Source organism: Zingiber officinale, chromosome 9A (genome assembly GCF_018446385.1).
Source record: "Zingiber officinale cultivar Zhangliang chromosome 9A, Zo_v1.1, whole genome shotgun sequence".
In the NCBI taxonomy this organism is placed as follows: Eukaryota; Viridiplantae; Streptophyta; class Magnoliopsida; order Zingiberales; family Zingiberaceae; genus Zingiber; species Zingiber officinale.
Window position 1 is genome coordinate 16,791,889 of NC_056002.1, and position 138,750 is coordinate 16,930,638.

Here is a 138,750-nt window from a genome sequence, read left to right on the forward strand (position 1 = left end):
CTTTGAATTTCAAATTAAAAATTAAATTTTGAATTTCAAATTAAAATAAAATTAATTAAATTAAATTTCAAATTAATTAAAAATTAAATTTCCAATTAAAAACTAAATTACTTTAAAAATTAGTTTAACTTTAAAAATTATTTTAACCTTAAAAATAATTCTAAAAATTAAATTAACTTTAAAAATTATTTTGAAAATTAAATTAACTTTAAAAATCATTTTGAAAATTAAATTAACCTTAAAAATTATTTTAAAAATTAAATTAACTTTAAAAATTATTTTAAAAAATTAAATTAACTTAAAAAATTATTTTTAAAAATTAAATTAACTTTAAAAATTATTTTAAAAATTATTTTAAAAATTATTTTAAAAATTAAATTAACTTTAAAAAGTATTTTGAAAATTAAATTAACTTTAAAAATTATTTTGAAAATTAAATTAACTTTAAAAACTATTTTTGAAAATTAAATTAACTTTAAGAATTATTTTGAAAATTAAATTAACTTTAAAAATCATTTTGAAAATTAAATTAACTTTAAAAATGTAACTTTAAGAATTATTTTGAAAATTAAATTAACCTTAAAAATTATTTTGAAAATTAAATTAACTTTAAAAATTATTTTGAAAATTAAATTAACTTTAAAAATTATTTTTGAAAATTAAATTAACTTTAAGAATTATTTTGAAAATTAAATTAACTTTAAAAATCATTTTAAAAATTAAATTAACTTTTAAAATTATTTTGAAAATTAAATTAACTTTAAAAATTATCTTGAAAATTAAATTAACTTTAAAAACTATTTTTGAAAATTAAATTAACTTTTAAATTATTTTGAAAATTAAATTAACTTTAAAAATTATTTTTGAAAATTAACTTTAAGAATTATTTTGAAAATTAAATTAACCTTAAAAATTATTTTGAAAATTAAATTAACTTTAAAAATTATTTTTTAAATTAAATTAACTTTAAGAATTATTTTGAAAATTAAATTAACTTTAAAAATTAACCTTAATAATTATTTTAAAAATTAAATTAACTTTAAAAATCATTTTGAAAATTAAATTAACCTTAAAAATTATTTTAAAAATTAAATTAACTTTAAAAATTATTTTGAAAATTAAATTAACTTTAAAATTTATTTTGAAAATTAAATTAACTTTAAAAATTATTTTTGAAAATTAAATTAACTTTAAAAATCATTTTGAAAATTAAATTAACTTTAAAAATCATTTTGAAAATTAAATTAATTTTAAAAATTATCAAATTAACTTTAAAAATTATTTTAAAAAATTAACTTAACCTTGAAAGTTATTAAAAAAAAATTAAATTAACTTTAAAAATTTATAATCTTAAAAGATTAACCTTAATTCCTGCTCCTTGTAGGAAACCAAGTGGATTTTGGACAGTGGTTGCTCCAAACACATGACTGGAGATCACACCAAGTTCATTCAACTCACTTACAAAAGCTTAGGAACAGTTGACTTTGGAAACAACGACAAACTCAAGGTAATTGGTATAGGTAATATTGAATTAAAAATAGATTTCATAATTACAAATGTTCTACTTGTCGAGAATTTTAAATACAATCTTCTGAGTATAAGTCAATTGTGTGATACTAGGTATAAGGTTAAATTTCTATCCACAGAGTGTTTAATCAAACATCTAGATAATCCTACTATAAGCCTAAAAGGTTTTAGAAAAGACAACATCTATGCTATCAACTTAACCACTTCTTCAATTAAGTGTTATTTAACACAAAAAGAAGAAACTTGGTTATGACATAGAAGAATGTCTCACATCAACTTTAGAAATATAAGCAAACTAAATGGACTAGTGAGAGACTTACCAAAATTACCTAACCTAGATTCAACCATATGTAATGCTTGTCAACAAGGTAAACAAACAAAATCCACTCACAAACCAACCAATCAGCTACAAACCAACTCGATTTTAGAACTTCTACATTTAGACCTTTTTCGACTCCCATGGAGTCAAATCCATAAATGGAAACTTATACTGTTTAGTAATAATAGATGATTATTCTAGATTTACTTGGGTAAAATTCTTAAAACATAAAGATGAAACTTTTGAAATCTTTACAAACTTCTGCAAACAAATTGAAAACGAAAAAATCTTAAAATTAAAAGAATTAGGAGTGACAACGGGGGAGAATTTAAAAATCATAATTTTAACAAATTCTGTCTTGATAATGGCTATCATCACGAATTTTCGTGTCCAAAAACCCCCCAACAAAATGGAATTGTAGAAAGAAAAAATAGAACCTTACTACTGGAAGCCTCTAAAACTATGTTAAATGAATATAACTTACCTAAATATTTTTGGGCAGAAGCTGTTAGTATAGCCTGCTATGTGCAAAATAGAACAACATTAAATAAAAGACATAATAAAACCTTCTTTGAAATATTTTATAACAAACAACCCAACATAAAATATTTTAAAGTATTTGGATGTCCAGCCTTCATCTTAAATACTAGAGAACACTTAGGAAAATTTACCTCTAAAGTAGAAAATGAAATTTTTGTAGGATATTCTCTAAACAGTTGAGGTTACAGAATATATAATAAAATTACATTAAAAATCGAGGAAACCACAAATGTAAAATTTGAAGAAACCCAAGGGGAAACTCAACCTCAACCTATTGAAATTAATAATTCTGAAGAAACCAATCAATCCCTAGACAATGAAGAAGATGAACAAACTCAAGTAAATCAACCCCCTAGAACTATAAGAGTCAACCCTAACCATCCAACTGATCAAATAATTAGTGACCCAGACCTAAGGGTTCAAACCAGATCATCCTTTAGGAACCTAAGTCAAATTTCCCTGATTTCAAAAATTGAACCCAAAACTGTAGCTGAATCCTTACTTGATCCAGATTGAATCATAGCCATGCAAGAAGAACTAGCTCAATTTGAGCGTAATGAAGTTTGGGATCTAGTACCACCACCCAAAGATAAGAAAGTAATAGAAACAAAATGGGTATTTAGAAACAAATTAAGTGAAACTGGCGAAATTACTAGGAATAAGGCTAAGCTAGTTGCCAAAGGGTTCAGTCAAGTTGAAGGACTTGACTACGATGAGACATATGCCCCGGTAGCTAGATTAGAATACATTAGAATGTTACTAAGTTATGCAACCCATAAGGGATTCAAGCTATATCAAATGGATGTTAAGTCAGCCTTTCTCAATGGACTAATAAAAGAAGAAGTTTATGTAGGTCAGCCTCCTGGGTTTGAGAATCTAGAACACCCTGATTATGTCTTTAAGTTAAAGAAAGCATTATATGACCTCAAACAAGCACCCAGGGCATGATATGAAAGGCTAACATCTTATTTAACATCCAAAGGATTCAATCAAGGTCAAATTGACCCAACCTTGTTGGTTAAATTACTAAATAACGACATATTTATAGTACAAATATATGTAGATGATATAATATTTGGTTCAACTAACTCAGACTTTTTAGAAGAATTTATTAACCTAATGGAACAAGAATTTGAAATGAGCTTAGTAGGAAAATTGACCTATTTCCTAGGATTACAAATCAAACAAACAAATGAAGGAAATTACATTTATCAACACAAATACACTAAAGAATTACTTAAAAAATTTGGAATGGAAAATACAAAAGAAATAAAAACACCTATGGCAGTAAACACAATATTAGACAATGACCCAAATGGAAAACCAGTGGATCTAAGGTATTATAGAAGTGCAATAGGTAGTCTACTTTACCTAACTGCAAGCCGACCTGATATTTTATTTGCAGTTAGTATGTGTGCTAGATACCAAACCTGTGCTAAAGAATCCCATTTGACTCAAGTCAAAAGAATTTTTGGATATCTTAAGGGAACAACAAATGTAGGAATTTGATATCCTAGGACCAATAACTTTGAATTAATAGGATATTCTGACTCAGATTATGCTGGGTGCAAATTAGACCTCAAAAGCACAAGTGGTGGATGCCAGCTACTTTGCCCATCACTTGTTAGCTGGTTTAGTAGAAAGCAATACTGTGTTGCACTATCTACAACTGAGTCAGAATACATAGCCATAGGAGAATGTGTAGCTCAATTATTATGGATGATGCACACCTTAAAAGATTTCAACTTAAAAATCACAAATGTAAAAGTCTTAATTGACAATATTAGCTCAATCAATTTAACAAAAAATCCAGTGCATCATTCAAGAACCAAACACATTGAAATCAGACACCACTTTATCAGGGATCATGTTACTAAGGGTGACATTGAGCTCAAATACATTGAGTCCAAGTCAAACTTAGCTGACATATTCACCAAACCACTCCCTGAAAGTGAATTTAGCAATTTGCGTAGAAAACTAGGAATGTGCCTAGTAGACTAGGAGTTTCGAATTTCAAAAACATTTTCAAAATGATTATTCTCAAATTATAGGTTAAACATGGTTCATTTTCAAAACCTTCCTATTTTTAGATTTTTAAAATATATTTTTAGCCTTAGACTAGTTCAAAATCCTTAGAAAGCATGTACCCATAGGACTAGTTTTTGAGCATCTCACCAAAACCCTAGGCTTACCTTGCTTGTGTTTGACAAACATAGAAAGGGGTGAGATGCATAGGCCACTTGCCTAAGACTTAAGATGCTTATTTCAGTGCATCGATATAAGTCTGGGCGTTAAATATAAAATATACATTAATCAAGTTAAGGTTGAACTTAACTTGACTAACCAAGTGAAAGCTGCTATCTTTTGATAAGTCAGTCAGTAACTAACTGGTTAGACATTTGATTTAATGTAAGGTTCAGGGGGAGAAATAAAACTAATTCAGTTTTTCAAATTGAATTTTAAACTTAATTTTAAAAATCAAGGTTTAAAAATCAATCTTCAAAATCAACTTGTTTAAAGTTGTGGAAATTTTTTAAATCAACTCAAAATTGTTTGTTTTAAATTACAAACTTTTTATCCTTTTTTACTTAGTCTTTGAAAACTGAACTTTTCAAGTATTTTAAACCATGGTTTTGAAACTAGTATTTTCGAACTTTGAAAATTTAATTTTGGATAAAGAATTTTACAAAATTATTTTGAAAACTCCTTTATTTTGAAAATTGAATTAGATTTTAAAATTATTTTACTTTACCAAAATTAGTTTTACCAAATAATCCTGAATCCAGTTCTGAAAAATTAGGTTTAAACTTAATTTTGATAATTTGATTTGCAAAATCTTAGTGTTGAAAATTATCTTTTTGAAAGTGATGTTTGCAAACTTAAAATCTTTTTTCAAAGTTACTAAGTTATAAATCATCTATTTGTCAAGACTTAGTTTTTTTAAGAAGTAAAGAAAACCCTATCTTTTAATTTTTAACTCCCCTAGGTTAACTTGACATTATTTTGTCTGAAGTCTGTATTTATGCTTACTTGACATTAGTTCTTTTGATGAATGTCAAAGGGGGAGGGTTAGGTGGTTAAATTAGCTAAAACCAAACTGAAAATACAAACTAACTTAAAAATCCACATAAATGCATGTTGTTACTTATTCTTTTCTTGCATATGTTTTCACTAACTTAACCAGGTTGTCATTCCATCAAAAAGGGGGAGATTGCTGGTGCGGTTAGCACTAACGATTTAATCGAGATTTTGATGAATGACAAATCAAGTTAAGTTAGTTTGTTGTTGTCTAACACTTTGATCGAGTGTGTAGGAGAAGTCCAGACAGGTCGACGGGCTGACCGGATGTCTGGCACGAAGCCCAGCTAGGTCGACGGGTTGACCGAAGTCACTGGAGGGGAGTGACTGCGAGGACGCGTTCCCGGGAAGGGAACATTAGGCGTCGATCCGGCTTAGATCCATTTCAGATATCTAAGTCGAGATCGTGACTAAATTCCGGTCTCGGAAAGACAAAATCTAAGTCATACTCTGTTTTGCTAATTCATACCCAATTGACTTATCTATAAAACTGTGCTAACAATCTGTGTTGCAGGGTATATTTGCCTCGGACTAACCTTTTCTTGCAGGAGAAAGACTTTCTGGAGAAGAGGGGTCCGGGCGCCCGGAGGCAAGTTTTATCCAAGCCGAGTCGTCGCCAGGTGGAGTTCGCTGATTAGACTTGCCACGTCGCACCAGGGCGCCCGGAAGGGATCTAGGCGCCCGGAGCAGCATATAAAAGAAGCCCTAGGGGTGGAGCTTCAATATCATCTCAGAACTCTTAGAATGCTTGCTCTGCTGCTCGGCGCTCCAACGACGCTAACGAAGCTCCGACAACGCGCTCTTTTTCTTGTAGCTTTCCTTCTGTCGGTATAACTTTGTTTTACTGTTTATTAGCATTTCTTGTACTGCCTTTGTAATTATTATTTCGAACTGCTAGTAAATTGCCCAACGAAAGTAGTCACGGAGTACGGGCCTTCGAGTAGGAGTCGTCACAGGCTCCGAACGAAGTAAAATTACTGTGTCTGTTCTTTTAAATTCCGCTGCGCTTAACTCTTTTCAACATTGTTTTTTCTAATCGATATTCACCCCCCCCCCTCTATTGACACTTCACGATCCAACACTATCAAGGTAATGGATCTGATCCTTGGGGACCCAATATAGTCCAAGTCCAACTTGATTAACCAAGTTTGACTTGGGGACCCATGCTTGAACTATGGTTTTATTATTTCTATTTACTAAAGATAGATATGATTTATATTTTTTCTTGGTTTTAAATCCAAGTCCGGATTTGTTGTAAACGGCTCGCTGTTTTCCAAGAATCAGATCCAAATTCTTGGAACCCATAGTGAACCGCTCCAACGTGTTCTTGAGTTCTTTAATTTGAGCTTTCATATTAGAATTTTCTTTCTCAAGTTGTTGGACTTGAGTTGAGTTTCCAATTTGAACTGACTCAGTTAAAGAGCTAAAGTCAGTCGCTTCCTTAAGGGATGTTAACTCCTTTTGGAGCGACTTAACCCGTATGTTGGATTTAGCCAACTTTTTTTTTACTAAGTAAGGTAATAATTCATGCAAGTTATCTAATTGAAATTCTGCGAGTAGTGAACTTACAGTGGGGTTCGGTCCTTCGGAAACGAATGCGGATTCGTGACTTTTCTCGGACTCGGCTTCCGACTCGCTCTCGGTTTTCGGACTCAAATTCGGACTCGGTTTCGACAGTGTCTACTTGTACTGGCAACGCGAGGAAGCTTGTTGGTTCTTCTTTGTCGGACTCAGATTCGTCTGACGACTCGGACCAGGTTGCCTTCAACGCCTTCTTTCTTTTCTTCTTGTTTGGACAGTCTGGTTTGTAGTGCCCCTTCTGGTTGCATCAGTAGCAGGTAACTCCAGTCTTGTCCTTCTTGGTTGTTTGAGTTGCCCTTTTTGACTTGCATATTTTCTGCACGAGCTTTATCAGTTTGGAAATAACTTCGTCTTCGTCGTCTGCGTCTGATTCGTCTTTGGACTCGGGTTTGGATTTGCGCCTCGTTGTTGGTTCGCGCGTTTTGCTGGTACCTGCAACCAAAACAACACCCTTCTCGACCGGGCGTGCATTAGTCTGCTCATGCAATTCTAATTCAGAAAATAATTCATCTAGTTTTATTGAAGATAAATCCTTGGAAACTTTGTAAGCATCCACCATGGATGCCCATAAAGTGTTCCTCGGAAAAGCGCTTAGCGCGTACCTTATTACGTCGCGGTTTTCCACCCTTTGGCCGATCGCATGAAGCCCGTTGAGTAGGTCCCGGATGCGCGCGTGAAGCTGGTTCGCCGTCTCACCTTCCTGCATTTTAATATTATACAATTTATTTAAAATTAAATCATGCTTACTTACTTTAGCGTCTGACGTGCCCTCGTGCAACTCGATTAGTTTGTTCCACAACTCCTTCGCACTTGAAAATGGTCCGACTATATTCAGTTCTTCTTTTGTCAACCCGTATTGTAGCATGCAAGTGGCTTTAACATCTGCTTCCACCTTCTTCCTGATACTGGCGTCCCAATTGGTGCAGGAAACTAGTTCTCCGGTGTCGTCACGTGGTAGCTCAAGATCGGTCTGGATGATGATCCACATCACAACTTGCGTCTTGAGATGGTAGATCATCCGGTTCTTCCAATAGGCAAAGTCTTCGCCGGAGAAGAGCGGGGGGCGGGTAGTGCTCGAGCCTTCTTGAAGGGCCATTAGAAGCTTGCACACAAAGAGGAAGAGAAAAAAAAATGTACCAGGACTTGATCCTGGATTAGCAGTGCGGAAAAAAAAAACCAACTCGAGTGGTGTTGCACCAACCTCAAGCAAAATCGATACGAGCGAGAAAACACTGGAATATAGTTATAATACTAATTTCAGTTGACTCCGAAAAAATTAAAAATACCACGAAAAAGATGCGTGATTGGTGGTTGCACCAGATCAACGCGACCCCGCTCTGATACTAATTGTTGGATCGAGAAGCGCCAGAGGGGGGGGTGAATAACGCTCGTGGCTATTTCGTTTGATTCGTAAAACTATCGGAGTTAAAAACACGCAGCGGAATAAAGAAACACAAACACAGAGACACAGGGGAATTTACTTCGTTCAGAGCCTAGATCGACTCCTACTCGAAGGCCCGCGATCCTTGATCGCTTTCCGTGGGCAACAACTATAAGTTCGAATAGAATTACAAGTGAAGTACAATAATCAATAAGAAATAATTAAATTATACCGACGACAATATCAATAACTGAGGATTCGGAGCTCCGGGTCGTCGGGGGGGTCGTTGCAGCACTTCGGGATCGTGTCGTTAGCAGCTAGTTGCAGAAGGATTGCTTGGAGTGAGTTATTGAGAGCTGCTGGTCGAGACCCTCTTATAAAGGGTGTTCAAGGCGCCTTCATCAAGCTCCAAGGCGCCTTGAATCCTTAAGTTTCATCCCGGAAATTATTCTGCGATGAAGATTTGACCACTGCCCTTTATCCATATCAAGGCGCCTTCATCACTATCCAAGGCGCCTTAAACCATTTGTTCAAGGTGCCTTAAGCTTCCTTCAAGGGGCCTCCAACCATTCTGGACAGCCGGCTTCGGCTCGCACCCGAGGCGCCTCCAAGCCCCATGGAGGTGCCTCGGACACTGTTCATCCGAGGTTAACTTGTGCTCCTTTGGTCCTGCAAAAATGTTAGTCCCAAAACACATACCCTGCAAACCAAAGTTAGCACAAAACAATAGTAAATATGATAACAAAATAATGACAGTCTCCGAACTGTCCGGGTCTGACTTCGGATTTCCAACCGGAAACCCTAGGTCGACCCGACGCCTACTGTTCCCTCTACGGGGAACGCGCCCTCACCTACTCCACTCAGGAGATTTACCTGATGTCAGTACGATCCTCCAGATCGACTGGACTTTTGCTCAGCGTCTGATGCTTCCAGTCTTTATGTTGGATGTCCGGTCCTCGACCCATCTAGACTTCTATCCGGTTCGCGACACCAGGATTTTAACCTAGGGTTACCACCCCCTAGGATTTTTACCCAAAACGTCAACCCGCCAAGACTTGCCGCATAGGGTTACCACCCCCCTATGACTTAGGGTTACCAACCCCTAGGGTTTTTCCTTGCCTAACCGCAGTTAGGATTTTTCTCCACCTAGGGTTATCACCCCCTAGGGTTTTCACCTGCCTAACCACAGTTAGGACTTCCCTGAAACACTTAATCATATACATTAGATAACAATTAAACTTAACTTCGAATCCCTTTGCCATTATCAAAATTAAGGTTCGATCGTCGGATGCTTCCCGCACCAACAAGTACCTCCGCCAGTCCGATCTTAGGTCGATCAATACGAAAGAGATAAATCATGGATGACTAATAATCTTGAGTAATTGAATAGCATATGGGAGAAGGATATACATCTGACTATTAGTAATTAAAGATTTAATTCTCATACCTTATAGTGGCAACATCACTATGCACTAGGCTAACTAGGAAAAATCTATCTATATTTCAGACCTAGTGCCAAGTGGTGCTTTAACAAAGTACTCCACTATGGAGTATGGAATGTTTCATTTCACCACGTTGGGAAATTTGATGGCTATATAAATAACTCAACTGGGTAAAGAAACCCTCGTTCAGTAATAGGAAGTCATCAAGCATGGTGAGAGCTCCTTCCTGTGAGAAGGAGGGCCTCAACAGGAGCCAATGGATGCCTGAGGAAGACAAGATTTTGATGGATTACATAAAGAAACATGGACATGGCAACTGGAGAGCTCTTCCTAAACAAGCTGGTGAGTTCATGTTCAGTTTCAGAAACACAAAAGTTTTGCTTATTTTTTAGTGTACGGGGGAGGAAAATTACGGACTTTGATTTATTTGGAGAAGGGCTTTTGATCAAGCTCAGTTTCAGGAACACCAAAAACTTTGCTTAGTTTTCATTATGTTCAGTTTCAGAAACACTAAAACTTTGCTCATTTTTCAGTGTAATGAGAGGCAAAAAAGAACTAACTTTTGAATTTTGATCATATTCAGTTTCAGAAAACACAAAAACTTTGTTTAATTTTCGCTGTAATGAGGGGGAAACGCTAAAGTTTGATCACTAACTCAGGACTTTTGAGGTGTGGAAAGAGCTGCAGACTCAGGTGGGTGAACTACCCGCGGCCGGTTATCAAACGAGGGAACTTCACCAAGGAGGAAGAAGACACAATCATCCAATTGCACCAGTCGCTTGGAAACAGGTAGATCCTTTAACTTCTCACTTTTCTTGGAAACAGGCGGATCCTCTCTCCCTCTCGGGATCCGGCGGCGGCAATTTGAGGAAGAAAGACGTCCATTTTGTCCGATTGTTTAGTAGGAGCAGAGAAACATAAATTTTCTATTTTTCTTTTTGACACAATAACTAATTAAAATGAGAAAAAAGGGCAAACAAACGGTCAGCATGAATAGTCGTTAGTCCAAAATTCCAGTTTATTTTTAAAAAACAACTCAAACTTAATGAAATCTGATGTGTAAACATTGAAGTTTACACTGCAATATTTATAAAACGAAGAAAGGAAGATAATTTTTTTAAAAAAATAAATTTTAAAAATTGAAAAGAGAATATTTATTATTATTTGCTTGAAGATATATCAGAACTTTAGGGTGCAGTCCGAGAAAACAGCTACTTTATCTCAAGGGCCATTATGAAAAATTCACCAGAAATTATATGATACGGATTTCCGAAACTACCCTCACTTCCCCCGCCTACCTACTGCTTTGTCCTCGGTCATTTCCCTGCAATGGTGTGTGTAATTTCGTCATTTCGTCGTTATCTGATAGCTTGCGGAAAATAGCGCCCCACCGTTGCTGACCCTGACGATCCTTTAGTTCTCCTATTTGAAACAACGACGACCTCTTTTCTCAATCGCTTCCGCTCCATTTAACGCCGGCCGTTGGAGATTCGATCTCATACTCCAGCTTTTCTGCATCCGGATTAGGGTAGGAGGGCTGCAGTGTTTTTTTTTTTTGGCTCCGGACATCCAGCAAGCGATTTTGTTCTGATATCTTGGTTTATTTTCTATTTTTTGTCTCTGTAAAATTCCCTCTTTCATTTAAGAGCAATCAGATCGAAGAAGGTATAGTCTGACGAGAAAAGATATCCTTTTTTTTTTGTGGTGGTGATGTTTGGTCTGCTCTTCGTTCGCATGAATAGACCTTGAAGGAGATTTTTTGTCTAGATTCGTGGAGAAGAGGAAAATCCATTGCTGAAGATAAAAAATTGGTGGCTCGCATCCGTGAGTTTTGTGAAGTACTCTGCCTTCTTTTAACTCGAAGGTGGAGGTATGGCTTCGGCTGTTGTGAATATTGCCACTGCAGCTCTTGATTGGGTAGCTGTGGCTTTCGATGCTCCGTTTGCTGGGGCAGTGGTCTTTGGGGTTCATATAAATGGTATTTTTTTTTGTTTTTTGCACGCTGTTAAATTGAAACTTTCTATGGTAGTTTAATTGTGCCACTGTTTTTTTAACCGGACAAATTTAGCTTGTGCTGATTTTTTTCATGATCAAAGGGCATCTTGTTGCTGAAGTGCTCCTCATCGCTGTCCTACTGTTCCAACTCACAAGAAAGAGTTATAAGCCTCCGAAGAAACCACTTACTGAAAAGGTTCTTCTATTAGTTGAAATTTCTCTTTTTAAGCCAATGCTCATCTTTTACTTCGCCTCAAGTCCGCTGACTGTTCTAACTGTCACATGAAAATAAAATTTACTTTAACTGGTGTTTTCTGCAGGAAATAGACGATCTTTGTGAAGAATGGGTCCCCGAACCTCTTCATCCACCTATCACCAAGGAAATGAAAGTTGAGCCTCCAACTATAGAAAGGTAGAGAGAATTTTTTAACTGTTTGATGTTTATGAAGTTGAGTAAAACTTGTATAGCAAATTGATCTTTACTAATTGGAAAGTATATGAGGTTGTGATCTGTATTAATACTTGTGAAAGTTGACTAGTTGACCACATATTCCCTCAGCACATAAAGTGTGGGAAAGATATGGTTTTATAACTGGCTCAATTTAATGTAGGATCGAAAAGAATTTAGATATCTCCACAATAGCATGATATTGTCCATTTTGGACCTAAGCCCTCATGGTTTTGCTCTTGGGCTCTCTCCAAAAGGCCTCATGCCAATGGAGATATCTTTTCTCTTATAAACCCATGATCTTTCCCATGTGTTTCCAATATGGGACTATGTTTGCAACCTTGCAACCCCAACACTTAATTGGGGATGCATTATTGACAGGACTTGGAGCACAAAACCTCTTGCATGGTTAACATATGAAAAATAATTGGCAAGCACTTTTTCCCCAAATTTTAAGCATACAAATGCATACATTATGGAGAGGCTTTAAGCAAGTCTAGAACCTAGATAAGCTCTAGGTTTATTATTTAATATGTTATGGAGAGAAAAAAATTAAAGTAGCTAGCAGGGCATTAATTTAGAAAATATTAATTTCTACAAAGTTGATAGAGACTATAGGACAAATTTAAATGTTATTGTATACAACAAATGCCATCTTGATCTTTGCTATGCCAATCTTGAAGTATCGACCAACTTTGAAAACTATTAAAAACCATTCAATTGTTTTGTTACCCCTGTCGAGAGAAAGATTTATATGTGAAACATTGTCATATATGCACACATTTTTTCCTACTAACAAAAAAGTATTTGTTGCAGCGCTGCAGGACCACATACAATAATTGAAGGAAAGGAAGTTGTGAACTTTGCCTCGGCAAATTATCTAGGATTAATAGGCAATGAAAACATTATTGTGAGAATCCAATCTTAATTTTGCTCTATTGTATTTCTTTTTCTTATTTCTCAGAAATATGTCATAATGAATAACAAGTTTCTGTTTCAGGATTCATGTGTTGCTTCCTTAGAGAAATATGGTGTCGGTTCTTGTAGTTCTCGTGTCTTCTACGGAACAACTAGTCAGCTTTTTTCTCTTATTAATAGTTATATACAGCTTGATTATTTTGTTCTCACCATTTTAGATTTTATATTCGGCTCATCCTTCAGAACTATACTAAAACAAAAGTTTTGAAATAACTAATTGTGCCATTGTAGATGACCACATTGATTGTGAGACAAGAATCGCCAAGTTCATGAGCACCCCAGATTCAATCCTATACTCTTATGGCATCTCAGCCATTTTCAGTGTTATACCGGCATTTTGCAAGAAGGGAGACATCATTGTTGCGTAAGCTAACTTCATGTACAATCCTTGTAGATTTCAAGTATTGTATTTTTGTCCAACTCTAAAAATGCAACATTTGTTATTTGATGGATTGGGCTACTTCTTATTCTTGGCAAATGGGGGAAATATGTGCTGCTCTGAATAACTTACTTGACCTGAAATTGTAATTTTCTTAGTAGATAGCAAGCAACAATAATGATCTTATTCCTGTAGAAGTTTCATCTCATCTATTGTTTTGACTTTTGACTACATTAAATGATCGAAATCCAAATGTTGGTGACTGAAAACCTGTCATGGATGCTTATAAATAGGTCAATAAATCATTGTTATTCCAATTTTTGGTTACTAAAATCTTGATTAATAACTCGCTAGATTTCTTAGTTGAGTGCCTTGTGCTCAGGATGCATTTCCAAGATAAAGAACATAAAAACTTTCTCTGAGTCATGAACCCAAAAAAAATTTCATCTACAAAAAATGGATAGTTGACATATAATTTCCTTAGGTTCAGATTCTTCTTGTTGTTTTAGTCTAATTGAGTTATGTGTTGACATTACACAAGCAGGCATACCAGACTCATTCACTCAGTTCATGCCATAATAAACTTCTTATTTTTCGCTTGATCTTTCAGAGATGAAGGTGTTCACTGGGGTGTGCAAAATGGTCTTCATCTCTCCAGAAGTACTGTTGTTTACTTCAAGCACAATGATATGGCATCACTTGAGAGCACTCTGGAGAAATTGACTAATAAGAAAGCAGAAAAGGTCAGACGCTATATTGTTGTGGAAGCATTGTACCAGGTATTCATGACAAATTTTCATCAAGATTCCTGGTTCATCTAGTCAACAGTGACTCAATTCCTTGCAACTATTACCCCAATTTAGAGCAACTTCATTCCTTGCAACTATCATTTGTCTAAGAGATTGCTGTGGTTATGGATAAAACCAGAATTCTGGTCAAATTGCTCCATTGAATAGTATCGTGCGGCTAAAGGAGAAGTACCATTTTCGGGTAATATTGGAAGAAAGCCATTCCTTTGGTGTACTTGGAAACACTGGCCGAGGTCTTACTGAGCATTATGGAATTCCAGTATGTCTACTGGTGCTTGTTTTCTCCACATCGTGGATGCTTTCTTCGACGTGGGTTCTAATTGGTTGATTTTGCAGATTGAGAAGATCGATATAATAACTGCTGGTATGGGAAATGCATTGGCAACTGATGGGGGCTTTTGCACTGGAAGTGGCAGAGTAGTTGATCACCAAGTAGGAAAATGTTGCTTTTGCTAATGGCAAATTGCACAATCACTTGTCTTTCCTTTTCATTGGTTTTTTGGAATCTTGTTTCTGCAGCGATTGAATGGCTCTGGGTATGTGTTCAGTGCATCTTTACCGCCATATCTCGCAAATGCTGCCATTGCTGCAGTGAATTACTTGGAGGATAATCCATCAGTCCTCACGGTGTTGAGACGTAACATTTCTCTAGTATGGGAAGGTGAGTTCTTTTTTACTTTCCAATCCTAATTGATGCCAAACTAGGACAACCTGCAGTGTAATATCATGTTCACAGCTGACCATGGAATTCATGTTTGTAGTGAATTGTATATGTTTACTGGACATCACTTGTGTTCATGTGTTCATCATATTCAGAGGTTCCCTTTTCTGATTGAATAGCTGTAAGTTCTAATTTGTTTTTTTTTTCAGAAAATGAATTGCAATCTTTACCATTGCTTCTTGATACATGGTGGACCAAAGAAAACTCTAGTTCATATAAGAAAAAAAAAGTGAATTTAAATGACTTAAACATTAGTAATGATAATCTTTCCTAAAATTAAAAGGATAAGATCCATTTGATCTACTCAAATAATTGCTATAATTGATAAACATAAGGAAGTGGATAGTGAACGAGACTTGCCAAAGAGGTTTTTTTTATTCTGCATGTTTTTATTTGTAGAATGTAAAATATTAAGTAATTATTCTCTACTTTGCTAGAAGCTTAACCCTCTGAGGTGCAGGCTTGTCAGATGTACCAGGATTGACAATGGCAAGTGATCCACTGTCTCCTATTGTCATCCTAAAATTGAAAAATTCAACAGGATCCTTAAAAAGTGACTTGGAACTCCTTAATAAGATCGTCGAAAGGGTCAGTTGATGAATGATCTTAAGTTCTTAACAAGATACCAAATTGTCATTCCTTTGTAATAACATGCCTAGCTTGGACCAGGTACTGGTGGAGGATTCTATTCTCATTGTGAGCACGAAAAGGTCGGTTCTCGATAAATGCCGCCTTCCTGTGGGCATACGTTTGTTCGTCTCTGCAGGCCACAATGAATCTGACATTAAGAAAGTTTCCGAGTCTTTGAGAAGAGTAGCATGTGAAAATTGGCCAGATATAGCTTGAAGTCTTTGAACAGTGCTGCTTTGAATGGAGAAAAGAGGGACTTTTCATAGCAAACTTTTTTTTTTTAAAAAATGACAAATTTCTAGACACAATTATTAAATTAGGACAAGTAGATTAAATGGTTATTGAAATGCTGAATTTGGATGTCTTATTGAAGTAATTATTATGTAATTGGATAGATGTAATGGTACTTTGGCTGGATAAAAATATATATATATATTTTTAAAAACACTACAAAAAATTTGAAATTCAACCGCATACCACACCTAATGGATACCGATTTTTCGAAAAATTGTTATTTTTTTTTCATTTAACAACTATTTTACTGAAAACTGTTATTGTTGACCGTGTTTTATTGAAAATAGATAATGATTTTTAAAAAATTGTCTTCTTCTATACTTCAAAGATAACGTTTTTTTTTTTAAAACGGTTGTCTATGAGTTTTTTTTTTTCGCATATGACAACAGTTTTAATCATCGTTGTCTATTAGTGTTGCTTACATGTTAATAAACAACAGTTTTATTAAATTATTGCCTATGTGCTTGTTTTGAGTCTAAGACTACTATGTTATCTTTGAAAGTTATTTTTAAAAAAAATAGTCGAAGATAGTTATTTGCCCATTTTTATGGATAATATTGTCTTCATAGAATGTTTATCTATGCTCATTTTCATGGATGAAGTAAAATTTATATTCTTAGATGTTTTCTCTCTTACAATGAAGTTTGAGGTCTATTTGAGTTGATGAATTTATTCAAATAGTCAAGGGTAAATTTAAAATTTTCTATCTCATTATGGTACCGTTTAAATTTCTTAGCTTTTTTTTTTTATCACATTGCTAAATAATAGGAGGAATTACACACGAGGGTGCTACCAAAAACCTGTGTACCAACCCTAATCGTGTGCTTCTACCAGACGGTGTCCGCCATCTTCTCTCCTTCCACTCCAACCTGGTCCCAAGTTTACGATCGTCTTGGCTCGCTAGTAGCCCAGATCAAGCTTTGACCCGACACTATAAGAAATATGACTTTTCGCAGTGCATCATCAACAACACACTGTTAGAGCACGTTGTTAATAATAGTTTTTACAGCGCGTCCAATTATATACGCTGTTGATAGTATAATGTTTGTACAAATGATGACTTGTAGAAAAAATATATTGTCAATGAATTTTTGTACGACGTACAAGTGCAGATCTAGCTTGTCCAGTGTCAACTGTTGTTGTGGAGCAGACGTTCAGTGCCGGCGGCAACATATTATATGAACGACGATCAACTTTGTCTCCCGACTCATTGGAAGCCCAAGCATTACTGGACGATTGGACCAGAGCGGAAAAAAAAATCCAAGGAATGCAACTTTCAGATGACGAAGTTGAAGATTTTGATACTGAAGGAACAAATACGACAAGAACAGGAAATGGAAGTGAATGAAAATGTAAAAGGATAAAAATGTAAAAGAACTACGTGAACTTTGATTCCCCTAAAGGGATACGTAGGCAACTTAAATAAGTGCAAGCCCTTTTTTTAATAAATTTTAATTTCTAATTTTTAATGTTTAATGTTTAATTTTTATTTTTTTTTAACATATTAATCTTGAACCGTGACGAACCGTGAACCGTGAACCGTAACCGTCTTGGGCGGTTAAGGTTAAGGGTCGACCTGCCTGGAACCGTCGAACCGTCGGTTCCGAACCGTGGTCAGGTCTACTTGTGAAGCAGTTTGTTGTTTTGAAGTTGCAGACCATTAAAGAAATTTGAGTCAAATCGTCTAGGATATTGAATACTAAAATATCTATTTCTGAGATAAATTTGATATTTCCTCTGAGTATATGACCAATCATATTCTCTAGAGGATTGATTTCCTGTATAACCAACGATATGACAAATTTAATATCACTATGAACTTTACTTTTGACTTTTTTGATATCGTTTAGTATTTGACATCGAAAGTAAAATATTTTGTCCAATAAATAATGTTGACTTCTGCATATTGCGAAGAAGATGCTCCTAATGATGATGTTCTATGTCTTCTTACCGGAAGATAAAATAGAAAGCTAGCTGTTTGCACAAAGCCTTGGCTAGCAGTGGCAGAAAATCAGGCGGCAGCAACACCTCCGGCGGCAACTGGCGTCACAAGGAGGAGCTTCTACCTTACGGTCGGCGGCTGTGGATCCAGAGAAGAAGACCAGCAGCAGGGACAGAGACAGCATGACGGTGTAGTCGTTTCCGAGCGAGGGATCAGCGGATAGGATTGCTTTGAAGGAAGGAGTACCTATCAGCGATTTATTCACTGGAAATTGTCGACGTGCTTGGATATTGGAGCGCTCATCGTTGCTGTGGATGAGGTTGACGGGACAGAAGGAAATGACGGAGGGGAGGTCGAACTGGTGTCGTCTGTGATGACCCAACCGTGAGCTGAGCCGATAGGGAACTGGCGGCTTATGGAAGAAAGGAGGAAAAAAATCCCTTGGCTGCTGCTGTTGGCAGAAGAGAGTGCTCCTACCGGTGGTTTTCTAGCCGGAGGCGGAAGTGCGGCGGCCGGAAGGAGCTGCAGCAGCGTCGTGTGCCCTCGGCGGGAGGCGGTGGTGTCGAAAGAGAGAGGAAGTCACTGCCCTCTCTTGCCTTCTTCAGTTCCGGGTGAACCTGGCCGATGCTAGGTAGGACCGTCGACGGGCGACGGTGCTAGCGGTGAAACAAGATGCGGCGGCCTCTTGCAGTGGTCGACAGCAGGACATGAGAAGCAGCGGCGGGCGGCGGAAGACTTTGAGCAGAGGAAAAAACAAACAGAGAAAAGAAAAAGTTCTCTGTTTTGTTTTTTTTTTGATTTTTTTGAAACGGGAGGGAAACTAGGAGGCAGGATAATTTTTTTTTTTAATGATCTAAAAGATGTGTCACTCATATTTAGAATTGGATCGTTGATCGTAAATATGAGTGACATATTTTTTGGACCATAAAAAATGATCCAAGAAATCTATGATCGAGATGTTGATCCTGATAATATGTTAAATAATTAGACATGATAGAAAAGATAATAAAATAAATTTTTTATTGATTTATCTATGAGATATATAATATATATAAAGAGGTATTACATACTTAATCAATTAATAAAATAATAAAAAAAAACTAATTAATTAATGAATTCTAATAATTATTATATCCTAATCTTAATTTAGTTCGTTGAATAATTCTTAAAAATTCATCTTCAGAAACTTGAGCATTACTCGGTGAAGGCTGTTACATTCTGTTTAATATAATTGTGATGATGAAGCATATTAGATTATGATTACAAACAGACTATTAGCAGAGGTGATGTTTGGATTAAGAAAATCTATTGGGAAAATAAGAATGAAAAACTGCCATCATCATCAATGAATGATGAGTATTTTTTTTTTAATGTTGTTTATACATCTTCAATGTGATTGCACATCATAATTATTATATGTTTCATAAATAATTTGTTTATACGTTGTGCCAAGCATGACTTATGACTTATAGCCTTTTGATTTAATTTATAGCTTTAGTTGGTTGTCATTACAAAAAATTAATTTTAAAATACGTGTAATGTTATGATTGAAGATAATATAATCATGCAATTCAAATTTCTTAAATGTCTAAAATTATTTAAGAGATAAAAAAAATACTATAAAATTTATTATTTATAGTCATGCTCAGAGCAACATGGCCTTCAGCAAATCCTTCCACGCCTCCGGCTCCGGCGTGACTACGTGCAAGAATGAAGACTTCGCCGGAGTCGTCTGCATCGTGGTTTCTAGTACTAGGCCTCCTCATCGCCTCCTCTTCCATATTGAGCCTTGCGTCGGCCCAATTATCGGGCTGCACGTCGGCTCTCGTGTCCCTATCGCCGTGCCTGAGCTACCTCGACGGCAACTCCTCCGCCCCCTCCACCGCCTGCTGCACGCAGCTCGACGCCGTGGCGTCGTCACAGCCGGAGTGCCTCTGCTCGGCGGCCAACGGCAGCCTCACTTCGCCGGGGCTCACATTCAACGAGACGCAGGCCTCGACGCTGCTGGCGGTGTGCGGAGTCAAGACTTCGCCGGAGCTTAGCGCCTGCATTGCTGGTAAATCCGCCAATTAATTATGATTTAGCTCCTCGCATGAATTCCATAATTAAATAATTAGTGGACAGTGGACACATAAATTAATTAGCCCAGGGAAATTTTCATTTTGCTCCAATATCTTAATAACGTTTTTAACATGACACCACGCATAGTTTCAAATTTATTAAAGTTTGGCTCCATTTAAATTAGGAATAACAATACATATTACTCAATTATGTTAATAATCAAAAGTGTATATGATGTTTGGTAGCTAACGATCAGATCATATTGGCTGCATGAGTTAAAACTCCAAGGGTAGTTCAAAAATAGCTGAACTGGGAGTGGCAAAATAAATATTATTTATTTATTAATTGAGAAAAGGTCAAGGATAATGCATGCCACATCGGTCATTATGAAGTCAGCTAATTGTAAGTGGGCATGGTCACCACGTCTCAATTCTAAAGTCAACTCAGATAGACTTTGTCTTAGAGTTCATTTAAAATTCATATGTAAATTACAAATTTTCTAACATTTAGGGGCTTAAGATCATTTCAACTGGTGTCCTTTTACACCATTTTAATATAAAAGAGATATCAAATCTCTTCCAACAGAGACCTCAAAACTTACACCAAAATGATACTAAGTACAGATTTTTTTAAATATAATATATTATAATATTAAATTTATATTTAAAATATTATAAATTAATATTATTTAATTTAATTGAATTTATTATGTATTTTTTATATATTATAAATTTATATTAGTTATTAACTTAAATAATTAATATTTAAAATATTTGTTATATTGCTAAGATTATAAATATATTAAAATTTATAATATTGGTAATTTCATAACAAACACACAATTAAACATTTAAAATTTCAAAATACATAACATATAGTCCATCGTACAACTAAACATTTAAAATTACAAAATACTAATCTTAATTTTCTTGTAACTAAAAACATAATATCATAAAAATTAGTTATCATGTACAATAAAATTTTTAATTTTAATAGTAATTATTATCGTAATAAAAATATTTAACAAATTAATATGTATGTTGAATAATAAATTATAAGTTGAAAAAATAGAATATTCTAAAGAATATTCCTTTCTTTTAGTGTAGGAAATGGTGTGCATTGGTTGGAGTTGGGAAAATTTTTGATGCTCAAATGACATCAAAATAGTATTGAAAGTACACCAAAATATGTTTTGTGGTTGAAGATGGTCTAAGTACATTGGCTCATATTTGCTTTGACCCAACCCATTTAGGAGCTCACATTTCCTGATCCACACAAAAATGGATTAGCAAATGGACCATTTACGATTAGATCATGACCACGATACGATTGTAATTAGTTACGATCCATCCCTGCGTTCACCGTTCCTCTAAATTATAGTTTAAGTTAGAGCGGGTGGTTTCTTAGCGGATGGCCAAAGACCACTCGTAGGCATCCCCCCTCGACATCAGACTACTTGACTACTTATTCACTATCGGCGATCTTCGGCCACCCATCTTAACTCAAACTATAACCTAGGAGACAATGAACCAAGAAAATGATCACAACCAATTGTAATCGGATCGCAGTCACAATCTGACCGTAATTATAAATGGTTCATCCCTTTATTTGCTTATTTTATTTTATGAACTAAAAATCTACCCCAATTTAGGGGTCAGCTTACTCCATTAGTGAACTTACAAGACCTCCCCTGATCAAAACATCTTGAACAACAGGATCTGACATTATACTTCAAATGTCTTATAGATGACAATGAGGCAAAAGAAAGAGTTAACATTATTAAGATATTAGCATTACCGACAATCATATTAACTTAACTTGCACGAGCAGCAATCAATCCTGGAGCTTCTCCGGCGACTGCACCACCATCACCGCCAGCACCGGGCAGCGGTGCAACTTCTCCGGCCTCAGGTAACTAACTAATCAATTAGTCGATTAACAAAGACGCATCAAATAAATGAAATAATTGTGCAGGAAATGCATCGAAGGCTGCTGTTGCTGCTTCTCCGAAGCTACCTCTTCTCTACTTAGCCGCTGGTGGAAGCATCATATTCTCCTTCTCCAGCTTTTAGGGTTTAGGGTTTAATTAGTTGTGTGTTATTGTTCATCTCTTCTTCGATTTCTGTTTTTGCTGAAGAAATTCATGAAAACTTTCATTTGTTTAAATTGGAGTATTTTTTTACAAGAATAAATTTTATTTGAACTAAACTAAATTCATTTTCACTGAATATCAAAGTTCAAACCCTTTCCATACTTTCAACTTTATTTGCTTTAGTTTTTCACCTAAAGCAGTTATTAGATGCTAGTGAACTCAACTTCATATTTAGCTCAAAGTGTTCAAATATACTAACAAATGTTTCTATATATCGTGTTCTCAAGATTTTGATGCATCATGTTCAAGTCAAGTTTATATGATCCAAATTGTCACTCATAAAGTCAAGTTTATATGATCCAAATTGTCACTCATAAAGTTCTTTAAAAAAAAAAGCCAAACTGAAAAAAGAACACCTTTTTTCCTTACCTATATGCCTGCTTACCACAACCACTGTCTATGCAACCACTTTAAGACAAAGCAAAGCCCCACGAGGTTATCTGGAGCGGTTAGTGCATAAAAACTTATCACTTGAGAGCGTTTCGAATCGCGGGATAGTCAGGGCGTAATTCTCTGGTCCCTGTGCACCTCTTCCCACTGTGCACTAACTTCTCCAGCTACCGTGATTTACCTCCCTCGTGAAGACCTTGGGCGTGGTGCGGCGGGGGCGCTGGGGGCGAGCGATATCGCCTTTTGCCACTTTAAGACAAAGCAAGACGATTATAGTGATCAAGGTAGGTATCCACAATAATCAACCAAGACTTGCACCTACACAACTTACACTATGGCAATATGTCGATGGATCAGAATAAAACCATATAGACTATGAACTGTTTCAATGAGTTCTGAAAGCATTTTAGATTCCCCTATAAACTGAAAAGAATACATAAAATAGTTACAGCATGTGAAAATCTATCCTCCATGTTCAACAGACAGTTTCAGCATTGAATTACAAGGTAGCAAGTGAAGTTGAACAAGTGTCACATACATCACTTAAAGGTAAACATTTCATCTGATTGAATATTCCCTGCAGCAGGAGAAAGTATAATAGAGCTGATCTAAACAAGAAAATACAAGCAAACCATCTAGTACACACATCCTATGTTTTTACCTTTTAGTTAGTTACTGCAAAGTAGGCCATGAAGCAAAAGGTTGTAGATTATTAGCACATGGAGATAGATATGCGCATCCTACCTGTAGTAAGCTGGCTGATAGGCTGGTGCCAATACATTGTGGTAGCCCCCGAAGCCACTGTTGTAATTTCCATATGGTGGGTAGCTCATTGGTGGAGAGAGATACGATGCTGCATGTGGTGCAGGGCTGACTTCAGTTGGGTATCCATATGCATCTCTGATAGCTGGTGGACTCCTGCTACCATAGATCGCATGTCCTGGAGGGCTGTCATAAGGATAAGGAGATGTTGCAGGGCATGCTGAGTGTATTGGAGGTGATCGTACAAAGGTAGGAGGAGCAGGGAAGGAGGACACATAGGCGTTGTTCATCAGTCGGCCAGCCTTGGCAGGAGGCATTGGTCCGCCATTATTGGCGCGTGTTCGCTTGTTTGCAGGGCTATTGGGTCGATCGTTGGCAAGACCTCCACTAGATGATGCCTTTTTCTTCTCCACCTTGGCCTTCTCCAAATGCTCAAATCGCTTCTGAAGGCTTGCCAAGGGAAATTCAGTTTCAAGTTTATGTTCTTGAATGCACTTGATAGCAGCCCGAATAACTGATTGTTCCTTGCGGCTTGTGGCATTCTGCAACAAACAGAATGTGTGATTTCAACATTCACATACCGATGTATCACAGAACTATTACTATTTATTTGATAGCAATATTTTCAATGAGCTAACATACTGCAATTTGCCCAGTGTTGTTGCTCTCCTGGGCAGTTGAAGCTGCTATCTTTGAGTCTTCAAGGAAGGATTTTAGCAATTGAACTGGAGGAAACTTCTCCTGCAAACCAGCCTCATGTGCAAAGTTTATTGCATCTAGCTGATGCCCATTGCTAATCAATTCCTCAATGATATCTGCATGCAAAAGAAAAACAACACTCACGTCACATGTCTAACAATTCCCATCTAGTCTCATGCACAAAGTTCACACATTATTTCCTAACTCCAGCATTAACAGAACGATCATAGTTTGTACTTCAAAATAATGAAAATTGTGCAAAAGAACATCAATAATACTCACTGCATAAATAATACCAGTTCTACATACAAAGCTACCTGTCTTTCTATCAGACAAAGAAGAAAATAATAATGAAATCTCAATTACTTGTAACCATTCCAATCTACACAGAAGTTGATGGGCAATGAGAAGTTTCATTTGCCATGAAAATTAAAGCTGGCATTTCAGCCACCTAAACGTTTATCATCATAAATTTTCCAACTTGTAGTAAAAAGCATTGAACTATTGAAATGGACAGTAGATTTAGCCTTACACTGGTAATACCAGATCTTCCTATATAGGTTAGATCAGAACCTACTTTGCCAAAAAGGATGAAAAAGAGAAATAGGTACCTTCGATCTTATCCTCGAGCCCTAATGAAATAGCCAGCTTGGGCATTTGCCTTCGCCAAGCAAAAGTTACAACAAGCCTCCGATACAACTCCTTGTCATCCTTCTCTATGATCCCGAAAGTCACCACAAGTTGTAGAAACGTGTGCGCATCTGATGGCTTCACGCTCTCAATTCCTCCGCGCAGCTCCAGACTATGTTTCCACTCCTTTGCCATGTTCTGAGCTTGCTCCCTTATGGTTCGAGTTACTAGTGGCCTCGCCAGCCCTAGTTCAGGATCCGCCAGGATCGGCGCCAGCGACTCCAATACTAGCACACAGGCCCAACCAAGATCATTAGGCGACTTCACTGGCCTTTTGTCGACAGGGAAGACCCCGGATATCGCGTCAATCACGAATTTGGCCGGATCAATACAGTCCGCGAGGGCCACTGGGAGTTCTGATCGAATCAACTCCACCTCCTTCTTTTTCGCAACTACAAGATCGAAGAACCCAAGGAAATCCACTTTAGTGCAGAAAGATCGCAGCTTTGAGGTCATATCAAGATCGTCGCCCGCTGCTGCATAAGAGACGACCTGGACCGCCTGCACAGCGTCGAGCTTGGAGAGGGCGACTTCCACTGAGGCATCGATGGTGAGTTCGCGGCGGAGAAGGACGCCGAGGGTCCGGCGGGTGGAGGCGTCGTGCTCCTGGCGCTTGCAGCGGAGTACCTCGGACTTCATCTCCAGCCCGCGCTCAACGGTGGAGAAGTGGTCGGAGAGCTCCTTCCATAGCTGAGTGCAGCAGGTGATGAGCTCCCGCTGCTTCTCCAGCTCCGCGAAGCTCTCCTGCACGAGGGAAGGAGGGACGGCGGAAGCCGCCTCCGATGCCATCTCGGACCGCAAGGCGTCAATTTCGCATTCGGTAACCGAAAACGAGAAGAGCAACCTCGGCCTAAACCTAACCCTAGAAAGGGAAAGGAGAGGAGAGGGGAGGAGGGCAAAAAAAAAAAAATGTAATACGGTCAGAATTAGGCCAGTAGGAAATTGACAGGTGTCAACTACCCACTGTAAAGTCTAGGGCGGTGAGCCGTAATGATACGAGATTACTAATTTAAAAAAGTTAATAGATAAAAAACGGATTAATACTAATTTAGCAACATAAAAAGAAATTTTTTATATAATTTTATATATATTTGCAGATCAAGCATTAACTTTATTTTGCCCGTATATATTTATTTCTATATCCATTGTATTTGCCTTTAATTCGTGGATTTTTAATTACCTTTTATTATCTTCAGTTTACTTTTCAACCCTTATTTATTTTTAAAAAGTCATAATAGTTCGTATAATAATAATAATTATTAGATATGTTAATCATCGACAAAATCCAGATTATTAAGAATAAGTGGGTTGGTTGCTTAATTAATTAAACTAATTACTTTTTAATAGGAGGCACTCGAGAATCGAGATTGATCGAAGAGATCATTATAACGAGCATTTATTGTATTCTGGGCCCCAGAGTAAAATCCAATAGCGTGGCAGGTATGTAAAGTAGGTCAGACTGAGAAAACCCAGCTTTCGAAACCTTCAGTTATCTGCCTGAAGCAGTGGGTTGAGAAATCCGGGGCCCACAAGCTTGGTGAATCATCAGCCTGGTATCTTGTGCTGGTATGCGATGTCAGGTACATGAAGATCATCTGCAAGTATTTCGTAACTACAATTACGAATATTTCAAAATCTAATAAATCCACAGCGAGGAGTTGGAGGGAAACCAGGAAACAGAACGAGAGAGAGAGAGAGAGAGAGAGAGAGAGAGAAGGGCGGAGAGAAAAGTTAAGATCTTGTCACAAATCCCTAATCGATCGCTAGCGAACTCTTCGTCTTCCCGAAGGCTTCTTCATCCGCATCATCGTGGATACCGTCTCCAAATCCCGATCGCATCCCCGATTCCTCAAACGCTTTTTTAAGGTTTGCCAGATTGGTTCGTAATTGATTATTGTTTTTTTCTCCTTTTGATCGATATGGTGTTTTCTATGCTTGTGTTAAAGTTGATGTTTTGCGTGCAGAATCGTTCCAGAAATTATCTTTGATCGAGGAGGGAGTGATTGGCCGTTGTTCGGGGTTTCTCGTCGCCAACGCGATTGGTTCGCATTGGATTTGGAGTAGGTTTGATCGTGGGCGGAGTAGGGTTTTACTGTGATGTCTTTTGAGGAGGAGAGCGGAGGCATGAGGAAGAGGAAAGGAAGCAGGGAGGTCGACGAGAAGAGGAGGTTGGGTGTGAGTGATTGCAATTCGGATGATTGTTTGGCTAAGCATTGGAGAACGGCTCGTGGTGCGCAGAAAGGAGAGAGGATGCATTGTGGTGACAGTTATGGAGTTGTTTGGGAAGAGAAAAATAGGAAGAATGTTTTGAGGGCTCATGTTGCGAAGCCATGTGAAGTTCTGGATTCTGATGAAACGATCAAGTCGGATTTGGAGGGGAAGAGCAGTAGAAAACCAGCTGTTGCTCAACTTTCTGCAAAGAAAACGAGAAGGGAGAGGATAGGAGAAGTTAACAACATTTTTGCTGTTGATAATAATTTGCATACTGACATTACTCGACATGAAAATGATGTTCTCAGGGTGCAAGGAAAAGGCGGTGTCTTGAGGGTCTTCCTCAATAAGAAAGCTGATGGACTTGAGAATTTCTGTGCCAAAGATTTTTATGAGCAAAGATCAAAGACTCTGGGCTTTCCAGTGGTTTCTACTCATGAAATGCTGAATCCAACAACCCTTTCTGCAGACACACAATCACTTGAAAGATCATGCGCAGGAACTATATTGAGAGAGACAAACACTGATATAACTTTGGAAAGCAGATCCGGTGAACAAATGAGAGAGTTGGAGATTTCACTGCCAAAAAGAGGAAAAAAGAGAACAAATATGCAAAACAATAAGACTGACACTAAATTAAGGGATTTTTCCAATTCAAAAATTCATAAAAGGGAACTGAAAGATCAGTTAAAAGAAATACTTATAAATGCCGGTTGGAGGATAGATCTAAGGCCAAGGAAAGGCAGCAAGTATGTAGATTCTGTTTACATACCTCCTAAAGGACGAGGTAGTTATTGGTCAATCACAAAGGCTTATGCTGTGTATCAGGAAGAACTGAATAGAGAAAACAATGGGACGAGTGAGGGCCCTGCAAGGCTGTCTAAAGCATTTCTTGGTAGTGACTATAATATACCTATAGATTCCCTAAATGTACTGAAGAGGAATATTGTTAACAAGAGAAAAAGGAAGGAAGCGCTAGAAGAAGCCCAAAGTGGTCAAAAGAAGAAATCAGAGGAAAGGTTTGACAATAGGAGGCAACCTAGTGTTACGGAAACTACAGAGATGTCTGACGGAATCACAGACAGAATAAACATAAACAGCTCTACAGATTTAGACACAAAAACAATAGTTAGTTCCATAGCTCATAATCACTTCCAAATAGGAAAAAGCAAACATAGAGTGTGTGCTCTATTAGCTCGTGGCAGCAATCAGGATGCAGAAACTGAAGACGATGGTTTTGTTCCGTATAAATGGAAGAGGACAGTTTTCTCATGGATGATAGATCTTGGAATCCTGTCTATAAATGAAAAAATAAAATACATGAACAAGAGGAGAAATGAAACAAAATTGAGAGGCTGGATAACAAGAGAGGGCATTAGGTGCAGCTGTTGTACTAAAATTGTTACTGCATCTAAGTTTGAGCTTCATGCTGGGAGCAGACTTCTTCAGCCATCACTATATATATATTTGGAAGATAGAGGTGTCTCCCTCTTGCAGTGTCAATTAGAAGCATGGAAAAAACATGAACAGTCAGGCCATCAAGGATTTTGTAGTGTTGATGTAAGTAGTGATCAACCCAATGATGACTTCTGTGCAATGTGTGGTGGCAGCGGTGATTTGATCTGTTGTGATAATTGCCCTTCAACATCCCATGTCAGTTGTTTGGGTTTGGAGGTGGGTTAAATAAAATAAGCTTTCAATATTTGAACAGGTAGTAGTAGCCATGTAGGTGGTGCGACATGCCTGTTTGGCTCAATTTTTTAATGTGTTTTTTTGTAGATGCTTCCTCATGGAGTGTGGCACTGTACAAAATGCTGCTGCAGATACTGTGGTGAAATTTCTATGGATTCTACTAAAAAAAACAATGGAATTGATTCTTCATTACTCTCATGCAGCCAGTGTGAGGCAAAATGTATGGAATAACTAAACTCTATATTTTGGTCTTCACATTTTAAGTTTAGTAATGTTCAAAGAATGAAGAAACTTATTGCTAGGCGCCTTGAATTTTGCAGATCATCAGGATTGTGTTGCTCAATTTGAATCAATTTCTCCCATTTCATTGAACCTGAGTAGTGCTTTTTGTACCCAAAGTTGCAGAAAGGTATAAAGTGGTGGGTTTTGCCCATCTTTTCTATATCGAGCCTTGATAATTTTATTGTTTGAATTTTTTTTATGGTCATTGTTGCAATAGCTCAAATCTTCAAGAAGGGCATTTTATTTAAAGTCACAACAGAATGATATATGTTTGCTTATGAACAATAATGTAATCTTAGCAAATATTTGTTTCCATAGACCTGATTATTCATCCATTGGGTGATATTCTATTTGATGTCAAACTTAGTTTTCTTTTTTCAAGCAAATCAGTGCTGTGTTAGAGAAGGATCTGTTAGATCAACCTATTATATGAGGATCTTTTAGATCAACCTACTATATAATTACATTACCATATAGGATAAAATATGACAATTTCTTAATGTAGTATTGCTCAGTTGCAATATAGGTATTAGTGTTTCCAAAAAAAAAAATATGGAGGGAGGGCTAAGAGGAAATAGGCTTGACCGTCCAAATTTATGTCTGCATAAATCATTCTTCTTTTGTCCTATTTAATCTTGACAATTTCTTGACAATCAAGAAGGGGTTGATACTAGCTTCTATCTCAACAATTAACCAGGTTATGGGTAAAGATTTAGTTCCCATGCTTGCTTTTGCATGCTGAACTGAAGGCATATGAGATTTTGCTAAGATTTTATGTTTTACTAACACAGTGTAAATTTATGCAGTGGTGATTGATTTATGCAAAGTTGCATCTGCCTAATGCAGAATCATTATATTTCACATAAACGTTTGTTGGAATGTATGACCAAGCAGATTATAAAAATTCATTTTTTGAGAAGTTACAAAACTTAATCCCCCAGTCTTATTCTATCAAGATTTTGGTTCTATACTCTAGCTGTTCTAATAATGATCCAGCGCTGCCTTTTCTAACTGCAGGTTTTTGAAGGATTGCAGAAGATTCTTGGGACCAAGAATGACTTGGGAGCTGGATTTTCATGGAGCATTATTAGGCGATTTGATGAGGATGTTTCTATGTATAAGTTGGAGTTGCATCAAATGGCAGAATGCAACTTGAAGATTGCTGTTGCTCTAGCCATTTTGGATGAGTGCTTTCTGCCGATTGTTGACCAGAGAAGTGGTTTTAACGTCATTCATAATGTTGTCTATAATTGTGGGTAAGCATTTCTCACATCTCGTCTATCTTTCAGTGGAAATTGTGAATGGAAAATAGGCATTCTCATTAAGATTTTCAGTTAGATTATTGAGGAGTGATCATATTTGTATCTTACCAATTAATGTGTTTGATTATATATATCATTGTTATTCTCATCACCAAACCTCATTTTTTCCCCAACTATTTAGGAAAGACAACATGGATCTCATTCCTTAACTGACTTTAGTGCAAAGTTATGTAATATCTCATTCCTTAACATGTTTGATAAATCTATATGTATGTTGTAGATATTTCAGATTATTGTTTTTTTTTAAAAAAATATATTTTTCCATACAGGATGATAATGAGCACTAATCTAACTTATCGTTGAATCAGTTCAAGAACTGTTCATGAACTTTACTCAAGAATATTGACAAGTCAAATTCATTTCTCTTGAAGCTTAAAATATGTTCATCTTTTTTACCTTCTCTAATATCGTTTTATGATGGAGGAATATGAATCAACTTTTACTGTATTTGTTCATGAAGATTTGTGTCATTTATATTTTATACCCTCTGGATGTTGCTCTGTATTTGTCATGATTACTAATTGGCTGATAGGTTTTTCATTTCTCTAATGCAAATTGGAAAGTTAGCTTTCGAAACCTAAGGCCACACTGGCCCCCTGTTCATTGATCTGACTTTTTGCTGCCCCTTCACTTCTATAAGGGACTTGCCTCTTCAGTGCCCACTTTTTTAGTAGTTGTAGATAGCTGAGGTTTGTTGTTTTTTAAAATTCTATGGGTACCTGTTTGCTAATATTTCTCTTCCATGTCTTTTGAGAACTAAGAAATATATTGTTGATGCTTATATCCTGCAATAGCTATCTACTAACAATCTTGTTTCTTCTATGTTTTGTTGCTTTTGCAGATCAAATTTTAATCGTCTGAACTATAAGAGTTTCTGCACAATAATTTTGGAGCGTGGTGATGAAATTATCTCTGCAGCCTCTATCAGGTACTTGTCTTGACTGTCTGTTAACTGTAAGCTATATTGATGACTAGTTCACTGGGGGATTGATCATCTTATGTGCAGAAGCTATTGTCTCAAATGTACCTGTGGTTGATAGATTGTACTTCATAAGTAGATTATTGATTATTGTCAATCATGTTACATTCCTGAATTGTTTATGAGAAATATGAACAGTAAATCTTAGTGAGAGTTAGGAGGCTGGTTGTGTATACATCCTGGCACGCCTAAACCTTAATAGGTTTTCAGTCAGGTTTTGTGTAGCACTCTGTGGAAATGTAGGTAGAGGTGCATGTTGGTCCAAGGTGATGTGCATAGATAAAAGGGTTGGGGGTTCAAACTAGGAACCTCAGTTTGTGCAAGCACAGATGCGGAATGGATTGGTTCTTTAGATATTGGTTCATAATTGATCCATGGTATATTCACTGAAGTGTATAATTCTTTTGTACCTGATCGTTACAACATGCCTCCCATACAGCTTGAGATAATGCTTGATGTTGTTTCTAAGTCCTACTTAACCTATATTTATAAGAAGGATTGTTTGAAAGATTGATCTCTATCTTTAATCCATCACTCAATGCAGGTCTATTTTAGCATGTAATCTCCATGTGTTTTCTTGCCTTTTTCTTTTTAGGTGAAAAGAGGGAAGAAATCACCTACCCTATTACATTTGATTTTGATTTTCTATTGCTTTCGTCTTGTCTGATAGGATCCATGGAACCAGGCTGGCAGAAATACCTTTTATTGGGACAAGAAACATGTATAGACGCCAAGGCATGTGCCGCCGGCTTCTTGGTGGAATTGAATCAGTATGTTAGTTTGCCTTTTTATTCTATTCATTGTTTGTTTATTCACCAATTTAGAGTATTTGGTAATTTATGCTTACAGTTCGTATTTTGCTGAAAACTACAAAGCTTGAAAGATTCAAACTCGAATTTTCTGACATGATGCAACAAAGTTTCATCCCATCTTTCATCGTTCGTCCTAAAATCTGTTTGAAAGAGTAGAGATGATGATTCTTGTTTTCTAGTTATAATCCAAGTGGCATCTAGATTTAGGCTGTCAAGATGTTTCAAGCTTCTGCAAATCTGAATTATGCTTGCAGAAATTTAAACATCTGCCAACTTTGCCTGTTTAATTTTTTCCCTTTCCGGACTTTGGTGACCTACCTAATGCCGCCAATGGTGTTACTCTCTATATTTATTTAGGTTTCTTTCTTCTCAGCAGCTTTATGCTTCTGTTCTTCGTTTATTTGATTTGAATTTGATCTCATTCTCAGCTTCTCTGTTCGCTCAATGTTGAAAAGCTGGTTATATCCAGCATTCCCGAGCTACAGGATGCATGGACTAAGGTATTTGGCTTCATGCCTCTTAATGGTTTTCAAGAAAAGGAAATTAGATCTGCAAATATATTGGTTTTTCCTGGTACATATTTATTCGACAAGACATTGCCAAAGATGCTTTCTCCTGAAAAACCTACACCGGTTCCTGGAGGTGGGTGGATCGAATGTTGAAATTGAATAGCAAAACTAATTATTAGTATTATTTGATTTGTTCCATTAATTTCATTTCTGATGATATATACAGTTGTAACAATCGAAAATGACGTTGAGCAATAGGCAAAAATAACACACTCCTGGGTCTGCTACTGAGCCAACCTCCATGCCTCTTCTCAGACTGCTGTATATCGTGTAAGTGTGCCTCAAGCCTAACCTACATTTCAAGCAGACTTTGACCGAGCAAAAACCTGGCTTGATTCTTGAGATATCCATGGCTGCTAATCATGAAAGGAAAGAGAGTGATTCTGGTACCATGAATAACCTGCCATAGTGTATATCAGGAGTTTTGTTAATTATAAGCTGGAGAAGAAGTTTTATCATTTGAGTATAAGCTTCAATGCACGAAAAAAAAAACTTCACCAAGTTTGGCCAAAGAACAATGCTCATTTTTAAATCTGCTGAATCTCCTCATGCAAATCAGGTTCTAAAGTATAAAGTTCCTATCTCTATGACAAATGCTAAAGCTCTCTTTTCTTTGGAAGGATATAAGTTTTGTCAGGGTTAAGACATTTATGGAAAGCCCTCAAAATGTTTTTCATCTTTTCCATAATCTTTGGCTCTGATGAACATGTGGGAAGTACATGTGGCTGCTGAGATCCAACTCAAATTGCACACTAATATATGTTGACTTCTTAAAATAAGTTCCATCTTTACTCATTTGGAACTTTCATGGTCTGCTATTGTAGTTGCCAAATTCAGCAACAGAGTTCATATGGAAGCTATGTGACTCATTCTTTGACCACATTTTTCTGTTGCTATCAATCTGTTAGTTTTAAGATAGTGTTGAGAATAGTCAATAACTTTGTAAAGATTGCCCAATAAGTTTATCTTGTATAGAAGGTTGGCAATTAATTTTGTTAGCTTGGGTAGAAGATTGTATAGGTGTCAATTGATTTTACAGCATTGTGTAGAAGATTGTATGGCGGCTATATATCAATTTTTAAAGCTTGTATAGCCTCATTTTTAGGGAGTTAATTGGGGATTCTAGTTCTATATATATTTTTAAACATTGCTGCTGTCAATCTGTACCACATTCTCTGATGTTGCAAACTCAATCTAACTCACTGTGCCACATCATTGTGCTCGTTGATCTATTGCATCATGCTTGCGATCCATCATCGCCTAGTTTATCAGTTGAGGTGCTCACAATCTTATGTTTCAATCTTGATTTTGTGCCATTTCAACTTTTATGACTCAACTTGATCAGTCTCCATGCCTTAAACATGTGGTAGAGACTGAAAAGAGAAACACTTATCATACATAGTAACTCAGAGGAAGTTGATTATTCATCAAAGACAGTAGATCGTGAATATAAGGATTCTTGCAGTTTTTTTAACAGGTGCTGATGGATAAAAGTTTCTCTGATCTCCGGTTTGAGTTCTCTCGCCGCAAAGCATCAACAAAGAAGAACAAGATGCAGAGATCCGTGGACCAGTGATCTATGCCTTCCCACTCTTTTCAGGACCTCAAAACGTCCAATGAAATCTAGGATTGGTGAGTCATCAGCAACTATGAATTGGGTTGCTGAAATGAGAAGCTTGCAGGCAACAAGTGCTCAATGATGCTCATGTGCACAGAGCATAAAGCTGGGCAAGGTGAGGAGTGGTGGAATTCATTGTCCTCTTGTTCTTCTTCTCCCTTGTTGGTGTAGGAATTGCAGAAAAAGGATTAATGAAATAATAATAATAATAATAAAGAAGAAGAATGTTGATGGAATAGAATTCATGCTCTGCTCCCCACATCAACTTTATTGTGACAATCTTAACTTTGCCCTTTTCTTTTTTTTTTTAAATTTTTTTTGTAAAAAATCATAAATATTATTCTTAGGAAGAGGAGTGTCATTGTCTGTTTCATCATCAGACAGTAACCATTCTTGATTCTTCTTGCAAGTGCCAAACACAAGTGTGTTGTCATCAGATGCCTCGAAGTTGAATTCGAGTCATTGAACTGTCACATTTTTCCTTCCTGCTTCATCTGCTTCCTCATATTCCCCTTGTTTCTCCATTACCAAGAACTTGTGTTTGCAACAAAATGTTTACAATATTCTTCTCTCACTAATTTGATTCAAGGCTCCATTTCCGAACTCAATTTTTTTTTTAAATTGAGGTTTCTAAATTTTCAACCTGACTAATCCTTGAGGTGGACTATTTCCCATGATTCACCTATGAGTAAACCCGGAAGAACAAGTTAATCATGGCAATGCAACATCACTGGTGTAGGTACGAATATTGTAACTAATTGGGAATAGTTATCTATAGATATATATATATATATATATATATATATATATATATATATATATATATATATATATATATATATATATATATATATATATATATATATATATATCACTGGTGTAGGTACGAATATTGTAACTAATTGGGAATAGTTAAAAGGATATTATATATATATATATATATATATATATATATATATATATATATGTTTTAAAAACCATTTCTAAAATAAGAAAAACTTTCAAGTTTAAACGATAATTAAATTATAATTTCAGATAATTAAAAGAATTGAATATTAATTTTAGTACTCAATTAAATTGAATCATATTCGAAATTGTTTAAACACTTAGTTTGACCGAGAGAAATGACGTTTAGATCCTCTGTCCCTATTTCTCTTTATTCCCGTGTTTCATTATCGATCGAACGGATCAGATTAAATCTCAAGACATCATGGCATCTTTAAAATATGTACAGTATCCTCGTGATTTGCAAAGAATCCTTGAAATTTAATCGATCCGTCCGATCGGCAATGGGATACGGGGACGGAGAGAAATGGGGACAGAGGATCTGAACTGCAATGTCATTCAGATCCTCTGTCCCCATTTCTCTCTGTTCCCGTGTCCCATTACCGATCGAACGGATCAGATTAAATCTCAAGGCATCATGACATCTTTAAAATATATACAGTATCCTCGTAATGTGTAAAGCATCTTTGAGATTTAATCTAATCCGTCCGATTGATAATGAGACACGGGGACAGAGGATCTGAACTAGAGGCAATGATATAGTGATAAAAAATTTCTTAATTTATCAAACATAGTCTCAATTTTAATAAATTAATGGTTAATGATCCTGTCCGAGCACCGAGTCGACGGACGCTGGGGACGTGGCACGCTCCGCTGTCTCCGACGGGTGGTGTAGCTCTCCGGCGAACCTGCAAAGAAGCCGAGCCGGGAGGGGTTTCCCGGCGACGGCCCTCCAATGCTCAAGTCAGGCAACGAGAGAAGCAGCGTAATGTGGCTACAATAGAGATGTGCGCATACCTTCGTCGACGTCTGAGGGTCCTTATATAGGACCCCGGGAAAACACGGGCACGCTTCCTGATGCGTGCACGCTTCCCCAAACATACCTTAACAAGCCTATATCAGAAAAGTACCTCTGGCATCATTCCGCAATCGTCCGAGCATATCCCGGATGTGACGGTGGAAGCTTCCACCGTATGATCTTGTGTACGGCTCGGGCGCCAACTCTGCTGCTTGTCGGCGGCAGACGTCTCGAGGATGATGTTATCCCCTGTCTCCTTTGTCCTCTTACTCTCCCTGTCTGTTCCAGGGCCGAGCGGGTCGGTCGCTTGGCAGGCATATAACTTCTGCCTCGGTCGTATGCTCGGATGAGACTACTCCCGCCTGTGTTGCCTTGTGTACCGGCCGAACGGACATCACGCTCGGGACTTGAACCTTTTTACCTTGAGCATCGGAAACCCGACCTCCAGTCGGGTTGTATTCCTTCGGTTCGGGAGATTCATGGCCGGTCGGTATGCCCTGCGAGGTCAAAGGTCAGCCTGCTTCCTCCGGTCGGTCGGTCAGCCGATCCAAGGGTTGAATCTCTTGACCTTTGACCTCCACGTGCTGTTGATCTTCCGCCAATGAGGATCCCCCGTCCTTATCACCGGATCACATGCCTCCCCTTCAAGTCTAGTCGAAGGAGGCGTTAAGTCCGACTAACTGGACTGCCGGTCGGCCTGAATGACATCGCCCTGCCCCTCTGAAATGTGTTGGATCGTGAAGTGTTGATAGAGGGGGGGGGGGTGAATATCAATTCGAAAAACAACGTTGAAAAGAGTTAAGTGCAGCGGAATTTAAAAGAACAGACACAGTAATTTTACTTCGTTCGGAGCCTATGACGACTCCTACTCAAAGGCCCGTACTCTGTGAGTACTTTCGTTGGGCAATCACTATCAATTCGAATGATGATTACAAAATAATTAAGTACAAGAATTGACAGAAATAAAATACCGACAAGAGAAAAAGAATTAGACTTAAGAAAGCGCTTTGTCAGAATAGCCTCGCGGCGTCGCAGAAGCGTAGAGCAGCAGAGCAAGTAGTAGATTCTCAGTTGATATGGAAGCTCCACCCCTGGGGCTTCTTTTATATGCTGCTCCGGGCGCCTGGATCCCTTCCGGGCGCCCTGGTGCGACGTGGCAAGTCTAATCAGCGAACTCCACGTGGCGATGACTCGGCTTGGATAAAACTTGCCTCCGAGCGCCATGATCCCTTCCGGGCGCCCGGATCCCTTCCGGGCGCCCGGATCCCTTCCGTTAGTGCTACCCGCACCAACAAAATGTTCCTCCCTCGGCCGCTCGACCTCCTCCGAGCGCTGGCTCTGCTACCGTGCCGACCATCATTGCTGACGTCCTTCGGGTCTCCTCGGGATTCGTGTAAATTTTCTCCATTAAGACCAAGCATGTGCGCTGTGCGCCGTAATGGCGCTCATTAAATGCGCTTCTATGACCCGGTGCCACGTGGCGCCTCCGCTGGCGTCACCGTACAGCTCGGCGATGTGTCCGATGGGACATCAGTGGTTTGAAATAAACTGCCCGATGGGGGCCTTGGTTCCTGTGACCTGCATCGGACGGTCGAGGCCGATCGGGCCCGACCTTATAAAGTCGTCATCTTCCTCCTCCGTCACACTTCTGCCTTCGTGTGTCCGTTGCCTTTCTTCAGTGCTTCAGTGTTCCGGCGACTCCGCTTCACCGTTTTCCGACGATTCCCCGCCGTCTTCCTTCGTTCCCCAGCCTCTTCGTAAGGTTCCGCCTCCTTTCCTCTCTGTTTTTCTCGTTCTTTTGTTGAGTTCTCGTCTTCTGGTCGCTGTCCTTTTCATCGTCTCCTTGTGGTGTCATTTTCTATTCTCTTGGCTTTTGTTTTTTGCCCGATCGGATAATAGCCAGTTCATCCCGACCTGTAGAACCCACTTTAGGTCCCTGGTATACTACCATGGAATCTCGCTTTGATCGGCGTGACGCCGAAGCCTTGCTTAACATTTTTGACATTCCATCTGACTTTGAACTTATTCTACCCTCTCCAATCGCTCGACCTCACAAACCGCCAAGAGGAGCCGTTTGTTTTTTCCGCGACCAATTCACGGCCGCTCTGCGATTTCCTCTTCATCCCTTCTTCGCCGACGTTTGCAACTTCTTTGGTCTTCCGCTCGCCCAATTAGTTCCCAATACTTTTCGACTTTTGTGTGGAGTGGTGGTACTGTTCAAGATACTCCGCATCCCTCTCCGACCGGAGATTTTTTTACTATTTTTATTATCCCAAGCAGTCCGACCTGGGCACCTATCTATTCCAGGCTCGGCTCTGCCTTGTCTTTTTTTGATAAACTCCCCTCCTCCAATAAACACTGGAAGGAGTATTACTTTTATCTTCGTTTCCCCGAGCGGGCTCCTTTCCAAACCAAGTGGCAGGTCGGACCGCCTACTTCTCCCGAGCTGAAAAGATTTAAGACCCGACCGGACTATCTCGAGGCCGCGAACATGCTGGCCGGGCTGAAGCTCGATATCAACAAGCTTCTGCCCGAAGGCGTGTTGTATATATTCGGCCTGAGTCCGAGCCGCACTCCACTTCCGAGCAGCTTTGGTAAGAATTTCCCTTGTCCATGCACTTTGAGTGCTAACTGATTTCCTTCTTTTTCCTTTGCAGCAAATATCGTCATGGAGTCCGTGATGCTCGGGATTTTAAAGAAGAAAGCCGAGGCGCTCGAGGCGGCAGCCGCCAAAGAGATGGAGCGACTGGGCATCACTCCGGTCGGCTCTCACCAGGGTGAGAGTGAGACACATGCGGAAGAGTCAGCCGCTCAGGCCTCCCCCATGGAGGGGACGGGAGGCAATACTTCAAACCGGGAGCTAGCCGGGCAAGAGGAAGGCTCCGGTCAAGAAGACGAGCAGCCACTCAGAAAAAAGAGGCGTCGGACGGATACACCGTTGCGATCGGCTACTTCTGCTGTTCGCGTATCCGAGCGGGCGGGGTCCGATTCCCGTGGGAAAACTCCAATGGTGGAGGCATTATTCTTTCTCAACTAAACCTGCCCGCCAACCCAATTGAAGTTGTGTCGGTCATCGCTCTTCCACCTGCCCCCCGCCGGGTCCAGCGCTCGGCTATTTTGTCCAAGTTCTCCGCTCCAGCCTCTACTCCCTCCGCATCTGCTCACACGTCTCCAGGCCAGAGCCGCACCGTCAGGGCCACCCTGTACCTTCCCAGCGAGGAGCTGTTGCCCGAGTCTGATCGGCCGACCGCGCCTGAGCATATGATCACCATGAAGGGGCCCCTCGCCGAGATGTGGGCCGATGCTCGGGCCCGTGTCGCGATGATTCCGCTCAGCAATCTGGCCAACAGTCATATGCAGCAGCCCACTGGGGTAAGTGTGTTTTCCTCCGAAGTTTTTTACGTATTCTTTTCGATCGGCTATCAATACTTCTGTTTATGTCAGAGATGGGTGGAGGAGATTACTGTCTCCAATCGGCTGACCATGGTGGATGAAGAGGTTAAAGAGTTCTGGCGGCGCCCCCTCCCAGGGTCCCTCATATGCCGAGCTACAGAAAGAGCTCAAAAAGGCCCAAGATTTATTGGAGGCGGAGCGAAAGAAGACGGCCGACCAGGCCCATACTCTGGCTGAACTTGAAAGACAGGTCAAGACACTTGACCGGAAAATAAGCCTAGCCACCGATCGGAAGAAAACAGCCATAGCCGATCTGGAGAAGAAAAATGTCGAGGCGCGGGGCCTGGAACAACGAGTTAAGGAGTTGGCGGAGCAGCTGGACGGCGAGAAGGCGAGCCGCTCGGGTGAAGCGCTCAAACATAAGGACGAATTGAAGAACTTGCAGGAGGCTCTTGAAGCTTCCCAAGCTTTCTTCAAGGAGTATCAAGAGGCTAAGCCAGGCCGAGTCGCAGCCCTGAAGCAGCAGCACATCCGCTCGAACGAATTTTCTGAGAAGGTCTGCGAGCGGATGTGAGTTGGCCATTACTACCACGACGAACTATCTGAAGTCCAAGGGTCAGCTCCCCAACTCCACAACCATCCTGGCCGAAGACTATGTGGCGCTTCTTTCCTCCATCCCGAAGACTGTTTATGAATTTCTCGAGTAGTGCTTCTTGTAACCCTTCCGATCGGCCCTAAGGGCCTAAATTGTAATGAAGCTATGCCGTATTTTTAGTAACTTACTCTTTTTTCTTTTTGTCAATGCTTGTGTCTTCCGATCGGCTAGCGAATTACTGTCGTTCGTGTCTCCCCCTTCTTTCTTGTTCGATAATCGTTTCTCGTCCTGCCTTGCTTTCCTAAGTAATTTTTCATGAAGTATTCTACACAACCAGGCCGCTCGCCTGAACATCCCCCACTTCTTTAAATGGGATCCCGATAGATGTTCACGAAGTACCTTTGGTAACTTGCCCGATCAGCCAATCGACTCACAAGTCGACCTCTTTATTATCTTTTTCCGACCGGAGGGTTTATAGTCGCCGGTCTGACTCTAAGGTTTAACGTCGCTGCTCGACGGTCTTCAAGGCGGGGTGTTTATAGTCGTCGGTCTGACTCTATAGGTTTAACGTCGCCGCTCGACGGTCTTCCAACCGAGGGGTTTATAGTCGCCGGTCCGACTCTAGAGTTTAACGTCGCCGCTCGACGATCTTCCATCCTGCGGGTTTATAGTCGCCGGTCCGACTCTCGAGTTTAACGTCGCCGCTCGACGATCTTCCAGCCGGGGAGTTTATAGTCGCCGGTCCGACTCTAGAGTTTAATGTTGCCGCTCGACGGTCTTCAAGCCGGGGGGTTTATAGTCGCCGGTTCAACTCTAGAGTTTAACGTCGCCGCTCGACGGTCTTCAAGCCGGGGGGTTTATAGTCGTCGATCCGAATCTAGAGTTTAACGAACCGACGACTATAAACCCCCCCGGTTTGAAAACCGTCGAGCGGCGACGTTAAACTCTAGAGTTTAACGTCGTCGCTCGACGGTCTTTAATAATGAGCTTATAGCTCGGATAATATACGCCCGGCCGAATGACACGGGGTCTTCGCCATCGAGCCTGTGGCTCGAATAATATATTCCCGGCCGAATGGCACGGGGTCTTCGCCATCGAGCCTATGGCTCGGATAATATATCCCCGGCCGAATGGCACGGGGTCTTTTCCTTCGAGCCTATGGCTCGGTTAATATATCCCCGGCCGGATGGCACGGGGTCTTCGCCATCGAGCCTATGGCTCGGATAATATATCCCCGGCCGAACGACACGGGGTCTTCGCCTTCGAGCCCATGGCTCGGTTAATATATCCCCGGCCAAACGACACGGGGTCTCCGACATCGAGCATTTTGCTCGGATAATATACTTCCGGCCGAACGACACGGGGTCTTGCCACGACATCATGCTGCTACCCGCTTGGTGCGCCAGAATCATGCCTTTGCTTTGTTCTTATAGCTTTCATTCCTGCAACCAAACGATACATCCGAACGGAATACTCAAAATATATTACATCAGCGCACCTTTCATCCAGCCCGATAAGGCTGGAGGTAGTTTGCGCTCCATGACCTCTCTAGCTTTCGTCCATCCTCATCCTCCAAGTAGTAGACTCCCGATCGGAGCTTCTCGATGACTTCGAATGGTCCTGCCCAGGGAGCCTCCAGCTTGCCTACGTTCCCGACCGGCTTCACTTTCTTCCAGACCAAGTCGCCCACCTGGAATGCTCGAGGAATCGCGCGGCGGTTGTAGTTCTGCTTCATTCTCTGCCTGTAGGCCATCAGCCGGACGGACGCTTTGACTCTCTCCTCGTCGATCAAGTCCAATTCTAGCTGTCTCCGCTCGGCATTATCTTCGTCGTAGTTCTGGATCCGGACGGACTCTACGCCGACTTCGACTGGGATGACTGCCTCGCCTCCATACACCAGATGGAATGGTGTTACTCCCGTTCCCTCTTTAGGGGTCGTGCGGATGGCCCATAAGACTCCTGGCAGCTCGTCCACCCAGCTTCCTCCCATGTGGTCGAGCCAAGCCCGAAGAATTCGGAGTATCTCCTGGTTGGCTACTTCGGCTTGACTATTGCTTTGGGGATACGCCACAGACGTGAAGTGCTGCTCAATGCTATATCCCTTGCACCATTCTTCGAGCTGATTTCCGACGAACTGTCGTCCATTGTCCGACACGAGCCGACGTGGAATGCCGAACCGACAGATGATGTTTTGCCAGATGAATTTCTTGACCATGTGCTCGGTTATCTTGGCCAATGGCTTCGCCTCCACCCACTTGGAGAAGTAATCTACTGCCACCAATTGAAACTTCCGTTGTCCGGTCGCCATGGGGAACAGTCCTATGATGTCCATGCCCCACTGGTCGAACGGGCAAGACACTGCGGACGCTTTCATTTCTTCCGTCGGCTTATGTGAGAAGTTTTGGTACTTCTGACAGGAAAGACACGTTGCGACGGTCCGAGCGGCATCCTCATGTAGCGTTGGCCAGAAGTATCCGGCCAGCAGGATCTTCCTAGCCAAAGATCGGCCGCCCGGATGACCTCCGCAAGATCCTTGGTGTACCTCCTGGAGAATGTACTCTGCGTCTTTTGAGCTAACGCATTTTAGCAGCGGTTGGGAGAAATCCTTTTTGTAAAGCTGATCTCCGATGAGAGTGAACCAGTCGACTCTCCTCCTTAGTAGCTGAGCTTCATCCCGGTCGAACGGTGAGGCCCCTGAGCGCAGAAACTCCATGATGACTGTTCTCCAATCGCTCGGGAATGTGAGGTCTTCCATCCGGTCTATATGCGCTACCAAGGATACCTGCTCGATTGGTTGCTAGATGACGACCGATGATATTGAGCTTACGATCTTGGCTAATTCATCAGCCGCCTGGTTCTCCGCTCGGGGTATCTTCTAGACCACTACCTCGGTGAAGCCGGTCTTGAGTTTCTCAAAGGCCTCCGCGTACAATTTGAGTCTTGCATTGTTTATCTCAAAAGCGCCCATGAGTTGCTGAGCGGCAAGCTGGGAATCCGAGTGGATCATGGCCCGACTGGCTCCAACATGCCGTGCGGCTTGCAATCCGGCTATGAGGGCTTCGTATTCCGCCTCATTATTTGTTGCCCGATAGTCTAGCCGGACGGATAAATGCATCCGCTCTCCCTGAGGTGAATGTAGTAGGATCCCAATTCCGCTTCCAAGCCGAGTGGACGACCACATATATTTTACATGTAGCTTCGGGCTCAGGCTTTTGTACCTCGGTCACGAAATCTGCCAAGGACTACGCTTTGATCGCCGAGTGGGGTTGGTATTGGATGTCAAATTCGCTCAGCTCCGTCGTCCACTTGATGAGTCGTCCGGGTGCTTCAGGGTCCAGGAGTACCCTTGCTAGCGGGCTATTCGTCATCACAATAGTGGTGTGCGCCAAAAAGTAAGGACGCAACCTCCGAGCGGCAAGGACCAAAGCTAAAGTCAACTTCTCGAGACCGGTGTAGCGAGACTCAGCATCCTTTAAGATATAACTTAAAAAGTACACTGGCTGCTCCTCACCGCTCGGCCTTACTAATGCTGAGCCCACAGCATGCTCAGTTGATGATAAATAAATGCGGAGCGGCTCACCTACGGCTGGTTTGGCCAACACGGGTAAGGAATTCAGATAAGTCTTCAATTCCTCGAACGCCCGACCGCACTCCTCGTCCCATTGAAACTTGGTGGTTTTACGGAGAATCTTGAAAAAAGGCAAGCTCCGGTCGGCAGTCTTAGAGATAAATCTTGACAGCGTCGTTATCCGACCGGTAAGACGCTGTACCTCTCGAAGATTTCTGGGAGGCAGCATGTCCTGCAATGCTTTTATCTTGTTGGGGTTCGCTTTTATGCCCCGCTCGGTCACAATATAACCCAGGAAGCGCCCGCCTTTTGCTCCGAACAGGCACTTCTGAGGATTAAGTTTGATGTCATATCTTCTCAATGTTTGGAAGGTCTCATCCATATCTGCGTAGAGATTGGCCGCCCGGAAGGACTTGATAAGTATGTCGTCCATGTACACTTCCAAGTTGCGTCCGATCTACTCCCTGAAGACCTTGTTCATCAGACGTTGGTAGGTGACTCCTGCGTTCTTCAGTCCGAGCGGCATTACATTGTAGCAGTAGGTGCCGTCCGCCGTGACGAAGCTGACCTTCTCCTGATCTTCACGGGCGAGCGGCACTTGATGGTAGCCTTAATATGCATCCAGCATGCATATCAGCTCGCACCCGACCGTGGAGTCCACTAGCTGATCGATCCGAGGCAGGGGGTAGAAGTCCTTCGGGCATGCCTTGTTCAAGTCCCGGAAGTCGATGCAGACCCTCCACTTGTTGCCCGACTTGGAGACCAGAACCACATTTGCAAGCCAACTCGGGAATTATACTTCCCTTATGTGGCCGGCCTCCAGAAGCTTTTCTACCTCCACCCGGATGATTACATTCTGTTCCGCGCTGAAGTCCCTCTTTCTTTGCTTCACCGGCCGAGCGTCCGGCCGGACGTGAAGTTCATGCTGTGCCACGCTTGGCGAGACCCCTGGCAGCTCATGGGTCGACCAAGCGAAGACGTCGCAGTTACGCTGTAGGCATTTGATCAGCTTCTCCTTCTGCTTCTCCTCCAAATCGGATGTTATGAAGGTAGTGGCTCCGGTCGGGAAGAGTCAATCTGCACCTCCTCTTTCTCTTCATAAACCAAAGAAGGAGGTTTCTCGGTTATAGTATTTACCTCGACCCGCGGCACCTTCCGAGCGGACTTGGATTCGGCTCGGACCATCTCCACATAACATCTCCGAGCCGCTAGCTGATCTCCCCGCACCTCCCCTACGCGATCTTCTACCGGAAACTTGATCTTCTGGCAGAAGGTAGAGACGACCACCCGGAACTCGTTGAGCGCCGGTCGTCCCAAGATAACGTTGTACGCCGAAGGAGCATTAACCACAATAAAGCTTGTGGTTCTCGTCCTTCTGAGCGACTCTTCTCCCAGCGATATAGCTAGCCGGACTTGTCCGACCGGTAAGACTTCGTTCCCCGTGAATCCATAGACGGGGGTCATCATTGGCAATAGTTCAGCTCGGTCGATTTGCAGTTGGTCAAAGGCCTTCTTGAATATTATGTTGACCGAGCTGCCTGTGTCAATGAAAATGCGGTGAATAGTGTAATTGGCTATTACCGCTCGGATGATCAGGGCATCATCGTGAGGGACTTCAACTCCTTCGAGGTCCCTGGGCCCGAAGCTGATCTCGAGTCCGCTCGCCCTCTCCTGGCTGCAGCCGACCGCGTGGATCCTCAACTGCCGTGCGTGTGCCTTTCTGGCTCTGTTGGAATCTCCGCCGGTCGGACCTCCGGCGATGATGTTGATTTCTCCCCGAGATGTGTTGCCCCTATTTTCCTCCTCCCGAGCGGAAGGTCGAGGTCGTTCGTGTGATGCCTGATGGTGAGTTCCGGGCTGCTGACGATTCTGCTGCTCAGGGGATCTCCTTTCTATCCTTTGGACGGGGCTCCGTTGTCAGTGTTGCCGGTCTGGTGAAGGCGATCGGCGACGGTAACTCCTCGACGCGGGATGAGCGATGGGGGGGAGGCTCTGACAGTCGCGGGTGTTGTGAGTAGCCGACTGATGGAGTGAACAAAACATCGGGGTCCATACCTTTCCCCTGGGTTTGGGTCGATCAGCCGCTACTTGCTGGACGACGTGCAGCCGAGTGTGCTGATGAGGACGAGCGGCTACAGCTCTCGGTCCTCTGGGTGGCTGGTGACTGATGGGCTGCTTCCGCTCGGCGGGAGCTGGTTGGTCACTCTGGGCTTCTTTTCTTCTCGCCGCCTGGGCTTCCTCCACATTGATGTATTCGTTGGCTTTATGCAGCATGTGGTCGTAGTCCCGGGGCGGCTTCCGGATAAGCGAGCGGAAGAAGTCACCGTCCACGAGCACTTGCGTGAACGCGTTCACCATTGTTTCCGAGGTGACCGTTGGAATGTCCATGGCCACCTGGTTGAAGCGCTGAATGTACGCTCGGAGCGGCTCTCTCGCGCCTTGCTTGATGGCAAACAGGCTGACGCTTGTCTTCTGGTGGCGCCTGCTGCTTGCAAAATGATGGAGGAACGCCGTTCGAAATTCCTTGAAACTTGTGATGGATCCGTCCGGTAGTCTCCGAAACCACCGATGCGCCGATCTCGAAAGGGTGGTGAGGAATACTCGGCACTTGACACCATCTGTGTATTGATGCAGAGTGGCGGTGCTGTCGAACTTACCCAGGTGGTCGTCTGAGTCGGTTGTCCCGTTGTACTCCCCGATCGCAGGAGGCACATAATGCCTCGGCAGTGGATCACATAGAATGACATTTGAGAACTGCCGGTTGGTCCGCTCGGGAGACGCGTCCGATCGGGGCGCCTTTTCCTTTTCTGACGTCCCGGATGGGTGCTTCGTCCGATGAAGATCCCTTGTCTTAGTTGGCTTGTGCTACCTTCGAGGGCGTCTGGAACAGAGCCCGATGAAAAGGTATCGGGGCGGGCGACGCCCCCATCTGAGTGTCGGCTGACCCCTTGTTTTGCCCCCATATTGAGAGCTGCTCCTGCCTATCTTCGGGTGGCGCTCGGCCACCCGAGGCTGATGTCGCCTGCTACGTTGCCCGCTCAGCCTGAGCTTTCTGTTGCTGCTCCACTATTTTTGCGGCTCGCGCTTGGACGAGTGCCTCAAGCTCTTCGGGAGAGAGCGTTACCAGAAGTTGACGTCCAGCTTCTTCCATCTTCTTGGCTCGGATTTAGGTGCGTTCCCACAGACGGCGCCAATTTGATCATGTCCGAGCGCTGAGTCGACGGACGCTGGGGACGTGGCACGCTTCGCTGTCTTCGACGAGTGGTGTAACTCTCCGGCGAACCTGCAAAGAAGCCGAGCCGGGAGGGGTTTCCCGGCGACGGCACTCCGATGCTCAAGTCAGGCAACGAGAGAAGCTGCGTAATATGGCTACAGTAGAGATGTGCGTAATGTGGCTACAGTAGAGATGTGCGCATACCTTCGTCGACGTCTGGGGGTCCTTATATAGGACCCCGGGGAAACGCGGGCACGCTTCCTGATGCGTGCACGCTTTCCCAAACATACCTTAACGAGTCTGTGTCAGAAAAGTACCTCTGGCGTCATTCCGCAATTGTCCGAGCATATCCCGGATGTGACGGTGGAAGCTTCCACCGTATGATCTTGTGTACGGCTCAGGCGCCAACTCTGCTGCTTGTCGGCGGCAGGCGTCTCGAGGATGATGTTATCCCCTGTCTCCTTTGTCCTCTTGCTCTCCCTGTCTGTTCCAGGGCTGAGCGGGTCGGCCGCTCGGCAGGCATATAACTTCTGCCTCGGTCGTATGCTCGGATGAGACTGCTCCCGCCTGTGTTGCCTTGTGTACCGGCCGAACGGACATCCCGCTCGGGACTTGAACCTTTTTACCTTGAGCATCGGAAACCCGACCTCCAGTCGGGTTGTCTTCCTTCGGTTCGGGAGATTTATGGCCGGTCGGTCTGTCCTGCGAGGTCAAAGGTCAGCCCGCTTCCTCCGGTCGGCCGGTTGGCCGATCCAAGAGTTGAATCTCTTGACCTTTGACCTCCACGTGTCGTTGATCTTCCGCCAATGAGGATCCCCGTGTTTATCATCAGATCAGTTAATTTTTTTTAATGGATTGATTTAAAAATATTAGATGGATAGGCCACTCGCCCTGATGAACGATGAAATATTTTTATAAAATCGAATTAATCATCTTTAAAATTACTAGTGTAAAGTACCAACTAAAAGGATAAATATGGAACTCATGACATCTCGTCCAAGATGTTCGAACCCTTAATTTCTTAATTATCTACTTAATTAGATTATAAAACAAAAATCACGATGGATCAAAACTTATCAAATATAATTATAATATAATTTAAAATATCATTTATTACCAGTATTGCTTACTAAATATAGTGGATGCCAATTTAAAAATTATTCAACTATTATTTAAATTGATAAATGCATAGTTGACGTTAATAAAGAGTTTGCTTATAACTTTTAGATAATTCGTTAAAAATTTTATGGGAGAAAAAAATTCAAGGAAAAAAAATGAACTTTGTTATTTTGAGAGAAAATTATGTTTTTATCATGTAATTTATATATTTTTTATATATTTTTTTTCAATTTTAATCCTGTTATGAGTCAATTTACATTTTTAGTCCTGTAACTTATAATATTTTTTAATTTTAATTTTTTTCCTCTAAAATTCAAAATTTTCAACGAAAAATGATGTTGTAAATTAAATTTGGGAATTTAATTTTTTTATGACCCATGTATTTTTTTATATTTCAACCATAAATTAAATAGTTTCCGTTAAATAATTTCAATTTTAGATGAAAAAAAATTGAAATTAAAAAATATTATAAATTACAAGACTAAAAATATAAATTAACTCGTAACAAAATTAAAATTTAAAAAGATATAAATTATAGAACTAAAAATATAATTTTTCCTTATTTTGATATATCAAATATGTTTATGGTAAATATTTGCCGATCAATCGCTGCTGATCGATTCCTCCAAAGGGAAGCCCTAATCGTTACTTTCGTTGCCTAAAAAACACGGAGAGCAGCGGAGGTGGGAAGCGGAGGTGGAATCCACGAACCCGCACGCCTCTTTCACTGCTCGATGGCTCAGCCCAATGGGATTCCTCTTCCTCCATAAAAAAAAAGGTCCATTAATGGAAGCTGATTCCATCGCAAGCTCAGTAGGCCCAGTGGCCACGGGGGAACCCCCCTTCCCCTATCGGACGCGTTGTCTCGTCTTTGTCCGAGTCCTTTTATACCCCTGCTGCTGCTTCCTGGAAGCTCAAACCTTGCTGCTCCTCCACAGCTCCGGTTGGTGCTTTGTCCGCCTTCTTATTTCCTTCGTTCTTGCTTTGTTTTCTACCTTACGCAGAGGAAAAAAAAAATCTGACCTTTCGTGGATTTTTAAGGTGCGTCTGGTTCGGCCGCCGCACTCGGAGCTTGTGGGATCGATTTATCGTCGAGGTATGAGCGGATGGGTTTTATTAATTTATTATATTTTATTAATTTGGTAAGTGTGGTAGATGCTGATGTGCCTCGGACTTAAACATGTTTGATTAGTGGTGGTTTTGAATGATTAGGAATGGTAATTATGCAACCCAAATGGTCAAAGGAAATTCTTGATATGACCGCGGGTTCATGCTTTTTGTCCGTATCCATAGCTTCTTCTTCTTTTTTTTTTTTCTTTTGGCATTTCACGTAACAGTCCTGTGAAACTCTCAATAAATTAAAATTGCATTGACTTACTTATTACCTGGTGAATCACATGTTTGTTGCGTTAAAAGTTTAAATGCTGAAAATTATGACTTGGGTTTTATGAGAAGTGTACAGTAGACATGGATACTTCTATCTTAGCTAGTTTTGGACAACCAAATGCCAGCGGACCCGTTTCAAGAATTTTATTAAAGAACTGCTGCTATTGCGTTTGAGGACTTTGGTTTCTTTCCGTAGTAGTATTGTTGTCACTGCTTTGATATGGTATATACTAAGTCGTTAGTTTTTACTTTTATTTAAAATTATTTAAAGTTCTTCAAGTTATTAATTTTTATAATTTGTTATTTTTTTTTAAAAGAAAAGTTCTTTATTTTCTTATTTAAAATCTTAATTCTATTTAAAATTATTTAAAGTCCAAATCATTAGTTTTTATACTTTATTAAAATTATTTATTTTTTATATTTTAGTAAAAGTGGAGTCTTGTTTAGTTTTTAATTTATTGGGAGAATTTGGATTTTATTAAAAAATGTATGTTATCGAACTATACTACCACATTTGCACTTGATAGAGTTGGATGTACATCTCCAATGCATGTGCAATCTTTGGCTATTCTGTTACTTGTCTGTTCATAAATGCCTGAGTGCATAAGCATCTTTGGTGATAGGCCCCAACACCTATTTGCAGGTCTGTGTTTGGTTCCAGGGAAGTAGATTCTGTGAGTGGGAATTTCCAGCAGCAGTTATACTTCTAGAGCTTCTGGTGAGGATCTAGACATTGCTTCTGAGGAAGGATATGTTATATCTCCTGCTCATCCGCTATTTCTTTCACGTATTCATTTGTGTTTTTGTGTTTGGGTTTGTAGTGGCAGATTTTGGAGAAGAAAAATGAATGCACTAGTTGCAACTAGCAGAAATTTTAAACAGGCTGCTAAGCTGCTGGGGCTGGACCCAAAGCTTGAAAAAAGTTTGCTAATCCCATTCAGAGAGATCAAGGTAAGCAACTAAGCATCTTAGAACATTTCTTTCCCCCCTTCGAACAATTCTCTTTATTCTCTTTTTACTCTCACTTCTTTTTGTTCCCAGATGGTATTGCTTATGATTTTTGTACTAAATTAGCACTTCCTCAACGTTTCCTTCTTTGAGTTGGAATAGTTCTGGGATTGGCTGCATCTTTGGACTTTGTTTTTTCTATTTCTTTGACATACTTGACGTTGTTCTCATGTGCAATCATTCATATACTGGTGAAAGTGAAAACCATGTTTACTTTGATTGTTGTGGGTGGATGAATTTTTTTGGTGATGTCAAAGTGCCAATATCAGCATGATGCTTATCTTTTTTGATGTGAAAAGGATTTATAAAATGGTTTATTCAATATGATCTTATAAAATGGTTAATTCAATGTGATCTTATAAAACACTGATTGAAAATAATTTTGCATCTCAGTAACGTGCAAACAACTTTTGGATTTTAACTTGGTGAATAAGGATGGTCTATTGTTGATCATCAACAATTTAATTAACAGTGAACTGTCATTATGTTGAAATTTTGTATCACTCTCTTGACAACATCCATATTCTTCTGCAGGTTGAATGTACAATTCCAAAAGATGATGGCACCTTAGCATCCTTTGTGGGGTTTAGGGTGCAGCATGATAATGCCAGAGGTCCTATGAAGGGAGGAATCAGATTCCATCACGAGGTGGGTGCACATCTCTCTCTCTCTCTCTCTCTGCAAAACAGTTTGCTTTGCTCAGTTATATGGCAATCTGGTACTTCTTTTAGAAGCATGATTGCTACCGTGTCAGTGTGTGTAGGGACTATGCTTCTACTATGCATAACATCTGGTGTACTTAACAAGGTTCTAAATATGGAATTTCCTGTTAATATAAGCCTCCAACTTTAGTTTGAATCAACAAAAGCTCAAGATATCTAGTTCTTTTGGAACCTTTTTATTTCGAAAGCAGCAAGCAGAGAAGGTTGTCAAATAGTGTTTCTATCAAATGAATTGCATGAAAATGTTTTTTTTATACTTTTTATTTTATTTTTATTTATGACCTCCTATAGCCGACCCCACCTAGTGGGAAAAGGCTTGGTTGTTGTTGTTGTTGTTATGACCTCCTATAAAAAACCATTTACTATTTGCTATATACTAATCTATTGATCTTCTTATAAGACTTACAAAATCTCTTTAATCTCATAGACATGTTTTAACAAACTCTGTTGCATTGTCATTATGGGAAACCTGTTTTCTTCTCGCTTATGGTCTGCATAATGTTGGGTATTTATCACAGTTTCTCCTTTTTGCTTTGGAAGTTACATTATTTTTGCAGCTTGAGATAAGTTTTCAAGGGACCATTGTTGCATGTTATGATTATTATGGTATGCAAGCAAGTGACAATGAAATATTTCTGAATTTGCTGCCTCTTTGGCCCGCCCGCCTAATAAAGGAAAAATGAATTTTTATATGGAAAAATAATTAAATGCTAACTTTGTATTTTGCTTCATATGCTGAAAAGGAAATACATGCTTGGCATAATTGTATAGCTCTTGAAATTACAACTATAGTTGTCTAAAAAACATCTGATTTAATCTTCTTTGGACCCGACCATCATACACTAAATATTAAATCACACTAGATTCTGTTGGCAGAGAAACAGTTTTGGACCATGTTTGGTCGCTCCCACCAATGTATGTTTCACTGAACTATATGCTGCAAAATTATATACTATAATATTCAAATAAGTTTTCTGCTTATCCTTACACCAGCACTCTATTAAATTTGTTTGGAAGTCTTTGGATGTGATCATACCATCTCAGCCTTTTCTTTTGTTTTAGTTCTATACCATATTTGTCTGACAATGATCCATGGCATCCCAGTTCCTATTTTCAGTTTGTACTATTACAGAGAAACAAAAGTTGAGTGCTTTTGAAACAAAACTTTTATTTACTTTAGGTTGATCCAGACGAAGTGAATGCCTTGGCACAATTAATGACCTGGAAAACAGCCGTAGCAAACATTCCATATGGAGGTGCTAAAGGTGGAATAGGATGTAGTCCGGGAGAACTTACTATCACTGAACTTGAGCGACTTACTAGAGTTTTCACACAGAAGATACATGATCTAATTGGCATTCACACTGATGTGCCAGCACCTGATATGGGGACCAACCCACAGGTTTGTTATCTTTACTCTGATTTTTTCCCGATGTTTATTGAATGTATTAACTCGTTTTTCTCATATTGATGGATCTAACTCTTTTCCTGCAAATGACATAGACAATGGCGTGGATTCTAGATGAGTACTCAAAATTTCATGGCTACTCACCTGCTGTTGTGACTGGCAAACCTGTTGTAAGTGCACCAGGATTGGAACTTCTGCATTATTACTTAAACTTAATTTTATATGCTTCCACTATTATCTAGATAACTCATAATTCAAGCATTTCCATTATCTGACATATTTTGGATTTATATTGTTGAATTCGTTTGTTTAATGTAGGCCTTATTATCACCAAACCAATCTGACAACCAGTTTAATTAATATTGGTTAACAATGATCCAATTTGATTCTTTGGAGAATAATATTGTGACATCATTCTCACTAGAAACTCAATTAAGATTCAATTGTGGTCATGCAATACAGGCTCAGTTCAAAACATCATTAGAATTTTAAGGTTGGTTGATTTTTGAACTGAGCTATAAACAGATATAGTTTGCCAAAAAAATGTGTGTAGTACTGCATTAGGATGGATATATGATTTTTTTAGAAAAAAACTTTCAACTTCAGAACTGCTGGTTAATCCTACCAAATGATGTGGCACATAGTGGTACTTGTGAGTGAGAGTGATGATCACATAATAGATGGACACCAATTCATGAACCATACAACGTCGTGGAATTTGTTTGTAGTTAAGCCTTTTATCTCACTGGATAAATTTGTATATTGATCTGCCACGAGGGTGTATCTCTGGGACAACAAATCTGAGATTTAGTCTGACTTGCGGACATTTTTTTCCAGATAAAACCTTTCCCATGACTTCAGGTAAAACCTTTCCCGTGACTTTAATAAATTAGTGTTCTTATGTAGATATTTTAACTAATCATGTTAGATATTTTAACTCATACGATAGCACAGTAGTTAAATGCAAGACATCTAACTAATCTTGATATTTTAACTCCCGTTTTTGTTTATCTTTATCACACTTCTGAGCATCTTTTACCTTGAATGCTTAGTGAAATCTTGTCTATTAAGATGGCATGGTTACTGGTATCCTTAGTAAAGGAATAAAGGAGAATGCTTTCATGCCATTGCGTTTCCAATTACTCAATGTTCATATGTTTTCCAAATTGTTGAAAGATATAGATATAATTTTACATTTTAAACCAGAAAATAAACTTAAATCAATTTCTAGATTTTATTCTTTGTTGATAGCAGCAAACTATGTTAACTACTACACGTTCAATCCCTTCCCTGCTGAATGTTTTTCTTTTTCAAGGATCTTGGTGGATCTCTTGGTAGAGATGCAGCTACTGGAAGGGGTGTCCTGTTTGCAACAGAAGCTCTGCTTGCTGATCATGGAAAGAGCATTAAAGATCACCGCTTTGTGATACAGGTGAAGCCATTTAGTTTTTGGTTATATATTGCAATTGACCAATTTCATATGTTAAGAAAAATATATCCACAAACTAGATGGAAAAAAAAATTCTTTTCTGCAAAAATAAAACAATGTAGCTTGGTCCCGAATGAGAATCTCAAAATTATAATGTATCAGTTGAGATGGAAGGGTATTCAACTACATTCAAGAACTTTTAATTGTTTTTTTTTTCAAGGTCTAGTTACATTGAATCATTGCCTCTAGTTCGATAAGATGAAAAATCAGAAATCATTATGATCATAAACCAGGGAACACAATGAGATTGTTATTTGTTTTACTAGTTAATTTTTCATCAAGATCATAATATCATGTCCTTTTCAACATTCAGGGTTTTGGCAATGTTGGTTCTTGGGCTGCACAACTCATCAGCGACGCAGGTGGTAAAGTGGTTGCTGTCAGCGATGTGTCGGGAGCAATCAAGAACCCTAAGGGCATTGACATTGAAAAACTACTGAAACACTCTGTGGAGAATCATGGAATCAGAGGCTTCAACGGTGGAGAATCAATTAATCCAGGTTCCCTGCTAACAGAAGACTGTGATGTTCTTATTCCAGCAGCACTTGGAGGCGTTATAAACAGGTTGTCTCAACCATCAATCTTAGTTTTCTTTCCAAAACATGAGTCTTAACAAAATTTTATGGTCCACTCCTACTTTCCCTTTAAAAAGTACAACATATCACTGAATTGAAGAAACAAAACACAATTTTTTCTTTTTTTCTTACAAATTGATCCAATGCCATTTGAAAGGGAAAATGCCAATGACATAAGAGCCAAATTCATTATCGAGGCAGCAAATCATCCAACTGATCCTGAGGCTGATGAGGTGATACTAAAGTCTTATAGAGTCCTTATTGATTTTTAACTGTATGATGTGATCACTTCTTAAGGCTCGTTTTATCTTATAATTTCTCCCTATTTTTTCAGATCTTGTCTAAGAAAGGTGTCGTCATTCTTCCCGACATATATGCAAACTCTGGTGGTGTTACTGTGAGCTACTTTGAGTGGGTTCAGGTTAGTGCTTAATGCTCGCAACTCGAGTGAGTTAGATATATCATGAACTGGGTACCAAATTTGGTTAAAGATCAATGCAAATTCTAACAACAATGCACTATCTGGATTATGAACCTTGCAGTTTGTTTCCTTAATAAATAAATTAAAAAAAAAAAAATCCTTTTTTCCCCTTTCATATCAGAACATCCAAGGATTCATGTGGGATGAAGACAAGGTCAATGCCGAGCTGAAAACCTACATGACCAGAAGCTTCAAAGACATGAAGGAGATGTGCCGGACGCATGAGTGTGATCTCCGCATGGGCGCTTTTACTCTTGGAGTCAACCGAGTTGCCCGCGCAACCATTCTCCGAGGATGGGAAGCTTGATAGTGAGAACTGTTTTTTTTTTCCCTTTGGCTGCAAAACAATAACCTCCTCCCCACCGGGAACTTCTTGAATTGAAGCGATGAGTTTGAATTTGATATTCCCTTAATGATTTGTCTTTAGGAAGCTAGCTTTTGCTGGCTTCTTTTTTATGAAGAAGAAATTAGTATCAGGCAAAAGAACCAGTGAATCTGCTACTAATTCTGTAAAATTATGGTGGATGTCTACTTTGTATTCAGAAACTCGACATCTACTTAAACTGGAGAAAAATAGAGCAGTTGCTAAATGGTATTAGAGCTCAATGAAAGAGCAAAGGAAGAAGACCTACTCGTTCTTCCAAGCATATACTATCAACGAGAAGCGCACGCCGTGAAGTTGAGACTGCCTGAAGCCCGGCGACGAAGACCACGGCGACAACTTCTCGGCCGATAGGCAAGTTTCGAACATGAAGGTCGCATTCCCATTTGGAGCAGCACCAAAAAGCCAATTGTGAACGTCCCAGAACACCTCGATGGGCAGGCCATCGACCAGAATTGTTTGATTTCCTCGGAACTTCCACACGAGTCGCTTGACCCGCATCACCCTCTTCTTATCGACATGGATGTCGAGGCAGGGGTCCTTAATCCCGACCATGTCACACTCGATGAGAACATCGTGAGCCTTCCCGTTGTCGCAGAACTGGGCCTTGATAGAGTAGACCTTCTTCCCCCATACGTGTTCCTTCTTGGACACAAAGATTGCCTTGGAATTCGCAGGGCATGTGGAAATCTTGCGAAAGACCTCCTTAGGCGAGTCGCCGAGCAGGAGGACCATCTCGTGGTCGAAGATGACTGCGAGATAGTAACTTCCCAGTGGCTCCGGCGATGTTCCGAACTTGGCAGAAGAAAAATCCCAGAAAAAGTCAACCTTGACGCCCTCCGCTGCTGAGCTCTTAGAACCTCTCCTCTTGGAGAAAAGCCATGGCTTGATGTCCACCTTGCAGAGGCAATGGCCGCCAGAATCATCAATGCCGACGCTTAATCCTTGGCCCATCAGGCACTTGCTCCACGTGACGCCGATTACGCAAGGGCGGTGACCACGGAGCTGAGCGCGGTACAGGCAAACCACCACATTCTGGGCTGACTTGGCGGCGGCAGCGGCGCCGCTGCCGGAGGATGAATCGAACACCTGAACTCCGCTCTCGCCGAAACGAGAAGGGAAGTCCCTCATCCCTGCCCCCAGAAACCAAAACCGAAGGGGGAGCTCAACGAATCCAGCAGCTAAGAGACAGCGAGCACTTATCACAAACACTCGCTGTGCACGTCATCGTCACGAAAGAGACCGCCGGCGAGGAGATTCACTTGCCGCTTTGAGTGAAAGAACAAAAGCAAAATTAAGTCTTTCGCATGGAAAACCAGAAAGCGCAAAGTTGCCGTCTCAAAAAACAGGCGCCTTTCCCTATTGACTCCACCCTCCCTTCGAATATCGATCAAAGCCCTAAACTCCGGGAGAAAAATGGGACAAGAAGCCAAGAAGACGAACCAAAAAGCAGGGGCGCGGCGCGCGGTGTCAGAGGTTGCAGAAAGCAGGCAGTGGGAGAGAAGGACAACAGGCGACCGCACTCCCGAGATCAGCGCTGCTGCCACTGGCGACCATTACGAGGAGAGGAGCAGCGGCAGCCTTGGCAGGTTAGACGACGAAAGCTTTCTTTAGGCTGGCGCTCTTCGTTTTTGGCAGTTTGGTGGAGTATCGGCTTCCCGTGACGAATAAATCCTTTTTTTTCAAAATAATATTATTAAAATAAATTAAAAACAATAATTTTAACTAAATTATTTTCATTAAAAAAATATAGATATTTCAATCAAGCATATAAAATAAAGAAAAATGCAGTCCTCAAAAATTTGTTTGGCAGTGGTGGAAGCGGGAGCCTCTTATCGTGCTCCTTTTCGTTACTAGAATCCAAATATAGAAAAATGAGGAGTAATTATACAAAAAGTTTTGATTTTTAAAGATTCAGAGAGAGAAGAATCTCCTCTCCACCTATTCGACTTTGATCTGCGATTCCGATTTCGGAGGAGCGATGGCTGCCGGATCCGTGGCCTTCGCCGGCCTAGAGGTGGCGCTCCGCCCCGCCCCGCCCTGCCGGAGGCCCCCGATCCAGCTCGGCAGCTCCTTTCTCCACTCTCGGCGGCCGTGGCGCCGCCGCCGCTTGCCGGCGCTGGCGAAGAAGTCGCAGCAGCAGCAGAAGGGGTGTAGGCGGAAGGGCGACCTCCTCGTGGTGGTGGATGAGCTCGGGGGGCAGTACGAGGAGGGGTTCGAGGACGTTCACTCGGTAAGGCCCTAATTCTTCAGTCCATTTGTATGAATCGGTGCATCCATCGATGTTAGAATCTTCGTCATCACCTTCTTTTTCATCTTCGTCCCTAATTCTTCAACGCATTTCTATGATTCGTTGCATATGTCGATGTCAGGATCTTCCTCATCACCTTCTACTTCATCTTCACCTTGGATTTCAGAAAACTATTGATGTTAGAATGCGTCTGTATTAATCAAACTCAAAAGGGGGAAACTCGAAATCTTGATGAAGAAACTTTGATTGTTTGCCTGCAAATTTAAACTGGTTGGAGAATTTTGCTGGTGGGATTTGTTTTTTTTTTTTTCTCTCGCTCTCTCTTTTGAGAAAAAAAGGTGATTTTGACGCTGATCCTTGGTTGAAAATCCATGATTTAATTTTTTTTGCTGGCTGCATAGTGTTTGTTCATGGTGTATATCGAGATGAATCCATCTGATTTTAGACTAGAGTGGAATTGACAAAAAAAAAAGGATGGTAAAGTGAAAATCATGAAGCTGTAACTTTTGTTAGTTGGATGGTAAAGTGGTTTTAGACTAGATTGTGTTACAAACTATTGCACTGATTCCAAGCTTTTGATAATAAATTATCTACGAAAAGGCATAGGCTTTAATGTGCCCTTTTGAACATAACTTCCATGGCAAATGAGATGGTATCTGATTGATAGCTTTGGATGGTTGATAACTTGATATGAAATCGTCTATGTGTATACTGTCGAGTGAATACTGACTAGGACTTTAATGTATTTGTTCCAGCAATTGATTAATTTCTTCACTTACAAAGCAACAAGGACTGTGCTCCACCAGCTGTATGAAATGAACCCTCCAAGTTACATGTGGTTATATAAGTGAGTTACATCATATTGCCATGGTTTTCTTCTTTAATTATCCTTTTAGGCACTAATATCACTCTTTATTGCTTTGTAGTTTTCTCGTGAACAATAATCCTACTGATGGTAAACGCTTTCTCCGTATTTTGGCAAAGGTGACCTCTTTGTTAACAATTTTGACCACAAACTCTATCTTCATTATTTCCTAGAGTTGAACTGTGCAAACTAAAATTTGTTCTTGGATTCTTTTAGGAGAAGCAAGATTTAGCAGAAAGAGTGATGATAACACGCCTTCATCTGTATGGCAAATGGATTAAGGTAAGTTACAGTGTTTTACTACTGACAGGGGCTGCACATGTCGGCTCCAAATTCGTGCATTAACCGATTGAAAAACTGCTTAATTATGTTGTATTGTGATACAACAACAGGGAGATTCTTTGATAGTAAACTGAGACATTGACTCTTTTGATTTTCAGAAATGTGACCATGCAAAAATGTATCAGAGGATTTCTGATGAGAACCTACAGCTGATGCGCGAACGACTGATGGAAACAGTGGTTTGGCCGAAAGATGATCCAAACATGGAAGAAACGGGTAACTTGTGACGTATCGATCATATTATTTTTACTGGATTTTGTATGTATTAGGTAAATGTTAGTTATATGCCACTGTACTTTTGACTTTGTATCTAATCTCTCATCATCTGTTATCACAGAAATCAAATCTCTGGTTGCTTTGATGCTTCTAATTCCTTTCCAACTGACTGATTTATTTTGCAGGCTACGAATAAACTGTATCATCCAAAGTAGAAATGTAATCAAACTAGACTAGAAGTGGTAAGGAAAGAAGCTGTTGCAATTTGAATGAACAACTGTTCTCCCTAATGTGATTATGAATGAATAGGATTACAACCGATATGGTTTCAGAAATACAGGAACCCAAATCTAATGACTAACTAGAGACTGTGGATAGACAGTTAAAAAATTTCACTAATTCACATAAATAAAATGATTAATCCTAAGTGTGTACGAATGACAATTAATATTTCATGATAACAAATGAAAGATGCACAAAGTGTCAAACAAGTAAAAGAAACAATACTCATGAGATATATCGTGGTTTGAAGATTCTATTTGTGCTCCCCTTTTCTCAAAATGCCTCTGGGAGTGGATGTTAGATGTGCCCGGGCAGCCGCTTACTTGAGCCCTGATGTTCAACTACCTGCCACTGGCCTGACCACAAGGGCGAAGTCGGTCACCTGTCCGCTTGCTGGTTGTTAACCCAGTCGGCCTACCATCCCCCATGCAGCGCTGTTCGCGACACTGGCTTGGACATTGCAGTGGCTGCCCATGGCTCACAAAAACAGATCATGTTCATCGGCTTTTGATCATTTGCCTTCTCAGGTCTCAAAACAAAGGTTTAATAGAAAACAATCTATTCATGTTGTGATCTCAAGACAATTGAGTAAAAGAAAAATAAACTTTCATTTTATATCATGGCCCAAAATAACAAATAGTTGGCTGGAATCTGAATGTTTGTTTACATATCATCCTTGGAAAGGGCAATAGATCGTTGCCAAGAAGTTATAAAGATTAGCAACTCGTGATAATAATTTGAAAGCACCATATTTACCCCCAAGGCGTAGCACGGACGGTGGGTACATGACATCTCTGGCGTAATGACCAGGGGTCGATTCTCAGGAATTGACGACCTGGGGTTTACCCCACCATGCGCCTGACTCCTGTATACTTGTATGTACCTCTTTCCATATTCATGAGACCGACACTAAAAGCTTGTTAATATAACATATCTATATTTTTAAAAGCACCATATTCATAAGAGTTCAAATGTGCATGAAGTTCTATATATGTTTTTATAGTTGATTTATTATTATTATTTTCATCAAATCACACCCCTTATTATTTTAATACTAGAAGGCATTTAAAGAGAAATAGGAGAGTGAAGATGGAAAAATCACATACCTAACATGTTGAATGAGAAGGTGTCTATATATAGAAGTCCACTTAGGTATGCCCAATTGATTTGACCTGCTTACGTATGCATTACAATGATCCTCTAAAATCAAAGGACATCTATTAGAATATTTAGATGAACACACCCCTTTAAGTTGTTTCCAAAACATGCTCTAATTAATTTGTTTTATTTTATTTTTTCAAATCACACCACTCAATACTTTGATGCTCTAAGGAGATTTGGAAAATGGAAAGATCATATACCTAACAATGTTGAATGAAAAGGTGTCTATATATAGAAGTCCAAGTAAGCATGGCCAAGTGATTTGACTTTGACAAGCCTAGATACATATGTCACAATGATGTTCTAAAGTGAAGTAAGAGAGTGAAAGATCAAATTGACAAACTAAGATACATGCTAATCTACATATTTATAGTCGGTTTGACTCGTGAAATGCTACATTAATTCGAAGGGATCAAACACACATAGTTGATAGTTCGAGTGCCCCCTTCATAGAAACTTTTGGACATTCAACAAAGAAATTTTGTTTATATGCTTGTAATCAACCATATGCACTCCTTTCACCTTGGCTCTTATCATAGTTACTCTCAATCTCCAAAGATGGCTCTTATCATAGTGTCCCTTGGAGAATCAAGTGTTGCATATAGGTTCAACATGTGACGTGATGAGTTGCATAAAACTAGTAGAAAGGCAGCTTTCATTCAAAATTGTAGAAATCCTGCTCCATACATGACTTTCACTATAGCTCCAGTCATAATTACTCTCAACTTTGGTCGTAGACAACATGGTCGCCTCTTAAAGGTTAGATTCTAGGGTAAATAGATAATGTGTGATGGTGAATAAGGTCATCATTAGTGTTTTGGCCATCTAGACTTGAGCCAATTGAATTAAAGGGTTATATGATCATATCATAGTCTGAACTTCGACTATCAAGTTGATGTTTGAGAAGATTCAGTTGCAAGTCCTCGATAAAGTATATATAACCAAAAGTAATTTTCTTTGCAAGCAGTTTCACTTCTACAAACATTCATTTGGAAAGGATATATTGAATATTGAAAATATAAATAAATATATAAATTAGTCTTTGTCTGCTTTATGCAATCTCTACAAGAACCCTGACATTTAGAGTGATGACAATTCCTCCAAATCCACGAGTCCCGTGGAGAAATTCACCAAAAACTCCATGTCATCATCATCAGTGCCATAAGAACTAAACAGATCAAAGCACTGCTGGCCAATTGAAGGATTAATGATTTCTGCTTCTGTCAAATCCATGGATGATGATGATAATGAAGAAGCAGAGCTACTGACTATGAAAGCTTCCAGCCAAAAGTTTTCATCAACGATCTTTGAACTTAGGCTTTCTTCTATGATGTCAGCACTGCTACGGTCGCTGGTTTGAGATTGTTGCTGCTGCTCTGTAGCTGTTGGCACTGGCATGTCTGATACCATGTGGGATGCAGCAGATTTGTTCTTCTTATTCTTCTTCGATTCTCTCTGTGGAGTGTTGAAGGGGCCGATTTGTTTCTTCAAGTATGTGTTCCACACATTCTTGATCTCGTTATCAGTTCGGCCAGGTAGCTTGGCAGCAATCACAGACCACCTGTGGATTGGCAAGGTAAAGGTGACTTTCTCTGTTGTGATTTCATCCACAAACAAAGTGAGAAGTTAAAGGATCTACCTGTTTCCAAGGGACTGGTGCAATTGGATGATTGTGTCTTCTTCCTCCTTGGTGAAGTTCCCTCTTTTGATATCCGGCCGCAGGTAGTTCACCCACCTGAGTCTGCAACTCTTTCCACACCTCAAAAGTCCTGAGTTAGTGATCAAACTTTAGTGTTTCCCCCTCATTACACTGAAAATTAAACAAAGTTTTTGTGTTTTCTGATACTGAACATGATCACACTGAAAAATAGTTCTTTTTTGTTCCTCATTACACTGAAAAATGAGCAAAGTTTAGTGTTACTGAAACTAAACATAATGAAAACTACGCAAAGTTTTTGGTGTTCCTGAAACTGAACTTGATCAAAAACCCTTCTCCAAATAAATCAAAGTCCATAATTTTCCTCCCTCGTGCACTAAAAAATAAGCAAAACGTTTGTGTTTCTGAAACTGAACATGAACTCACCAGCTTGCTTAGGAAGAGCTCTCCAGTTGCCATGTCCATATTTCTCTATGTGATCCACCAAAATCTTGTCTTCCTCAGGCATCCATTGACCCCTGTTGAGGCCCTCCCTCGCACAGCAAGGAGCCCTCACCATGCTAGATGACTTCCTATTACTGAATGATTGTTTCTTTACCAGGCCAGTTAAGTTATTTATATAGCCATCAAATTTCCCAACGTGATGAAATGACACAGTCCATAGTGGAGTACTTTGTTAAAGCACCACTTGGCACAAGGTCTGAAATATAGCTAGATTTTATGAGCCTAGTTGCTTAGATCATGGCTTGTTTGGTCAAATTGAGTCAAACATTTAGCTCGTAGACTCATAAGGCTATGTTTGATAAGAAAGAATGGAATTGAATTGAGTGAGAATGACATGCATTAATGATCGATCACGGATGAGTTAATTAGATTTTCGTACATATTTAGTCCATTTAAATTAACTGATAATAATACTTGTTTAATAAGCTTAGAGCTCAACTAAACTATTTAATTGCCAAATTCACTGATTTATTATTCATCTCATTTTAGTTTGGAATTGATCTTACTCATTCTCCAAAGTGGTTCAAGTAGTCCTATAATTAATCTGTACATGCATAATTAACCACTTAGACTGCTAATTTGTCAAAAGGCATTAGTTAGTTAGGTAAAGAGATTAATGATCACTTAAGCCTGCATTTAATTATAACTTTGTCAGCTAAAACTACTTTAGAGGAAAGAAGTCTTAATTAATTAATTAATTAATTAATTTATTTATTTACTAATGCTTTAGCCCTTTATTAATCAATTGCTACAGTAAGAGACATGGGAACAATATCAGCCTGCAATGATTGGTACGTACGAAATGCCTACCGCATGCGACGTGGCAATAGCAGATTGGTCCTCTTACAATTTTGTCGGCAGTATTCATACCCGCTGGGCAGCTAATTAATTATATGAGCATTTTACTTGTCATCTTTAACTCTGATTATTCATTTTTTTTTATCGTGAAATAAATAATGATTTATTTCAAGTCAATTTGTATTATAAAATATTTTCCTTGTATTAATTTTAGATATTTTAAAAAAATATATTTATTTTTTAAAAAATTAGTGTAATTAATTTATTAATTTCTATCTTCGTAATAATCCATCGTTGTCACTTGGCACCGTCTCTGTTGTCCTTTTTGGACGTAAACTAACGGTGGAGACAAGCTGCATTGTACACCCCAATCAACTGCTAGATCTTGAAGCATATCGTCCGAATTGTGTCAGGAATAAATAATTTTTTTTTTAAAACGTGTGTCATATTTTAAAAATGCACATTTTCCAGGTGAAGGTCTCCTTTTTATTTATTTTGAAAATTGCTAAAAAAACTTTTTATGATTTTTTTGCTATTTTCTCTGTTGAATGACTCATTTACTGTGTGTTTGGATAAAGATAGTTTTTTTTTAATAATGAATTTGGTACATTAATTGCTTGAGTTTTTTTTTTGCTCCATTTTAAAAATATGCTTGCACTATTTAATTCCCTTAAAATTGATATTTTTTATATAAAAAAAAATTGTATAACTAACAAATTAAATGACATGTGGATGGGTCGAGTGAAGTAAGTGTGCCTCACGAACTGATGAATTTACAAGCTAAATTTGATGGATGGATAGATATGAGTTAGGATTGAAAAGAGAGATCAAAATCGGGATGAATAGGGAGAATGTACAATTTAACCTAGTAAAGTAATTAAATAATTTGCGACGTGACCAAACGAAACCGACAAGAACAGATAATTATCGTCTCTTCTAATACATGAGTCAACGAATTTAAGTGGAAAGACCCTTACACCTACTAATGACACTATAAACACAATCCACCCCAAGCAAACTTTATTATATTGTGAAAACGTACAGTCTAATAAAGTTTTTAAAATTAAAATATATATATAAAAAACAAATGATAATGCATGTTTAGGGACCCATGACAAATGCATATCGTTTCCTCATCTCAATTACTCCACCTCCACATTCCTAACCCTTTCCTTGGTACCATCTATGTCACTTGCAACATTTTATATTATGAGTCCATGGACTCTGTTGGTGCAATATCCCTCAGGTCAAGGTTGACCTGGGTAACCAAGCTGAGTCTTGGTTTAGGTTTAGATGTTTGACAATAAGATATTGATTGAAGAAGAGTCAAGTAGGTCAAGGTTGACTTGGCAGGGAAAGTTCTAACTGGATGTTAGGCAAAATGAAAGTCCGGTGAGTGAAGCCAGGAAAGGGAGGAAGAAGGAAGTCCTAGTGAGTGAAGCTGGCAGATGGAAATCTGGTGAGTGAGCCGGTGAAAGTCCCAGTGGGTGAAGCTAGGCGGATGGAAATCTGGTGAGTGAAGCCGGTGAAAGTCCTAGTGAGTGAAGCTAGGCGAGTGAAAACCCTAGTGAGTGAAGCTGGTGAAAGTCCTAGTGAGTGAAGCTAGGCGGTGAAAACCCTAGTGGGTAGGTAGGTGAAAGCCCGTGAGTGAAGCCGGCAGGGAAAATCCGGATGGATCGAGGATAATCGGACATCCGGTGTTGACAGGTCAAGAGAATGACCGATGGATACTTGGCATGAAAGAAAAGTCCAAGTAGGTCAAAGGGATTGACCGGATACTTGGCACAGAGAAAAGTCCAAGTGGGTCAAAGGGATTGACCGGACACTTGGTAAGGGAGTCCTAGCAGGTCAAGGGAGTGACTAGATGCTAGGCATGACATACCAACAAGTCAAGGTTGACCGAATGTTGGTTAGGGATGTTTGGGACTTGGTTTTGGACAAAAACCAAGTGCTGGATCGATCCGTGGATCGATCCAGGATCTGGATCGATCAGTGGATCGATCCAGACCTGTCCCAGCGAACAGAAAGCTTCTGGATCGATCCGTGGATCGATCCAGAGGTCCCAATCGATCAGTGGATCGATTGGGACGCGGCTGCTTCGCGCGATAAGCGCTGGATCGATCCGTGGATCGATCCAGCCAGAGCACAGAGGCGCTTTGGATCGATCCGTGGATCGATCCAAAGCCTCCCCGATCGATTGGGAACATTCGAATCGATCGGGATCCGACCGTTGGCGTCGTTTATAGCTGCAGGCGTTCGATGGCTGCGCAAGAATTTTACCGATTCACTCCAGAGCTCTCGCCTACTCCTTCACAGCGCTCTCAAAGATCAGGTCGCCAGTTCTTGAAGGATCTTGGAAGCTCTCCAAGTCAAGAGGCGGATCAAAGGCAAGAAGAGAAGCTAGGGTTAGGGTTTTCTGTACTCATTGTAAGCTTTGCGCTTGTATTTTGTTTCCCTTTCCTTTCTTCTTGTACTGAGAGTCTTGTAGGGCTTCTCCGCCCTCGGTAGTTACCGAAAAGGAGTGTTTTCATAGTGGAGGGTGCGTGCGTGGTGTGGATCCTTGGACTAGTCACCTCTTGTGAGGTGGATACCAAGTAAACCAACCGTGTTAGCGTTGTTGCATTTGTTTCTGTATTTTTCGCTGCATATTCTTGAAGAAACAAGCAACGCCAATCAACGCCGAGCACCGAGAGAACGCGACGAGCTATTCACCCCCCCTCTAGCTACTTTTGGTCCTAACAAGTGGTATCAGAGCGAGGCCGCTCTTCACCGGAATCATCGCCGGAAGGGTCAAGCATAACAAGAAAAGCTAGAGGGTGAAGAAGTTGGAGCAAATTCTTCAAGTTCAAGATTTTATCAAGCTCAACTTCAAGATGCAATTCCAAGATGGACTTGGATTTGACACAAGGGTGGCTCCACCATACACATCGGCAAGTTTCGACTCTTGGAGATCAAGAATTGAAAATTTCTTGATGATGGAGATAGAGCAATGGTTTGCTCTAATGGAAGGTTTCAAGGCTCCAAGAAATTCAAAGGGCAAAGTTCTAAAGAAAAGCAAATGGAGCCCGGAGCAAGTCCAAAGGTGCGAGGCAAATGACAATGTGACCAAGCTTTTGGTCAATTTATTGCCAAGCACCATTCTTTGCAAAATTGGAGAATTTGAAGATGCAAAGGAACTTTGGAGCAAATTGGCTAAGCTTCATGAAGAGATCCCCTCCACTGTACAAGATAATGAAGAATCCAGAGAGGGTGACTCTTTGGAGCAAGACCAAGAGGAGGACTCCGAGGTTGAGAGATACTCAATCTCCGAAGAAGAGGAAATCCAAGAAGCTTCATCCTCAAGGGAATGCACCGAAGGGAACAAGGAGGGAGCATACTCCTTGTTTCACATTCAAGATGATGAAACCTCCACCTCTAGGATTGAGGGGGAGCAATCCTTGGTGACACCGGAGCAAGAAGAAGAAGAAGCTTCTACATCCGGGTTAAGAGAAGAAGAGGAGGAAGAAGCTTCTACCTCCACAAGTCAAGAAAAATCAAATGGAGGAGAATCAAGGTCCGATCAAGAGGAAGCTTCTACCTCCGGATCCAAAGAAAAAGATGCCACCCCTGCAAGCAAAGGTATAAATATTTCAATTAATAATAAAAATCATATAATATGTTTTGAGTGTAGGGAACATGGGCACTATAAGAGCAAGTGTCCCAACTTGGCCAAGAAGAAGAGCCAAATGGCACAAAAGGGCAAGGAGAAGCTCAAGGAGACCACCCCCGGGACAAAGAAGAGCAAGGAGCACATTGTGTGCTTCTTGTGTCAACAAAAAGGGCATTACCGAAGTCAATGCCCCAAGGGGAAGAAGATGGTCAAGGCTCAAGGAGGCACTAGTCAAGGGGGAGCCTCCAAGGTAAAGAAGAAGGTAACATTCATTGAGCCTATTCCCTTGCAAAATGGTAAAAAGCATGCTAGGTCAAATTTTTATCATCTTAATGCGATTTACCATAAGAATAGGAAGCATGAGGGCTTTAAGGAAAAGCATGTGGCCCTACATGCCAAAACTACTATCCCAAAGGCTAGGAATGTAGGTAAAAACCTAGGCGATAACTCTAAGGATTTTAGATACAAGCCTAGAAACAAAAATGCTCATGGGTCAAATACTAAGGACTTAGTGAGAGAAAATCAAGTCTTGAGGTCAAGACTTGATAAAATGGAAAAGACCCTAAAAAGGATGGAAAATATCCTATTAGGGCAAAATGAGCATAACCTAGGTTTTGGGGTACAAAAGCCATCCAATGGCCATAGAGGTTTGGGATACAAACCAAAGGCTAAGAAGGATGTGCCCTCTTACCATAGAGTTCCATATAGTTATGGAACAAACCCTAGGTCTAGTGGTCAAGCCAAGAATACTAGGGAAGTCATCCCTAAGAGTATTTTTGCAATAAATGTGACTAAGACTTCTAAGAAGTCTAAGAAAGTCACAAACAAGGTCACAAGGGAGGTTATCCCTAGAGTTGACCTAGAAAATGTGACCAAGGCTTCTAAGAGGCCCAACAAGGTCACTAGGAAGGTATCTAGGGAAGTTATCCCTAGTGAGTACCTAGAGCATCCAAGGAGCACCAATAGGTGTTGGGTTCCTAGGAGCATCTTCTCTACCCCATAGATGGGTTAGAGAGTGTCAACTCCGATTAGAAGGGTGGTTAACCCAACTTTGAGGAAATTGACACTCAAGGAGCATTTTCAAGGTTTTTGTTAACCTTTGAAAATGAAATGGAATTATTGATTACTCCTTGAAAGAGTAAAATGTGCCTAATGGTGGAAGAATTGTTTTTAATTTTAAATGGCACATATTGGAAAATTAATAAGAACTATCAAGTTGGGTTTTTGGTATGTTCTTAGGCAATTTAAGGTAATCCGGGCCCTAAATTTAAAAGTGATTACTCTTGAGGAAAAATGGAATATGCCAACATTTGAGGATAAGCTTAATTTCAATTGGCATAAATTAATCAAGAGAATTAGAAATGCCCATTTAGGTTTTGGCACTCTCTTGAAGCACTTTGGGCAATCTAGGGTTTAAGTTTTAGGATTAGCTAAGATTAACGATACTTAGATAGTTAATCTAGGTATATTTTATTTATGCTAAACCTTGCCATGATTGTTTGCTCATAATATGCCATGACATCATATTTTATCTTATTTGTATTTTGCATTTATGACTTATCATGAAAAATACAAAAATACCATGTCATGCCATACATACATCATGTAGTTATAGGAATCTTTCTTTTGAAAGCTATTTTATTTTGATGTATGTCATAACATTATCATGCATTATGTTTATTTCCTTAAAAATTAAGGACATATGGCATTAGTTAAACAAGTGGCATTTGTTTACAACAAGTGGAATAAACAAGTGACATTTGTTTAACAAGTAAATCAACAAGTAACATCCTTTGTGGATGTCTACCTCTCAAAATGCCTAGATAGATATGCATGATCCCTAGAATAGGGCAAAACCAAAATCTTACATCTCACAAAGACCTATAAGATGACTTGTATGTGTTTCAGTGCACATTAGATACAAGTGAGATGTTAGGATGATGAACAAAACTCAAGATGTTGATTTAGTGCATTCTTTTGAGTTTTTAAGTTCATCAAAACACATAGTTATGTGTTTTCCCATCATTGGGAAAGCTAATGTATAAGTCATGTGCATTATGCCCAAGGAACATGATGGGATATTAGTTTTGAAAATGTTTTTAAAATATTTTTGGAAAACCTTGGTGAATGCTATCTTTTGATAGTAATCACCATTGAATAGTTAGACACAAACTTGAAGAAAAACACTAAAGTTTTTGCAAGCTTTCAAGTTTGTGTCAATCTTTGAAAATATGATGTATTTTCATAGAAAGCTATTTTTCCATGATTAAGTATGCCCTAAATAATGTCTACACGAAATTTCATAATTTTTGGATTTTTGTAGAATTTTCTAGGGGTTTCTGAAGTTGACTGAAATGGAATTTCAGCAACTATCGAGCTCCGATCGATCCATGGATCGATTGAGTTCCATGAATCGATCCATGGATCGATTCAAACGGCAATTCCCGCGAAGCTCGCTGGATCGATCAGCCGATCGATCCAGGAGTCTGAATCGATCCGTGGATCGATTCGGAAAGGTTCAATCGATTGGACCTAACTCCAATCGATCCAAGTTGCTGATTTTGGCGGAAGGCCTGATTTCAGCATCTTTGAACCTCTTTGAGTCTAGGTAACCATTCCAAACCCCTTAAATACATTTGTATACATACAAAGGGTGTTTTCATGTTGAAAACAAGGATGGATTGGTTAACGAAGACTAAGTAGAAGTTTCGGTTGAGGTTGTTTCAAATTTTGAATATTTGAACCTCAAAACTTCTAAATTTGGGTTTCCTAAAGGTTTAGGGATTCCAAGTCATTGTTGGTGCAATGACAGAAGTTACCACCATGTCTTTAGGGGGAGGGACTCTTTAAAGACATGAAAATTATTTTTCATGAACCTTGGAAGGTGGTTAACCTTCTGTTGTGAACTTGCTCAATGTTGAGCATTTAAACTTGAAATGGGAAAAATGGGGAGTGGATATCCTCATTATTTCAAGTGGACACTCAAGTGGTTGAAAATGCTCAAGGTTGGGTATTTGTCAACATTGAGGGAGAGGTTAAGGATAAATGAAGGGTATGGGACCTTCATTATCGTGTTGATCACAACGAGTGATGTTGTGAACAACGATGAGCAACTCTTCGGGGGGAGAGTCTTCAACAAATGGATTTGTTGAAGTGTGCCCAGAATTGGAGCATGGGTTGATGTGTGTCCAACGATGGGTTGATGTGTGCCAATAGGGGGAGAATGTATGGTTAAGCTTAGTCCTTCATTACCTATGGGAAGCTCATAGGGGGAGAATGAAAGGACTCATGAAAGGGAGTAAGTTAGGCTTTCATTACCTAGAGGGAGTTTGCCCTCTTAGGGGGAGAATGAAGAGCTTAATTTATGCTTTCATTACCTAGTGGCATGAAGAAGGAGGCTATGGGATTAGCCTAACTTACATATGGGATTGTAAGTGTTATTGTGGTATTGTCAAACATCAAAAAGGGGGAGATTGTTGGTGCAATATCCCTCAGGTCAAGGTTGACCTGGGTAACCAAGCTGAGTCTTGGTTTAGGTTTAGATGTTTGACAATAAGATATTGATTGAAGAAGAGTCAAGTAGGTCAAGGTTGACTGGATACTTGACTGGGAAGTCCTAACTGGGATGTTAGGCAAAATGAAAGTCCTGGTGAGTGAAGCCAGGCAGATGGAAATCCTGGTGAGTGAAGCCAGGTGAAAGTCCTAGTGAGTGAAGCTAGGCAGATGGAAATCCTGGTGAGTGAAGCCAGGTGAAAGTCCTAGTGAGTGAAGCTAGGCAGATGGAAATCCTGGTGAGTGAAGCCAGGTGAAAGTCCTAGTGAGTGAAGCTAGGCAGAGTGAAAACCCTAGTGAGTGAAGCTAGGTGAAAGTCCTAGTGAGTGAAGCTAGGCAGAGTGAAAACCCTAGTGAGTGAAGCTAGGTGAAAGCCCTGGTGAGTGAAGCCAGGCAAGGGAAAATCCAGATGGATCAAGGATGATCGGACATCTGGTGCTGGGAAGTCCAAGTAGGTCAAAGGATTGACTGGATACTTGGCATGAAAGAAAAGTCCAAGTAGGTCAAAGGGATTGACCGGATACTTGGCACAGAGAAAAGTCCAAGTGGGTCAAAGGGATTGACCGGACACTTGGTAAGGGAGTCCTAGCAGGTCAAGGGAGTGACTAGATGCTAGGCATGACATACCAACAAGTCAAGGTTGACCGAATGTTGGTTAGGGATGTTTGGGACTTGGTTTGGACAAAAACCGGTCGGATCGATCCGTGGATCGATCCAGATCTGATCGATCGCTGGATCGATCCGCACTGTCTAATGGTCGGATCGATCCGTGGATCGATCAGATGTCCCAATCGATCGGTGGATCGATTGGGACGCTGCTGAAGTGCCGGATCGATCCGTGGATCGATCCAGCGCTTATAGAGGCGCTTTGGATCGATCCGTGGATCGATCCAAAGCCTCCCGATCGATTGGGAACATTCGAATCGATCGGGATCCGACCGTTGGCGTCGTTTATAGCTGCAGGCGTTTGATGGCTGCAGAATCTCTTCACGATTTCTCTTCCACAGCGCTCTCAAAGATCAGGTCGCCAGTTCTTGAAGGATCTTGGAAGCTCTCCAAGTCAAGAGGCGGATCAAAGGCAAGAAGAGAAGCTAGGGTTAGGGTTTTCTGTACTCATTGTAAGCTTTGCGCTTGTATTTTGTTTCCCTTTCCTTTCTTCTTGTACTGAGAGTCTTGTAGGGCTTCTCCGCCCTCGGTAGTTACCGAAAAGGAGTGTTTTCATAGTGGAGGGTGCGTGCGTGGTGTGGATCCTTGGACTAGTCACCTCTTGTGAGGTGGATACCAAGTAAACCAACCGTGTTAGCGTTGTTGCATTTGTTTCTGTATTTTCCGCTGCATATTCTTGAAGAAACAAGCAACGCCAATCAACGCCGAGCACCGAGAGAACGCGACGAGCTATTCACCCCCCACCTCTAGCTACTTTTGGTCCTAACAGACTCCACAAATATCTCCCACTAGTAAATATGTGATCACATAACAAAATTAAATATCGCTAAGCTTTAACTTCCCTCACAAAACTGAAACAACAAAAAAAAAAACATAATCTAGGCATAACCTAGTAGGAACCGGTTATGTGTGGACCTTATATTTCTTTTGCGATCACGGAGAGAACGGGAAAGCTTTGAGCCTTCTGTGACCACCACTTTAAGATATCGAAGTTTTCGCTATCTGCTTCATTAAAATCAAAAGAAGTCGTAAAATAATTCTCAAATTCCTGTGTGGAACTTGAGGATCCCCGTGGACGTTTTGTCCATTCTTTTAATAAGAGTTGTGCTTTTGTAAGTTTTAAATTACTACTAGTAGTTTGTTGAATTTCAGAAATATTAATTTGTGTTCCATATTTTGCATAATATTGATTATAAATATCATATAAATAAATTCTAACATTATATATAATATTAGCTGGATCAGGGGAAGAAGAATCTTTAATTGGAATTAAAGCATCATAATATAAAGTTAACATTTCTTGTAAAACTTCTAATTTAAATCTAGGATCTAAAGCAAATGCAATTAAATAAATTTCAGGAATTAAATAAAAATATTTTTCCCATTTAGTTTTCATAGCTAAGATGCAAGGAGATAAAGATTCATTATTAATATGTTCATTTAAAACTAATACTATATTAGAAAATTTTTCTAAAACTAATTGAGCAGTGGGATAATAAATACCGGAAAGTTGTTGGTTGCATCATTAAATACTTTTAAAATTTCACAAATACTACTACAAATATTCCATTGTTGTGAAAATAAATATATATTAGTATTAGTGTCTTGTGCAAAAAATGAACATAATAATTTTTTATATTGAAATGAATCTTGTAATAATTGGTATGTTGAATTCCAACGTGTTGGTACATCACGTGGAAATTTTTTAGGTCTCATTCCATTAATTTTACAAAACCTACCCCATTATTTCATTATAGATGGATGAGACCATAAATAAGAAATTACAATTCTAATTGGTTTAATATAACTTTCTAAAATTTTTAAACCATCTTGAACACATAAATTTAAAACATGACATACACAACGAATATGAAAAAATAAACCTCCAATAATAGGTTGACAAACAAATTTTAGATCATCTATACAAGCGGTATTAGAACTAGCATTATCTAATGATATTGAAAATATTTTATGAGTTAAACCATATTCTTCTAAAATTAAACATAATAATTGTGCGATATTATGAGCATTATGTGATTCATCAAAAACTCTATAAGCTAATAATCTTTTTTGAAGGTTCCAAGAGTTATCGATCCAATGACAAGTCACACTCATATACGAATGTGTTTGCCAATGATCACTCCAAATATCGGAACATGAAGAAACTTTATTATCTAATTTACTAAATTCATCAATTAAATTCTTTTTTCCTTGTTTTACTAATTTTTTAATTGTACGAGTAAGTGTAGTCCTAGGAACACGTTTAGCACATGGATTAAGAGATTCTTTACAAAAATCTTCAAATGTGCATTTAGATCCAAAACTAAAAGAAAGATGTTCTACGGAAACAAATTTAGCTAATGATTCTCTTAATTTATTATCCGAATATAAAAATAAACCGGAATCGGTACTACCACTTATAGAAAATATTGATAATTGTGTTTGAGAACGGTCGAGTCCATATTCCGTCGGGTGCTTCGTTTCTACATGTCGTTTCAACGACCCATAGCCGCCGCCGGCTTGGAATTTGTAGGAAGCATTGCAGTGCTTACATTTTGCACGCATTTCTCCCGATGGAAGAGTGACCTTCTCAAAATGTTTAGTAAAAATAGAAGACTTTAGAGGAGGAAGTTCCCGAACCTTAGAAGTAATTGCATCGGTACTTCCTTGTGTTTCGGGTGTCGGATTCGGAAGATGCTCGATCTCATCATCGGTGGATTGAATGTTGGGGTTGGGGTCCTCCTCCCGCGGATTCATTATTTGCTTTCCCTTCCGAGCTCGAGATGATGCACCTCCGCGGCCTCCTTCCATTGTAATTGAAAATTGAAAACGAAAGCGTGTAGAGATTAGAGAATACGAAAATGAGATTAAGAGTAGAGAAGATGTGTGTGAAAAATGATGAAATGAGCTCTCTATTTATAGAGTTTTGATAGTAACGGACACTAAATCATAGCCATTGATCAAAAAACGGTCAAATGATCCTAACCGTTGAAAAAAAATACCTAAAAAACCCTCCCAACGGCTACGAACCGCCGGTTAACCGGCGGTTCCAACGGCTATGAACCGCCGGTTAACCGGCGGTTCAAGCAGTTAAAAAAAAAAAAAAAAAAATTTGCGGCTGAACCGCCGGTTCAACCCGCCGGTTAACCGGCGGTTCGTCGGTTTTTACACCCAATGAACCGGAACCGGCCCGGCAACTTGCCGGGCCGGTTCCGGTTCGACCCGGTTACAAGTTTATCCTAAAATCCTCTCGTCCATGCATACTCATGATAAAACATCAAAGTTTTCATCTACCGATTAATATATTGACACTAGAGCAATTTATCATGATACATCAAATTATAATATTTTTACAGACGTAATATTATATTATGGCTCAGATATGGTTCAAGTTGGCGATGATTCAAATTTACAAATTGTTAATTTTGGAAACACATATCTATTTATCTAATTGTACTTTTCATATACACAATGTATTTCATATTCCATCTATTATTAAAAATTTACTCTCTACATCAGTTTTGGTTTTGATAACAATGTCATTTTTGAATTTCATCATAATCATTATCTTATAAAAGATAGAAGAACAAATACTATTATACTTTATGGGAAAATAAAAAATGATTTCTACTATCTTCAAAGTTTTTCAATCAAAGCTTTTGTTGGTGAATGGATAAATAAACTAGCTTGACATACTTGATTTAGACATCCTTCTCTTCGCATTATTCAGTTAATCATCAATATGTATGGTTTACCTATTTCATTTATCTCCTCTCCATCTCATTCATGTAGGGCCTACATGGAATTTAAAAATCATAAGCTACCTTTTTCTTCACCCGATCATATTTCTAATTTTTAACTTGAAATAATTCATTCAGATGTTTGAGGTCCTATACTTATTTTGTCTAACTAATATTTTCAATATTATATTACTTTCATTGGTCATTTTTGTAAAGATACTTAGTCTTATCCTATGGGAAGGAAATCTGATTTACTAGATATATTCTATAATTTTTAAAGTCAAATTGAATGATATTTTAATCGTAAAATACTCTCTTTTCATTCTTATTGAGAAGACAAATATCAAGCTCTCCATCATCATCTTGTCTTTTGTGGAATTGTTTATCAAGTCTTTGGCCTCCACACTCCAAAACAAAATGGCTATGCTAAGAGAAAACATAGACATATAGTTGAAAACTACCTTAGCTCTTCTACATCATGTATTAGTTCCGCATAAATTTTAGGATGAAGCTGTTAGCACTGTTGTATATCTCATAAATATACTTCCTACTTCATTGCTCAATCATAAGTATCCTTTTGAAAAACTTTATAATCAAACTCCTAATTACACTTTTCTTCAAATTTTTTGTTGTGCGTGTTATCCGTGGTTACGACCCTACCCTAAACACAAACTCGACTCTCGTTCACTACAATGTGTTTTCCTTGATTATAGCAATTTGCATCATGATTATCATTACTTATATATATCAACAAAACGAATTTATATTTCATGACATATTACTTTTAATGAGTCTCTATTTTTTTTCAGTAGTTTTTTCAATCTCTTCCCCAGATACAAGTGACACTTTTTTGATGTCACCTAATATTGTTAGAAGTGATGACATCTTAGGTCCTGCTCCGAAGATCTCTATTAACTCCCATCTATCAACAGAATCACTTCAGGTTGCTAATCCAATTTCTAAAGCTTCACCAGTCGAAGATAATACAAGTCCATCATCAAAATCACCATGTCAGTCTACTTCTTCGTCACCATCAACAAGTGATTCAGATAATAATCTTCCTCGTCGCATGCTTCCCTTAAGTGACATATATGCACGATGTCTACCGATGACAACTCAACACCTCATTCCACGAACTCTAATGGTATCTTCAAAATCTATTGAACCAATTTATTTTACACAAGCGAACAAGGATCCTAGATATATATATATATAAAAGAAATTTGAATTGCATGATTATATTATCTTGAATCATAACATTACAGATATTTTAAATTTTTTTTTTTAATGAGAACCAAATAAAAGATATAGATTAAATCAAAAAGCAATAAGTCATAAGTCATGCTTGGCACAACATATAAACAAATTATTTATGAAACATATAATAATTATGATGTGCAACCACATTGAAGATGTATAAACAACATATAAAAATACTCATCATTCATTGATGATGATGGTAGTTTTTCTTTCTTATTTTCCCAATAGATTTTCTTAATCCAAACATCACCTCTGCTAATAGTCTGCTTGTAATCATAATCCAATATGCTTCATCATCACAATTATATTAAACAGAATGCAACAGCCTTCACCAAGTAATACTCAAGTTTCTGAAGATGAAACTTCAAAGGATGTTGAAATTATGAAACAAGACAAACAATTAAGAAACATTAGAGGACTGCCTTCTCTTGGCAGACTGCAGTAAAGTGATCAGTTATCGACCGGCTTCATTGCCACCTCAATCGTTTAAAAGCATGAGCCCGCCAGCCCACATCTCTGATGATCTTACTTCAGGCAACTTTTCTGCAAACTAGGCTCCAATTTGATGTTATTAGAAGAGAACAGTTTATTCTTCTGTACATGAGCAGGTAGAGACTGCAAAACCATTGGTTATTTCCCTGCAGAGATTTAAACCTCATCTTGTCATGCAATATTGAAAGATACTTTGCGATATGAATCAGGCAAAAGCTTATTTTAACCTCAAAGAAAGAAAGCAAAAGCTTTTTTGTTCTCTTTTTGATTGTGCTCATTATTCTCCTTCCCCTACAGCAAAACATGCATGATAAATTCTTCACTGTCAATCTCAACGATAATGCAGATGAATAACGAATGAATGAATGAAACATTAGTGCCACAATAAGTACATTTGTTGAGAAAACAAGCCATTCAAATTTCAAGATATGAATGAGCAACAAGAGGATAAGATCTAACCTCTGGGAGATTCAGTTTGATCGAGAGGTGTTTCTGATGATGGAGAGGATGGGGAAAAGCATATCGATCCCCTCACATCCATCAGCATGGCTATCACATCCCTCATGGTTGGCCTATCAAATGGAGAATCATTAGTGCTGAATAATGCAATCTTTAGAACCAAGGACATCTCTTCCATTGTGCTCTTTGAGGTAAGGTCCAATCGGGAGTCAAAAACATTAGATGTGGCTGTGTTGTTGTGAACCGATCTCCTCACCAAATTGACCAGATCACCTCCTTGTTCTATTGGCTGAATTGGAGATTTTCCAGTAACCAGCTCCAAGAGAACAACTCCGAAACTATAGATGTCACACTTTTCTGTAACTTTCATTGTGAAAGCATACTCTGTATCAAGCATAAAACAAAAGTTCAGGATAATGCTTTAAATCTACATTCTGTGGTCCGAGTAAGTTCATCTTTGCTAAGGAAATCTATTTGCAGTACGATAAAAGACAAAGAACAGGTGAAGAATGAAAGATACAGACAATAATTCATATTTATCTTTACAAAAAATTTCCAAAGTTCAATGATTTCCAGGTGAATTTTGTTTCTATTACTTCGGAATCATGAATGAACAAATGTCAATAACTAATATCCCTATACTTCCAGCAAGGATAATAAAGAAACATTCTGAACTATCGAACTCCATAGTTATATCTGAAACTACAGAAAATATTTGCAAGGATGAGTTGATAGAATGCCCAAAAGCATACTCCAGAAAGGGCATAGGCTAGAACAGACAAAGGTTGAAACTCATGCCTGATAGAGGTAAATTGACATAAACCAGATTGAGAATTACGAAATAAGGCACGTAAGAGAAGACTGGTGTTTTTGAAGTAATTCCAGTAAAAACAACATTACCTGGATTTTGTGTATGTTCATGAAATAGTATCATCCAACGATAACTTTCATTGAATAAAGAAGACCAAACTTAAAGGAGAGAAGGAAATATCTCTAGTTTGCTAGCAACATTACCTGGAGCAATGTAACCATAAGAACCGGCAACAGCAGACATGGTTTTGGAATGTGAAATGTCTATCAATTTTGCCAAGCCAAAATCCCCAACATGAGCCTCCATTGTTTCATCCAAAAGGATGTTATTAGATTTTATATCCCGGTGGATTATTTGAGGTTTGCAGTCATAGTGAAGGTAACGCAAGCCTTCCGCCGCTCCAAGAGCAATCCTGTAGCGAGTATTCCAATCAAGCAAACATGTATCACCACTACCATGCAGCATCTCACCGAGACTACCATTTGCCATATATTCATAGAGGATCAGATTCGAGTCCTGGTGATAGCAAAACCCATAGAGCTTCACAATGTTACGATGTCTAACATTTCCGAGAGTTGATATCTCAGCTCGAAAGCTACTGTCAATGCTAGAACCCTCAACATGAGATTTCAGCTTCTTTACTGCAATGATTCCTCCATCCAACATTACAGCCTTGTAAACCGTACCACAGGCACCCTTCCCTATAACAGCACTCTCAGAGAAATCATCAGTCGCCTTGAGAATTTCTTGATATGTGACACCCTCACATGGGAGATAATAGAGATCAGAAACTCCCTGCTTATGTTCTTCAAGTTTTGCAAGAACTGGCAATCGGTACTTCATAGACCAGCATAAACCTATTGTCAAAACTAAAGAAATTAACCCTACAACCACAGCAGAGATACTAACAATTTTTTCCTTGGAGGTTCTCTTCACCCAACCTGGTTCTGCAATATACAATGGGACAGGTGAAGGCTGGCATGCCTTTGTACCACTTCCACATAGACCATAGTTTCCAAGGAAGTTGCTATCATCCATGCTTCTGAACACTGGAGTATTAGGCAAAGAGCCAAAAAGGTAATTGTAAGAAAGATTGCAGACTAGAAGGCTGGAGAGCTTACTAAACGAAGCCGGTACTTCACCATCTAGTTGGTTGTTGTTCAAGTACAATGTCTCCAGCATCTGCAAGTTCCCAAGACCAAATGGTATCTCCCCAGAGAGGGAATTGTAGCTAACATTCAGAGCAATTTGCAGCGCGGTAAGCTGCCCAAGCTCATCTGGTATGCCACCCGACAAATTGTTGCCACCCAATTGCAGCTCTGTAAGGTGATAAAGGCCCCCCAGACTGTCTGGTATAGTTCCATTCAGATGGTTATCCGAAAGCAGAAGGAGTTCCAAGTTGACTAGATTGCCAATTTCTCGTGGGATAATTCCACTGAAATGATTTCTGCTAAGATCAAGCCTCTGGAGTTTTTTGCAATATGCCAGCTCCTGAGGTATACCACCCGAAAGATGATTCGAGGAAACATTGAAGCTAACAAGAGCAGTAAGCTCTCCAATCTCAGGAGGAATCTCACCGAAGAAGTAATTGTTAGACAGTAGCAACCTTTCAAGGTTCTTGAGCTTGCCAATTTCCGGAGTTACTGGTCCAGAAAACCGGTTGTGGTTCATCTCTAGAGAAGTTAGATTCAGAAGGCCAGATAACTCCAATGGAAGGCTTCCCGTGAGAAGGTTTCCTCCCAGCCTTAGTACTATCAGTGACATGCATGTTTTGACCCCATGTGGAATGTTACCGAACAACCTATTCGATCCAAGGCTTAAGAGGATCAACTTCTGGTACTTACAAAGTTGAGATGGTATGCTGCCGGTGAGTTTGTTGTCAGACAAATCAAGTACTAAGAGATTACTTTTGGTTCCTAACAGTGGAGGAATGATTCCTTCAAGGTTGTTATTGAAAAGTTGAAGGTTCTCTAGTGAGGTGAAGTTCTGGAATTCTAAAGGAATGATTCCTGTTAGATTATTGATCGACAAATCTATCTTCCTTAAAAGACTCAATTGGCCAAGCTCCCTAGGGATGCTTCCCTGCAGGAGGTTCTCAAACAAGTAAAGCAAGTGAAGTGTCTGAATCTGACCAAGCTCTTTAGGAATAAGTCCAGTCAAGTGATTCTCCGAAAGATCAATCTCTATAGCACTCTGGCAATTACCTAGCTCCTTAGGGATGGTTCCATCTAACCTATTGGTGTAAAGATACAATTTTTTCAGCAAGATCAGCTTGCCAAGCTCTTTTGGCACACCTCCAGTGAAAAAATTGTTGTTCAGGGCAATCATCTCTAAGTTACTGCAGTTGCCTAGCTCAGGAGGAATCTCTCCAGATAACTGGTTTTGCCAAAGAACTAGGGTTGTGAGATTCTTCAACCTCTCAAGCTCTTTGGGAAGAACACCTTCCAACCGATTCTGGGCTAACCCTAAAACCTCCAAGTTATCACACTCGCTGATCTCCACTGGCACTGGACCAGACAAATCATTGAGACCCGCACGAATAATCCGAAGATTTTTCAACATTTTGATGGACGGAGGAATCGCTCCGGTGAGGTTGTTACTGTAAATGACAAGCTCCTCAAGCATGGTCAAATTGCCTATGCTTGAAGGGATAACGCCAAATAGGTAGTTCTCACTCAAGAAAAGCTTTGTGAGAGAAGACAATGCACAAAGTTCTTGGGGGATCTCCCCATGAAGCATGTTGGTGCTCAGATCAAGAATCTCTAAGCTCCTACATTGGGCCAAATCTTTCGGAATGGAGCCAGAAATCATATTGGAGGAGACATTGAAGGTGGTCAAGTAAGGGAGGCGGCAAATGGTAGCAGTCAAGAAGCCCTGGAGACCAAACTTGTGAAGGTTAATGGAGGTTACCTCGGACTGGAAGCAGGCAATGCCGTCCCAGAGGCAAGGATTGGGTTCGGAGGGGCTCCAATTCGAGAGATTGCCGCCGGCATCGACGAGGTTGCTTTTGAACTCCATGAGCAGGCGCAGGTCGTCGTCGCCGCCGCCCTCCACGGCGGCGAAAAGGAAGCAAGAAATGGCCGCAAGCAGATGAAGCGTCCGCCGCAACAAGGACGCCATTTCTGTGGGTCTTGGGCCCCGTTGGGCTCGATTGGCGCAACAAAATTCGAGCTTGGGATCCGCGAACTACTTCACGTGGATTGGAAGGGCAGAAAAAACCAGAGGCGCAGCAAACAACAGGAAAAAAGGATGAAGCAATACCAGTAGAGAGAGAGGGAGCGAGGAGGAAGAAGAAGAGCGTTGCATGGAGCTCAAAGAGCACCAAGGCAATGTTATAGTGGGCGTCAGTAGTGAGCAATGGTCAAGTGGCACATGCCACAGTGCAAGGCCACCATTGCTTGCTTCCTCGAGCTCGCAGCAGTCAAGCGTTCTTGTTGATGTGCTCCAGATAAGTCTCCTTCTCCACATGCATCAATGAACACCAACTTTACTTTTCTGCTCTGGTCCTCCTCACATCAATCCTTTGCCCATTGAAATTGAATCCATGGAAGGCCCAATTGCAGAGTGTCGCCCACTGTTCCTTCCCCTTTTCTCCTTCTTCTTCTGTCACATCAGTGCAAGCATATGACTGTGGTTGATGGTGGTGGTGGTGGTGGTAGTCGTGCTGTAGTGGTAATACGACAAAGGTGGATGGAGATGATTCTTCTTCTTCTGTGTCAGCCTGCTTAAATTCTAACAACACAATTCGCTGATCATGCACTGTGCAGACATGCATACTCTTCTGCTTCTTCCTAATCCCTCTCCCCTGTTCATCATTTGATTCAAAAATGGTAGGAAAGAGCACCTAACTTGAGGTTAAATATTCCAAAAACGCACCCAACTCGATAGAGATTTCTTCGTAACCATTCACAAATGAACATCTGGATGTGGACTAAAAAGTTTGCCTAACTAATCTATCGGCCTTGGCCTGCTTTTGCTGACTGTTCCAGTCAGTTCAAACAGTTGAATGAGTCCTAAAATTGTTCTCACACAATTCTGATCACCATCTCTCTCTGAAACAGAGGGAAAGGGTAGCTAGAATGCATGTTCCATGCTTAAGTATAAATTATGATAGCAATTAGGAACAACAAAAGGCAAAAAGGGATAAAGAACCATTATTATTGTTATGGTGGTGGATCATATGATACTCATGGCGAAATTCAGTAGTTTAGGATTTAAGGTTTAGTTTGGACTCGAATGACATGGTGAACCTACTGGTCTCTTCGTTCACCGGCCGCAATTCGAGATGATCCAGAATAGAAAAGTTAAAAAACAAAGAAGGTATCTTTAAAAAGTAAAGAAAGGAAGATTGGGGTTATGGCGTGAAGGATGTGGGGGGTGCCCCTCCTCTCCACTTTGGGTAGGTCAACTAGAACACTATTACAATGTCAATGCTGTATGACCTTTGCTTTGCCTTCCATCAAGAAATGGATACTTGTGAGACATCCTTTTCTGAAATCAAATGCAATCTATGAGCAAGGTTGGGTGTTTGCCAACTCTCTTTTATGTAACAGTAGACACAATCCAATAACACGAGATGTTTCGATTCCATCTAGAATGTGATCAATAAAGATCAATGCTAGTGAGCTAGGTAGACGACCACGAGGTGCAAACTATGTGTACTCATCCCTTAACCTCTCTGTTTTTTTTTCAGGTGATTATGCTAGTGAACCCTCCACTGACCTAATGAAGGTGACACCCATGGGGGCAATAACTCAAAGCACAAAAAGTACCCATGCTAGTCGAGCTCATCCCTTAATCTCTCTTCTTTTGCAATCTATTCTCAATCTCTCTTAATGAGGGTATAGTAAAAGATCGAGTTATTAGACTTGAAAGAATGGACATGCCATCACTTTATTTTGGTGGGTGCCTTGATTCTTTGGCTTTGAACTTTGAACCCTATCTTGGTCCACAATTCTTCATTCATTCAAAGCCTTTTATTATGACAAGGAATAGCAATTCAACTTTGTGCTCTATCTTCATTGTACCGTGACATGATGCCACTTTAATCAATGCGATGCATGGACAATGAGAGTCAAGTTGAAATGCATCTTTCAAATCATAGTCATCACCTTCAACCTCTTATTTCAGATCTTTTCATCAAGAGTTGTATGTGGCTAGCTCTTTCTTTCTTAAATGTAAATTTTACACTAGTTTCTCTCTCAAACTAACTATTGTAAGCAAATTAAGATTGTTTTGCCGACTACGTGCTTCCGGTGTAAAGAAAGCTCCTTTCCGATGGTTATCACACCAGCCGATCGTAAGTGACTAGGACCATTTGCCCGGTCGTGTTCTTGCCGGAGACGAACTTTAGAAGTTACTATTGTATGTAAGAAGAAGAGATCAAGAGAAGGTTGTTCTTAATGAGTGAAGCTATTGAGAGGAGTTAGCTTGTGAGCATTATTGGGCCTAATTAATTAACAATTAGATTGGCCGGCCCATTATAAGCCCATAGTGGAATAATCGAACTAATACGGTCTTAGTAGAAGAGCAAACCCGGATCCGGTCCGATGGTCGTTCGCCGGCTTTCGGATCTCCTGAAATCTCTCAGCAGCACTACCGCCGCCGTCGCTGGCGATTCATTAGCTTCAGGGAGGATTGTACACGCCAAATCCATCACCCTCGGCTTCCACGCCGACCCAATACTCTGCCGCGCCCTCGTCGGCTTCTACCTCTCCTTCGACCTCGCGCACCTCGCCATCCGGCTTCTCGACTCCGTCCCTTCCGACGACGTCTCCCCTTGGAACGCCTTCCTCTCCGCCTGCTCCACGCGCCACCTCCACGCGCAGGCTCTCCGTCTCCTCCGCAAGCTGCTGCTCCTATCACCCCGTCTCAAGCCCGACGCCTTCACCTACCCTAGCGCGCTGAAGGCTTGCGCCGGCCTCGGCGCCGCTCTCGACGGTGAGTTCCTCCACGCCGGGGCTATAAAGCATGGCTTCTCCGCCGACGTCGTCGTGTCCAGCTCTTTGGTCTATATGTATGCGAAATGCCATCGCTTTGCGTCGGCAATCCAGATGTTCGACGAAATGCCACAAAGAGATGCAGCGTGCTGGAACACAATCATGTCCTGCTACTACCAGTCTGGGCAACCGTCCAAAGCCCTGGAGGTGTTCGACCAAATGACTCACTGTGGGTTTCAGCCAGACTCGGTCACGTACACCACGGCGTTCTCTGCTTGTGCTCGACTTGCAGATTTGGACAGGGCAAAAAGAGTTTACGAGGTGCTGATCACAAGCGGCTTCGAGTTGGACAATTTCATTAGTTCTTCAATTGTCGACATGTATGCCAAATGTGGGAACTTGGCAACTGCAAGAGAGGTGTTTGAGCAGATTCAGAGCAAGAGTGTGGTCTCCTGGAATTCAATCATCACTGGGTATTCATCGGCTGGCGATAGCTGTAGCGTTTTGGATTTGTTCGCAAGGATGATAGCACAAGGTATTAGGCCTACTTCGAGTACCATAAGTTGCTTGGTAATGGCTTGCTCAAAAAGCTCCAATTTTTTACAAGGAAGGTTCATCCATGGCTACATTGTTCGGAACTGCATTACAGTTGATGTTTATGTTGCCAGTTCACTTGTAGATCTCTATTTCAAATGTGGAATGACTCAGTGTGCAGAATATATCTTTGCCAACATGCCAAAATCAGATGTGGTCTCATGGAATGTGATGCTGTCAGGTTATGTGATGACTGGAAGCTACTTTAAAGCGATCGAGCTCTTCCATGGCATGAGCTTTTTCGAGACCGTTCCAGATGCTATAGCCTTTACTAGTGTTCTATCTGCTTGTGCTCAATTAGCAGCTCTTGATCAGGGCAGAGAGATCCATAAGCAAATAAGGGAGAATAGTTTGGAGAGCAATGAGACAGTCATGTGTGCACTTCTCGATATGTATGCAAAATGTGGAGCCATCGGAGAAGCAAGAGCTGTTTTTGACAAGTTGGCTTCGAAGGATGTCTTGTCGTGGACTTCCATGATCATGGCCTATGGCTCCCATGGCCAGGCCACCGAAGCTCTGAAGCTCTTCCATGAAATGCAGAATGTGAAAGTAAAGCCGGACCATGTCACATTCCTTAGCCTACTCTCCGCATGCAACCATGGAGGACTGGTTATCGAAGGCTGTTACTATTTTAATCAAATGATGAATGAATACGGAATAAAACCCCGTGTAGAGCATTACTCCTGCTTAATTGATCTCCTAGGACGCTCCGGTCAGATAGACGAAGCGCTTAGTATACTGAAGAACACACCTGACATAAGAGCTGATGCAGGCTTATTAGGCTCATTGTTATCTGCTTGCAGTTTACATAAGAACTTGAAAGTAGGAGGGGAAATTGCTAGTCTTGTTGTCAAATTGGATCCGGATGATCACTCTGCCTTGATAACTTTGGCTAACATGTATGCATCAGCTGGACGGTGGGATGAAATGCGCCAGGTTCGCACAAGGGTGAAAAAGAGAGGGCTAAAGAAGAACCCTGGGTGCAGCTGGATTGAGTCTGAAAATACTATTCACCAGTTCTTTGTGAAAGATGACTTGCATCAACACACTAATCTAATATACGAATGGCTAGGATATCTTTCACTGCACATGGAGGACAATTCTGAAATGTCAATGGCTCTGCATCAATCTTAAACGTTGGTATCATGCTAAGAAGCTGGTATCTACACGCGAAAAGCAAATTTTTTATTATACCTTGAATTAACTGTAAAAATGATTCTTGGTGATGATGAACATTCTGCTCTTGACATGATGAGTCATACAACTTGTGGTTATTCAGTAGTCTCTTTTCGGATTCTAACCAATTGAAATTGAAGAGATTAGTTCTAAGGGAGTAGGATTCTGCTACTAACTGAAACTTGTTTTAGAATTTAGATTGTTTAATTGCATTATTTTGTTTTCACTATAGTTTATTTATATCATTTACTTTGACAGGATTGAAGAGAGGGAAATGCTCATTTGTTCTTGATTATTGGTGTGTTTACTATCATGGGAATAAATCAGAAAATGAGAAGTAAAAAAAGCGATGAGGGAATATAATTCCATCCATTTTGTATTTCTCCTCTTTTAATTCCGCCTAAGCAAACAAAATAAATAAGATAGAATGAATTTTTTTTTTAAAAAAATACAATTCTCTTATTTTTGTTCTTTCCTTTTCACTCGACCAATTTATTTTGCCTTCTAATTCCTCCCTCCCTTCCATATAAACATAACATAATGAAAGCCTAAACAAAGAAAAATACCATCAAATCCATAAGTTCTGTGGGTCATATTCTCGCATAATGACTGGCACACTGGTAGGAGGGAGCTGCAGAATAAACAACAATCACAAGGTGATGGAGCTTGTTTTCTTAACATAAAAAATATAATAAAAAGAAGAACAAATGTCTATTTAATACTTCATGATAATTTATTTGTGTCCAAGCTCCTATAGGTATTCAGGTGACATGGTTTGAAAGCTTGGAAGTAGTTGTAATGAAGCACAAGTGCGATCAAAATTCGCATAGAGACCTTATGTCACTTGGATTAACATGAAAGAATACCATACAGAGAAAGTGACGATCTCACATTGAGAACAAAAACTCAAAAGGAATAGAATACACCTCTTGTGATAAATCTATAAACTTTTCAAAAATCAAATTGCCAATTTGCATTAAGTTACCAACTTGTCTCCCAAATGATTTGGAAATGGAATAGAATAAACCTCTCAACAAGCAGATGGGATGATGTATACTTTAATGATAACTATCAATTGTCTCTGTATAAATGCAGGTTATAATTCAAAACATGAAATAAACTAGTTACAGGAGTCCACTGCCCACTCGTGGATACCTAACGACCCATTCAGGTGTAAAACATCTATACAAAAAATTATTCACGAGGGAAAACTGGATTAGATACTACCAATTACATTTTTAGAATAAAGTTAACCTGATTGTTCACTTGGTCACGGAAAAGGAGATGAAGAAGGAAGAAAAAGGAAGTTAAATTGTTGAATTGGTGGTGGGAAGGGGAACGAGAATACAACAACAATCAACATCAGTCAAGCCTTATCCCACTAGGTGGGGTCGACTATATGGATCCTTTTATCTTGTGTTATTGTTGTTAACTAAGTCTTGTTTTTTGTCTTTATTTTTCACATTTAATGTGTGTGCTTGTTATAGTTTCATATCGCCTAACTGGAGTATTTATTGGTCGTCTAAGTACATACTCATATCATCTTAAACGTGTCTCTCGAAATTTTCCCTCAATAGATGCAGCTTCGACTTTCTCTCTAATGCTCTCATTTCTTATTCTATCTATCCTCATATGTCCACGCATCCACCTTAATATCCTCATCTCTGTAATTCTCATCTTCTTCTCATGTGCTCAAGTCATAACCCAGCATTCAATTAATATAGCAGGTCTAACTGTGTGTATTATATGTAAGATATCTCTCTCAATTCCTCTATCGTTTTGCAAAAATGATCCTAAATTTTTAAATCTCTCAGTTTTAGGCAACTTGTCATCTCATATCTTAATATTTGTCTCATTACGTCAAATATTGCTAAACTTAAATTCCATATATTCTATCATTATTCTACTAAGCCTAAAACTTCTCCCTTCTAGTCTTTCCCAACAAGATTCTAATTTAGTATTTACTCCTTCACGTGTCTTATCTACCAAAGCAATATCATATATAAACAACATGCACCACGATACTGTGTCTTGAATATATGCAGTGAGTTCATCCATAATTAGTATAAAAGATAGGGATTTTGAGTTGATGCTTGATGTAACCCTATCTTTATTGCAAATGCTTCAATTACTCGGCTTCATTCTAGTCGTTAAATCCTCATACATATCTTGAATTAGTTCAATATGTATTACGCTAACACCTCTTTTTTTTTAAAAAAAATCTCCATATAATTTCTCTTGGACTTTATCATAAGATTTTTCTAAGTCAATCAATACCATGTGTAGATCTTGTTTTTGCTCCCGATATTTTTCAATTAGTTGTCTAAGAAAATGTATAGCTTCTATTGTTAACCTTTCAAGTATGAACCCAAATTGATTTTCGATCACCGTGATATCATTCCTTAATCTTTTTTTTATTACTCTTTCCCAAAGTTTCATAGTATGACTCATTAGTTTAATACACCTATAGTTTGCACAATTTTATAAACACTCTTTGATCTCATATGAGCACTAGCTCCAATTGAATTGCAAACCAATAAATTATTCGATAGAATAAACATGCTCTACTTGGATATAAAAAAAGGACAGAAAACTAAACAAAAAACGTCTCCATCCAACAAACTAGGACAGAAAAGTGGTTTTTTACGGCAGTGTGGAGGTAGTCAAAGAACATCTTCGAGGTCAGCAGTGCATGTTATGGCCATTAAGCAGGTTGAAGACTAAACCTTGCCTTAGTGTTTAGACTAATGCAGGTAGATAACTTAAAGATTGCAGCTTCTAATAGCATACCACCAAACACCTGTCTCCCTACCTACTTGATGGAATAGACAATGTTGTGGGAAAAAAAAACTTATCAATTGTTGCAAGATAAAGTAATTTCTAAAAGACTGAACAATAAATTAGAAGCTGATTGCAACTCACCATTCCATAATCTGTTATAATCATTGAGACATAATCAGAAGGTGTGGCGTCATAACTGTTGATAAAGAAGAATGAGGTTAAAACACCCTTGCACCTATATGAAACTCCATATGCTAAATTAATCTTTCATAGGGAAATATTCTTACTTAAGATTAAGAAGCTGCAGATTATCATTATCCATGCAGCCATACAGGTATGACTCAACATGCGTGGGAACTTTCAAAATGGCATCTGGATCACCTGAAAAGTTGCAGCAAAGAAGTTGTATAGAACAACATTGCAAAATGACCCCGGTAAAAATTAGCAATCCAATTAGTAAGAACACTTGGAAGTATATACCTAGTTCATTGAAACATATAGAATCCAGTTGCACCCTTTCATGAAATTTATAAGCCTCACAACATATTAGAACAGGAACTCGGTATGCTTTTGCAACCATAGCTACACATGCTGTTCCCACTCTTGAGTAGACAGTTCCATTAGAGAGCACTGAGGCAGCTCCTAGAAAAACCCGAGTCACTTCATGCATGATGTATGATATTGCATTAATATGTGTATACGTGCAGTTAAGTCCCTTGGCCACCAGTCTACGAAGCAATATCTGCCCTTCATGCTTGGGACGGGAATCAACTATCACAATGCGGAACTTCTTCTTGTGCTCATGGGCATACACTAAAATCATTTCAACAACAGATGACAATCCATATGTTAGAAGAACATCCCCATCCCTGATTTTTGCAAAAGCGTGCCTAACTATGACCTTGTCAGCAATTATTATTTTCTGATTTATGAAACGATCAATATCAGATTGAATACTAGCTTTGGCATCCAATTCTGACATAGAAAGTGGTAATTTAGCAATCCTATTCTTCAGAAACTTGATAGCATTTCCCATGCTAATTGAAAGAGGTCTACATTCAATCAGAAATGAGACAAAACCACTAATTTTTGCATTCAGATCTCGGACAAGAGCTTTTTCAGGTGGTGTAGAGTAATCTTTAATTGCCTCTTTAAATGCTAGAAGCATCGCAATACAGCGAGCATTGCCACCAGTAATCTTACCAGACAAATGATGAAGTCCAACCTGAAGACCAGCGAAAGCAGCAGCAACATTAGAAACAAGTTCTTATGACATCTATCCATGGCACAAAAGAAGAATTAGAGTGGGTCAATTTAACATGATACTCGTTCAGAAAGCATTAACATAAACCCCACTTTTTTTGTGTATTGTTTAAAATTGTAGACAATATTAATAAATTATATTGCAAAGAACTTCAGTTTCATCTTCATTTTGAGGATAATGCTTTCTATATGACCAAGGACAAGCAAAATATTATGCTTGTACCAAATTATCAAATTCATTTTAAGGATTTATGATGGAGTTCCAACGTTTAATAGCATTATCCAATTATGTCCAGTTCAACTCAATGGAGACTCCAACAAGGAAAAAAAACGTTTTTTATTGGAACAAATTGTCAAAGATTAGGTTCTTGATACCAGTTTCCAAGACCCGACAAAAAACAAATTTATTCAAATTATATAGTGCCCGGCTCCACTACAACTAGACATGTCACGATTGTCAATGCAAGGATGGAGAGAATTATGCTCTCACACTGTTCAATTTCCATTCTGACCCATTTAATTGATTAGAAAGATGATAAAATTGAACTACCTGTCCCAAACACCCCAAACTAAAGATAGTTCCTCGTCCATGCATTGTCAAGTATAAACCTTTACACATCACTGTGACATCCAGCAGGAGTCTAAATGAGGGTGTTAAAATGAGCTTGCCATCATTCCTCTTTTTAGCATCACATAGGACTCATAATGTAACCAGTTCCAACATTACTAGACTTTGTGATAGAACTCCCGTTACTTCCAACCAAAATGATTATTTTTTACTGGATAACAGCTGTCACAGCTATAAGATGGTCACTGTTAGATATCCAAAGAAGCCTAGAGGAGCACATATCTAATATGTTAACAAAGTTTCTGCATGGTACACAAGTGGTATCATGTATGGTACCTTGTAAACAGAAGGATGAACAGCATCAAGTTGAAAAAACTTTGCTTCAAGTTCTTGAAGCTGAGTCCCATGCACGTACTGAGGTAGACGTTGGAAAAATTCAACTCTACTTTTAGCTTCACGTTGATTAACTATTGCTCGCTGTTTCACTTTTTCAACCTTATGCTTATCATCAAACTGCATACGCAGAGGCAGTACTTCTTTCTTACGCTCCTTTTCAAGGGGGCGATCAACCTTCTTTCCAGATGATGCTGCAACTTCAGGAACATCCTTCTTTTGTGGAGTAGGTTTAACTACTTTATCTTTCTTTGTGTTAGTGGGATCTGCACCTCCTGCAGAAGTTCAGACATTAGTTTATCAATAATATCAAATACAGAGATGCAAAATCAGACAAAAGAGGTAAAGATAAGTCATGAATGCAATCAGATAACTGAACTATGGTCATTGGATAGAGCAACAAAACAGTGACATATACAATGGAATAAAGGAGAAATACTTGCAGAAAAACTTACGCCATGAAGAATTATTTAGAAAACTGAGTTCCATATTTGATTTCACAAATATGACTATAAAGTTTTGTGGTTGAATAAAGGGAAAAAAACTTTATTCAACAATCCCTGACAAGAGAAGTTACTCAATCGACTTATCTAGGAAAACAAACCAGAAGACAAGGGAATAGTGTCTTGAACATACATTATAACTTTACAAGGATAGATTCAGCATGCTTAGAGAAAAAGTGGAAGAAAACATTTTTCATCAATTAAACTGTAACTATTCATGCCTACAGAAATTCCAGATGCACATGTGACAATTTACACTAACTAAAAGTTTTAGAATAAGATATACTGTATGCAAATTAAAGAACAGGAGGATTTCATGTAAGCATAGACTGAAGTGCTAGTCATAATTGAATCATTTTTAACATTTCACATCTAGTTTAACATGATAAGGTAATAAAAACATCAAGAATCCAAAGCAAAGCATCCATCAGATAATAGATTGCTCAATCGCAAAGTCATAATTTCCGAAGTTAACCTAAGCAGCTGATATGAATCAAAGCCTACCACCCTCCTTTGCAGCAGATTTTGCAGCACGTTGGGCTTCCTGGAGAGCACGCCGCTCAGCTTTTGTTGTTTTCTCTTTCAGCGGCTTGGGTGCAGCTGCCTCATCATGCTGCTTTTCCAACATTCCTCTCTTTTTCTCTACAAGATGCCACTTGTTGTAAATGAACTACCAAAAAATTCCAGAGTTGAAGATGCCTCTCATTTCTAATAACTATAGAATTCCAGCATTAGAGATAAACTAGTGAATACTTAATGGGAAAGTGTACAATAAAATAATGTTTTAAGCTATCCAAATTTTTTAGTGTGTTTACTTTGTGTTTCAACCCACCATTTCGGGGATACAAAGGTTAGTGAAGCACAAGTCTTCAAAAGGAAGATTAGCCTTATTTACTATCTACCAAGTTAGTTTGTAGAAAGCTAAAAAATAGTTTGAGTAAGACTAGACTTTTCTACAATTTAGGTAGGTTAGAATATTTAATGACATGAAGTAGCACAAAGTGATATCTTTTAAACGGAGGATCACTTTTTAATGTTTTTGGAAGACAGCTAAATCACAATCTTATCTTCTTAATATCCTATTTATCTAACATAGTCCAGATCAGATTCAACCCTCCATTTCGGGAATAGGGGGCATATAAGTTGCTGGGTTGATAAAAACGATAGGACGATAACAAGTGATTCGTGTTTTTAAATAAGCAAAATCATACCTGTAATTCCAGGCAGTGTCTTTACCACCAATGAAGTCGTCGGAGGGTTTTCCGGTGTATGGCTGCCGCCGATGCTACCACCAGCAACGACAGACTTCGCCGGCATCAGATCACCGCTACGCCCGGGGAAGGCCGTACCAACCTTATCCGGCTCTGTCCGACCGTACAACGAAGAAGCAGAAACATCGTCGGAAAACTCGGAGACGGCGTCCTCGACCCTGCTGGAAGGCGACGTCATCGGGGGCGTCCCCAGGAGAACTTCCGACTGATTATAACTGCCGACCCGAATCTGAAGGTTATCGAGTCGGAGCGCCGTGGCGGCGATGGGGACGGGGACAGGGGCGGTGACGCGGGCGGAGAGGCCGTCATGGCGGGGCGGGGGGATCATGACGGGAGAGAGGGAGCTACCTGAAAGGGGGAGTTCCTGGGAGGCGCCGGCGGCCGGCATGGCAGCGGTGTCGGAGACCGTGCGCGCGGGTGGTGCGGCGGCGGGGGTGACGAAACCGACCTGGCGGACCTTGGGATCGCTGACGGTGCGGGGAGGTCGCCGGGGTTCCATAGGATCGCAGCGGAGGGAGACGGGACGAAGGAATCGCTAACGCTCGACTATTTTGACCTGTCCCAGATGATTCGAATCATTAGCACGAGTATTTTGTCTATGAAATAATCAGCGGAAATTAAAATTTACCTCAAATAATCTTTTTTGTTAACAAATAACTTATTGACAAATACTATCGTACTTTGAATGCTCAAATAATCTTTTTTGTTAACAAATAATTTATTGACAAATACTATCGTACTTTGAATGCTTCAAGTTTTATCTTCTCGAAATTATTGCTCAAATTTTAGAATTTTTTTTGGAAATCTGTGGATTGTGTTGGAAGGAAAATCACATTTTAATTTGTAATAAAAAGAATTATTAGAAGGCAACTAAATAAATGTGTTGGAATACAAAAATTATTTAATTCAGCCAATAGGAAAAAAAAACATAAATAGAGAAGTGAGATGTTGGCTGGGAAGACAAGAGGCCAAGAAAGATGTTTCCTTGCTTATGCAGTCGAAGTTCAGACCAACTAAGCGGCCCCATCCTTATGCGGTTAAGGAAATATATTATATAATCTGAAATCAATAATCAAGTTGAAAGTTTTTATCAATTTATTTCGAATTATAGGGTCGGTAAGGCTGTCAGTTTTAATTTAGCTTTGATTTGATGAACTGACACAAACTGTTTAAATTAATTTGTTAGTTTATTAAATAGGAGATAAATTAATATGTTAATTAATGTCATTTTTAAATGTTATTAATTTGTCAGGTTTACAAATCAAGAAAAATCGTAAGTTGCACCTAAAAAAAATTAATTTATTTATTTATTTCACTTAATACTAGACTCAATCCCTAAATCCTAAAATCCTAAAGATAAAACCACTTAACATATATATATAAATATAGAAATGATATAGTGCTCGACTCACTTCTATGTCTCATTTTCGCGACTGAGATAAATCGAAACATCCGAAAAAAATGTTGGGTCACTCCAGAGCTAAAGGGGGGTAAATAGCTTGCTCGCTCACTTGCTTCGATGATGATGTTGCAGCAGAAAACACTTTAAGCAAACCTTTCAATACTAATATAAATGATTTACTTGGTATCCATCTCAAATACATTGACTAATCAAAAAATTCAGTCCTCTCTCACACATCCACTATGAAGGAACTCCTTTTTGGAAACACTTTAGAGGTGGAGAAACCTCATACAACACTCTCAACAAGAATACAATACAATATAAGAAGTAAATATAAGATTACAAGTGAAAAACTTCGTCTTACTTAGTCTCTTGTTGATGTAGAAGTCTCTTATAACTTTGAAAATGCAGTAACACTTCAACCCTAAGCTCCCAAGAACTAGCGATGAGTATCGGAGAAGAAGGTGGAGAGTTAAACATCTACAAATCTCGACGAAATCCCTTTTCTAGGGTTCTTTGACGCCTCTCAATCGATTCAGCTTTTCCCTAATTGATCACCACATGATCCGACCGTTTATGCACCTGTAGAATGACTCTTTTTGAACCATAATTGATTGATGAGACATCCCAATCGATTCAGATAACCTTAATCGATTACCCAATCGATTCCTTAACTCTATGTTCACTCACAAAAAAGTCTTAATCGATTATCCCAATCGATTAAGCCTTCTTAATTAATTGTCTTAATCGATTCACTTTACCTGCTTAATCTATTGGCCCAATCAATTGGCATGACTGTAATCTATTGGCCAATCGATTTCTCCACCGACTGTTCTCCCGACAACCTACCCTAATCGATTGATCAATCGATTAGGTCAAGTCTAATCGATTAAATCAATCAATTTAGACCCTTTTTGTGTTCTCGTAAGAACCTTCTAGTTGACTAACTTAGGAACAATCGATTGCCCCAATCGATTACTCCAACTCTAACTTGCTTAATCCAAGTCTAGGGTTTCCTTGTCCAACATCTGGTCAACCGTGACCTGTTAAAACTTCGTCACCAAGTATCCGGTCAATCCTTTAACCCACTTGGACTATTCTCCTAGTGCTCAGTGTCCAGTCAACCTTGACGCACTTAAACTTATCATCTCGTGCCAAGTGTGCAGTCCTCCATGACCCACTTGGACTTCCACACACTAGGTGTCCGGTCAACCTTGACCCACCTTGATTTCCACATGTATGGTTGCACTTACCAGGGTTTTTCACCACCTAGCTTCACTCACTAGGATTTTCTCACATGGTTTCACTCACAAGGATTTCCATCTATCTAGCTTCACTCACTAGAACTTTTCACCTAGTTTCACTCACCATGACTTTTCACTATTTGTTTAACTTCACTCACTAGGGATTCTCAACTATCTAGCTTCACTCACAAGAACTTTTCATTGTTTGGCTTCAGTCACTAGGACTTTCCCACACCAAGTGTCTGATCAACACTGACCCACTTGGATTTTCTTTTGTCAACCTTTTCATTGGTCTTGCTCTTACCTAACCTTCAGTTAAGACTTCCCAGTTAAGTATCCGGTCAACCTTGACCTACTTGACTATTCTGGTCTGTTGGTGCAATATCTCTCAGGTCAAGGCTGACCTGGTTGACCAAGCTTGAGTCTTGGTTTGAGTTTCGATGTTTGACAATGCAGTTGTGCATTTGGGGAGATTGTCTGGTGCAATTCCCCTCTGATCAGGGTCTGATCAGGTTGGTTGAAGAAGAGTCAAGTAGGTCAAAGTTGACCGGATACTTGAGTGGGAAGTCCTAACTGGGATGTTAGGCAGAAAAGAAAATCCTGGTGAGTGAAGCCAGGTGAAAGACCTAGTGAGTGAAGCTAGGCAGGAGAAAATCCTGGTGAGTGAAACCAGGTGAAAGACCTGGTGAGTGAAGCCAGGCAGAAGTGAAAATCCTAGTGAGTGAAGCTAGGTGAAAGACCTAGTGAACTGACACAAGTATCCGGTAAGACCTAGTGAACTGACATAATCTCTTTTATAAGATGCAAGATAAATACAAAATCAAAAAAAGTCATTTCATCATAAATAGATATTGCATCTGCTCATTGAGAAGGAAGTCCACCATCCATAACCTTGAGTAATACCATACACAATGCACTAAACATCTTAATTAGACTTTTTAATGATCTTAAATGAGAACTCCAGCGTGTATCATCAACTTATTGCAAAGTACCTATCTGTTGAATTTCACGCCTTGTCTCAAGTTCATTAATAGCAATCAAATGTGCAATGCCATCTGCATGAGCATTCTTCAATTCATCATTACGCTTACATGAAGAACCAACAATATTAACTATTAAAGTTAATCTCTTAAAAAATTGATGAATAGGTGTCACATTTTTTGATGCTGCAACTAAACCCAATTGTAACCAATGAGCAAAGCAATGAATATTGATGCGGTGATGATGGGGGCCTCACCCCATTGACACGGTAGAGGTTAAAGTCCAGAGGGTCAACGAGTGGACAATGTTGGCCGGTCGGGGATTATGCACCAACCCACCGTCTTCGACACAGGGATTAATTAAACTGACACTCAAGGGACGCGCAGAAGCCGGGCCGATCGGCTCCTCCGCTCGGTCTAGCATCAAACTCGAAACCAGCTGAGCATGCTGACAGTGAACTACCCGCCGAGTGGTTATCCCGTTCGGCTCAGCAATCGAGCATGTGGACAGTGGGCTTCCGGACGAGCTACGACAAGCTATTATCCCGCTCGGCCCGGCAACGGACGACACTTAGATACTGGACTTTTAGCCAAGCGACTATTTCGCTTAGCGCGACAGCGGACTTTCAGCCGAGTGGCTATCCTGCTCGATGGAACAACAAACAACGCAAGGATAGCAGAACTCTGGCCGAGCGGCCATTCCATTCGGCCAAGCAATAGACATAGTAGGATATCTTTCGACATTATTTTAGGAGCTAGTGTCGCTGACAAGCGACATAGTCAGACAGAAGATCGTACGGTGGAAGCTTCCACTGTTACTTCAGAGATATGCTCGGCCCATTAAGGTACTGTGTCAGGGATACTTTATTGACACATCTTTTTAGGTAAAGCTTTGATATGTGTGCTCATCTTGGAAAACGTGCACACGTGCTTCCAAGGCTCTATATAAAGGGGGTTCAAGCATCGACGAAGGTATGTTTTACATGCGATTTCTACTATTGCACTACAGTTCTCATTTCTTGCTTCTTCTTTCTTCTTCTTGCTTCGTCGGAGACTGACTTGAGCGTCGGAGGGCCATCGCCGGGGACCCTTTCCCTTGCTCAGTACTGACGCTGCTTGTGTTGCAGGTGGGATCGAAGTCCACCAGAGGTCAGTAGGAGCGCCACACCCCCAGCATCCATCTGTTCGACTCTCAGACAGGATCATATTTGGCGTTGTCTATGAGAACATCACCTAAATCTGAGCCGAGAAGATGGAAGACGCTGGATGACTAACCACCGTGACGCTCACTCAAGAGGAGTTGGAGATACTCGTGCAAGCACGAGCAGAAACAATAATAGAGCAACAACAATAGGCGCTAGCCAATCGGTTAGCATCGCAGCCTACAACATCGACTGTGTTAGGATATATACTAAAAGCCTTGCTTTTTGTATGAACATTTATTGAATGAACATTTATTTTGCAATAAGAATCACATTGGTAGAATGTTTACATTTAGTCAAATGCAATTGTCCATTTAATTTATATTGTAGATAACATGGTGTGTGGTGTCACACAGAAGATCATGTTATCAATTTCTTATAAATTATAAATAGTAGCTCACAACCAAGATAGATTGAGACAAACCATTGGAATGGTTGTAGTGTAATTTGGTACTAGTTTATCTTAACTATAAAATTACACTAATACACTATGTGTGTATTGAGTAGGACCATTTGAGGGTATTCCTTTTATACTGATTGCATAAAAGAACATAACCTCCATTATTATGGATGTACGCACTCTTAATCCCGATATAATAACAAGCACATATAATTAGTATTTATTTCTTTAATTTATCTGATCCGGCGGTAAGAACAGGGGACCCCCGTCTTGGGGAGTCAACGCCACGTGGAAGTCAAAGGGCCAGGTGGCCGACCGGACGACTTAGAAAAGGTGGGATCACTATGACGACCGGAGAATGGTGGGTCGACCGCCCGGCCGGCCGACCGATGTCCGACTGAGGGCAAAAGACGCCCCGGCGGGAGTCGGGGTTTCGACGCTCTTTGAACAGGACCGTAAGGCTGAGCGGATGGCACGCTCGGCCGAAGACATAAGGTAGCATACTGCTAACAGTCTCCACAAAGCACATTACCGAGTATCTCCCAAGTAGATCACTATATATGGCCGGCCGGACGCCCGACAGGGAGTAAGGAGAAAAGGACAAAGGACATATTCTGACAGCGGGCATGCTTTATAATCCGGCCATACTCCAAATTGTTGGAGTGTATACTGAAAGCCTAAGCTTTGTAAACATTCATTATGAATAAAGAATCACATTTGGTTAAATTGTCTACATTTAGTTGTAGTTGTTCAATTAATTTATATTGTAGATAACATAGTATGTGGTGTCACATGCAGAAGATAATGTTATCAGTACCTTATAAATTATAAACAGAAGCTCACGACCAAAATGGAAAGGAACAAACCATTAGAAAGTCGTAGTGTAATTAGGTATTAGTTTATCTTGACTATATAATTACACTAGTACACTCAGAGTGTATTGAGTAGGACCATTTGAGGTCGTTTCTTTTATACTGACTTTATAAAGGAACAAAGACCTCAGTTATTATGGAAGTGTGTGCTCTTAATCCTAATATAATAACAAGCACATATATTTGATATTTATTTCTTTAATTTATCAATGGGTGAGATTTAGTTCGTTGAATCAATAAACCCGATAAGTTGGGAAATGATATCATTTATAGTGTGTGTTGTTGATTATAGAAGGAAACTGTGTCCTAGAGATACTAGGTTGATAATGTCCTCAAGAGGAGCTCATAAGGATTGTCATGTTAAACCCTGCAGGTGGACTTAGTCCGACATGATGATAAGGTTGAGTGGTACTACTCTTGGACTAAGATATTAATTAAATGAGTTGTCAGTAACTCACTTAATTAGTGGGCATTCGATATCTTAAACACGGGGAGACTAACACACTCATAATAAGAAGGAGCCCAAAAATGTAATTTGGGATTGGTGCGGTAGTTCAATAATAGTTCTCTAGTGGAATGAATTATTATTGATAAAATTAAGTTGTGTTCGGGCGAACACTTAATTTTATCAGGAGACTAAAACCAATTCCTCCTCTCGGTCCCTATCGTAGCCTCTTATTTATAGAGTTCTATACCCACCTATACCCACCTTCTATACCCACCAATAGGGGGTCGGCCAAGCTAGCTTGGGAACCAAGCTAGGGCCCTAGCTTGAACCTCAAGCTAGTGGGGCCGGCCAAATTAAATTAAAAAGGATTTTAATTTTAATTTTTATTATGTGGAAGAAATAATTTATTAAAGATAATTAAAATTAAAATATCTCTCTTGTAAAAGATCTACAAAAGATTAAAGAAAGAGATTAGATCTCTTTCCTTATTTGTAGATTGATGAGATATTTTATTTTTTCTTTAAAATTATCCACATGTTGATAAAATTAAAATTATAGAAATTTCCTTTTATCAACCATGAAGAGATTTTTAAAGAGAAATTTTATTTTTAAAATTTCCGGAAACAAATTAGGAAGTTTTAATTGTTGATTAAAACTTGTCTAATTTTTTTTCCTTCATTGATGTGGTCGGCCATTAGAGTTTGACTTGGGAAATTTTATTTTTCTCAATTAAATCATGTCAAGGAAATTAAGGAAATTTTATTGTAATTAAATTTCCTAATTTGCCTAGGCCAAGGAATATAAAAGAAGGGGTGAGGGTGCCTTCATGAGAAACAACCTCTATTATTTTCTCTCTCTCTTTTCCTTGGTGTTGTGGCCGGCCATCATCTTTTCTCCTCTTCCTCTTTGTGGCGGCCGAAACTCTCTATTTCTTGGAGCTCTTGTGGAGGCCGGATACTACTTGGAGAAGAAGAAGAAGAAGGAGAGAAAGCTTGCATCTCTTGGAGCTTGGTTGGTGTTTTGTTCTTCATCCTTGGTAAAGCTTCTTTGTGGCCGAACCTAGCTAGGAGGAGAAGAAGGTGGTTGGTGGTTTCTCATCTCGGAAGATCGTTGCCCACACAACGTCCGAGGTTAGAAGAGGAATACGGTAGAAGATCAAGAGGTCTTTCTAAAAGGTATAACTAGTAATTTTTCTTTCCGCATCATACTAGTTATTTTTGGAAAAATACCAAATACAAGAGACTTATGATTCTAGAATTTCGAATATGTTTTTCGATGTTGTGTTCTTTTATTTTTTTTCTTTTCCTTGTGATTTGATTGTTCTTTTCGGTTAACCTAAAGTTATTTTAGGAAATTAAATATTAGCTTTCTATAAAAGGTTTTGTCTAGTCGGTGGTGGTTGCTCCCATATCCAAGAAGGCCATGTGCCTCGCCACGTCAGTACTGGGAACCGATTATGGAAATTAATATTTAATGGAATTAATAACTTAAAGTGATTTGGGTCAAACGTGTTAAGTTCCGCAGGAGACCCAAGTCAAAACCTAAAAGAACGAATAGATTAAGTTTTGGATCAAACGTGTTAAGTTCCGCAGACGATCCAAAATTTAATTTAAAAGAACACATGGTAGCTAGGAAAAGGTTCAGACCTTTGTACAAAATTTTTGTACAGTGGAACCTCTAGGTTTTCCGAGTAGCAACCAGCACAAATCTGACGACAAGGGGTTCCGCTGTCCCATCGAAGACGTGTTTGGACTGTAGCAGTATGGTGTCAGGTAAGCTTGCTGACAGGCCTTTACTGGGGTATGGGCTGAGGACACGTGTTTGCCTAGGTATGTGTGCCTGAGCTCCTCCCCAGCTCTATATAAGGAGCTTTGCACTTCACCAGAGGTACGCGTTCTACGATATTTGGAACCACTTCTTCGTTGTTCGCTTACCTGACTTGAGCGTCGGAGGGTCGTCGCCAGGAACCCCTTCCCGGCCCGACTTCTATGCAGGTTCATCGGAGGTCCGTGCGGACAGTCAGGAGATCTACGTCAGTAGCTTGGAGAGCGCCACGTGCCCAGCGTTCGTTGATTCAGCTTGGAGATTACATTTAAGCTTCTACTCTAAATAATCATAAAGATCCTTGGGGATATTGTCAAGGAGCGCCACTTGATCTGCAGCCGGGATGGCGAAGGACTCGGGAATGTGCCCCTTGGACTTCAAATATGTGGTGGTGGCGGTCATGGCGAGGTTAAAGGCAGTGTACATCCACTCGCAAATCTTCTCTGAAAATTCGGGCGAGCGGATGTAATTCTGTCTCAGGGCGGTGACCCGGCTCGGCTCAGCCTCTTGGTATTCTTTGAAGGCCAATTGAGATGCGTCGAGGGACTCTTGCAGAGTTTTCAGCTCGTCTATATGCTTTAGTGCGTCAGCTGAGCGGCCTGCTTTCTCGCCATCGAGCTGGTCCATCAACCCCTTTACTTTCTACTCTAGGCCCCGAGCCTCCACATTCTTTTTCTCCAGATCGGAGATGGCCGTGTTTTTTCTAGTGGTGACCAGGGTTATTTTTTGGTCGAGCGACTTGACTTGTCGCTCGGACTCGGCCAAGGCGTGGGCCTGATCGACCGTCTTCTTCTGCTCGGCCACCAACAAATCTTGAGCTTTCTTCAGCTCCTTTTGCAGCTCGGCATACGAAGGTCCTTGAGAGCCGGACGGACCGCCTGCCGCCTTCAGTTGTCTTAATTCCTTGTCCACCATCGCCAGGCGGTTGGAGACAGCTATCTCCTCCACCTATCTCTGGCAAGAGAAAATTAGAAGTTGTTAGTGGCCGAGCGGAGATAATGCATACCAAACTTCGAAGAAAACAAACTTACCCCCGTGGCCTCCTGCATGTGGCTATTGGCCAAATTTCGGAGGGGGATCAGCGCGACGCGCGCCCGAGCGTCGGCCCACATCTCAGCTAGGGGCCCCTTCAAGGTGATGGTGTGCTCGGGCGTGGTTGGGCGGTCGGCCTCTGGCAGCAGCTCTTCAATCGGGAGATGAAGAGTGACCCGTACAGTGCGGCCATGACCGGGGGTCGTCCGGGATCGGATGGTTGAACGTTGGACTGGTTGAGGAGCGGGCGGAAGGGTGTTGACCGGAATAGCCTCAATAGGGGCTACCGGCTCGTCCCATTCAGAGGGCGTCCGGTCGGACGAAATAGCTTCGACCTCTGGAGCCTTGCCGCGAGCACGTGCAGTAGCTCGGGCGGACGGTTGAACCGCAGACATGGCTGATCGGATGGGAGTCTCCGCTCGGCGCCTTTTTTGTAGAGGCCGCTCTTCTTCCGAAGCTGAGCCTTCATCCCGAGCGGAAGGCTCTCGGCTAACAGTTGCTCCCGCCGCTGGCTCGGAGAGAGAAGCCTGAGCGGCCGACTCCCCAGCATGTGTCCCGCTCTCCTCTTCCATCACTGACTCCATGACGGTGTTCGCTGCAAAGAAAAACAGAGAAAATCAATTAGCAATTAAAATGAATTTACCAAGTTAAATTCTTACCGAAGCCGTTCGGTAGTGGGGCTCTGATCGGACTCAAGCCGAAGATGTACATAACCCCTTCTGGAAGGAATTTAGTGATGTCAAGCCGCAGACCGGATAGCATGTTGGCGGCGTGAAGATAATCTGGTCGGGTCTTGAACCTTTTGAGCTCTGGGGAGAGAGGAAGGCCGGCCTGCCACTGGGTTCGGAAAGTAGGCCGTCCGGGAAGGCGGATATAAAAGAAAAATTCCTTCCAATGCTTATTGGAGGAAGGCAATTTATTGAAGAAGACTAAGCCGGGCCGAGCTTGGAACATGTAGGTGCCCGGCTCGGATTGTTTGGGGTAATAGAAGTAATAGAAGACCTCCGGCCGGAGGGGAATGTTGTGAATTTTGAAGAGGACGATTACACCACATAAAAGACGAAAAGTATTGGGGACTAGGCTTCCCAGCGGAATGCCAAAAAAGTTGCATACTTCGGCAAAGAAGGGATGAATGGGAAAGCGCAGACCGGCTATAAATTGGTCACGGAAAACACAAAAAGCTCCGCGCGGAGGTTTGTTTGGCCGAGAGGAGTCTGAGGGTAGGATGATTTCAAGGTTGGAGGGGATGTCGAAGCTGTTAATCAAAACATCGGCGTCGCGCCGATCGAAGCGCGACTCCATGGTGGTGTACCATGGGCCGAAAGTTTCGTCTTCGGGTTGGAAAGATTGGGCCATTGTCCGATCGGATAAAACCAAAAACAACGAAAACAGAGGGCAAAAGCAAGAAGATTGCACCGGAACAGTAACCCGAGTACGGAAACTGAAGAAAGAAGTGCAAAGAAAGCGCAAGAACTAAAAGGAGAAAGAAGGAGAGTCTTACGACGAGGAAAAGGATCAAGGAAGGGACGCCGGAGATCGTCGGAGAGCAAGAGCAGGATTGCCGGAGCACCGAAACACTAGGAACAGGGGTCGAAATCGCCAATGCAAATGCGGTGAAGACGGGAGGGCGAAGAATTTATAGGGTGGAGGCCTAGCAGCCTCCACCGTTGGATCCAGGTCACGAGAATCATAGCGCGCATCACGCCGTCCATTTCGAACCGCCTCGATCCCATCACAGCACCACGCTACCGCCGTACGATTACGACAACACTGCCACGTGGCATTCAGACACTGGGACGCATTTAATGCGCGCGTGCTCGACCTTAATGAGGGAGATTGGCGGAAAACTCGAAGAGACGCTAAAAATGTTGGGTGTAGACTGGCGTTTCGGTTACCCCCTCGGTGACCGAGCGGATGGTGGTTGCATGACGCCGCTCGGCCAGACCAATGGTCCAGTCAGTCGGACTAATCGCCTCCTTCGACTAGACTTGAAGGGGAGGCAAGTGCCGGCGGTAAGAACAGGGGACCCCCGTCTTGAGGAGTCAACGCCACATGGAAGTCAAAGGGCCAGGTGACCGACCGGATGACTTAGAAAAGGTGGGATCGCTATGACGACCGGAGAATGGTGGGTCGATCGCCCGGTCGGCCGACCGATATCCGATTGAGGGCAAAAGACGCCCCGGCGGGAGTCGGGGTTCCGACGCTCTTTGAACAGGACTGTAAGGCTGAGCGGATGGCACGCTCGGCCGAAGACATAAGGTAGCATACTGCTAACAGTCTCCACAAAGCACATTACCGAGTATCTCCCAAGTAGATCACTATATATGGCCTGCCGGACGTAAGACAAGTGCTGGCCGGCCGGACGCCCGACAGGGAGTAAGGAGAAAAGGACAAAGGACATATTCTGACAGAGGACATGCTTTATAATCCGGCCATACTCCAAATCTGACGACAAGGGGTTATGCTGTCCCATCGAAGACGTGCTTGGACTGTAGCAGTATGGTGTCAGGTAAGCTTGCTGACAGGCCCTTACTGGGGTATGGGCTGAGGCCACGTATTTGCCTAGGTATGTGTGCTTGAGCTCCTCCCCAGCTCTATATAAGGAGCTTTGCACTTCACCAGAGGTACGCGTTCTACGATATTTGGAGCCACTTCTTCGTTGTTCGCTTACCTGACTTGAGCGTCGGAGGGTCGTTGCCAGGAACCCCTTCCTGGCCCGACTTCTGTGCAGGTTCATCGGAGGTCCGTGCGGACAGTCAGGAGATCTACGTCCGCAGCTTGGAGAGCGCCACGTGCCCAGCGTTCGTTGATTCAGCTTTCGGACAGGATCATTATCAATGGGTGAGATTTATTCGTTAAATCAATAGGCCCAATAAGTTGGGAAAAAATATTATTTATATGGTGTGTTGTTGATTATAGAAGAAAACTGTATCCTAATAATCTAGGTTGATGATGTCCCCTTGAGGAGCTCATAAGGATTGTCATGTAAACCTTGTAGTTGGACTTAGTTCCGACATGACAATGAAGTTGAGTGGTACTACTCTTAGAGTTATATATTAATTAAGTGAGTTATCAGTAACTTATTTAATTAATGGATATTCGATATTTTAAACACAGGGAGACTAATGCACTCTTGATAAGAAGGAGCCTATAATGCAATATGAGATTGGTGCAGTAGTTTAATAATAATTCTATAGTGGTATGAGTTATTATTGATGAACTTGAGTTGGGTGTTCGGGGCGAACACAAGAAGCACGAGCTCATCGGGAGACCAAAATCAATTCCTCCTCTCGGTCCCTATAAAACATTATATCCACCAAGTCTACTTCTTATCCAAGTAATGGGCCAGACACATCCTTGCTTGGTGCAAGGGGGTCGGCCAAGCATTAGCTTGGAGCGCAAGTAGTGGCCGGCCAAGCCTTGCTTGGTGCCCAAGCAAGGGGTCGGCCATAGTATGATAGAAAAAGAGATTTTATTTAAAATTAAATTTTGATTAAATCTTTCCTTTTTTGAAGTAATCCACATGATTTTAAAAGAGAGTTTTAAATTTTAAAATATTTTCTTTTATAGCTATCTACAAAGGATTAAAAAGAGAGATTTTAATTTTGTTAAAATCTTTCCTTATTTGTAGTGTTTAAAAGAGATATTTTAATTTTGATAAAACTTTTCTTTTTTGTAATCATGATTTAAAAGAAAAGTTTTAATTTTAATCTTTCCTTTTTGTAGTCATCTACAATGTTTAAAAGAGAGTGATTAATTTTAAAACTTTCCTTTTGTAACCATCATAATAGGAAATTTAAAAGAGAGAGATTTTAATTGTTATTAAAATTTCATTATTTGCTATGACCAAGAATTATAAAAGAGATGTAGATGGTGCCTTATGGGGAACACACAACCTAAGTCTCCTCTTCTATTCCTTGGTGGCCGGTCCTTCTTCTCCCTTTCTCCCTTGAGGTCGGCGACACCTCTCTTCATCCTTGGTGATCGGTTGTTTGGTGGAGAAGAAGGAGGAGGAGGAGGCCTCTTCATCTTGTCTTCTTCCTTAGGGTCGGCGACACATCAAGTGGCATCTTCTTGTGGCCGGTTACTTGGAGAGGAAGAAGAAGAGTAGGAAGTTTCCTATTTTGGTTTCCCTTGGTGGCCGAATTTCTTGGAGGAGAAGATGTTGTTTGGGTGGATTTCATCTTGGTAGATCGTTGCCAACACGACGTCCAAGAGAAGGAGAGAAATACAACAGAAGATCAAGAGGTCTTTAGCTACAAAGAAAGGTATAACTAATTAATTATTTCCACTTCAAATTAATTAGTTTATGTTCTTTGTATGGATCCTGAAATACCAACACAAGAGGCTAGCGATTTCATTTTTGTGTTTCGATTTAGTTTTTGATCTTGTGCTTCTATTGAGGTCTCTGTAGTTAAACCTAGGGTTACTGTAAGAAGTTTAAATATCCAATTTCTTTGAAAGACTTTGTCTAGGAAATAGTGGATGATCTCATACCCAAGAATGTCAAGTGTCTAGCCATGTTTAACCTGGAAGTCAATCCTTGAAATAGATGTTTAATCAACTTCTGTAACATGGGATGAACTTGGATTAATAATGTTAAGTATTGTTTGCAATCCAAGTTTTAACTACTGAAGAATACATGAGTTGAATTTGAAGTAAAATATTAAGTTCCGTTTCAAATTCAAGTTTAACTTATGAGGAATACATAGGTTGTTAAGAAAGTTCTGTGCTTGTACAAATTTTTGTACAGGGGAAGCACAACGGAATTCTGAATAGCAACCAACAGACTACAGATATGTAACGACCCAATTTTTCCCATTTCAAGTTCTAAAGGGCCATAAAAATATTTGGAAATGCCTTTAAAATATTCTAGAGATTTTTAGGAATTTTTAGAGTATTTTTACGTAATTTTTGGAGGTCGTTTAGTATTTCTACAAAACCAAAGAAGTTTAAGCAAAAAGTGTTGGAGAAGAGGTTCGAACCCGCGACCTCGGGTCGGACCAAACCAAGCCAAACCGGCTTGACCAGCTGGGATAAGAGATTTATGTTAATCTCAAATAGAGTTAAATAAGGATATAGTATAGTTTGGAATAAAACCCTTATATATTAAAGGTAATTAGGTTTTGATTTTCCAAAACTCAAAACAATTTCTCCCGAAATTGTTTCTCCCCTTCTCCCTCGCGACGGCGCGGTTCTTCCCCTCTCGCGGTGGAAACGAAGAAAGCCGGCTTAGGGCTCTTCCTCCGGCGGCCGGCCAAAGCTTTCCGAGGGGTTTTCTTCACCTCCTTAAGGTCGTATTGTCGAGGGGAGCACGCGGGCACCAAAGGATCACCGAGATCTCAAGCTTTTCCTGAAACCCTAGCAATCTTTCTTCTCGGTTGTAAGTCCAAGCAATCAAGGGTAAGTACTACTCACCTGTGGTAGGAGTTGCTCCGAAATTAGGGTTTCGTTTTCTTGTTTTCGGATTGAAGTTCTCCTTGATTTGAATCTGCCGTGAGTTTCCCTATTGGATGATTTCTGCGGTGAGTCTTGGATAAGTAGTTCTTCTTGTTTCCGAAGCTTGCATGAGTTTCCTTGCTTTCTCTGCTTTCGGATTATATGTACAGTCGGTTGGTTGTGTTTGCTGCTGTGAATCAAAGAAGAAAGAAGGGGTTTCGGTTGGAATAGGTTTCCATGGGTTTGGCAAGTAGTTAGGCTTCTTAATTCTGATAATAAGTAAGCTTGATTCATTAGGTTACAATTCAGCAAGCCTTGTTCCTTAGTTTTGGATTTTGTTTTCCCTTGCTGTGTTAAGGCTTGCTGTACCGAGCTTGATCAATTAGGGCTGCAGTGCCATTTTTCTTTATGATCCGGGTCTTTGCTAATGATGTAGTATTTCATGATCTATAATTCTGTGTACTAGATGTTAGCTTACAGTAGTATAGTAGCCAAATTCTAGTGTGTGGTTCCTTAACAGTAGCTTTTAATTGTTATTACTGTGTGTGTACAACTTTTAAGTGCCATTATTTGAACACAGTAGCTTCTATTTGATTCCATGTGCCCGAGTATAGCCTTCAATGCTATTAGTGGAACATAGGTAGCTTTTATTTGCTTTATTTGATAGCATGTTTAGGAAGTTCAAATTAGCTATCTTTTGCTTTATTTTGTAGCATGATTAGCAAGATCAAATTAGTTTTCTATTGCTCCATTTTGTAGTATGATTAGTAAGATTAGATTAGTTTCTTTGCTCTTATCACAGCATGTTTAGAAGGCCAAGAAATTAGTTTCCTTTACGCTTCGTTTATAGCATGGTTAAGAAGTTTAAAGTAGCATGTTACCTTATTTTGTATAGCATGTTTAAAGGCCTTAAAGTAGTATTCTTTGTCATGTTTTAATAGCAGGTTTAGAAGCCCTTAAAGTAGCATTCCATGCTCTGTTTCTACAGCATGATAGAAAGTGTAGAGTTACATATATTGCTTTTATTACAGCATACTTAGAAAGCCCAAAGTTAGCTTCCTTTTGCTTTATTTATAGCATGATTAGAATCATTCCATACTTGATTTTACAGCATGTTTAGAAGCACTAAAATAGCATCCTTTGCCATGTTTTCATCGTATGATTCAAAGACTTTAAATTGCTTTCTTTAGTTTAGCTTATAGCATGATCAGTAAGCTTTAAGTTACTTGTTTTATTCTGTTATATAGCATGGTTAGTTGATTATACATCCAGACTTGTTAAGTGTATTTAAAGGACCCCACAATCTTTAATAAAAGATAATAAGGAAGATAAAAGAATAAGAAAGATAACAAGTAAGTCAAGCAAGAGGCTAGTACCCGACATCCAAGAGCTTGTCGTTAAACAAATTCAGGTGACCATTTCCGAGGTCTTGGCCCTGGTAGACCGAGGTCTGCTCTTTTAGGATTGGTGGCTCGCAACCCCAACCTATTAGGGAACGCGCATGAGATGGTACTAAGCCTGGGCCCAAAGTAAAAAAAAAGTAAAGAAAAGTAAAGAAGTAAAGAAAGAAAGAAAGAAAGAAAGAAAGAAGAAGAAAGTAAAAGATAGAAATTAAAAGATTAATTTCTAACACAAGGATACAAGAAATGAAATAAGTTCCAAGCTTAGAATAAATAAGAATGGTTAGTTTCTTTAATTCTAAGTTTACATAGTTAGTTTCTTGTTATTCTGCTTGATACTGAGTATGATTTGTATCTAGTTCATTTTCTGTATACCATGAGCATATGCAGATAGTTTTAGTATTTCAGTTTCAGTACTTATGCATTTCATTTATGCATTTCGAGTTTTGTGAGATAGATTAGTACTTACTAAGCGTTTTCGCTTATAGATCTTGTTTTCTTTCCTCCTACTGCAGATAAAGGAAAAGCTAAGATATGAAGGGAGGCGATAGGGTGGTGGTGATGATGAATGTGTGTGGTGGCTGAACTATGGAGGGATCCAGAGGGGACTAGCAAGACTTATTCATTTAGAGATTATGTCTAGTTCATTTTCCTTATTTCCATTATGAAATCATGAGTTTATGCTTGAGTTTGAAGTGCATTGTAGCTTGTTATGCTTTGTTCTGAGAGTTTTGAGTTTAATTCTTATTGCTAGTTTAGTTTTTGATTAGAATATGATTTATTAATGCGTGGTTGTGAAGAATATTGTGATCCAGCCGCATGTGGCTGTGTATATCTTTTATGTATTGTGGATTTGGTCACCGGTACAGGGGAGACTCTGCCGAATTTTTCAGTGGGAATTCCTCTGAACTGTGATAAAATCTACCTGACTCTAATTATAGAGTCAGTGCCACTAGGAGGGAAGTTATAGTTAGGTAACAATCTCCCTTAGAGAGTAGTAGTAAGGAAGGGTGGTTGTTACAGTTGGTATCAGAGCAGTGTTCCATTCTCCAGCATCACACACACATCAGCATCATCCTCGCCGTCTCCAAGTAAGAAAGTATTTAAATCCTTTCTTTATTCTGCTTTCCTTATTATTAACTGCAGTATAGAGTACTTTTTTTGAGTACTAAAGTAAGATAGAAGATTTAGTTTCCCTTTTCTTTATTCATATTTATGTATGTTTAGAAGGGATAGAGAAATGTTTAGAAGTACCTACTCATAGGTGTTGAAAGTCAAGAATCATGTATAAGTAAGATATATCTAGAAAGTATAGTGATAATTGTAAGTTTTCTTTTCCTCTGCCTGACTTGATGTCAAGAAGAGGACGTCCTCGTACCGCTGGTACTGAGAACCAAGATCAGGAGAACGAAGAGCTTAGATCAACTGAGCCCAGTCTCTCTGAAGTTGTTGCCTAACTCCGGAGACAAGTAGCAGGACAACAGCAAGTGATTGCCAATCTAATGGCTAATCAGAAGCCAGCTACTCCCACTCCCCCAACCATTAATGTGGAAACCCCAGTGGTGACTGAAGTCTTATCGGTTGCCCTGGCAGTCGCCACAACACCTAGAAGACAAGAAGCATACCTTATCCAGTGGCTGAAGCTGAAACCAGAAAGATTCTCAGGCACGACTGAGCCTTGGGATGCCCAGACTTGGTTCAAGACACTTGAGATCACAATGGAGCTTCTTGACTGGCCAGAAGTCGAGAAGGTCAAGTGCGCCTCTTTCTGCCTGTCCGGAGATGCTCGTATGTGGTGGGAGAGGATAAAGACCAAGAGAGCAGCCGATCAGATGAGCTGGGCAGATTTTCAGTTAGAGTTCTATGAAGAGTTCTATCACCAACAAGCACTAAGAGGAGTTTATAGAGTTCAAGTCAGCCAAGATAGAAGACAAGACAGTGGGAAAACAGAGACCCCAGTCAAGAAAGTGTAGAAGAACAGAAAGAAGGTAAGACAGAGAGGGGTTTGGGTGGTTTGCGAATATCCCGAAGTGTTCTCAGCAGATCTACCTGGACTACCTCCCAATAAATGAATGGATTTGAGATTGAATTGGTTCCTAGAACCGGTCCAATTTCAAAAGCTCCGTATCACATGTCTCCAGCAGAGCTGAAGGAGTCACAAGAACACTACAGGAGTTACTTGACAAAGGCTTCATTCGCCCTAGTCATTCACCCCGGGGAGCTCCAGAGTCGTTCGTTAAGAAGAAAGACGGATCCGTGCTAATGTGCATAGATCTCAAAGCGCTAAGAAAAGTAGCAGTTAAGGACAAGTACCCCTTTCCCAGGATCGATGACTTATTTGATCAGTTAAGAGGAGCAACGGTGTTCTCGAAGATAGACCTGCGCTCTGGGTACCATCAGCTGAAAGTGAAAGAAAGAGATATACCCAGAACGGCATTCAGAACCAGATATGGACACTACGAGTTTGTAGTTATGCCATTTGGAGTGACCAATGCACCTGTGGTCTTTATGGACTTAATGAACAGAGTGTTCAGAGAATATCTTGACAAATTTGTCATCGTATTCATCGACGACATTTTGGTCTATTCAAGGACCCCAGAGGAGCACGACATGCACTTGAGGATGGTACTGCAGACTCTGCAGCAAAAGCAGCTTTATGCTAAATTCTCAAAGTGCGAGTTCTGGTTAAATAATGTGGCGTTTTTAGGTCACATTATTTCTAAAGAAGGTATTCAAGTGGATCCAGCCAAAGTGGAAGCGGTCAACAACTGGAGTAGACCCAAGAACGTCAGAGAGATCAGAAGCTTCCTTGGTCTAGTAGGGTACTACAGGAAGTTCGTGGAGGATTTTTCCAAGATAGCTTCTCTGCTAACAGCCCTCACCAGAAAGAACAAGAGGTTCGAATGGTCAGATAAATGTGAGCAGAGTTTCCAAGAGCTAAAGAAGAGATTAATCAGCGCTCCCATTCTGACTGTTCCACAGAGCGACAAGAGTTTCGACATCTACAGCGATGCTTCCAAGATGGGTTTAGGATCCGTACTCATGCAAGAAGGAAAAGTCATAGCTTATGCTTCCAGACAACTCAAAGATTATGAGAAGAACTACTCTACTCATGATCTTGAGCTGGCAGCTGTGGTTTTTGCACTTAAACTCTGGCGACATTATTTGTATGGAGTTCAGTGTAGAATCTTCACATATTATCAGAGTCTTAAGTACTTCTTCACTCAGAAGGACTTAAACATGAGACAACGTAGGTGGCTGGAGTTGGTCAAAGATTACGACTGTGAAATTCTCTACCACCCAGGCAAAGCTAACAAAGTGGCAGATGCTCATCAGAAAATCTAGTGCATCACCGATGTCTTTGTCATCACTAGCCCTACTGCAGAAGGAGTTGTCGGATTTTGGACCTGAAATTATTGAAGGGCAACTCTACATTGACCTTAGAGTCTACTTTGCGAGATATAGAGAAAGCAAAGTGAAGATCCGGACATCCGGAAGATCAAGCAGGGATGAAAGAAGACAACTCGAGTTTAGAGTGACGGATAGCGGAATTCTTTATCGGGGAGTCGCATTTGCGTGCCCAATGATGAGGAACGAGGAAGAAGATCTTAGAGGAAGCTCACAGTACACCATATTCCATGCATCCTGGTTCTTCCAAGATGTACCAAGATGTGAAACAGAGGTTTTGGTGGTCGGGACTCAAAAGAGATGTAGCTAAGTATGTCAAGACCGCTTGACATGCCGGAGAGTCAGCGAACACCGGAGACCAGGAGGTCTTCCAATACCAGAATGGAAATGAGAAGACATTTCCATGGACTTCATAACAGGTCTTCCAAGAACCACCGGTGGATATGATGCGATATGGGTAATAGTAGACCGATTGACCAAGTCTCTCACTTCCTAGCCATCAGGTGTCCCACCCTAGAGCAGTTGGCCCAACTATATGTTAAAGAGGTAGTCGGACTTCATGGGTTCCTAAATCTATCGTTTCGATAGAGATGGGCGCTTCACCTCACATTTTTGGGAGTTCATAATGCACTAGGCACCAAACTCAAGTTCGGCCTGACTTTCCATCCATGATGGATGATGAGCGAGTGAATCGATTTTAGAGGACATGCTCGAGCTTGCGCTAGATTTCAAAGGAAGTTGGTGCAAGTATTTGTGCTTAGCTGAATTCGCCAATAGTTATCAGGCCACCATCAAGATGGCACCATATGAAGCACTATATGGCAGGAAATGCAGATCACCCATATGCTGGCAAGAAGCAGGAGAGAGAAAAGAGATAGAAGCAGAGTTGGGCATTCAGACAGAGGTGATAGATGAGACTACTCAAGCAATCCAGAAAATCAGACAGAGAATTGAGACTGCCCAGAGATGCTGACACACGCCGTAGGCCATTGGAGTTCCAAGTGGGAGATTCAGTTTTCCTCAAGGTCGCTCCTATGAAGGGAGTGATGAGATTTGGCAAGAAGAGCAAATTAAGTCCTCGTTATGTAGGACCTTACCTGATCACAGAAAGGATTGGGAAAGTAGTTTACAGGCTGGACTTACCACAAGACATGTCAGCAATACACAATGTATTTCATGTCTCCATGCTAAAGAAGTGTCTCCATGACCCGAGCCAAGTGATTCAGCCTCAGTCAATGCAGATCCAAGAGGATCTTAGTTACGAGAGCAGACCTACACAGATAGTGGACAGAGCAGTCAAGAGATTGAGAAACAAAGAGATACCACTAGTGAAGGTCGTCTGGCAGAACCAGAAGCACGAGGAAATCACTTGGGAGCGGGAGGACAGTATGAGACAGAAGTATCCAGAGCTATTCTAAGTTCGAGGACGAACTTTTTATAAGGTATGGGGGATTGTAACGACCCAATTTTTCCCATTTCAAGTTCTAAAGGGCCATAAAAATATTTGGAAATGCCTTTAAAATATTCTAGAGATTTTTAGGAATTTTTAGAGTATTTTTACGTAATTTTTGGAGGTCGTTTAGTATTTCTACAAAACCAAAGAAGTTTAAGCAAAAAGTGTTGGAGAAGAGGTTCGAACCCGCGACCTCGGGTCGGACCAAACCAAGCCAAACCGGCTTGACTAGCTGGGATAAGAGATTTATGTTAATCTCAAATAGAGTTAAATAAGGATATAGTATAGTTTGGAATAAAACCCTTATATATTAAAGGTAATTAGGTTTTGATTTTCCAAAACCCAAAACAATTTCTCCCGAAATTGTTTCTCCCCTTCTCCCTCGCGACGGCGCGGTTCTTCCCCTCTCGCGGCGGAAACGAAGAAAGCCGGCTTAGGGCTCTTCCTCCGGCGGCCAGCCAAAGCTTTCCGAGGGGTTTTCTTCACCTCCTTAAGGTCATATTGTCGAGGGGAGCACGCGGGCACCAAAGGATCACCGAGATCTCAAGCTTTTCCCGAAACCCTAGCAATCTTTCTTCTCGGTTGTAAGTCCAAGCAATCAAGGGTAAGTACTACTCACATGTGGTAGGAGTTGCTCCGAAATTAGGGTTTCGTTTTCTTGTTTTCGGATTGAAGTTCTCCTTGATTTGAATCTGCCGTGAGTTTCCCTATTGGATGATTTCTGCGGTGAGTCTTGGATAAGTAGTTCTTCTTGTTTCCGAAGCTTGCATGAGTTTCCTTGCTTTCTCTGCTTTCGGATTATATGTACAGTCGGTTGGTTGTGTTTGCTGCTGTGAATCAAAGAAGAAAGAAGGGGTTTCGGTTGGAATAGGTTTCCATGGGTTTGGCAAGTAGTTAGGCTTCTTAATTCTGATAATAAGTAAGCTTGATTCATTAGGTTACAATTCAGCAAGCCTTGTTCCTTAGTTTTGGATTTTGTTTTCCCTTGCTGTGTTAAGGCTTGCTGTACCGAGCTTGATCAATTAGGGCTGCAGTGCCATTTTTCTTTATGATCCGGGTCTTTGCTAATGATGTAGTATTTCATGATCTATGATTCTGTGTACTAGATGTTAACTTACAGTAGTATAGTAGCCAAATTCTAGTGTGTGGTTCCTTAATGAGCTTTTAATTGTTATTACTGTGTGTGTACAACTTTTAAGTGCCATTATTTGAACACAGTAGCTTCTATTTGATTCCATGTGCCCGAGTATAGCCTTCAATGCTATTAGTGGAACATAGGTAGCTTTTATTTGCTTTATTTGATAGCATGTTTAGGAAGTTCAAATTAGCTATCTTTTGCTTTATTTTGTAGCATGATTAGCAAGATCAAATTAGTTTTCTATTGCTCCATTTTGTAGTATGATTAGTAAGATTAGATTAGTTTCTTTGCTCTTATCACAGCATGTTTAGAAGGCCAAGAAATTAGTTTCCTTTACGCTTCGTTTATAGCATGGTTAAGAAGTTTAAAGTAGCATGTTACCTTATTTTGTATAGCATGTTTAAAGGCCTTAAAGTAGTATTCTTTGTCATGTTTTAATAGCAGGTTTAGAAGCCCTTAAAGTAGCATTCCATGCTCTGTTTCTACAGCATGATAGAAAGTGTAGAGTTACATATATTGCTTTTATTACAGCATACTTAGAAAGCCCAAAGTTAGCTTCCTTTTGCTTTATTTATAGCATGATTAGAATCATTCCATACTTGATTTTACAGCATGTTTAGAAGCACTAAAATAGCATCCTTTGCCATGTTTTCATCGTATGATTCAAAGACTTTAAATTGCTTTCTTTAGTTTAGCTTATAGCATGATCAGTAAGCTTTAAGTTACTTGTTTTATTCTGTTATATAGCATGGTTAGTTGATTATACACCCATACTTGTTAAGTGTATTTAAAGGACCCCACAATCTTTAATAAAAGATAATAAGGAAGATAAAAGAATAAGAAAGATAACAAGTAAGTCAAGCAAGAGGTTAGTACCCGACATCCAAGAGCTTGTCGTTAAACAAATCCAGGTGACCATTTCCGAGGTCTTGGCCCTGGTAGACCGAGGTCTGCTCTTTTAGGATTGGTGGCTCGCAACCCTAACCTATTAGGGAACGCGCATGAGATGGTACTAAGCCTGGGCCCAAAGTAAAGAAAAGTAAAGAAAAGTAAAGAAGTAAAGAAAGAAAGAAAGAAAGAAAGAAAGAAAGAAGAAGAAAGTAAAAGATAGAAATTAAAAGATTAATTTCTAACACAAGGATACAAGAAATGAAATAAGTTCCAAGCTTAGAATAAATAAGAATGGTTAGTTTCTTTAATTCTAAGTTTACATAGTTAGTTTCTTGTTATTCTGCTTGATACTGAGTATGATTTGTATCTAGTTCATTTTCTGTATACCATGAGCATATGCAGATAGTTTTAGTATTTCAGTTTCAGTACTTATGCATTTCATTTATGCATTTCGAGTTTTGTGAGATAGATTAGTACTTACTAAGCGTTTTCGCTTATAGATCTTGTTTTCTTTCCTCCTACTGCAGATAAAGGAAAAGCTAAGATATGAAGGGAGGCGATAGAGTGGTGGTGATGATGAATGTGTGTGGTGGCTGAACTATGGAGGGATCCAGAGGGGACTAGCAAGACTTATTCATTTAGAGATTATGTCTAGTTCATTTTCCTTATTTCCATTATGAAATCATGAGTTTATGCTTGAGTTTGAAGTGCATTGTAGCTTGTTATGCTTTGTTCTGAGAGTTTTGAGTTTAATTCTTATTGCTAGTTTAGTTTTTGATTAGAATATGATTTATTAATGCGTGGTTGTGAAGAATATTGTGATCCAGCCGCATGTGGCTGTGTATATCTTTTATGTATTGTGGATTTGGTCACCGGTACAGGGAAGACTCTGCCGAATTTTTCAGTGGGAATTCCTCTGAACTGTGATAAAATCTACCTGACTCTAATTATAGAGTCAGTGCCACTAGGAGGGAAGTTATAGTTAGGTAACAATCTCCCTTAGAGAGTAGTAGTAAGGAAGGGTGGTTGTTACAAGATAGGCGAGTGGGGCAAGAAGACCGAGTATAGAAACTCTCCGTATGGGGGCAAAATCGAAGGTCGACCAGCACCCAAGGGGAAGCATCGCCCACGCCGATCTCATTCCATCGAGCTCTATTCAAACCCCATCGGAGATAGCCTAAGCAGACCAGGAGCGGGGATCATCTTCTGGCGATACGCCCATTCGGGATGCGCAGAAAGGTAAAGCGCCCTGAAACGTCACGTCTCCGGAATGAATCAACAGGAAGTTCTCAGAGAAAATCCTACAGGACCCTCTACCCCGACACTACATCTCGTTGGCAATTGGGATGTACAACAGGTCGACCAACCCAGATGATCATTTGGATCAATTTGATAATGAAGCTACGCTGCATCAGTACACGGACGAAGTGAAGTGCAGAGTCTTTCTCACGACTCTCTTCGGATCGGCGCAGCGCTGGTTCAGAAGACTGTCAGATGGCTTAATACGAAGTTTCAAAGATTTTTGAGCCTCGTTTCAGCATCACTTCGCCAGCAACCGGCGCTACTAGAAGACAAGCGTCAACCTCTTCGTCCTGAAGCAAGGGTCCAAGGAAGCGCTCCGAGCATACATTCAACGCTTCAATCAAGTGGTCATGGACATACCCTCGGTCTCGTCCGAGACCATGATGAACGCCTTCACCCAGGGGCTCGCCGAAGGAGATTTCTTCCGGTCACTCATCCGGAAGTTGCCCAGGGACTTTGACCACATGCTCAAGAAGGCCAACGAATATATCAATGTGCAAGAAGCACAGGCGACCAGAAAGAAAGGAGGCACCTACCGAGAGTACAACACTGACCAAGCGCCGACCGTCAAGTAGCCATCAGCCACCCAAGGAGCCAAGGGCTGAAAGAGCACAGCCACACTAAGAGACCAAGGCGCACGTCGTACAATATGTGGCATCCGATTGGCCTAAGGCGTCAAAGGGTAAGGTATGGATGCCTATGTTTTGCTCATTCCACCAGTCGGTGACACACAACACGTGGGACTGCTGAGAACTGACATCGATCGTCAGCCGATCGTCCCCCAGAGGATATCGACGTCGCTCCCCCTCTCCTGATCGACAAGATCATCACCGCTCGATCAGACGACGAGAGGAAGAAAGAAGGGAGCCCGAGTGACATCACCATCAGTGAAGGGAGGAAATCGATCCCTCCAGGATCTCGACCGAGCGAAACAGGTGATCCATCTGGGAAGATGAAAACAAAAGCAACGCTTCCCGGGGAGAGATAGGCATGATCGCCGGAGGGCTAACCGGCGGGACTCTAACCGAGCCCGGAAGTCATACGCTCGATAGCTGGAGATTCACGCCGTTGGATGCAGCAAAGAGAAGGCTGAAGGCCCCCAGATCAACTTCGGCCCGAAAGACTTGGAGAGAGTAGAGATCCCTCATGACAATGCTCTGATCATCCGAGCGGTGATCGCCAACTGCACCATTCACCGGACCTTCATCGACATGGGGAGTTCGGTGAACATCATTTTCAAGAAGGCATTCGATCAGCTACAGATCGATCGAAGCGAGCTGTTGCCCATGGCGACCCTGCTTTACGAATTCGCAAGCAACGAAGTTTTGCCGATCGGCCAAGCAAGGTTGGCCATCTCGTTGTGGGAAGAGCGGCTGAGGACGACCCGGACTACTAACTTCATAGTAGTGGTCGCGCCATCGGCTTACAACGTCATCTTGGGCCGACCGACCCTCAACAAGTTCCGGGCAGTAGTGTCGACCTACTGTCAGAAGATGAAGTTCTCAATGGACGATCAGGTGGGCGAGGTTAAAGGCGACCAACTGGCTGCTCGGTGTACCTATGTGGAGATGATCAAGACCGAGGCCAAGGCCGCTCGGAAGAATCCACGACTAGAGATAAATGCTATCACCGAAAAACCGCCACATTAGTATATGAAGAAAAAAAGGAGATCCAGATCCACCCAAGCCGGTCGAGAGCCACAACCTTCATCGCCGCCGACTTGGAGGAGAGGAAGAAGGCAAAGCTGATCACCTGCCTCAAACAAAATCACGATGTGTTCTTCTGGTCGACACATGAGCTGCCCGGCATATCCCCGAGGGTGGCTCAGCACAAGCTTCACGTCCGACTGGACGCTCGGCCGGTCAAACAAAGAAAAAGAGATTTCATTGCGGAGCAGAACATGATCATCCAGGCAAAAATAGAGAAACTACTGGAGGCCGGCCATATCAGGGAAGTACAATTCCCGAGCTAGTTAGCTAATGTTGTACTAGTCTCGAAGACGGACAACAAATGGCAGGTCTGCATTGACTTCCATGACCTAAACAAGGCGTGCCCGAAGGACTTCTATCTACTGCCCAAAATAGATCAGATGGTAAACTTCTCTCGTGTCGTCATTCTCGCTAGTCGTATCTTCCGCTCGACTTCCTGTGCTCCTAAGATCCTGCACACTTAGACACAGAGATCAAAACATAACAGGACCTAACCTAATTTGATTAATCATACCAAAACTATCTTGGGGTTCCAACACCTGCGACATTAGGTGGAGACCCCCTTATATAGTATTATTTCTTCTCTCTACCCGAATCTCGATGCATTCTAAAATAGGGTCGATTATTATGACACTCTAACACCTTTCCCGGAATAGTCCCGCAATTCTCGTGCTTTGAAGGGTAGAAACTTCTAATATATTATCTGATAACGGTAATACAAAACGCCCAAAAAGAATGTTGAGCTAATGATTCATTAATGCATTATGATGATTTGTCGACTGAGTCCCCTCCAACGTCCTATGGGACCTTGCTCTCGGAGGAGATCGACTCGGCTAGGGGATGTAGACCACCTTGAGGATCCGATCTCTTTGAGAACTCAGCTCGACCTCTTTGAAGACTCTGTTCAACCTCTTTGAGGACTCAAAGTCCGATCGAGCTGAGAGAACTCAAGCTCTGATCAACCAAAAGGTCCAATAGACCTAGACTACTCGATTGAGCAATATGACCGTATATTTCCAAATTGAATTAAACCAACTCGACTCAAGATTTCCTCAAGCTTCAAACCAACTCGACTCGAGATTTCCTCGAGCCAAGGGAACTCGAACTTCAATTGAATAACAAGTCTGATCGGCTAGACTACTTGATCAAGTCATGAGACCCTATTAGCCCTGAACGTTGACCCTTCTTTAACTGTCACACCAGCTAACTTTCTTAATCTTGGCCACAACTTTGAAAGCTCTACCTTATTCACCATATCAAATAATAATAATAATAATAATAAACTTACATTAAGAACTAACTGTTAATTGACTTTTACATACTAAGCAACCAAAAGAATTATAGGCAAAATAACTCTATTGAATTCATATTCTCACAAACCAACACAACCTTATCCATTGCAACACACTCAAAACTTGTATTGTACACGGCATCACCAGAGAAATTACAGTGACAGAAGCGCTGTATGGGGAAAGACTATTATTATACATGGCTCATAGTGATTGTTAACCTCAGTTCCAAAAAAAAAATATTACTTCTTGAGTAACAAAGAATTACTACAAAAATACCAGCAATGATTTAAAACCAGCAACAAATACATGAAGTCGCCTATCCTGCAGCAGAATATACAGTTGTGAAGCTTGTGTCAACGGGGGCAGCCTCCGAGCACTTCCTAGTGCAGTAAACCAACCAGTTCACATGTTAAAGTTACATGATAATGACTCCAAACACCTCTGTAAGCAACTATCAATTTACTTTACATGTTGAAACATCTAAGAGCTTTACAAATTTTTTGGTCAGTTAATAAAACCAGCTTTCTTGTCTAAAAGAGTTCTGACACATGAACCACTGGGGACCTCAGTTCATGGAACGGGCATTAGTATATATGTATTTTGGGTGATTACTATATCCAGGCTAGAGAACCTCGATCATTTGCCACTTGGGGTCGGCCTCGGGTAGGCGTGGCCGGTCTGTTGGCATTAATTTCCTGATCAAATTTTTTTAAAAAAAATCAGAAACTAAAGCATGCAGATTAGATAAAATATTTTTGGCGATAGATGCAACAATAGAGTGCAAACATTAAGAGAGTTACATCATAGCAATATTTACCTGCATCCATGTATCCTCAATATGACGCTCCGGTGATGTTTCGGACAAATTGATGGCAGGAGGTAAAGGATGAATTAGCTTTGGGACGACCACGAGATCTCGTCCCAAAACCAAAATTGCCCCGGCATTATTTGCTGTTCCTGGATGTATGGATTGAACGAAAATCAGGGGAAAGAACAAATAAGCAATAGACTGTCTTGTTTCAAAACCATGGATCCTCACCACAATAGTTAGTTGCAGAGAAAAGAGTGATTAAATGACCCTGAGCAAACCGTTCAAAACCATCCATGACACACTCATGTGCCCGTACTATCAATTGGAGGTCATTATTATTGCAGAACTCAATGACTCGGTCAGGCTGTTACATAGAAGATCAAAAAATTAAAACAATTGTATAGGAATCGAGTGAAATAATCCAAGCCAAATATAAATCACTAACCCCAAAAGTAACCAAGCCAGGACCCCTGGCATTTGGTCTTAAACCTTCAACACTATCATTCTCTGTTGGATCAGACCTGCATGAAAAAGAAAGTGGGGGATAATTATTAACTGACAAAAAAATATCAAGAGAGGACATTTCTTTTCAGTTATGTATGTATCAACCATAGCAGATCCATAAGAACGATTGCACCAGTTTCCATTGTGATAGGTCGCTGAAGGTTTTCAATCTGCTCTACATGATTTATCGAACGGCCAATGCCACCATGCATGCAGATAATCTTCTTCTCAATTGTAGCAGCTAAAGGCAACCAATTAAACAATCGGTTAAAACGGTGCCATGCCCAAATTCCGTCTCGTTCTCCCTGTTTCCAAATAGCATAAACAATGATATGGAACACAAATTTTTCTTGATAAACTAACTAATGACAGAATATCAAATTTAATGGTACCATTCGCTCAATGCACTCAGTACGAAACCCAAATAAAGCATTAATGTCTGCTGCTTCATGGTTTCCACGAATTAAATGAACACTGTGTGGATACTCGATCTGCAATATCAATTCAGAAAGCTTTCTCATAGCTTAATGATGCAATAAATTTACAAACATAGACACGTACAAGTGAATGCAAAGTAATACCTTCAAGGATTCTTTGATACTAAACATTTTCAAAATGATATTTGCTTGCATAAGACTAATAACATGTACAAGCTTGAGTGGAAAGTAATACCTTCAATGCAAGGAGAAGAGTAATAGTTTCCAGGCTATGTTGGCCACGGTCAACATAGTCACCCAAAAAGAGATAATCAATATAACTGAAAGTGATGAAAGTTAAGACACTGTTACAAGCCGAAATAGAAAAATATTAACAAATAAAAATATTACAGGTTCAAAAAAGATGCACACAAGCACGTAGCCAAAACTGTGTAGTCAGCATCTATTTTCACACTGCAACATGCAAGGCCAAAGCATACTTAATCCTAGAATCTGAATATCTGAAGTTATACAGTGCAAAGGCAAACCATAAAAAAATTGTACAGATCACAGAAAAAAACTGCACCTATCATCTTGCTAAAACTTGGTCTGGTCAGTAGCTATTTTCACACTGCAATATAAGCAAGCTTGAAGCAAATGTAAGCCTAGGGTTTTAATATCTGAAGCTGAACATTAAGGACAGGATATAGAAGGGCATTCTGTACTAATTGAATCATGAAGAAAGCATAGTGGAAATTTAGTCATGCTTGATAGAATTAATGAAAGTCAAAAATGCTTACGAAATGTCCCCTGCTGTTGAAGGAGCACCATACTCATCAAACAACCGCATAAGATCCCCAAATTGACCATGTAAATCACCAAAGATTTTGACAGGAGCTTTAATTTGTAGAACAGTTGGCTCACTAGTGAATATTCTTTCAGAACTATCACAGAGCTCAGCAATCTCATTACAATCTAAGAAGAACTGTCGGCGTACAGGGGGTTTCCAACCACGTGGTTTCAGGAGATGAGCAACAACCTGTAAATTGAATGTATGAAACTATCATCACTAGAAGATATTGTTTAAAAATGAAAATTATATTAAGTGAAAAATTGTCAAGTACAAGGAATCCTAACCCCTTTTTATAGACTAATAACATGAGTTATTCTTTTAGACTTCTAATGAACTTTTTCTAAACAAATTTATCTAAAAGTTACACTATCATATCCCATAATTTATGAAATATTTTCAGCCTATATATGATTACAAACTCATGTTTTCCTACAGATATACTTTACCCACATAATCAACAAGACATTATAGATCTCAGAAACATTGTTCTTGATCTGTGTATGAAGTATTTATGGTTAGCAGGATGTGCCGTACTCTAAAGTAGTGATTAAGTGCTGGTATTGGAAAATGTTGCTCAGTACTGCTCACACTTAAAGTATTCACATCTAATATAGCTTTGCGTTTATTAAACTGTGACATCAGCCTACAAAATATGGTCTGCTACTTCCTTTCCTTATAAGTAGTGGCCCAAAAGTTCACAGAAACCAGAATCAATACATTATTTAGTTATTTAATATCATGAACCAAAAATGAAAGAATAAAAATTGAAAACAAATATTTTGAATTTTTTGCCAAGTTAACTAGATATGCTTATAAGGGATCAAGTTTGAATTACCATATGAAACTAGTTGGTCCTTAGATATCTAAGCAAAAACAACAGTCGTGCCCTTATGAACACTGCAAGAGTAGGATAGTAATATCCCTTTTCCTGGATGTTGTAATTTTGTAGTTACCTTTTTGGGTATACTATTAATAGACATTTGACGGTCTAATAGTTTCCTAGCAGCAGTAGCATTCTCTGGTGTGCCATAGCTGACCCTTCTACCTTCATTTTCAAATTGATCGATTGAGAGCTGCCTGACCATACCACCCAAAGCACCTCCTGTCTCGGCTGCTACAACCACCTGCCAAAAGGACATTGTAGGTAAGATCCCAGAAACGGCCACTGTTTTCTCCCCTCTAATAATTATCTTCCAGTCATATGATATACTTCAATATCTGTGCAGTCAGTTAAAATTCAGAGAAGTGTAAAACTTGGTGTCATAGAATACTGACCGCTCTATGATGCAATCGGACCCCAATTCGAGATGCACCATTTGAAAGTGAAGCGTCTGATGTTTTACTGAGATTTGAGAGTTGTTTTTCACCTGGAGTATCCTCTGAATCATAGGATTGATCAGGCAATTGTTCGACCTCACCATTGATCCGTCGTGCCTTGGCAGCAGCTAAAGCAGCACTAATTGCCTCAGCTTCTGCTGCTGACGCTTCTACTAAATACTGAACACCTTTGTTCAATCTACAAAACCCAAATATTTCACATGTTTCAAAATGAATCCCAGGAAATCCATCAAAATATCATGAGCACGTCAGCAATTTGCAGTTTGCATATGCAAATCTAGAAATATCACTGATAAAGTACAGAAAATGCTAGTCCTGTCAACTGATATACCACCTCGGTCCTTGAAGCATGGAATCATCAGTGTTCATGTTGGTGTACATATCGCCATTGACAGTAGCCACTGAAGGTTCCATCACTGCTGCACCATCAAGAACTGTTTCAGTAGAAGTTTGCCTTGATCTTTCATCAAAGAACATGTATCTTTCTGGCGTTCCACCTATTTGTGCATTTGCATTAGCAGCTGAAGCAGTAATGTGGGAAGCTGCACTTGTTTCAGTAGCAGCTGGATCTTCCGCAACAAGTAGGTCATCAAGAAGCATACCTACATAAATAATATATATGCAGCTAAAATAAAAGTGAAAAAGATGTGTACAAATTAACAGCATAAAAAGAAAAGTGACACATCTAAATATGCATGATAAAGGAGTAGCTTTAAAACACCAGAAGCAGTGTACACATGCATGAACAAATCACAAGAGTAATGGAGCTTTCACTTATGACCAACAGTTTGAAAAAAAAAAGTATCTCAAGGAGAAAAGTAAAGGATAGCTGTCTCCTATGTGCCCAGCTTCCCCCATAACTTCTGTAGAAGAATTATTCAGATCAACTTTTTTCTCCGCACTCTCTGTCTCTCTCAGAGTTATGATTGGTAAAAGAAGTATGCACAATTGAAGGCAGTTGACACTTAAAAGCTTAGAGGCTAAATGGGAGTAGTGTATTCTTTTTCTCTCTCCAAACTCACTCAAAAATACTACACTTCTGCAGCAGCGTGACTATTGAAAAGTTAGTGTACTAAAATTAAAATTTCACTTTTGGTTTTCAAGATGTATGAAGAGATTATTTTCAATACTACAGATCTTACGTAAAGTTGCTAAATTAGCATGTAATACATTCTCCTTTCTTGGGCCTTCCTATTGGAGCATTTCTTTCCTTTAATATTTTGGAAAACTAAGCCAATAGATGATTTCAGTTGATAACCAGTGTAATGTGTAGCCAGAGCCTCATAGCTGGTGCCGCCAACATTCTTAAATATGAAATTTTAATCATCAACTTCAGAAATTCAATGGCAATTTGAGACACATCAGCTGTATCTACCTTTTTACCAAGAAATTCCTAATTTAGGTAATGGCAACCCAACACATTCTACAAGCATTGAATTTCAAACAGAGAACAATTATACAGTTATGCTATTGCAATACCAAGAGTGGATAGTGTCAATAAAATGGACAGATTTCAAGAAGTCTTAAAAGGTGTAATAACAAATGTGAGAAAGAACTAACATGTTGGGGCATGATACTGGATAGAAGGATGTGAACAACTGGCGTTGGACTCATACAAACTATTGCTCGAATGACATCTGATATGCAACAGGGAACAAAACAATGACACACCACCAATTATGATTTGTAAAGCAATAATAAGGATGACTTTGTTGGTGTAAAATTGCTGGTATGCAGCACAATATGGTCTTTGAAAACCATGAGTAGAATATTTCTGAAAGCATGAGTTAAACCATTCTCATCTGAATTAATGTGACCCATACAAACCTTGGCACACTGTGAGACTATGCAATCAAATGATTGAAGATCAAAGCATTTAAGTGTAAGAAATTCATCAGATCACTGACAAAGGCAACAGAGTAGCCAAAGATATTCACATAATATTATAAACAAGAAGATAGCAAGCAGAAAAATCAAAAAGTGAAGAGAGATTGTAATTTTTTCAGTGTGATACAAGCCAAATGCAGTAAAAGTTGCAAAACAAAAACAATGTTCCAATTCTTACCGCCTCGTAATCCTCCATAAATGAAGATTTTGTCACCGACAGCAGCGGACGCATGCCTACAACGCCTTGTTATCTCAACAGATGCTTCTCCGCCAGCTGCATCAGCACTATATCTCCCTTTCCTGGGACTTGTAACAACAGACTTGGTATCACACCAAACTCCAGCAGCAGTGTCTAGCACTAAAGAACAAAAATACATGCTGTAAATGAATCTGTATTACCAGGAAGATTATATAAAAGGACATGTGTTTTAGACTTTCAAAGAAAAAGGAAAAAAAAATGGTCAAACTGTAATCTTTTCCAGAAAACATCAACTTGTATGGTATGGTTTATTTCTTTTCTCCGTTTTCATTATGAGTTGTAATATCAAACTGTAAAAGAAAAGTAGTTGACAAACTTTGGCATTTATTGTGATGCAAACAGGGAGATTGTAAAGAGATCAAACGAGATAGGAGATAATGCAACATTCAAGTTCAGCTAATAAATATAATTTTGGGACTAAACCAAATCTGGACATCCCACCTCCATGGCTACCTTTAGGGCTATGCAGATTAGACAAGGATGAAGGATCCTTGTCTGCTTTACAAAACCCAACTAGTTTCGGGTACAGTTTGAATTTGACCGGTGTTGCATATCCAATCTGAGCCACCTTGAAATTATAGTCAGAGATATCACAGCTTCATAGTCCACTTCTCCATCATGGGAACACTACTATTAATAGGAAGCAAGGTTATCTTTCCCACGGCAGTTCTGCAAGTCATGTCGCAAGGCAAAGTTGTTTTTCTCATCCCTTGCCCCACAATCATGATGGTGATGGCATTACAAGCTAGGAATGTAAAACCATCAAAATATTGCTAACAGTCATTACTCATTACATTAGTTATATTTTATAAATTTATGTGAGGCAAATGAGATTAGGCAGAGCATAAAAATATTTGTCCATCCCCCTTCTTGCTCTGCTTACAAGGAATTTTTTGCTTCATCCCTGTACCAGAACATAGAAGGGATAATGCAACCCAATCTGTCAGTTATTGTGGATTGCCAATGTGGGACCATGTATGGCACTAAACCCTTAACAAGAGGTTGTCAGGAGAGACAAGGGTTATTTCCCAGTCAAGCCTTGCATTGTATCGTCATTTCAAAACAAACTGTATAGCAACAATGAACAGTAGATTGGGCATTTAATAAGCCATCTAGGTGATCCTATTGCACAAAAAAATTAAGATGGTTTCAATTGCAAATGACAACTTTGGTCTTCACAATTCTTAACACAAATGTATGCAATTTGTAAGTCATACAGTTGGTAAACTAGGACATACATAAATCAGTATTTTCTTAATTATCTTCAGAGACTGAAAAGCGCGTTGCCTTAGTACAAACAGAAGTTCACAACTTTTAAATGATAAATAGCAACCAACCAATATTTTATTTGGCTACATCATGAAGGGATTATGCCTGTCCAAGTAGTAACTGAGGCAAATATAGGCCTATGCTGAAAATAACAATCTTTTGTGGCTGTCAAGTATAAGCATACCAGCAATGCTTGAAGAGTCTTCTACAATTCGTCCACCACCAAGAGCCCCTCCAGAGACATGAAGCCTAGCATTGACAAAAACCTGCAAAATTTTATTGATAATTTAAATCAACATAGTGTACAGATATAAACAGACACAAAAAGAGAAGACAAGGGTGGGAGGGATTTAGTAGAAGACCCACAGCGGCATGCTGGTATCTTGGAGAAGGAGAAACGCCAGGAGCAATAGCCCATTCCCAACGACCATCCCTATGTTTTGCAAGACCATATGCACTTGACAGAGGCTAAAGGGATAACATGTTACATTTAAAACAGAAATCCAAATAACTCTTCAGAAACAAATAAGAACAAAGAAATTTCTTATTCCTGTTCAGATAAACAAGCTTGAAAAAATAGTTTACAAAGATTGGACTGCAAACTGCTCCACAGTTTGCAAAATGAGACAAAACTGTATATAAGGTATTTGATTTAAGAGAAGCATCATCAACTCACCACCCCATTTGCATCTCTCCCACCACAAAGCAATAGAAGACCATCTGAGCGTGCACTTGCAGTTGCATACCTATGACACAAACAAATGGTTATCAACTTCAAACAATTTGTCAACAATTGGCCACAGTTGTACCTCACAAATAAAGTTTAAAAAACACTATTCATACATGTGCACATTTGTGCCAAAACTTGTGCAGTTAGGTCTAAACTACAGTAGTGCTACTTGTGTGATTTTAATTTTAGTTATAACTGGTACCATGACATCATTAGTCATCACGAGTTGTTGCCCAGAAAAAAACCAAAAACTGGAACCAAACTAACTAATGTTAACAGGAGTGTAACTAAATCAGTTCGTAATTTGTGATATAGTGTCACAGCAAACAAATGTACAATTGAAGAAATATCACATGATAAACAGAAGTTCTGTGATAGAATACATTAGCCATTTGAGTCCTGCAATAAGCAAATAGGAAGATTAAAACATTAATGGTTGGCAGAGTTCAATTAACTTAGATATGCTACAAAGCATGCTGCCACTGGAATAAGAGAAAATACAGACTAAAAAGCCAACAGCTAAGAACGTAAAATAAGGAAAAGTACAACATGATAAAGAAAATATTATTTTTTTTGGATATAAACCACTTTACTAGTTGATATACATCTAGATAAATCAAGACTCAAGAGTCAGTAGATCTTAAGCAAGTAATTCATAGCTTCAAAGACATCCAACAAAAATGGAACCTACAGTGGTAGTCAATGAAGTATTACAGATTAGAAAGATTAGGTAGGAAGTGTTAGGGAGTAGCTCATTCTTGTCATGTATATTATAATAATAGCATGGGTTTATAATTATATGATCCATGTTGTAATTCAGCAAGAAATCAATTTATCACATTCTCCATCCAACATAAAAGAGTGATAAATATGTTCCAAAAAGGATCTTTTTCAGATCTGCCTATAAAAAAATATGTACTAAAACCACTAGCATGAATATACTCTTCAGGCACACATATGAGAAACCATTTTTCCATTTCTTCTGTGTACCTGCTGTAGGATATTCAGCTACTTGAAGTTGTAACAACTAAGAATTTCAAAGGAATATGGAGATTATGTGATGGGTCAATCTTATTTCTTAATTTGATTTTGCAAGAAAATTTTTTGGAGACCCTACAATTACAAAATAGAAAGAAAAAAGGACAGCCCGGTGCACAAAACTCCCGCTATGCGGGGTCCCGGGGAAGAATCCATTGTACGCAGCCTTACCTTGCTTTTTGCAAGAGGCTGTTTCCAGGATTCGAACCCATGACCTTTAGGTCACAAAGTAACAACTTTACCATTGCACCAAGGCTCCCCTTCCTACAATTACAAAATAGAATGGAGGGAAATAGATTATGAATCAAAAACTAATTATACTGAACATTGTGAGCTATATATCAATGCCTTTATGTTACTCATCCCTAAAAATAGGGCTCATTACAAGTTAATTATAGAGGATGTGTTTGGATAACATATCAAATAGATATGTTCATTGGCCTTATAAAATATTTATAAAGGACTATGCTGCATTAATCTCTGAACAACAAAAAAGTTTAGCATGAGAATTCCCTTGAACCACCAAATCTTGGGCAAAAAAAAAAAAGTCTATAGTAATAATGAACTAAAAGCCAGCAAAACGATCCAGCTAATTGCCGAACTGCTAGGAATCAAACAAATCTACGCAGACAACTCAATAGCTACTACTAAGGAGATATAACATATATAATAATTCACTTTCAGTAGCCTTATTGACTTTGAATCACAAATGCATATATCTGTAGCATTTATCATTCAAAACAAATAGCAAAAACAGATGAAAGAGAATGCAAGAAAAGAACACGATCATCTTTGAGCTGTGTTTTGTCCAACCGTTTGGGGTCGGCTACAAAAAAAAAGTACCATTAACGAAGCAATTTCCTATACAATTCTATGATGTAACTACAGCATGTTACTCTATAAGGGATAAGTTAAAAATCTCAATTAGTTTACTCACATGCATGGAGGTGGACCATCACCTTCAGGTTCCAACTTCCTCCATTCATAGGGTTTAGCAGCAGTATCAAGAGCCCAAACATCAGCTAAAGGGCGTTTCCCTGACAATAGTATATTGTTTTTCATACATTGAGCCATGAATGAATGTGTATAGAAAATTTTGATAAAAACATGTTTCTATATGCATAAGTAAAATGCTCCTACCATCATTTCCACCAATTGTCAATAGAAATCTCTGACCAACTAGAGCCATCACATGACCATAGCGTGGTCCTGGACCAGGTCCTTGGACAACAACCCTATATTCAAGAATCTCACTCAATCAAAAGCTGACAAGATAAATGAGTGAGCCAACTGAATTAGATAATAACCTATGCCACCGTGGCCGCTGCTGAGTCAAGTCCAAAACATGAAGATCCTCCGCTGACAAACCATTAGGGCCAATTCCACCCTAGAGATAAAAAAAGACAATATCTACTTTAAAAACTAGTTTATTTTCTATCAACAGATTCAATGCTGTCAAACAGTAAGAGGGTATCATATTTATAGAACCACAATGCACTAGAAATTGCATATACATGATTACCTGGATTACTACCATAGTTCCCACAGCAGCTGCAACATGTGCAGCCCTGGGTGATGGGGGCTCTCCAAGAGGTGTCAGCCTGAGAAATACAATCACATTATGCTCTTAAGCTAAACCATATCAAATAATTGCTTAAATTTGATTGGAAGGCTCCACCCCATAGCTGGTCTCATAGATATTGCTGTTAGTGCTATATAAATGAATTCAACTAAAAGATTATGTCATATGATATAGACAATATATTGATTATCTCTCCGTTAAAGAATACCTTGTCCATTTGTTAGTCAACACATCATAACAATGAACATCAGCCGTTGCACCTGCCAAGCCTGCAATGGAGAAGGAAAAAACAACATTTTAAACAATTCAATATTTCATCCATCTCAAAGTAGCATAATTCCTTCATTGTGGTACCTCCCCCATCTTCCCAAATTTTCTAAGAGAACAATGAATTTCGAGACCTAACCTACATAATTGTTTCGAACACCAGCCTAGACATTCCAATATCAAGAACATCGTAGCGATACGCACAACGAGAATTAGAAATTAAGACAATGAGGGTTATCACGTACGAATGCCAGCACTTGCTGCCGGCGATGGTGGGGCCGCTGAATTGCCTTCGAGCGCCGTCGCACCTCCGAACAGAATAAGCCGCGGCCCTATGTGCCCAGGCGTTCCCTCCTCCCCGACAGCCGCTATAGCCGTGAACGTGTGGCCGCACCTAGACGTCGGCCCGTCATCCTTCCCCTCTATGACCGCATCCACCACCGAGTACGTCGGCGCGGGTTTCGGCCCCACCACGACCGGCCGCTGCTGCCCCGCCTCCTCCGCCGGAAACGGAGGCAAGGCGGTCCCATTTGCTTGGTCGTGGCGGGTCCCTGTCGCTGGATCGTGGTCCGTGTCCGTCGCCATCGAGGAGTCGGTCTCCATACCGGTGTAGACACGGCAGCGGGAAGGAACCGCGGCGACCTACGACTCAGTCCAACCGCCAGGTCTCGTCTCCGGCGCTATAGGCATCACTGCCCCACCTCGACGCGGGTATCGAAATTCAACCTGACCACCGTCGCCGGAGATCCCTAATCGCTCGGAGAAGTTCGCCTTGGAAGGCACGTAGATCACCTCTTCTCTTCTCTTCTGCTTCGATTTCCACCACCGATCGCTCTCTCCCTCTCGCTCTCGAATCCGAATCGGAAGAAGCGGAATTATTATTAGGGAAATTAAAGCGGCGAAGATAAATGCGAGCGAACAGAGAGAGAACCCTTCTCCCGTGTTGGTCTTTCTAGTTCTCTCTAAAAAAATTAAAAAAAAAAACTAATATCTCCACAGTAAATTTTTTTTATCACTTTCGAAAAAATTCATCGCACCAAATACCTTTTTTGCCATCGATCTATTTCATAAATATGTCTCCGTATCAAAAATTCACCTTGATTATTTTGTATCAATCTATTTCCTTGCTATTATTCTTTGAGACGGATCAAAATAGCAAATGGACAGGATTCCAAGAACAAATATCGAAATGAAAAACATCGTCAAAGATTGAAACACTCCAGCAGCTCCAAAAGAATACGAATCAGATCAAGAAGAAGACACGTAAACCAAAAGAAGAAAAGACAAAAATTCAAATACAGAAAGTTTAAACCAACTTTCTTTGCAACCTTAAACAGTTTGTACACACCAGTAGAACAACAAACAGATTCACAGATTCACAGCTGAAGCAAGTAAACAAACTGCAAAAGCACACACCTCGAACTACAATTTAACTACTTCAGACTTCTGGTTCAGTTGCAATAGTATTATTATCAGTTTCTACAAATTTAAAGGAGCAAAGAGGACTTGTTAAATGGTTTCTCGGAAGTCCTAATGCAGAATCATAAGCCAAGAATGAATTGCCTTCAGAAAGCAACCTCCGCATGATCTGGTTGCATGAACCACGGGTATCATTTCAATTCCGTCAGACCTTGAGGAGGCCACAGCAGCCATCTGCTGGTGTGCCGCCCCACTTGCCATGGATGACAGTGTCTCCCTCATGCACCCCGTCTATCATGTCTGAGAGAGAATGGAAGATGGCTGGGCGTAGGTGCCTGAGGATGTGATACCGGTCGACGTCTTCCTGAGCGTACACGCTGCTCACCTCTGATCCCGTGGTATTGGAACCGCCACTTACTGAGTTGAGGTTTAAGCTGTCGGACGGCAGGATTTCTGAACTTGGAGATGCAGCAGTTGCAGGAGGTGGAGGAGCCTTCACTTTGAGGTTGGGATTGTTGTTACCCTGAAGATTGCCTTCTTTTTTCGTGTTCAAAAACCGACCACCGCAGCCTCTTGCCCGGCGCATGGCATGAAGGTGACGTGATTCATGCAGATACGGCTGGATGGAACTAAACTGAATTAACAAACCAATTTTTGCCCATATGAACTAATCATTTCAAAGTTTTAAACAAGCATATATATTTACCACTATCGAAGAAACCACTAGTTAAAGATAGCATAATACTATTGAATGCCTGAAGTACTCATAGGTTTTTTTCATAATGGTAAGGTTCATTTTAACTTTCAACTAACATAGATTAAGCTTAACTGAAAATTCATATGTTCCCAAGGTAAATTTTCTTTCCTAGTATCTTTTGGAATCAGTCAAGATATGACAATTCGTCCTTCAATTTTATTTGTTGATCAAGGGAAAGAAATGAAAGGGAGTCTTGGCGCAACGGTAAAGTTGTTGTCATGTGACCAAAAGGTCACGGGTTCGAATCCTGGAAACAGCCTCGAGCTGCCCTTATCAAGGGAAAGAAATGAAATGGTAACAAAAGGGAGGCAAGGAAAAGAGGAGAAATACCAATTAGAGCACTAACAATAACAAAAAGGAGTTACGCAAATCCAACAGAGAGGAGGCAAGTGGCTACCGATGCGTGCTCCGACCAAAAATATGAAGGGCGAGATCAATGGCAAGCTGTGACTTGGGGCACTTTTTCATTTTTGACTGACAACTAATATTATAAAATTTTAATTGAATTGACATTCAAATTGTTTAAAACATATTTTTAGAGGCAAAGAAGCTTAGTATAAGACAAGTATATGATTAAAATCTCATTTGAGTTGATCCCAATACGCCTTTGAGTGTCAGCGAGGAATGGTACCAAAATCAGACAATGATACTTTAAGCGTTGCTTTAAATAATGCACATAAGTTCTTTAACAACAATGATATAGCTTGTTAAATTTAGCTTAGATAAGGTTCACTTCTTCCACAGTTATGTGTCATCACTCAATAATCAATTTCTAAAAATGACTATATCATAACAATTCTTTGAAATGATTTAACAAGAATGATAAGTTCCGTCAAAATTTGTTTAGATAAGGATTAACTGTTCCCATGGTCATATACTAAAGAATGGCATTCTTCTACATTAGTTCTTATAGCATTGATGATAAAGGCATACCTTTCGAACTCTCTTTAATTTGTTCTCTTTCTCTGCCTTAGCACGAGCTCTGCGACGACGAAGAATTGCATTGAATTGCTTTGCATTTACGAAAACTGGTCCTTCAGAAGTCATATCGATAGGCAAAAGCATACGACCATGCTGTAAAACAAAAACAAAAAAACTTATGATGTCAAACTTGAAATACATGAACTACAATGATTTTGAGAATTTCAACCTAAAGATCCTGGCCAACTGAACTGTGAAGTGTAGCCTACATAAACTCGGGATGAAGTCAAAAGGACCCAGACAATTACTATGTTTAAATGCATGGATTATGCAGTTTGATAAATGTATTGATCGTCACTGTCTTCTACAACAGGCATTAATGCACCAAAACTTTCTTGGGTTGCTTATGGTGTCACTAGTCTTTTAAATGTACTCATACCACCTACCATTCTAATTCACTAGAACGCAAATAGATCCTTAAAATGGACAAAATCCTACAGAAAAGTGACTAAACATAACTTTTATTTCCTTAATAGAATCATAACAGACTAATATAAAAACAATGAGTTAGCTATAGTTTCTAAGTGTGCTCTCTCTCCTACATAAGAGATCCAACTATAGGATTGCCGCGAGACCTATTTGACAACCAATTGACAAGTTATTACCTTTTTTAGGTAACCAATCTTCTAGCTGTGTCATTGTAAAAATACCAAATAAGAACCTACTAAGACAATATGCATTCTTTCTTTCTTTTGTTATTTTTCACGGGAAATAAATAGAATAAAAGACCTTATTATCAAAAGAAGAAGAAATGAAATGGGAAACGAACCGTCATTTGAGCACCATATGTTGGATATAGGCCATAAAACTGATCAGCACAAGGGTAACTAGGACAAACCTACACAAAGATCAGAAAATTTGACAATGAGCAAAATTAATACTAGTATGATTGTGATTAAACAAATTCAAAACAACTACTTAATCACAAGGAACTATAGCATGAAGGAAAAAACTATTTAGCTACCATAGACAGACCAAGCCCCTCTTTGAAATGACCTGGATTTTCTGGTAATGATGGTGGCAGAGAGAAGGGAACAAAATATTGCTGAGTCTTCTGCTCTCTTCCTGAGACCTTCGCAGCTAAAGGAGAAAAATACAATAAAGGTCATATTACTCTGCGATCAGTAAGCAAATAGCGAGAAGGTTATACAAGGAATTGTCCAACAGCCTTACCACTTGGTATAACATTATGCACAGATATAAACATGGAAATTTATTACACATCAGTAGGAACCAACGTAAAATTAATTATAAAGCAGGTAGTTCCCCTTCCTGTTTGCAAATGAATCACTATGCATAATAGAGAAATCTGTTACTACACTCCTGCCCCCATTTGAGCAGGTTTAGGAAGAGAAGAAGTCAAAATACAAGAGAAGTGAGATCTAACTCATGAACTGATTCATTCCAGGACCACATACATAAAGCAACATCAAGCATGATTATACCGGCAGGCCTGTGAATGGTATGTAGCAGCGAAAGCATTACCTGGGAATAGTGAGGACCGACTCTGGTCACGTTTCTGGGGGATTTCAAGTCCCTGCCTTGTATCTACCAAGTGATTCATCTGTCCGGGGATGGCCGGAATCTGGTCCTCTCCATTGATATGGTCCACACCTACAGGCTTCAGGCAAAAAGGTTCTCCACAGGGAGGTTGAGATCTTACCATCCAAGGTACTAGAGTAGAATGGAATGTCTGTTGCTGACCAGTTCCATAATTCTTGAAGAAAGGTGATGTTTGCATCTCGTTAACTCCAAGCCCCAAATAAACATAAGTCTGAACGGCCAAACCTATGTGTTCTGCGAACGTCGAGTCCAATTCCAACTATGCTAGAAATTTGAGTTGCTCCAAACAGTGTTTGTCATGCTTTCCATCCACCACCTGCAGTTCGAAGATTAAAGTCTTGAACTAAAACAGTAAATGGATTGAAACCATGAGAGTAAGATTCAGTCACTAAACAAACAACAACATCCCGCTAATACCAAGAAGGAAACGTGGTCCGAAAGGAACAACACCAAGTAGGTAAGCAAGTAGCCAGAACCCAACGATAGATAAGCATAAAAAACCCTTATTTACATAGTAAAGTAGAAGCTTTCCCCAAATGGTGGTTTCAGGCTTTCAAGCTGTCATCGATAGATACAAACACCCAAAAAAAGCTTTCAAATTTCCCACTTTACGATGAAAACTCACACGAAAGCGAGACGAGAAAAGGTGAAACAGCCCAAGGAGGAATTTTTCCCGCTAAACGGGCGAAAAAAAACACCCCCAATCTTCAATTATCAACACGACACAAAGGAATCGAGGCAGCACCGAGAGCGAATCACAGGAATCCACAACAGGTACAGAAGGCGCAATCTTTAAAACCTAGCGCAAAGATTGGAGAGCAACCAGTAATCACTCACATTCCATCCAGATTAGCTGTCGTCGGGATCCCTCCAGCCATGCGGAAAAGTGAGGAGGAGGAGGAGGAGGAGGAGGAGGAGGCCAATAGGCGAAGGAGAAGACTGAGAGAGGTGTCAAAGTGAAGCTTGTTACGAGAACATATAGATCTCCAATGCTCCATGTCCTAATAACTAACAAGAAGCATTAGGGGATTAATTAATACTTAATGGTGGATTATAGCATGGATTATGCACCACTAACTGGCTTTTTTCTAATCCTTTTACAGAACCTTTTTTTCCTTCTACCTTTAGTAGTGTTTTGCTTTGTTAAAAGCAAACTTGGATTAGGCTAATGCATTATAATTTGTTTATTGTTAATTTATTAGTTAACTAAGCAAATGGCAAGGAAAGCAAATGCCATCTCCCTCCCCTCACCAAATTTTTTGAATTTTTTTTATTAATTTAATAATATCAAAGTTATCAATCATATGCCCCTTGATTACTTGTGAGGGTATTCTTCGGATGGGTCCAGTAGCTAGCACATGAGATATTGTCATAATGAGGTATGAGGTTCGAATCTCGACAAAGCTGAAGTAAATGTCTCCTTTATGTGCTAGTCATTATTTCAAAAGTTAGTAGTCGCTCATAATTTATCTCCTTCATATTGACCCTGAGACAGATTGACGGAGACGCTAGGAGTGAACGTATTCATCTTTTTATCACAATTGATTACTTATGAGGGAATGGTTGGCATAATGATCCATTTGCACTTTGATTGTCACTATTTTTCCACTAATTTTCTTTTTGAGAAATAAAAAGATTTCTTTGTCATTAAATAATAAAAAGTTCATTAGTCATGCATTCTCTCTTTTTTGAATTATAGGAGAAAAATATTAGATTGAGTATGATTTGATGATTAAATTTTAATTTAGTGACAATAATTTATTTTCATTCATTAATTTTGTTTTATCGATAGTGATAGAGGGCAATGCTTTGAAAAAACACCTCTTAATTATCTCACACTACATGTAATTAAATATGACCATCAATATTCCTAATCACGATTCACTTCCTAAGTAGAGTAGCATTATTAATTAAAGGAAACAAATGCACTTCCTAAGTAATTATTAAATTATAAATGATGAAGAAATTAAGAGATATTAAGGATGATGTATCAAAATTAATTACAATGAGACATCTGGGGAGAGGTCATCAATGGCTTTATGATATATTTCTTATGAGGCAACTACAAAAGGCAACCTAGAGCTTATCTCCTCTTTTTTATGTAAATATTTAAAACAAAAGCGTATAAATTTTATAAAAATTGACATGGATTCATTGTTGGAATGAACTAAGGTTGTGTTTAGTGAAGGCAATCAAGATTACTTTTGTTTGGTAAAGTTTGAAACTTATAATATAATGTATTATGAATTACAACATAGAATAAATTTTTATAATCTGAATTATAGATTAATATTATGTAATATGATTATATTATATTTTCAATATTTAATATATCAAATATATTTCTAGTTCATTTCTTACACCAATCGATCGTTGCCATCGTCGTTCCATCGTTACCGATCGTCTGCCATCGATAACGGTGTCGTCACTACAGTCAACCGCATCTGTCAACCATCGTCGATAAAAATTATGAAATATTTTTATTATTTTATAATAATATAAATTATATTACTTATAAAAAATAGATATCAAATAAAATAATATAATTAAAGATTATATACATAGTATAAATTCTTTCACCAACAGCATTTCATATCAATTTTATAAATGCTAATTGTAATAAATATTTGCCTAATTCATTAAGCAATTTTATTTGAGATATTTTTTATTAAAAATAGTTAAATATCATGTGGTCTGTCCAAAAATCAAAGAAACAGAAAGTTAAGGATATGGCGCTCATGCTGACTTTTTATGGACTTCGCTCGAACTTATAATACAAATTACGTCAGTACCGAGTTAAGAAAGGGGTCCTCAGTATTGGCCCTCCAACGCTCAAGTCAGTCATCGGTGATGAAGAATAAGACGGAACAACAAGAAGACTGTAGCGCAAACAGTGAATATCGCATATCTCTGCAGATGCTTGGACCCCCTTTTATATAGATCTCCGATAGCGCACGTGCACACTTCTTAAAGTTTTCCCTGAGAATACTTGTCAGTAAA

The 138,750-nt window shown here is 40.0% G+C and overlaps 15 protein-coding genes across 24 annotated transcripts; 8 read left to right on the top strand and 7 right to left on the bottom strand.

Moving 5' to 3' along the window:
- Positions 1–10,058: 10,058 nt before the first annotated feature.
- On the top strand, positions 10,059–10,957 carry LOC122018520 (transcription factor MYB4-like). The gene is made up of 2 exons (XM_042575855.1): positions 10,059–10,210; positions 10,528–10,957. Exons 1-2 carry the CDS (start codon positions 10,078–10,080, stop codon positions 10,659–10,661), a joined length of 267 nt encoding a protein of 88 aa, XP_042431789.1. The 5' UTR covers positions 10,059–10,077; the 3' UTR covers positions 10,662–10,957.
- A 284-nt stretch (positions 10,958–11,241) lies between these two features.
- On the top strand, positions 11,242–16,273 carry LOC122020197 (long chain base biosynthesis protein 1b-like). 5 transcript variants are annotated; one of them, XM_042578009.1, is made up of 14 exons: positions 11,269–11,396; positions 11,524–11,533; positions 11,636–11,846; positions 11,965–12,059; positions 12,184–12,275; positions 13,128–13,221; positions 13,312–13,384; positions 13,521–13,653; positions 14,279–14,447; positions 14,596–14,736; positions 14,814–14,909; positions 14,997–15,138; positions 15,659–15,786; positions 15,868–16,273. In XM_042578009.1, the coding sequence occupies exons 3-14, from the start codon at positions 11,741–11,743 to the stop codon at positions 16,042–16,044; spliced, it is 1,446 nt and encodes a 481-aa protein (XP_042433943.1). In that variant the 5' UTR covers positions 11,269–11,396; positions 11,524–11,533; positions 11,636–11,740; the 3' UTR covers positions 16,045–16,273. The 5 variants fall into 5 exon arrangements, with proteins under 5 accessions (XP_042433942.1, XP_042433943.1, XP_042433946.1 ...); XM_042578010.1 differs by having other exon boundaries at positions 11,287–11,396; positions 11,515–11,533; XM_042578008.1 differs by lacking the exon at positions 11,524–11,533 and having other exon boundaries at positions 11,242–11,396.
- Positions 16,274–19,761: 3,488 nt separating this feature from the next.
- On the top strand, positions 19,762–22,222 carry LOC122018659 (non-specific lipid transfer protein GPI-anchored 15-like). Its single transcript, XM_042576049.1, has 3 exons — positions 19,762–20,120; positions 21,956–22,036; positions 22,100–22,222. Exons 1-3 carry the CDS (start codon positions 19,775–19,777, stop codon positions 22,195–22,197), a joined length of 525 nt encoding a protein of 174 aa, XP_042431983.1. The 5' UTR covers positions 19,762–19,774; the 3' UTR covers positions 22,198–22,222.
- Positions 22,223–23,122: 900 nt separating this feature from the next.
- On the bottom strand, positions 23,123–25,699 carry LOC122020046 (FRIGIDA-like protein 4a). The gene is made up of 3 exons (XM_042577765.1): positions 24,740–25,699; positions 24,072–24,244; positions 23,123–23,971 (listed from the first exon to the last, which is right to left on the bottom strand). The coding sequence occupies exons 1-3, from the start codon at positions 25,605–25,607 to the stop codon at positions 23,408–23,410; spliced, it is 1,605 nt and encodes a 534-aa protein (XP_042433699.1). The 5' UTR covers positions 25,608–25,699; the 3' UTR covers positions 23,123–23,407.
- Positions 25,700–26,471: 772 nt separating this feature from the next.
- Positions 26,472–28,712, top strand: LOC122019069. The gene is made up of 2 exons (XM_042576576.1): positions 26,472–26,684; positions 26,783–28,712. Exon 2 carries the CDS (start codon positions 26,916–26,918, stop codon positions 28,710–28,712), a length of 1,797 nt encoding a protein of 598 aa, XP_042432510.1. The 5' UTR covers positions 26,472–26,684; positions 26,783–26,915.
- Positions 28,713–28,819: 107 nt separating this feature from the next.
- LOC122020973 (increased DNA methylation 1-like) lies at positions 28,820–33,789 on the top strand. Its single transcript, XM_042579037.1, has 7 exons — positions 28,820–28,941; positions 29,042–29,130; positions 30,021–30,259; positions 31,167–31,253; positions 31,975–32,074; positions 32,545–32,758; positions 32,852–33,789. Exons 1-7 carry the CDS (start codon positions 28,872–28,874, stop codon positions 32,881–32,883), a joined length of 831 nt encoding a protein of 276 aa, XP_042434971.1. The 5' UTR covers positions 28,820–28,871; the 3' UTR covers positions 32,884–33,789.
- Positions 33,790–48,645: 14,856 nt separating this feature from the next.
- On the top strand, positions 48,646–55,478 carry LOC122019652 (glutamate dehydrogenase 1, mitochondrial-like). The gene is made up of 12 exons (XM_042577105.1): positions 48,646–48,939; positions 49,038–49,092; positions 50,026–50,100; positions 50,204–50,333; positions 50,925–51,038; positions 52,293–52,514; positions 52,616–52,690; positions 53,836–53,952; positions 54,323–54,573; positions 54,742–54,817; positions 54,919–55,005; positions 55,187–55,478. Exons 4-12 carry the CDS (start codon positions 50,226–50,228, stop codon positions 55,370–55,372), a joined length of 1,236 nt encoding a protein of 411 aa, XP_042433039.1. The 5' UTR covers positions 48,646–48,939; positions 49,038–49,092; positions 50,026–50,100; positions 50,204–50,225; the 3' UTR covers positions 55,373–55,478.
- LOC122019653 lies at positions 55,331–57,104 on the bottom strand. 3 transcript variants are annotated; one of them, XM_042577107.1, is made up of 3 exons: positions 56,891–57,104; positions 55,698–56,715; positions 55,331–55,513 (listed from the first exon to the last, which is right to left on the bottom strand). In XM_042577107.1, exons 2-3 carry the CDS (start codon positions 56,576–56,578, stop codon positions 55,489–55,491), a joined length of 906 nt encoding a protein of 301 aa, XP_042433041.1. In that variant the 5' UTR covers positions 56,579–56,715; positions 56,891–57,104; the 3' UTR covers positions 55,331–55,488. The 3 variants fall into 3 exon arrangements, with proteins under 3 accessions (XP_042433041.1, XP_042433040.1, XP_042433042.1); XM_042577106.1 differs by having other exon boundaries at positions 55,698–57,104; XM_042577108.1 differs by lacking the exon at positions 55,331–55,513 and having other exon boundaries at positions 55,694–57,104.
- Positions 57,105–57,284: 180 nt separating this feature from the next.
- Positions 57,285–59,456, top strand: LOC122018579 (chaperonin-like RbcX protein 2, chloroplastic). Its single transcript, XM_042575932.1, has 6 exons — positions 57,285–57,680; positions 58,454–58,545; positions 58,625–58,682; positions 58,780–58,845; positions 59,004–59,121; positions 59,307–59,456. The coding sequence occupies exons 1-6, from the start codon at positions 57,429–57,431 to the stop codon at positions 59,315–59,317; spliced, it is 597 nt and encodes a 198-aa protein (XP_042431866.1). The 5' UTR covers positions 57,285–57,428; the 3' UTR covers positions 59,318–59,456.
- A 2,118-nt stretch (positions 59,457–61,574) lies between these two features.
- LOC122018712 (transcription factor MYB30-like) lies at positions 61,575–62,808 on the bottom strand. The gene is made up of 3 exons (XM_042576111.1): positions 62,648–62,808; positions 62,204–62,333; positions 61,575–62,125 (listed from the first exon to the last, which is right to left on the bottom strand). Exons 1-3 carry the CDS (start codon positions 62,778–62,780, stop codon positions 61,645–61,647), a joined length of 744 nt encoding a protein of 247 aa, XP_042432045.1. The 5' UTR covers positions 62,781–62,808; the 3' UTR covers positions 61,575–61,644.
- A 13,737-nt stretch (positions 62,809–76,545) lies between these two features.
- LOC122020359 (leucine-rich repeat receptor-like serine/threonine-protein kinase At1g17230) lies at positions 76,546–81,719 on the bottom strand. Its single transcript, XM_042578256.1, has 4 exons — positions 78,356–81,719; positions 77,342–77,725; positions 77,110–77,173; positions 76,546–77,028 (listed from the first exon to the last, which is right to left on the bottom strand). Exons 1-3 carry the CDS (start codon positions 81,270–81,272, stop codon positions 77,160–77,162), a joined length of 3,315 nt encoding a protein of 1,104 aa, XP_042434190.1. The 5' UTR covers positions 81,273–81,719; the 3' UTR covers positions 76,546–77,028; positions 77,110–77,159.
- A 388-nt stretch (positions 81,720–82,107) lies between these two features.
- Positions 82,108–85,940, top strand: LOC122020361 (pentatricopeptide repeat-containing protein At5g27110-like). Its single transcript, XM_042578257.1, has one exon. The coding sequence runs from the start codon at positions 83,702–83,704 to the stop codon at positions 85,817–85,819; it is 2,118 nt and encodes a 705-aa protein (XP_042434191.1). The 5' UTR covers positions 82,108–83,701; the 3' UTR covers positions 85,820–85,940.
- Positions 85,765–93,212, bottom strand: LOC122020362 (translation initiation factor eIF-2B subunit delta-like). 3 transcript variants are annotated; one of them, XM_042578262.1, is made up of 8 exons: positions 92,581–93,212; positions 91,874–92,011; positions 90,810–91,141; positions 89,123–89,867; positions 88,930–89,023; positions 88,784–88,838; positions 86,428–86,492; positions 85,765–85,848 (listed from the first exon to the last, which is right to left on the bottom strand). In XM_042578262.1, the coding sequence occupies exons 1-7, from the start codon at positions 93,137–93,139 to the stop codon at positions 86,430–86,432; spliced, it is 1,986 nt and encodes a 661-aa protein (XP_042434196.1). In that variant the 5' UTR covers positions 93,140–93,212; the 3' UTR covers positions 85,765–85,848; positions 86,428–86,429. The 3 variants fall into 3 exon arrangements, with proteins under 3 accessions (XP_042434196.1, XP_042434193.1, XP_042434192.1); XM_042578259.1 differs by lacking the exon at positions 85,765–85,848 and adding an exon at positions 85,913–85,981; XM_042578258.1 differs by lacking the exon at positions 85,765–85,848 and having other exon boundaries at positions 86,212–86,492.
- Positions 93,213–120,147: 26,935 nt separating this feature from the next.
- Positions 120,148–131,979, bottom strand: LOC122018790 (serine/threonine-protein phosphatase BSL3-like). Its single transcript, XM_042576203.1, has 21 exons — positions 131,276–131,979; positions 130,972–131,032; positions 130,704–130,782; positions 130,489–130,568; positions 130,322–130,416; positions 130,119–130,218; positions 128,090–128,159; positions 127,780–127,881; positions 127,598–127,679; positions 126,064–126,243; positions 124,333–124,600; positions 123,936–124,176; positions 123,614–123,784; positions 122,608–122,846; positions 122,064–122,148; positions 121,784–121,882; positions 121,497–121,696; positions 121,333–121,408; positions 121,116–121,251; positions 120,894–121,033; positions 120,148–120,771 (listed from the first exon to the last, which is right to left on the bottom strand). Exons 1-21 carry the CDS (start codon positions 131,631–131,633, stop codon positions 120,688–120,690), a joined length of 2,946 nt encoding a protein of 981 aa, XP_042432137.1. The 5' UTR covers positions 131,634–131,979; the 3' UTR covers positions 120,148–120,687.
- Positions 131,980–132,326: 347 nt separating this feature from the next.
- LOC122018684 (nuclear transcription factor Y subunit A-10-like) lies at positions 132,327–136,731 on the bottom strand. 2 transcript variants are annotated; one of them, XM_042576084.1, is made up of 7 exons: positions 136,588–136,731; positions 135,892–136,066; positions 135,673–135,808; positions 135,152–135,267; positions 134,957–135,025; positions 134,140–134,280; positions 132,327–133,068 (listed from the first exon to the last, which is right to left on the bottom strand). In XM_042576084.1, exons 2-7 carry the CDS (start codon positions 135,955–135,957, stop codon positions 132,655–132,657), a joined length of 942 nt encoding a protein of 313 aa, XP_042432018.1. In that variant the 5' UTR covers positions 135,958–136,066; positions 136,588–136,731; the 3' UTR covers positions 132,327–132,654. The 2 variants fall into 2 exon arrangements, with proteins under 2 accessions (XP_042432018.1, XP_042432017.1); XM_042576083.1 differs by having other exon boundaries at positions 135,673–136,066.
- Positions 136,732–138,750: the final 2,019 nt, after the last annotated feature.

What these genes read in the sequence shown, in the direction of transcription:
- LOC122018520 (XM_042575855.1), top strand. Translation starts at nt 10,078, where the DNA reads ATGGTGAGAGCTCCTTCCTGTGAGAAGGAGGGCCTCAACAGGAGCCAA. An exon ending in AGCTCTTCCTAAACAAGCTG is followed by an intron (nt 10,211 to 10,527) that starts GTGAGTTCATGT and finishes TCACTAACTCAG; the next exon opens with GACTTTTGAGGTGTGGAAAG.
- LOC122020197 (XM_042578008.1), top strand. Translation starts at nt 11,741, where the DNA reads ATGGCTTCGGCTGTTGTGAATATTGCCACTGCAGCTCTTGATTGGGTA. An exon ending in CTTTGGGGTTCATATAAATG is followed by an intron (nt 11,847 to 11,964) that starts GTATTTTTTTTT and finishes TCATGATCAAAG; the next exon opens with GGCATCTTGTTGCTGAAGTG. An exon ending in GCAGAGTAGTTGATCACCAA is followed by an intron (nt 14,910 to 14,996) that starts GTAGGAAAATGT and finishes TTGTTTCTGCAG; the next exon opens with CGATTGAATGGCTCTGGGTA.
- LOC122018659 (XM_042576049.1), top strand. Translation starts at nt 19,775, where the DNA reads ATGAAGACTTCGCCGGAGTCGTCTGCATCGTGGTTTCTAGTACTAGGC. An exon ending in GCTTAGCGCCTGCATTGCTG is followed by an intron (nt 20,121 to 21,955) that starts GTAAATCCGCCA and finishes TTGCACGAGCAG; the next exon opens with CAATCAATCCTGGAGCTTCT. An exon ending in TGCAACTTCTCCGGCCTCAG is followed by an intron (nt 22,037 to 22,099) that starts GTAACTAACTAA and finishes ATAATTGTGCAG; the next exon opens with GAAATGCATCGAAGGCTGCT.
- LOC122020046 (XM_042577765.1), bottom strand. Translation starts at nt 25,607, where the DNA reads ATGGCATCGGAGGCGGCTTCCGCCGTCCCTCCTTCCCTCGTGCAGGAG. An exon ending in GCTCGAGGATAAGATCGAAG is followed by an intron (nt 24,245 to 24,739) that starts GTACCTATTTCT and finishes TTTTGCATGCAG; the next exon opens with ATATCATTGAGGAATTGATT. An exon ending in ACAACACTGGGCAAATTGCA is followed by an intron (nt 23,972 to 24,071) that starts GTATGTTAGCTC and finishes TGTTTGTTGCAG; the next exon opens with AATGCCACAAGCCGCAAGGA.
- LOC122019069 (XM_042576576.1), top strand. Translation starts at nt 26,916, where the DNA reads ATGTCTTTTGAGGAGGAGAGCGGAGGCATGAGGAAGAGGAAAGGAAGC.
- LOC122020973 (XM_042579037.1), top strand. Translation starts at nt 28,872, where the DNA reads ATGGATTCTACTAAAAAAAACAATGGAATTGATTCTTCATTACTCTCA. An exon ending in GTACCCAAAGTTGCAGAAAG is followed by an intron (nt 29,131 to 30,020) that starts GTATAAAGTGGT and finishes TTCTAACTGCAG; the next exon opens with GTTTTTGAAGGATTGCAGAA. An exon ending in ATCTCTGCAGCCTCTATCAG is followed by an intron (nt 31,254 to 31,974) that starts GTACTTGTCTTG and finishes CTTGTCTGATAG; the next exon opens with GATCCATGGAACCAGGCTGG.
- LOC122019652 (XM_042577105.1), top strand. Translation starts at nt 50,226, where the DNA reads ATGAATGCACTAGTTGCAACTAGCAGAAATTTTAAACAGGCTGCTAAG. An exon ending in TTGTGACTGGCAAACCTGTT is followed by an intron (nt 52,691 to 53,835) that starts GTAAGTGCACCA and finishes TTCTTTTTCAAG; the next exon opens with GATCTTGGTGGATCTCTTGG. An exon ending in ATCACCGCTTTGTGATACAG is followed by an intron (nt 53,953 to 54,322) that starts GTGAAGCCATTT and finishes TTCAACATTCAG; the next exon opens with GGTTTTGGCAATGTTGGTTC.
- LOC122019653 (XM_042577107.1), bottom strand. Translation starts at nt 56,578, where the DNA reads ATGAGGGACTTCCCTTCTCGTTTCGGCGAGAGCGGAGTTCAGGTGTTC. An exon ending in GTATATGCTTGGAAGAACGA is followed by an intron (nt 55,514 to 55,697) that starts GTAGGTCTTCTT and finishes TTCATAAAAAAG; the next exon opens with AAGCCAGCAAAAGCTAGCTT.
- LOC122018579 (XM_042575932.1), top strand. Translation starts at nt 57,429, where the DNA reads ATGGCTGCCGGATCCGTGGCCTTCGCCGGCCTAGAGGTGGCGCTCCGC. An exon ending in GGTTCGAGGACGTTCACTCG is followed by an intron (nt 57,681 to 58,453) that starts GTAAGGCCCTAA and finishes TATTTGTTCCAG; the next exon opens with CAATTGATTAATTTCTTCAC. An exon ending in TGTATGGCAAATGGATTAAG is followed by an intron (nt 58,846 to 59,003) that starts GTAAGTTACAGT and finishes TTTGATTTTCAG; the next exon opens with AAATGTGACCATGCAAAAAT.
- LOC122018712 (XM_042576111.1), bottom strand. Translation starts at nt 62,780, where the DNA reads ATGGTGAGGGCTCCTTGCTGTGCGAGGGAGGGCCTCAACAGGGGTCAA. An exon ending in AGCTCTTCCTAAGCAAGCTG is followed by an intron (nt 62,334 to 62,647) that starts GTGAGTTCATGT and finishes TCACTAACTCAG; the next exon opens with GACTTTTGAGGTGTGGAAAG. An exon ending in CACCAGTCCCTTGGAAACAG is followed by an intron (nt 62,126 to 62,203) that starts GTAGATCCTTTA and finishes GCCAATCCACAG; the next exon opens with GTGGTCTGTGATTGCTGCCA.
- LOC122020359 (XM_042578256.1), bottom strand. Translation starts at nt 81,272, where the DNA reads ATGGCGTCCTTGTTGCGGCGGACGCTTCATCTGCTTGCGGCCATTTCT. An exon ending in TTATGGTTACATTGCTCCAG is followed by an intron (nt 77,726 to 78,355) that starts GTAATGTTGCTA and finishes TGCTTGATACAG; the next exon opens with AGTATGCTTTCACAATGAAA.
- LOC122020361 (XM_042578257.1), top strand. Translation starts at nt 83,702, where the DNA reads ATGGTCGTTCGCCGGCTTTCGGATCTCCTGAAATCTCTCAGCAGCACT.
- LOC122020362 (XM_042578262.1), bottom strand. Translation starts at nt 93,139, where the DNA reads ATGGAACCCCGGCGACCTCCCCGCACCGTCAGCGATCCCAAGGTCCGC. An exon ending in GACACTGCCTGGAATTACAG is followed by an intron (nt 92,012 to 92,580) that starts GTATGATTTTGC and finishes GGCATCTTGTAG; the next exon opens with AGAAAAAGAGAGGAATGTTG. An exon ending in TTCATCCTTCTGTTTACAAG is followed by an intron (nt 89,868 to 90,809) that starts GTACCATACATG and finishes GCTGGTCTTCAG; the next exon opens with GTTGGACTTCATCATTTGTC.
- LOC122018790 (XM_042576203.1), bottom strand. Translation starts at nt 131,633, where the DNA reads ATGGAGACCGACTCCTCGATGGCGACGGACACGGACCACGATCCAGCG. An exon ending in CAGCGGCCACGGTGGCATAG is followed by an intron (nt 130,417 to 130,488) that starts GTTATTATCTAA and finishes TCTTGAATATAG; the next exon opens with GGTTGTTGTCCAAGGACCTG. An exon ending in TTGAGGATACATGGATGCAG is followed by an intron (nt 120,772 to 120,893) that starts GTAAATATTGCT and finishes AAATTTGATCAG; the next exon opens with GAAATTAATGCCAACAGACC.
- LOC122018684 (XM_042576083.1), bottom strand. Translation starts at nt 135,928, where the DNA reads ATGCAAACATCACCTTTCTTCAAGAATTATGGAACTGGTCAGCAACAG. An exon ending in TCGGTCCTCACTATTCCCAG is followed by an intron (nt 135,268 to 135,672) that starts GTAATGCTTTCG and finishes TTTCTCCTTTAG; the next exon opens with CTGCGAAGGTCTCAGGAAGA. An exon ending in AGGGGCTTGGTCTGTCTATG is followed by an intron (nt 135,026 to 135,151) that starts GTAGCTAAATAG and finishes ATCTTTGTGTAG; the next exon opens with GTTTGTCCTAGTTACCCTTG.